The sequence below is a fragment of the Amblyomma mixtum genome, chromosome 3 (genome assembly GCF_055824585.1).
Source record: "Amblyomma mixtum isolate Tamu chromosome 3, ASM5582458v1, whole genome shotgun sequence".
Lineage (NCBI taxonomy): Eukaryota > Metazoa > Arthropoda > Arachnida > Ixodida > Ixodidae > Amblyomma > Amblyomma mixtum.
In genome coordinates, this window is record NC_143014.1 from 185,527,190 (window position 1) to 185,645,423 (window position 118,234).

Here is a 118,234-nt window from a genome sequence, read left to right on the forward strand (position 1 = left end):
GAGGGTATTTCTCTCTCTATACTTCGCCTCATGCCAACGGAGGCTTCACACGCCAACGCCGGATACTTTTTGCAATAATGCTAACGTATTAAAGTGACGCTGATGAGCACGCTGATCCTGATTAACTGCTTGTTTGTTGGGCTCGGCGGGCACAGGATAACGAGATCGAAAAATATACCTTTCTATTGCAAAGTACACAACTTTAATCAACACTCTGCAAGGAGCAATTAGGAATGCACTTCACCGCGAGGTACAACTATTTTTTTTTTTAAAGCGATGTCTATTGCCTCAGGGCGTAAAACAGCTAATACATTCTAATGCACTGACTTTAGAACGGATATCATGTCCTCAAGCTTTTATAGCCAGCCGGAAAGGGTGTCCCGTAAGGGATAGTGATGAATGGGTAATATAGCAAAGTTGTTCGATAAAGTTTTGACGTTGCGCATGCAGTCTATGGCAGGCAGCATGCGAAATATTTTTCACAAAAATCTACTAGTTACAAACCATTCCTGACGAACAATGTGTGAAGTTCTGGGACACAATGCCTGAAATATATTTGTAATGTTGTTTTATAGTTCTGATTTGAACACTATGAAAGCATTTAGAGAACAGCATTTGCTAATGTGCTGTTTGAACTTCAAACTAATATTTACAACAAAACGTATAATGTTATTTGTATGTATTTAGCATTACCGCAGTGTCCCAATGAAACAAGCAGAGTTTCTGCTACTTGCACAACAACTCTAACTTTATTCTTATGTTCGGTGCTATCTGGGAATGTGGTTTACACACGTTTCGAAGCCCTCATATAGAGCGTTGTACTTTTTTACTGGTTCTGTTGGCATACCGAAAGCGCCTGCTTTTTGCCTCCTGTTTTACTGTCTCACATACCTTATCCTAATCGTGCTTCTAGTAGTTATCCGCTCAAGAAGACCACTATTATAATTTTTAGCTAACATGGCGGTAGTGCTTTCCCCTCTTGGAAATGCAATAATTGCTGAGCAAAGACAGATGAATTGGTTTTGAGTAAAGGGAGCGGCTACTTATAGGCGACTTTGTGGAACTGGTCCTACTCACGCTCGTTTGCGGGTGCAATTAATACTTGCGGGGAACTTACACCTGGAGCAGTCCACATACACTCACAGACACACAGGATTTTTTCTTCATTAACGAACCGCCGCAACGATGGCTCAGTGGTTATGGTGCTCGGCTGCTGACTCGAAAGATGCGGGTTCGATCTCGACCGCGGCGGCGGTCGCATTTCAGTGGAGGCGAAATGCAGAGGCCCGTGCGCTGTGCGATATGTCAGTGCACAGTAAAGAACCTCAGGTGGTCGAGATTACCGCAGCCCTCCACTACGGCGTCCCCACAGCCTGAGTCGCTTTGGGACGTTAAACCCCATAAAGTAAACCAAACCAAACCAAATCATTAACGAACCATACGTGTACAGTCGGGGACAAAAGTCTCTGGACCACGTGTTCCTCTAACGAAGCCGATAGCCCTGCTATTAGTCGGCGGCTGGGGACCACACTTGTGGAGGTAAAAGTTAAATTTTTGTTCTTTCATCTCCACAGGTGCGGTCTCCAGCCGCTGTCTGATAGTAGAGCTATAAGCTTCATTTGAGGAACACGTGGTCCGGAGACTTTTGTCCCCGACTGTACACATAGGCGCGTGTGCCTTGGAAGTTGGCGTTTAGACACATGCATACGCTCTATAGGAGCGAAGTGAGCCAATGATTGGTAAGGGTTCAGACACTGGCAGAGTGGCGCTCGTATGGGCTGTCAAACGTCCAACAGACTGAAGGCGCGGTCACACGGTCGACTTCTGGGTGGCGCCCAGCTGTGGGCTGCGGGCCTTGGCGTTGGCCGGTGGCGCCACTGCACTGTCGCCGGCGTCCCCATCGCAGATCAGCTTCTCAAGGCGCAGAACGGGCGCCTCGACGCACAAGTGTAGCACGAAGGCGAACACCACGCTCAGCGAGAATACCCCGAGTGCCGTGGTCAACTGCAGGCGAAAAAAGAAAGAATAGGGTGATCAAAGAGTATCGCCCGCAGCGCGTTGCGTACTCGAGCCTATAAAATAGCAGTGCAAGCGTCAGACTTCTTGGCCAATGCCTCCTCAATGATTTCTAGTACCCGCCAGATTGGAGGGGAGAATAATTCGCGATGGATATTACTTTGGAAGGAAGTGGTGGAGGGTGGGGGGGGGGGGGGGGGGCTTTACCAGCATAAAAAAGGGGACAGTTTCGAGCTTTGACACTTGACCTCTAAACATTTGCCCTCCTTTCAATTACAAATCTGTGATTTTTAGGCCGAATTTGACTCCTGCAACCTTCTCTTTACGTCGGTTCCTGCCCCTGTTTTTCTGCACGCCATCACGCTTTCAGTTTTGTTTTACTACTGTCTTCCGAGAGAACATTCGCTTTACTTTCGTTATACTCGAAACTCAGGGCCTCATGTGATGGTGATTCGGGATGACTTCGACATCTCGATGCAAAGAGCAACTTCTCAAGAAAATATTATAGCCAGTAAATGCGACTGACGTGGCAGAGTATGCGTTAACATCGGTATCCCCCTCGTACTGAGCAGCCGCTGGCGATGACGGTTCAGACCGGGCGAGTTGGTGGCGTGATCTAGTATTCCTTTATAAATAGGAATACTAGCGTGATGTAGTCCGTCAGTCCCCACGTCCGCCAGACTGCGCCCCAGTCACGCCACGCATTTAGCCACGCACCAGTCGAGTCGTGAAGAGAGCTCCTGGCGCCACCGTGAGGCCACTGCGAGTAATTTACTGCGACGATCAGCGGAGGCGCATACTGGCGGGCACCATACCTCGGCCAAATCACGAGTGCTCATTCAAGCTCACTCACAAAAATATAGTCAACGTACGGGTTCACTCAAAGATTCCCACTCAGAGAGGCCCGCACCCACTCGAACTAATTCACAACTCACTTGGGCTCACTCAGACTCACGAGTCACCCGTGGTCGCTCGCCAAACGGCCGAGGCGGAGACCTATGAAATGTAACTGACGAGGGCCAACTGGCACACGTTGTGCGACTGCCTACAGGGTACATTAGGCACAGCCTGCACATGGTCCCTCCTCCGCGTCCTCGATCCCAAGCAGGCCATGACGGAGACGGGGATGAAGATCCGCACCCTCTTGCATACGGAAAGCGCTGATGATACCAGCCTCCTTGCGCAAGTTCAACAACGATACCTTTCTTCGGGCCCGCTTCTTTCCGGACACATTCCACGGTTTTTGACAAGGGCTGTTTACTAAGGATGTCCTGCTGCAGGTTCGCAAGTAGACTTGTTTAGCTTTTGGCGTAGAGTTATGAAACTTGGCAGCCGTTCTGCGAAGTGAACTAAATGATTAAATACAAAATTTCGCTTATACGAGTATATAGTCAGTAGTTTTGACATTGTAAATTTTATGTGCTTCGTTGTTATGCCAAACTTTGAAAAAGCCTGACGTGACAACAAAACATGGTAGGAGCCTGCAGTCGCTTTTAAATTTCCGCCAAAGGAATGGTTCATGCAGTGACAGCTTCCAAATAATTTTATCAGCCTGATTTTTTTTCTACACAGAACATTACGAACGAGCTTGCATACTGCACTCATTATCATCACGTCAAAATAGTTGCAGAGTAAAAAATAAAGAGTAATTAAAAAAAGTAGAAGGTTACTGCTTTAAGCATTTATCAAGGAACACTATGCGACAAACCGCAGCAAAATCCGCGAGGCCATTGTCATGCTACGCTTTCTGCCAGCAGGGGAGCCAGTCCAAAAAAACACTTTTGAGAAAACTGGCACTGCACAAGCAGCCCCATTTTTGCTACCAGCGGTCACAAAAACATTTTTTAAAGTCATTTGTGGGCTGTTTTCGGAGAAAATTAGTTGGGATGTGGTTAAAAAGGTCTTAGAGATACCAAATCTGATGTTTTCTAAATTTCGATTTCTTTCGACATTTTTGCGATTTGAACCTCGCGTGCCAGTTATATCATGGACCGCTGAAGTGCTGTGTAGGTCAAGGCAATCCTGGCCCTCGACTTCAAATTTAAAGGGGCTTCCGATGAAGTATCCCGTGACTTCATCGTTGATAACCTTGATTCATCCCGATGCAGCGCACGAACGCTCAGCTAAGTCCGCGCCTTCCTAGCAGACCGCACCACCACCATTGGCCTAGGGGATATCCAGTCGAGCACGATCACCTTGACGACCCAGGGAACACTCCAGTATCCTCGCCAACACTGTTCCATATGGCGATGGTGGGGCTACCACCACTCCGCGACGGCATCCCCACGTTCTTCGTGCCCTGTACACGAACGATGTGACGATTTTGGTCACGGAGGGATCCGATGGCAACGTGCACGACATGTTCCAGGAAGCCACAGATACGGTTCAGAGGTAAGCGATTGCCGTAGGCCTGACCTGCACGACAGAAAAGTCGGAACTCTTGGTTGTCCGCAAACAGCGCCGACAATCGAAGAGGCTCCCCTCGATTTCCATCTACCTTGAGGGGATACCAGTACCGCAAGTGGAACGCTTCCGCATTCTGGGTCTTCACTTGCAGACCAATGGCAGAGCCACTCACACGATAGACGTCCTCCACACGCAGATCACTCACATCGTCAAGCCGGCCATGTGCATGGTGGTCACGGACGAGGCCAGCCACGCACAGGATGCCGCACTGATCGCCTTGATTCGAGGCCATCGGCGGAAGAGGGAGCCATCGCCATCGCCGGATCTACAAGCCGCGTCACACCCGCATGATGACGTGAGCACTATATACTTGTCGCCACGGGCTCTCAGGCCACCCGCAGACTCCCGCGCTGAGCGCCTAATCCACCCGGCACCCCACCCATCCCTCACTACCAGAGAACAGCCAATCTGGCGTCGCCTACAGACGCGAACGCTGCCTACACCAGCCAATCTTTCTAAATATATGCCGCTACCCCCCATATGCATCTTGTGCTCCCACCCCAAGAACACCCTTACCCACATCCTCCTATCATGCCAGGAGTCCCCTCACCCCGTCGGGCCGGTGCCCCTCCGAACCTGGGAGGACTGGGAGACCTCATTGCGGTCAGCGGACGTGGCCAGGCAGAAGATCGCCGTCAGCCGGGCCGCATGCGTCATGGACCAACACCACATGAACGTTTAGACCGTGAGTGGGGTCGTGCGGAGACCCAGGAGGCTTGCGGGCCTCGGATTCTCTTCCTAAATAAGGTTTCCCCATCGATCTCATCCTGCCGGGTGGTACGCATCCCTCCTCCCTGTGGTACGCATCTTAGGCCACGCGTCCTTTCCTGGCAACGAGCATGCGCACGCGCTCGCTCGAGAACTTGCAGGCCGGGCACCAGGCGACGGGCGGTCACACCTCACGATGCACTACTAGAAGAGCCACTCGCATACCCGCACGTCCTCAAATACTACCCAACGAAGAACACTTTACCACCAACACCCCACCTATCCTTATCAAGAGCGAGCCACGGCGTGGCGCTAACTCCAGACGAACTCCTTCACGAACCTCCACCTCAAGCCCACTTTCTTCCCCTCGCAATACCCGTCTCACCCCCCATCATGCAACAGCGCTCAACCCGCCTTATACCACTCCACTTAGGAGTGCCGCTCCCCCTTCCATTGAACGGTAGTGCAACTACCTTCCCATGGCAGCTCTAGCCATGGGCGATCAGCAGCGGCTCATTGCGCGGGCCCGCTGGATAGCAGAAGCTACCGGAGTCCTGGACTGAGGCCCCCACCGGGGCCAACCGCTCATAACGACTCCTATGGACTCACTAACTCATTTCGACTCACGACTCGCATTAGCATCATGGGAATCCGCTGCGTAATATGGGCTCGAGGCACGTAAAAGACAAGCGACAAAGAACCACCCCCTCCCGCGCAGATACACGGTGAAACTCGGTCAAAGCTTCTGACACAACCCCGTGCGGATCACTACCGCACCCTATTGTGGCTCGGGTTAGACGTCGTGCCCCATGTTGCGTGGACGATGTCGGTCAGGATCAAGGCGGCCGGAGACGGTCTCGAGAGAGCCGGAGAGTGCTGAAGAGGAGAAACTGTGCAAGTTTATTTTACGTATTTATAGGATGTGTTCCGAGTCCTGGATTGTGAACAGTATAGGGGATAAGAGTTAATGGAGAATACCAAAGTAATTTGCGATTCCCTAAGTCACTCGGGAGATGAACTGCAAAGCATGATCAATGAGTTAGACAGGTAGAACAGAACGGTAGGTCTAAAATTAACATGCACTAAACCAAAGTAATGTTCAACAGTCTCGCAAGGGAACTGCAGTTGGCAATTTATAGCGAGATGCTGGAAGTGGTAAGGGAATATGTCTACTTAGGGCAGGTAGTGGACGCAGATCCGGATAATGAGAGGGAAATAACTAGAAGAATAAGAATGGGGTGGAGCGCAAATGGCAGGTTCTCTCAGATCATGAATGACAGTTTAACAATATCCCTGAAGAGAAAAGTACACAACAGCTGTATCTTACCGGAACTCACCTGCGGGGTAGAAACGTGGAGTCTAATGAAAAACGCAGCGAGCTATGGAAAGAAAAATGACAGGTGTAACGCTAAGAGGCCGGACGCGGTGTTGTGACCGTACTTCTGACCACGTGGGCCCGATCAAGCAGCTACCGTGAACAATCAACGAGGCCGACAACCTCGCGACGGCGGTGGGAAGTGGGATGCTTGGAATGCCCCTCCGAGCCTCAGCGGATTAGTGTAGCAGGAATGTCAAGGGCCATTGTCAGCAGTAACCCCAGCGAAATTCCTTGAGCGGATTAGTGTAGCAGGAATGTCAAGGGCCATTGTCAGCAGTAACCCCAGCGAAATTCCTTGAGCGGAGGTGACCACTATAGCGGCGAAGGCCGGAGACGCGCCGGAGGTATTGTCCGAGCGACCACAGCGGAGGCGACGTGCCGGCGCCGGTCACGCTGGCGGTTAATTGAAGAATTTTGTGTCCCCGACTCGCGTTCTGGGCAATCGGCGGGGAAGCAAGTTCATTCACCTGCTGGAAGACTTCGGGAGATTCCTTTCCCGCAGGGCTGGATGAGTCAGCATCTCCCCCTCTCATCGACCCAGCTGCGAGAGAGTGGAAAAGCCCGCACCTGCCCAGCCGTGGGTGGTAACAAGACCGTCCCCTTCGGTCCATCCGATTGGACAGTGCTCGTCGAACATTATTCCCCAGCCAGGGATCTGGGGAAACCGAACGATATTTAACTCGGCCGTGAGTGTGGCCGAGAGAAGCCTGCTAGTTCCAGTCGACTACGGTTGACGAAGACGTTCCCCTTCCACTGAGAGCCATTCTCAGTCCAGCTCTATGTAAATAATGTAAATAAGTGTATAAAGCGTTTTTCCTTCACTTCCCCTACTCCCCATCTCCGGCCCACGTTCCTTCCTCCTTCGGCACAGCGGCGGTGCTCTTGGACCCGTTGCCTGGTGGGACACGCTACTAGTACGGCAAAATATAACAGCGGGCAGAGTGAGTGAGGGTACAAACGCGGGTTTATGACATCGTAGTCGAAATCAAGAGGAAAAAATGGGCTTGGGCAGGGCATATAATGCGAAGGCAAGATAACCGCTGGTCCTAAAGGGTAACGGAGTGGGTTCCAAGAGATGGCAAGCGTAGCAGTTTGCGGGGATACGGTGGCCGCAGCTGGCAAATGACAGGGTTAATTGGAGAGACATGGAAGAGGCCTTTGACCTGCAGTGGCCGCAGTCAGGGTGATGATGATGATGATTTACAGATCTCGGAAGAAGCATGAATTGCATAGACTGCGGTGGGTTTCGTGCCCTAATATGTCCCTAGCTCCCCAACTGGGGAATCTCGGCATTTAATGAGTGTCCGATCAGGACCCCTCGAGCAGGCTTTGGTTGCCGCCCACCGCACAGTATATTATTGTTTATGTTAGTGGCTATTTATTCCTAAGAAAAATAAAATAAAAATGGAAGGAACAGATGTTGCTAGCCGCGGCATCTGCTATCGAAACCTTTTGCACGTCAGCTGCGGCTAGCGGGAATAAAAGGACAGGGAAAGGACAGGAGGAGGGAAAGAAAGGGGGAGCGATAGTAAGAAAGAATAAGAGTAGTGGCCAATATACACTATGTACAACTACAGGGCATGTAAGTAGAAATACATGCGGGGTGCTGCGCCTCGCAAGGTTGTCGAGAGTACATGGTGCGCGGGCTAGCATATTGCGTGGTGGAGGAGTAGCGGCCGATCGCGGCCCACGCGATGACTTTCACGCCGGCACAGATGGGTTGCCCTCGCCAGTCAGAACATCGCGCGGGACCACTGCTCGTGTGGGAGCATCGACGCACGCGCACATTCATTCGGTCATCGCACGCCGGCCGCTCAAGGTAAATATATATATGCCGCGCGCGTGCCGTGTCCTGTCCCGAGAGAGAAGAAAAGAAAGAAAAAAAAAAACAAGACAAAAACACACGTTTGCGGCTCACTGTACAAATAAGCTGGTGTGGGGGCGCCCTGCTGTAAAACGTCCACAGGTAGCCCACGCGGAGCGTTTTGTCACTGCGGGTAACTACCTGGCGCGGAACAGACGGGACGTCAGGCCCGTCTGTTCAAAGTATACGCAGAGGAACACCAGACTTCGCTCACGGGTGCGCGCACTGCCCTGCGGCCGATCCGGTGATGGTGATGATCAAGTCACCGTGAGGCAATACTTATTGCAGCGACGGTGATTCGCCGCCAACTTCAGCAGAATTTACTGCAGCCGGGCCACGAGCTCCGTTTCCAGGGAGGTCCCCACTCCCAGGAAGTGATCCTCTTCTAACCGCAGGTAGCGTGGGAAAAGACGGCTGCTTCTCCTTGCCTCCGCTGTTCTCAGTAAAGGGACGACTGGAACCGTTGTTACCTGCTGTCTGGCTGACTCAGTCTTGTGCTATTTCCAGCGCCCCGTCGAAGTGTCAAGCAGGCGCGATAGAGAGGGAACCTTCTTTCCCGAGACAAAAGGGATCCGGAGTGCAGCCGTCGCAAGGATGTCGGCTTTATTGACAGCTCCTAGATGTCGTGTGCTCAGGCCCTCGTTGCTAGAAGTTCGATTATAACAACCGGCGTAAACTGAAGGGACAAAACGCCATCTTCCTCGTTTCCACAGAATATTCTTCGGTCGCTCACAGAAATGGAGTTTTTATTGCGTTAGCAATACTACTGTAGGTTTCGCTTCGTCGCTTAGCCCCGGTCGGTAGGGATGGATGACCTTGAACTGCGTTATTTCAGCCGCGCTCCGCCAGATGGCAGCGGCGCCGAGCAGTTTGCTCTGTCTACGACAGATGGCGCCACCAGGAGGTCCGCTATAGTCCGCTAGTCCGCTACTTCTAGCCTTCGAACCCACGAGCAAGGCGTACAGCCGAACGGGCGATGGCGGTCTGTGGACTCCCTGGCAGCGTGGCGGAATGGTCACGTGACCAAATAAGGCTGCGCCAACGCTCCAGCGCTCTAAAGCGTCTATAAATGCACGCTTGCCTTGGCGTGAATGCTTTGCTATGCAGTCCTCTAAGGAGAAGTGGCAGCGACAGGAAGAAGCGAGAAAGCGACAACGTGCACAAGAAACGCCAAGAACGTTTTGCAAAGCGTCGTGTAAGGATGCAGCTCGGCGACAACGTTCTACCTCGCAGAATGGTTCGATGTCATCGGTCACCGATGAATCTCAACACTTGACTGCTCAGGAACGCCGCAATACTAGCAGGCGAAGGCAACGCGCCGAAGAATCGCCAGAAGTGCATCCTGTATGCTCTTCAGTAGCGCCTGCCATAGGTTGGTGGACTCACTTATGAGTCAACTTACGGCCTCTCTCTGGCTGACATTCAGATCATGATCCAAGTCGTGAGTCTGGCCTTAGGCTCAGATCATGATCTATGTTTTCGCGACGAGGGTGTCCGCTTAAACGTTTTTTGCTTGATTTTTTCCTCATTTGCTGACAGCGGAAGGGAGATAATATTCACTGCCGCGAGAATTGGTCGCTTGTGAGCGAGGCGGCTTCCTGATGTGGGCAGGAGGAAAAAAAATTGGCAGTGGTTTAGCTCTGGGCCGTAGAAACTTGCTTGCAACACGTTGCAACCTAACCCATTGACGACGACCTAGCGCAGCAATTGCGTAACGCGCCATAAGAAAAAAATTGGCTGGGGCTTAGCTGAGGTTAAGCCTGGATATCTCGAAGCGAAAAGCCGCGGTGATGCTTAGCACTTCTGTATCGGTAGTATCACTCTCTTCTCCTTCCATGTTGAATGCGCACGCTTATTCTCTGGCAAGCGGTTATATTGCCGGCCTCCGCCGCTTGCGGCGAACGTCAAACGAAGACGCATAGCGCGCGGCAGCGTGCGCCTATTTTATGGGCAAAATGCACACTGCGCACGGCTGCGGCGAAAGGTTAAACGGTGGTGAGGAGGAGAAGCGGCGGTGCACAGCGCATGACGTCACTCGCGCTCCGACATACGCCGGCTCACGCGAAGCGCGGTGTTGACTAGCGTAGTGAAGATTTCGCTTCAAAACTGACCGCCGGTTGCTACGCCTGTGTAACGCAAGATTCAGCAACAGCTCAGTGCCGATGCCTTTTTTTTTTTTTCACATAGATGCATCCTCTTTGAATTGGGGCAGCTGCGAGCGCTCTCTACTCTCATGAGCGTGAACAGTGCCAACAATAGTTTACACCGCTGCGTACAGAGAACGCCACAAATCCGTGCATAGTAAAAAAAAAGAAAGTCGGTCTCCCTGTGACCACGCCATGTGTCCGGGCAGCTTAGCAACGGCGTCGTAGTTGCTGTTTACAAACCGGGCGGTAGCAGACGGCCGCGGCGTAGCATTCGCGGTGCGACGTAGGCGAACTTTCCTCAACTGCTCGAGTTTGTTATTGATCGTGCCCACAGGCTGACGTTGGCGCCGTTCACTCATGATATCTCAGGTGGAATTCACTGCAAAACTCTCGTTGTTGCATGCATGGATTTCATCGTGCTCGGCGACCACAATCGCATGGGCATTTTGTCTACTACGTCACTGCTCGGAGCCGTCGGGATACCGCCGCTGCTCACTGAGGAGCTTCGCACTGTTCGTTCACCAGTGATTCAATACGGCGTGTGCTACAGAGCGTTCGCCAGCGTATTGTGCGGAGGTTTCGTGTCTGGTGCGTGCAGACTGTGCTTGTGCCATTCGCGCTCCCGTTTCCAGCGGCAGTGAAACCTCCTTGCTACTTATGCGTGTTCTTGCAACGCTCCAGCGATTGTCACTGGTGTTAGTATAACTGTAGTTTTCGTTTTTCGGCGACTGCGCTTGTGTGAGCGGCGGGGGCCATGACATGGGCGGAGAGCGATATTGTAAAGGAAGCAGCTGCGCTCGCTTGCTCTTTGTTACATGCCCGTTTAAAGCGTCTAGCGAGCTATTTGCCTCTGGGACGTGCCGGGCTCAAGTGTACTCGTTCATAACGTGACCAAGTCTGTGTTTCTGGTCGCGCGCTATGTTTAGACCGGTTTCCTGTAACAGAATCAGCGCTGCAGTGTTGTCCGTTTCCTCCTTTCCTCTGCTCTCTTTTTAGGCCTTGGGCCTTGCGCTATTTCAGCATAACCAACTCGCCCATCAGTTCGTGCTTTCAACCTGTAGCAGGTTTGCAATTTCTTTTCTAGCTGATGTCATATGTTCAAGAAGTGCGAAAAAGGCGAAGCTCTAACTGAATTTGGAGGCCTTTTCTCACATGTGTTTATTGTGCCCATGTCTTGTGATAGTGTTATTTGTGGTAAAAAGTACTTAGTGAAATGAGGATCCTCATGTGCACTGAATTTCAATGATGCCTGTGGTTATGTTGAAGAAAAATAATGCAATGCATTCATTACGTGCAATAGATCGACTTTCATTGTGTGTATTGTCGATCACAAGTAAAGTGTGCTACTATGCAGTGACATTACGAGCTAGTATTTCATCAAGTAGAGAAAAGCAGTGCGTAGAGCTGCAGCTCTACACATTAAACGTGAAACACAGCATTGAAATGATGCATAACACTGTGAAACTTATCCTGCAGCCACTGGGTACTCCTAAACTTCTAGAAGTCTGAAAAGCTACGGTCATGTATATTAAGCACAATATTAGATCTGTGGATGTGAAGCATGCTATGTTGCTAAGGGCGTCCACAGAACTTTTTTCAGTGAGGGGCACCTGATGTCCGGGGATGGGGGCGGCGGTAGGTTAGCACCAAAAAGGAACTAGTGCATAAATAATATCCGTAATTCCAGGGGGGGGGGGGGGCAACCGCCCTCCCTGCACCCCCCCCCCCCCCCCCTGCCCCTTCCTTCCAGATGCCCATGTATGTTGCCATCCTACAAAGGTTGGATTTATGGAGGAGGGCAGTCACATTTTGAACATGTATTTCTTGGACTTTTTTCATTGAGAAATAGGTGTTCAGAATGGTTATCCTATGTAAAATTTCAGTCTTTTGGAGGGGGGCGACACCCCCCCATAAATCCTCCCCTGCTGTCTACTATATGCGCTTTGGCCCTCTCCATTTCTGTCACCTCTATGAGTGGCTCTTGGAGTTGAATCAAAAGTCATTGTTGGCACGGCTGCCATTACAACACGTTATGATATTACATTTTGTGTTCAGGGTAAAGAACTCAGACTTTTTAGTTTATTTGCCCATGCTCACTGCTGTATGAGAAAACATTTCTTGCATGGCCAGCTGCACGAAAACATGTATTTCTTGGACTTTTTTCATTGAGAAAAAGGCGTTCAGAATGGTTATCCTATGTAAAATTTCAGTCTTTTGGAGGGAGGAGACACCGCCACCCCCGTAAATCCTCCCCTGCCATCTACTATATGCACTTTGGCCCTCTCCATTTCTGTCACCTCTATGAGTGGCTCTTGGAGTTGTGAATCAAAATTCGTTGGCATGGCCACCATTACAACACGTTATAATACTACATTTTGCGTTCAGGGTCAAGAACTCGAACTTTTTAGTATATTTGCCCATCATCACTGCTGTATGAGAAAGCATTACTTGTGTGGCCAGCTGCACGAAAACATGCTATGAAGATAAGCATAGTATTTAAGACCAAGAACAAAATACTGCAGAATTTTTCTTATCCTGACTGCTGTAGCAGAAGGCACTGTTGACATTGCCAGCTTCCCAAACATACGCAGTGGAGGCAGATTGCAACATTCAGCAACAAGAGCTGCATTAAAAGGCAGGTTTAACACTAAGGTGGGATGTGACCATGCATGGCAGCATTGTTCACGACTCAGCCGAAAGCAGACACGTGCACACTCATTCAGCATAAAACTGAGAGGTTTGTGCTATCCACCAGAGAGTGCGATTAAGGTGTGGCCAGTATGTGGGACACTTTATGCGAGCATAGCATGCAAACAACCCAATATCAATAACCTTGCTCAGGGATCTCATGCATGAACCTCTAAACTCATTCTAGCAAAGAAGGATTTTTTTTACAACCTCATGAGCACATTTGACAGCTGTCCACTCAAAAATCATTATGCTCTCAAATAGAAAGTGTTACAGAGTGCCATCCAAATATAAGCCTCGTGCAAGCAAGCTGGACATGTAAGGCTTCCAGGGTAGCCATATACTAAAACATTTCAGGAAGCTTAGGTTTAAAGGCAGTACTTCGCACTGAATTAAGGTGGGATAGTTTGTCCGGAAGCGTCATGAAATACACTGTGTGATACAAGACACACAGTATATAAAAAAAAAGAAATTTAAACTGATGCAGGGTATAGAGTAACAAGTTCTATTTCAGTGGCACCATGTGTAACAGTTTATATAAGAAAAAAAAAAACACAAACAAGCATGCTCTTCAAAGTGTACATTAGATTTGGTTTTCTGTTCTGCTATATTTTGGCAGCAGCTCTTTACTGATACACAGTTCCACTCAACTAAAATTTTGTGCCCTTCACATCATCTGGTGAAATGAACCTTCTAGCCATGCGATTAACACGAGACTACGATTAACCGGGTGTAAATATGCCTGTATATTTTGCCAAATGCAGCCTGCAAGGAACCGAGGGGCACATATCTCCGCCGTGGCAAAACAACGCAGCCAAAAGCAACGAAAGACAGTGCGTACCAAGGTGGGCCACTGCAATAAGTTAAAGTCCTTTCGCGGGTTACCGCTGTTGCGATAAGCATGTTTGCCAAATGTTACTTGATTATGATCATGCAAGGCTGGACTGTTTCGTTCGAACAAGAGAGCAGGAATGACGCGCAGACAACGCGGCGAAGAGTAATTGGAAGCAGCCGAATGTCTCGTACGAATATTTCTGATGTCTCCAGTACATGAACAACGGTCAGAAACAAAGCGCCACTCGCACTGGAGTCTGCCTTTGCTACGATTGTAATTTCTTTTTGACTGCTTTTACTTCTCATGGTTGACTCTGCTTTTGCTACGATTATTTGACACTGCTTTTGCTACGAGATGGCCTCCTCTAAGTTCTGTTATTACAATCTTTTAGTTTTTTCTGCAAAGGTTAAAGGTTTCTTGTCTGTTATCCTGATGTTGCTGCTTTTTTCCACGTGTTGAGTTAGGAGCGATAATGCGATGAGTGTCATGCCTGAGCTGTATGTTTAAATATGCCACCTTTCCATGCAATAAACAGTTGGTAGTGTGCGCATGTGGTGTCCCCTCTCTTGTTAGTGTCCTTGTTGCGCCGCCGTTCATTTCATCATGCACCAACTCTCCCCTCAGGCCGTTCTTCTGCACTGGAGTCTCTTTGGGCCAGCTCCTTCGCTAGGTTTGAAACGCGTGCGGGGAGAAATGTTTGTAAGCAAGAGCGCGCCTGGACAACATGGCACCGAGCTCGTTTCCGGCTTCAAAAAATGTCACGTTACGGCCTCTCCTTTAAATTTTCCTTCCTGTATGAGTCGCACAGATGGGCGCACTAAAACATACCACCACCAAAACATAAGCGATTGACTGGGAGAGCGAAAATGGAGGAGTGAGTGGCTTCATGAGCACTTGGCTTGCGAAGGCTGGCCACTTGGTGTCTTAAAGGGACAGTGAGGAGAGCTCTATTAATACTTTTTTTAAAGCAAAATCCGATAGTTCGGCATTTCATGGTTTTGTTGCCACTTGGCCGGCAGCGAAAGATGCATTTATTTCTAAGAAACTTGGATTCAAAGTTGAAAAAGTTTTTCCCACCGCTCTGATTCAAACTTGGGATTCTCTTATGACGACACAGGACTAAGTGACGTGAAACATGACGTGCACATGACGTAACGCAGACTCCGTGATTTCTGGTGGCCAGCAGGGGGGCGGCCTAGCAGCAGCCGAAAAGAAAGCTACTGCCGGCCGCACGTTGAAGGCATCTCTCGGCTATTGCGGCCGTTGCTACCGTCGCTTCGTTTACGTTTGCACCGGCGCTTTGCCAGCGTTACGATGGATCCCGCTCTCGAAGTCGTCAACGAAGTTCTCGCAAATAGACACCTTTAGCATACCGTGTACCTTGTTACCATTAGCGGAATACCAGGAGCCCGCCTACTGCCGGTGAGCAGGCGCTGATTGGTCCCGATGCTGCAGGCGCGCACGTAGCTGCTGGGTTCGTGGCGCCATCTGGCGACGACAAGGAGATTTGCGCATGCATTGGTTACGCCTCAGTGATTCGTGGCTTCTCGTGTCCTAGTGTTGCTAGCAACACTGTTTTGTCCTATGACGTCATCACGCCTGTACTTGAGAGTTTGGCCTGTGGCGGCAATACCTGTATTTTGGTTCTTGCTCTTTTCTACGTTACAAGAGCTTTGTTTTCAGTATGAGTGGCGTTTTTGTAACCAGGAGCTGGTATTCTGTCGATACAAGCCAACTTCAATTTCTCCTCAGTGTCCCTTTGGTGAGTTTTTTTTTTCCTCCATACTTGTATATGCATTCTGTGGTGCGCTAAGCGGTGCCCCTCCCATCTGCTCCTTGTTCCTGCTTCGAGTTGCGCCAGCGACGTTGCAGAACTGGGAAACGTGTTCTTAACTGTTACAGTGTACAAACATCGAACGATGTTCTTGGAGTAACAGTATAAAAGGGAAAGCAGTCATGGCAGCAACGTTAATTGTCAGGAGCCCCGCTTTTGATCAATTACAGTGACACTTGGTAAATGCAACAGAAGGCGCGGGAAGGGAAATTATCAGCTTTGGAAATATAGTGTGATTGCCTGTAGCTGGCTCACAGCAGGGGTGATTTAAAATAACTTAAAATGCCCTAGCTTGTTCTGTAGTAGTTGATATATCGGAATGGAAGGCCTCTTTGAACTCTGTGATGCACTCTGCTCATCCGCAACGTAACAGTCTAGGGAAGTGAATTTGTTACCCTTCACCCATACAGCCCTAGGCCCATGGAATCGAATACCAGCTGCAGCAGCCGCGTCTCGATGGAGGCAAGATGCTAAAATGCTGGTGTGCTGTATGCAGGGTGCGTTAAAGAACCGCGGGTGATAGAAATTATTCGGCCTCCACTACAGCGACTCTTTTCAGAGCGAAAGCTCTACTGGTTAGTCCGAACCAAAGTTTCGCTGTGTGTTGCCGGAGCCTCGAGCGGAGTAGGCGGTTAGCAACGGCGCCCCTAGCAACCGGATTTGCGTCTAGAAACGGGCTGCTGCGCCGAGCTCCGCGCTTTGCCGTGGCGTAGCTCCGCTGGATCGCTAGACTATATAGGCGTGTACTAATTAGTGTGGTTAACCATGATGACGCCATAGTAATGAGCATAATTAGTAGTAAACGCAAGAATGTCCACATATAATACATCATTGGAAAGAGGAACTTTAGCCTAATTTACACTAATTAGACAGATTAATTACCGTTATTAAACAGGTTATATTAATGTTGCTATAGCAACGCATACCTACAAGTGCTAGACACATGACATGACCTTCAGCTTGACCTTGAAAAAGAATTTACCGAAAAGTAAGATGGTTTCGTTTGGTTTGGTTTATGGGTTTAACGTCCTAAAGCTGCTAAGGCTATGAGAGGCGCCGCAGTGGAGGGCTCCGGAAAGGTGAACGGATGATGTCATATACGGCTTAGCTCAATGTAAGTCGCATGACTTAGCTTTCGCTCTCTAACCAGGTTCAATAGTAGTTAAACTACAGCCAATTTTTTTCTCTCCCTCCTTTCACGCTTTATTCAGCCGTTCCCTCATGGCTGAGTTCAGGTGTCCATGAATGAGAAATTACAGCTCTGCTCCTAGCTGCAGCGGTCACGTTTTGGTGGAGTCAAAGGGCTCCCGTGTGCTGTACGTTGACGGTGCACGTTAAATTACCCAGGTGGTCGAAATTATTCCGCGGCCCTCCACTACGGCGACTTTTTTCCTCTCCCTTCTTCACTCCGTCCTCCACTTTAGTCTTGACAAAGTGTCTTGTGAAATTTTTTTTTGTCCGCCCTGATCCGTTTATCTGGTACGCAGTGAAATGCAGCTACAGTGATGTCACTTTCACTTGGTGCCGTGCTTCAATTTTTAGCTTGTGGTGTGGAATTGCGGTGCTTTGTTGAATGTGAGCGGATTATAGCAGCCAACTACCTCATCCTGATCAGTGTGAAGAACCATGCCGATGACGGGCGAAATCAACGAACTGTGGGTAAAGACGTTAGAATTGCAGAATGTGCCGCAAAATCTCTCTCAAGATAGAATGCCTCTTGAGAGCCTGACGTGGGGGCAGGTTAGTGCACATGCAGCACCGGTGTTTCTGAAAAGTGAAAACACCTGTGTGGAGCACTTATTCACTGCTGCGGGCAAGTCGCTTTGCGGTTATCAGCAAGCTGCCTGCGCATGGATAAACATTCAATTTCCATTTTTCACAACAGCATGATCGGTGAAACGTTGCGTTTCTCTGCAGCCAGCTGCAATTGCCTCATAGAGCACATGAATTTGATGGCATGAGAAAGAGTGAACTGGCAGCGCTTTTCGTAAATCTGTAGTTCGAACGAAATGAGAAACGATGGCAACGACACTTTGATGCCTTCTGGGTACCTAGCATTTCTCATATAGTTCTTTTATAAAAGTCAATGCAATGCATGATAGAGCAAAGTACAGTAAGTCCGTTTTTGCACTCGTACAGATTTACACAGACCAATCAGCCTTTGCAGACCGATTCGTCGTTTGTAATCTATTGCTGACACTTGAGTCTTGTGTGAGACTGGCGAGCTTGATAAGGGCAGGTACCATTGGAACATGATGCCTTAGCAGTTTGATACCTTCACTTTAGGCGCCAAATGGATCTAAAGGGAAGTTAGCGGCGGTTGATGGGAGGCTTTTGAAAAAATAAGACATAAAACCCTGAAATATTACCGTAGTCGGGTTCAACTTGAGAACGAAGCGGCACATGCTTCTCGAAGGAAGCCATCCAGCTAAAGGCGTCTACTGGTTTTCATGATGTCGTGGCTAATCCCCTTGCATCTCGTAGCGTGACAGGGTAACCAAGGATTAAAGATTAACCACGACGTCATGAAAACCGGTCAACGCTGTTACCTAGAGGGTCTCCTTTGAGGGGCATTTTCTGATTCGTTCCTCAGTTGTATCAGACCGTAGCGGTGCACTACAGCGTGTCCTGCAATTTTTTCAATGCTATAGAATGCTTCTCTCAGCCAATGCAGTGAATTGTCCAAGCTTAAATTTCACACAGAAATGGCATTTTGTTAGCAGTACTGTTATATAAGACATTTGTTTGGGATACTTGCCTGATTCAATTTTAAGAATCAGAAGTTATTTGCATCGTCAGAGGTGACATCATCTCTCCTCCCACCCCTTTCTTTGCCAAATCTCCATTGCAGAGTTTCTACAAACAAAAAGAGATGGTGCCACCATTGCCAATGCTGGGACAATGACTTGTACCGCTTTGCCGTCACTGCAGATGATGCGAATAACTGATTTCTTCTGATCAGATCAGGCAAGTACCCTGAAGAAGTGTAGTATAAAACAATACTGCCGACCAAATTCCATTTCTGTGTGAAATTGGAGCTCAAACAATTCACCTGTTTAGCAAAGAGAAATATCTGCGGCAAACTGGCTCAGGCCACACTGCTGCTTTGGCATACAGACATCCAGAATGAGGCACCATGAGCCGCTTGAACATACTGGAATGTTATCCTTATGGCTTCCTTGTTGAGGCCAAGCATCAACTGTAACAGCGTAAACATAGCTGGAGATAATACCGAAACCACTACCACAACACGATTGTGCGACATTAAATCTGATTACAAGGCAAGCTTATACCTTCTGGGAAGGAAGAAGTCCCGAGTGAAATGCTTCGAACAAACGATTCACAGTCATGGTCACTTTCAACAAGATAGCGTCAAGGGTCTGTTCAGTGATAAACCTTGTGGCATTGTTAGCGGTGGCGGCGGGAGTGAAAAGTCCCCAGAGAACAGGTGGCACACCTCACGTGACCTTGTGACGTTATCACAACCTGCTCACCGTGGCAGGTGACAACCTGCCCACTGTATTGTGAGGAAAGTGCCCACCATGGCAGGTGTCAGTTAAATTAATGATTGGTCACAAGAGGTTGCTTGGGAAGAGCAACCTGGATCTCGCGAGCCCCACCAGTGGCTGTGTTTGAAAGAGCTACCTGCTGAGGGAGCATCACTTAGCTGCCATAGTTGTGCGCAGAGGAGGGCAGTGTCCCCCCCCCCCCCCCCCTTAAATAATCATGAGGAAGGGGGCACAAATTTTGTACCACATGTTCCTGCTACCCGGAAGACATGAATGGATGGTACCATGAACTTTAGCCCCCTCTTATGGAGAGACCTGTGCATGCCTATGTTAACTGCTGTACCACTGCACCAGGAGTGGTACGCAGACTCCCAGCAATCTACAAATGTAAAGTAGAGAATGACCAATTCCGCATATATGGGCATTTACCCACTAATGCTATTTCGTCATACCTTTAACGCAGAGCTTAGTGTCCCCTCCATTTTTTTTTTCCAATCCTCGGGTTTGTGATCAATAACGTGCTCTGAGGTGTGTCGTCCGACTTCCTTGGGAAGCGATAAAATGACACTGTGCTGACTTTCCAGCGAGAATACATGCAAAAAGGAACGTAGCAAAACTCTTTCTATGTTTGCCTTTTGGTTTTTGCTCTTCACATGGTGGCGACACGATCAGTCGAAAGCAGACGTGCCATTTTACAACACGCGAGTAACAGAAACCTAGTGCACGAGCTGCACTGAGTGCTGTGCTGCTCAGAGAAAATCAGTGAACAATTCTCCTGGCTAAATAGCTGGCTTGTTCATGCTCAGATATTGTACATTTATTGGTAATTTTTGTTTTATACTAAGTTTTGGTCAGGTACTTGCCTGACTCGGTGAGGATTAACTGAGTCCTCAGCCAGACCAGAGAAGACGGTTTCACATCTGTACTGGCAGCACCACCTCTTGTGATTGAAAGGTTTGGGAAAACTCTTCGTTTCACATATCACATTCATCTGCTTTTCATTCTGCTGATTAATTGTCACTAATTGAGGTGAATACTCCACCCAGCCATAGTGTAAAATAAAATTTACTGCCAAATGCCACCTGAGTGCAAAAATTGAGGGGAAACAAGCCAGAGGTCCAGCAAAGAAAATTTTTCTTTCATTTTCTCTGAGTGACATGACACTTGATATATGCTGGTCCTGTACAGCAGCTTCTTTCGCCAGCCGATGGGTGGCGAGGAATGATCTGAAGTTGTTATTAAGTCCCTCTTGCATGCCAAAGGAATTAAATACAAAATCCAAACTGCTCATGCCATGGAAAGTTTGCCAAGATGCTTTTCAGGTATTCATGTCTGTGATGTGCTTTGTGGCTACTGCAGCATGTACTGAAGATATTTGATTCCCTTGACATGGGGCCACATTAATATTCGCCAAGCTGGCAAATGCACTAACTGTTATGATGAAAGTGGGCTGTTTAACTAACTGCCAGGGGTAGGTCCCATTAGTTATACCACTGCAAGCAGCATGTAAACAGTATGTGTGCATTAAAAATTTTTAAACAAGCTGAATTGCTCATTCACATGGGTTGTTTTCATAAGCATTTTAAGAAATAAAATCTGCTGCGGCTATGTCTCCTCTATTTTGCTGTTGTGTGTAGCATAGAATTTTTTATTTAGCTTTCTTTACTTGTGTTGTCACCCTTATTTGTAGATTTTCACTTGTGTGCTTTAGTATAGGTGGCTTGCACTGCCGATCATGGCCTTCATATTTGAACAACAGAATCTTAATTAACCTAATCCACCCAGTACCACAATTACTGTCAAGCTATTAGTGGTGTTGCATCACGAATCCACAACGCTGTGTCCAAGCTACTTTTAAAAGAAGTACCTCCCCTTGGGTGTGGCGTCGCTGAAGCCAGTGATGCATTAAGCACATGAAAATAGAGTGGAAATACAGTGCGATGACAAAATGGGCGAGGTGGTGGTAATAGCTTGCAACCAAACAGTGCAAAAGACCAAGGTACAGTGGAGGGACGCAGCTTTAGTGTTCTTCCACTTTGTATCTTTGTTCTGTGTAGAAATACAATATTAGAATTGTATTACCCCACCATGTCCTGCAATACTGCTAATAACGGTACCTATTCCTGTCTTCTTACTTCTGATTTTTTTTTATACTACAATGCTACAGTTTCCATAAAGCTGTGAATCAGCTGCTTCATTCCATGTGTCAACAAATAGTTTATCTGTTTCTGAATACTCTCAGCCCTATTGAAGGGCTATTACATGAGTGGTAACAGAAAACAAAACAAGCAATGCCAACAAATCTGAACAGATAGGAAAAATATAGCACACAAATCTCCAATAGAATACATGCTACTGCTTGTGCCAGTCTTCCCTTAGACTTGCAGCTGTTATTTGTAAGGCTAGGTGCTGATTTAGGGTCAGCTTCCACAAAATGTGCTTGTGCATGCCCTTGCTCTTCCATGAAATTTTCATGAAAAGAATTTCTGAGACTGTTTTTGATTCTTTGCGATTACTAAGCCTCTCATATTTTCACTATAGTTTATCTAAGCAAGATGAGTGACAGCTGGAAATAAATTCCAGCAGTAATACAGGTGTGCACAAACTTGCAGAGAGTTGTCACCATTGGAAATTTGATCTTGTTTCTGCCTTAACTGCATTAACCCCTTCATGGGCAATTACCTGTAGTGGCTGTGGAGGACTACATTGTGGGTGTTTCATTTGGAAATAATTTTATTAGGTCTGTCAGAAATTGAAAATTTTAAACAAAGAATCATCGAGATTGTAAAGCTAGAAATACACTTCCCATTGCTCAGCAGTGGAGAAATTGCCAGCATATTTAATGCAAGGCTAGCCACACCTGTAGCCATCAACAGCAACCTCAACCTCCCACAGCTTAGTAACTATGCAAATGTACAAACACGTTAGCACCTACTTTTGCAATTACTAAATGAAACAAAGCACAAAAAGTGAGTCATCACAAGGTTTATAAATTAGTATGCAGCATCAATTAATGTTGAAGCCATGCCATGCTAAAGGATGCACAGTATATAGCATTGCATGTTAAAGAATTGCAGGTGGGTTGAAATTAATCCTTTGCTCAGCACTATAGCTGCTCTTATGCCCCTGTGCAGCTTTAGGACATTAAACTCTATGTACCTTAGTGTACTGTCAGCAGGCACCATGGGTATCACGCATACTAAAAGCAATGCTAGCAGTGTGCCTCACATCACTTTACAGGTGCATATTTGAAAAATCTATTTCAGCTGCATACATATGTACAGGGGTACACCCCTCCCCCGCTCTTCATCCTCCTCCTGATATACTTTGAATTAAACTTCTGAATTCAAAGTGCTTCCAAAATTTTTCTTGTTATCTTCCTTTTGCCCAGAATCTCCACTGCATTAAACTGTAGCTTCTGCTCACATTGCCATTGCGCATGCTCCTTTATCTAGCCTACTCTATGCAGTATGTCCATAAAAAAGTGGAATCTTGTAGACTATTCAAGTGGAACATGTGCCATGTTTTTTGTATTGAAACCTTGTCGGCTTCCACAGTTAATGCAAATGTAAAGGTATGTTGCTGCTCTTTGCTTACAATTCAGGCTGCTAAATCCTCTTGTCACATTAAATGCAACCAGCTTTAAATATTAGTTCTTTAGACTACTGTCAGCAGGTTTTCCTGCTTTCATTATTCATGGTACCCACCAAAATTCTTTTGTAAAAAGTTAAACAAGGGTAGAAACAAAGAACATAGAAACCCATTCAGCATCAAACATTGCTGTCTGAGAAGTGATGCTATATTTACATTAAGTCACCTAGAGCTTCAAAAAGATAGTGGGCCTACATGACACCCATTTGCTGTTTTCTATCTCGTCAAGTGTGTTCATTGGGTATGTGCCCGTTTATTTTCTGTGAAAGCAAACTTAAACACCTCACCTGGGAAACACAAATGGAATGACTCTCACATGATATTTCATTGGAGTGCTTTTATGAGACATGAACCTCTGGTGGCAAACTGTGAATAGGACAAAGTGGTTGTTTTATGCATGCCCGGGTGGGGAATAATACCCAGACAAGAAAGATAACGGTCATTATGCATTTATAAACACGTTAGTGAATGCCACTGTAAGCTCTGATTTAAGGATTCTGTTTCTGTACAGGAACAGCAAATGATGGCTAGTGAGGCTGGATCATACTTGTATCCAAAAACTTCACTCCAGTCGTATTCGGGATGACTGTCTTCTTATGGACTGCTGAAATGTTTTTTAAGGTACGCGCCTTGGCTGAATACAAAAAGGATGTCACCACTGAGAGTCTGGTGCATGTTAGAGAACTTCAACTGGTCACAATTAATATGGAGTCCTCTGCTACAATACGATTCATAGCTTCATCATGAAAAATGTATCTGTTTCAATGCTACTGACATTTCCTGTATGCATGCTGTACATGTGCCTCAGTATTCATTCTCAAGCGTCACTAAACCTGCTTCGTTTTCCTATTGTGTGTCGCCTTTGTGCTTACTCTTTTACGGCATCCGCATACACAAGTAGGTCAATTGCAACTTCTTCGAAAGTACAGGGATTTACCAGTGAGCCACAGCATAAAATTTATATTTGAACAGCTTGGCACAAAAATTAGTGCTACTTATTATTATTTGTTGACAGGCTACACCCTTTAGGCATAAGTTCATCAGCCCTACAACCTGTGAACATTGACATGAGGCTGAGAACAGAATTTAACTGAGGTGAAAGCAGCTATGCCCTGCTACACATTAGCAGTCTGCGTATGTATGCACACAAGTTGAAAATTAATGTTGCCACCTGCCTCTTTCCTGTCTGGAAATGAACTTGTGAATGCCTGTGACCAGGAAAACCACTCTAGAGGAAGTAAATATTTTTCTTTCTTTTGTTCTGCTCAAACTCCTAGGCAGACTTCTCATAATTCTTACCATTTATGAGCACTGTGGTTAACAACTCATTTTCTGTTTCACATATTCACAGATTTTGTGACATTTGTAATGCATCGTTAAACATCATTATGGCAGAATCATTACTGCTGGCTTTCATTGAGACAAGATGTATGACATTAACATTTTTTTACATGAAGGGTTAACAGAACCTTACTTTGATTTCCTGTTGTCATGAGGCAAATCATTTTATCGTGAGGCTGCAAATGTGAATTTCACAAATGCCTTTTTCTCAATAAGGTTTCAACAGTTCTGTACTGTAGCCAAATGGCATCTGGAAAAAGCACAGTACAACTTATAATGGAGGGCTGCTGACAAAGCAACACACCAAATTTTTTAAACCTTTTGGATGGACAGGAATACACTGCGAGTTGGAGAGCGCCATAAAATGGTTACACTTGCTTTACTGTTTGAGCCTAGGTTATGTGAGGCATGCCTGCGTTGTGTGATTTGGTGTGCTGTGAATTGAGCACCTTATTGGTAGTGGCTCTGCCTAATCCACAATGTTCTCATCTTAGTTTTTAAAACGCTTCGAACATGTTGCAGTTTGCTGGTGCTGCCCTAATACTTTGTTGGATACTTAGCCAAAGTTATATTGGATGCTGCAGCTAAATGTAACTGAGACTTTAAATAAGATGGAGTGTCCCAGCCAAGTGGAGCGAAGCAAACAGTGCTGTTGAGAGTCACATGGCCTAGTCTGGTAATTTTTTTACTCTACAAAATTAATTAGTATGCACTAATCAGCTAACTTTTAAAAATTGGCTCTGGGAACAAAGTGTTAGTAAGAAGTTGTAAATCATCTTGAAAAACAGCTGGCTAAAATGAGCTATCACGTGGCAGCTGCTGGTGCATATCTCTTGCCATTGCACATGTAAAGCCCTGTCGTGGACAGTGCAGTGGAGAGAAGCGGATTTTTCTCTCCGAGACATGTCTTGGGACGCTGAAGTAACTCTGTTGTCATGTAGCAGCTTTTGTATTTTGCAGGCTTTCTTTTTGGGCTGGTAAAGAAAGCAACTATGTAAATGGTACCTTGGTGCAAAGATGCCAGCAGTTTGACAAGGCAATCTACAATTTCTGCATTGATCTTCTTTTCTGACGCCAGTGTTCAGAAAGTTAGCTAGTTAATTTTTAGTAAGTTTCCAAAATGAAAAAACCTTGCTAACTAGACTATGCGACTCTCTTAAAAGCATTCAATTGGTTTCAATTGCCTAGGCCACTCCCCAATTTTTATAATTTTGGTTACTTTTAGCTCGGAAGTTTGGTATAAATTTTTACAGAAATGCTGGGGTTAACTGTTGATGGAGAACACCTCAGTAATCTCCTGTTTACTGATGACATTGCTTTGCTAAGTAACTAGGAGTAATTGCAGTGCATGATTGAGTACCTAACCATGCAAAGCAAAACTGTGGGGCTAAAAATTGTCACCAAAATATGGAACGGGTACAACAGTTTACGGTAGGCAGCGAGGTATTGGAATTGATCGGGCAATATATCTATCTGTGGCAAACAGCGAATGCTGATATTGATCATGAGAGTTAATTAACTAGAAAAATAAGTTTTGGGTCGGGTGCATCTCACAGGTGATCTCGGGTCATGAAATGTAGCTTACCAGTATCCCTCCAGAGGAATATGTAATTGTTTTTTATCTTGCCAGTACATGGTTATGTGGTGAAAACTTGAAAGTTAATGAAAAGACTGGAAATTAATGAGGACTGGTCAGCCACTATGGGAAGGAAAATGACATGGTAACGTTAAAAGACGGGAAATGGTTGCATTAAGGAATGAATGTACGTTAATGATATCCTAGCTTAGTTCAAGAAGAGGAAGTCGACATGGGTAGGGTATGTGACGCAGCGAGTGGACAGACAATTGGTGGTCATTTAGGGTAACAGAGTGGATTGCAAGAGATGATAAATGCAGAAGGGGGCAGTAGAGTGTCAGATGGGCAATGAGATTTGGAAATTTGTGGCGATAGATTGTTTGCCGCTGGTGCAACATGTAGCTAACTGGAGATCAATGGTAGAGGTGTTAGACTTGCACTTGACTTAGCCACGCTGACGTCACATTGCATAAAAGTTAGAAGATATGACAGAGGATGTGAATACCTGGACCAAAAAACAAGAATGTTTTTGTGCTGCCTGGCCATTGTGAAGGCATAGACCCACATAAGTCTTAGCAGCAAGTGCAAACAAGGAAGTGTTGCACCTGATGCACGAACAAAGGTCTCTGCGCCAGAGTTGCTACAGCTTTTGGCATAATTATCCGGTGTGATTACTTTGAAAATTTTGCAGCAGTTGCTCTTATCATGGCCTGCCACTCTGAGTAAAATTATGGAGGTAAACATGGATAAACCAGTTTCTAAGCTTAGTTATTGGCTTATGGCAGCACTTGGAATCATAACCTGGTTCAACCACACTGAAATAGACAAAAGAAGACCAGACGCCAGCTTTGCCTTACTAGAGAGGAGTCAGTGGAGGCACTTCCATTGAACTAAATCAAAATATGCTGGAAGAACATGCTGGTTCAGTAAAGCCCGATTTGCAGAGGTGGCTCTTCATTGAGAATGCCGCCGTGGTGCTTAAGTGGTAATGACACTCGGCTGCTGACCCGAAAGACGCAGGTTCGATCCCGGCCATGGCGGTCGAATTTCGATGGAGGCGAAATTCTAAAGGCCCGTGTACTGTGCGATGTCAGTACACGTTAAAAGAACCTCAGGTGGTCGAAATTTCCGGAACCTTTCACTATGGCTTCCCCATACCCTGAATCGCTTTGAGACGTTAGACTCCCTAAACTAAATATTAAGAATATTGTTCCCACTTACCGCACAAAGCTGTGATTCTGCATTCTTGACTTTTTGCCATGAAAAAAAGGCAGGAATAATGTCCAGAGCTATAAGAAGTGTTTATCTTGCGCTTCTGGTAGATCTGAACAAATTTGGTGCTTCTAAGGGCTTTTGATTGCACAAATGGAGCCTGTGATTTTGCTTCTGACATGGCCAACAGCATGATTTCAAGTAATGGTTCTCCCCCTGTTCTGCAACCTAAAAGAGTAACTATTTTGAAACAGGTCACTGGGAATTTCCATACACAAAGTAATCTTATTGTGCCAATATTCTGCATGATCCATTACTCATTTCAGGGGGGCCAGGTAACTTTCAAGACATGACTTGTTTATTTCTGCATGTTGCACATCAGGCTAGCATTGGCTGAGAAAAGAACTGGCTTTCACAGACATGGCGGACATGGTATGTTCTTTTCACAGCATGCACATATTTTCACAACTCGCAGAAGTCATTTGTTGCAAATTCCTTTTGCTCATGCTGGAGGCACTTGTGCCACAAATTTCACTTAAATGTTTAGGTAGTTTTTCTGTGCCTTGACTTTTCACGCCGAGAATTTCCTGAGGTTGTACAGCTTGCGCTCTCTGTAGTTTCCTTCTTCGTCGTCTTTGACTTTCTTGCCTCTTTTTCCACCCTGAGGGCCTTGCTGGAACGGCTCTTGCTTTTGCCATTTTTACTTGAGATTCCTGAGGGAGCACTGCAAGGAGCAGGAGCACTGCAGGCCATGTTGGCTTTGCCGCTCATCCTGGAACTGCTACCTCCGGGCATGCTGTTCTTGGAATGCGAGGGGTACTTTGAAGCCGAACACGGCTGCGCTGCGCCGTAAGGCGAGGACGTGCATTCGTCTCTTCTCTGCTGCTGTTGCTGCTGCTGCTGGTGCTGCTGGTGCTGCTGGTGCTGCTGCTGCTGCGGCGTCTCTCTGGGGTACACTGGCGGCGGTTCTTCGGCTTCGTACCCGTCTTGCGTGGCGCCTTCGACCGTGCGTGACACGAGCTGTCCGTCTTCGAAGCAAAGAACAGTTTTCATGCCATCCTGGATGATAGTACGGGTCTCGATGCGTCTACCATTCACGTAGCGTACCGAGGTAACCTCCTGCGTCGGCATGCCCGCGTAGCCTGCTCCATTGCCCATGCCACCATTGGGTCCATGCTGCCCGAACAGCAGGTCATCCAGGTCGATGAGTAAGCCTGATCGAAAAATGCTGCCGAAGTTTTGCTGGTAAAACGGGAAGCCTCCCGTGAGCACCGTAGCTCCGCGCGGCCCGCCGCCCACATGAATGTTGCGGAAGAGGTCTCGAAATGGGTCCGACGAACCGAAGAACTCGCGGAACAGCTCCTCGGGGTCACGAAAGGTGAACGCAAACGCAGTGCCGCCGCTGTAGCCTCCACTGCCCCGGGAGCCAGGGCAGTCGTTCTGGCGGTCAGCCTCGAAGCCGCCACCGCCGTACAGGTCGTATTGCCGCCTCTTGGATTCGTCGGACAGCACTTCGTATGCCTCGGAGATTTGCTTGAAGCGAGCTTCGGCTTCGGCCTTGTTGTCCGGGTTCTTGTCAGGATGCCACTTCAGTGCCAACCGCCGGTAGGCGCGCCGGATGTCCTCCGGCGACGCGTTGCGCGGCACCTCGAGCAGGCTGTAGTAGTCGCTACCACTCATGGCTGTGCTGGCTAGCGCACGCACATGCCCTCAGGACAGCAGAATTTTGGGTAGGCCCTGTTAAGGGACTTGAATTTTCGACGGTGTGCCAATGGCGCCTGCCGGCGGAGCTGTGCTGCAGATGGCGCTGCGCCCACACCCCTCGTGCTCTGCTGCGGCTCGTGCCTGCCACACGGGCGGAAACGTAGGATTTGCGTCGTATAAATTCTGTAGCCGGGGACTTATGCTCCCGAAACAGTTCTACTCGCACGTTTTTCCGCTGCCGTTAAGGTGCCACCGCTGTGCCAAGAACACAAAAATACAGGGAATGTTTACTACATTCGAATCGGATTTGTGCTATGTAGGCAGTGCCGCGGGACGGAGCAGGTGGAAGTTGATGAAGACGACGCTCTCCGATGCGCGAGGTGTGTTGGCTGCGGCGATAGCCTAGTGTGAAAGAAAAAAAAATAGCCTAGGCACAGGGTTCCAGAGCGTGCCATTAATGATTAATCGTGTTGAACAGCTGCTGTAAGTGGCGCCCCCTTAAAGGGTCAGTCTACTGAATTTTATCGACCATATTTTCTTTGCGGCAACCGATAGCTCTTTACTCAAATTACCGTTTAGCCAGCTGTGGTGCCAAGAAGTGCGGTAGAATATTTTAAAATAGAATTTATTGATGTGGGAACACATCTGTATGAGATGGTAGTCTCATCTGGCAACCATCTGGATTTCCGCCGCGCGGCGACAAACATGGCGGCGCCCGTCGAAGCCGGGCCTCTCGCTTCGGACTGAATTCTCGTTGTTGCTGCCTTTTTCAGCGCGTTCACTGGCCATAAATGGGGTGCCGGTCTTTCGCTTCGTCTCATGTCGCCTTTAAGAAAACATATAGGAGATAAATTTGCTTTATTTTAATAATTAGAGTGACGATTCTGCGGCTCCTAGGCTTAAGTGGAGAGTCGGTTTGTTTACAGCAATGGTTTCCGTCCTGACAACCAGATGGCGCCACTATAGGCTGAGTCTCTGCTAGCATACGCTGAACTAAAAGCGAGAATGTGCCTGCGTTTTGCGTACGTGTAACTATAAATATTCATGTGATTTACAGAAAAAGCGAGCGGTACGCCTTCTACAGTTTACTATAACAAAACGTGCGTTTCTCTGACATTGGGGCATACAAATGGTACGTAGTATATTCACTTATGCTTCTACAAAAAAAGACTACCACCTTCTTGAACAAAATGAACGTTTGGGGTCGCCACCATGCATTTTTACGCGACTTTTAACGCCGAAATAAAATATAAATTCCTGCCTAAACCGGGAGCAGTTCCCTCGTTATTGATGTTATAGGGTGCCAACTACCAGAATATGCCATTATTTATACGCTCATATCGGTGAGTAGACTGACCCTTTAAGTACAGTAGATCTACAGTGCACTAGTTCTGATATGTTTACTATCATGTTTGTGCCACGTAGCGCGTACCTAGGTCCTCTGTAAATTGTTTTTTTTTTGTGTGTATACGCACACACATACGTTTGCAGGAGAGGGTTGTGGCTCAGCAGAACCTAGGTCGTTTTGCAACGTTCAGAAAGGTTCGGGCCAAGCGTTCGGGCTGCGAGTGAGCTTCACACCTAAAGATCGTCGTCGTCTTTCACCCCCACAGTTCACCACAGTGAGCGAGCGCGGCTGCTACACTACGGTATATATATCTTTTCTGTACAAAACCATGTAAATAAATACCATGAAACAAACAAAAAAAATAGCCTAGTGGTCTCACTGAGCGGCCCTCAGTGGAGATCTGTCCGCACAGCCGCGGGTTCGACTCCCAGTCATAGATATTGATTCAATTTCTTCTCTTTTTCATAATTTGACCTCTAACTCGGCTGAAGATCAAATTTGCACGGCCCGCGATTGGAGCCCGAGGTCCTCAGATTGGCATTATGTCGTTTTATTTTCAATGCGAAATTGGCGACTGCCTTTATTATGGAGTTCTAGCACTGCCAGACAGCCGTACGGTCAATGCTTTGCGTAAAGGCTAATTCACATGCAAACGACTGAGCGAACTGAGCGATCCAGCGGCGGGTCGCGGCGAAAAATTTCCTTCTTGGAACCGCGTTGGACGCATCAGCCGGCCGCATTAGCCGTGCGCTCCTAGTTATCGTAATTAACGTATTTTAAGGCGAAAGCCTTTAATGCCTCATACTGTCGTTAGCAGACGCGTCGGCAGCCGTGTCGACAGACGCGTTGGCAGGAGTGTCGACAGACGCGTCGGCAGAAGTGTCGACAGACGCGTCGGCAGCCGTGTCGACAGACGCGTCGGCAGATTCGTCCGCCTTTCGGCGTCACTGCTTAAAAGGCTCAAGGTTCCAGCATGAATAAAGGCGCATCTAGTGAATGCATGGGCTTCATAAATAAAATAAAAGGAGTAAAGTGAAGAAAAGGAAAATAAGAAATAAAAATAAGAAAATAAACAAAAATAAAAATAAGATGTGAAAATAAAATAAAAAACAATAAAATTAAGAAAAGCAGCAAAACACTAAACAAAATATGAAAATAAAAAAAAGGAAATAAAAACAAACAGTGGCCAGGAAACGCTTTCGCCTTGCAGCACTTTAGAGAGCCAAAGTGCCCCCTGAATTTTCCATACCACAGTACTAAATCTATCTATTCACAGCATTAAACCACCGTTCTTGATAGCTGCGTCAAAGGCGTTTGGCGACATAACAGATGCTGTTACGTAATGTTCTCCAGCCACCAGCTATCCGACCACGTGCTGTATGATGCTGCGCCGGGTGCAAATAAATGCTGGTGATGTTCAAGTCTTCTCTCTGCTTACGGCCGAATAAGGCGCTTAAGTGATATCCACCAATATGAAACTGTTATTTGAACTGGCACCTGAGCTGCAGTGAAAGTGGCTGTTTTTTCCTGTGAAGTTACACTGCTGTCTTTGTGTAATGCTAGCAGCTTTTTAAGTGCGGGAAGTAGATAGCTTTCAAGGTGGACTTCAACTCAAAAGATTATGCACAGCTATCTCCTTATTTTGCCGGCAGGTTGCATCTCGGTACCAACTATGCAACTCTGCACTGGTTGCATTAATGAAATGTATAATATTTGGTTATTTATACTAATTATTATCACATATTTGATGACCATTACTTGTGATTATTTTATTAATTTAGGAGAAAGATTACTGGCGCCGACCAAGTTAATTTTGGAAAAACACGACGTTTCGGGACTGTTCTTACACATACCATACATGCTTATTGCGTTTATTGTAATGACTAATGCCATTTCCCTTTTTGCGTGTGATTTGTATTCACTCATACATTACTCATTATAAAATCTGTCTGTCTTTGCCGCACTCTTTAGCACGTGTACAAACGATGCGTGGCCATTTCTCTTCAGCTCACATTATTTTGTTCATATTTCTGACAACGAAGTGTTTTCATTGTCAGTGGGAATTTATTCCTTTATTTCTACACTTAATCTTTAAAAAAACGGTTGACTGCTGCCACACATTTCGGAAATGTTCAACACCGTGAACTCCAGGCGCGCGCTTTACAAAACTTTTCATCTGGCTATATGAACCAGGCTTTTGCAGCAGGCACAGTAGGTAAGGTCTAATCTAGACTATAGGTTCACAACTGAAACGTGGGCAACGGATTGCGCGCGCTCATTTTAATGAGAAAGCATTTCTTGGCTCATGAATGGCGTGCACATGACCTGTCAGCAGTGCGTGTCCGCACGAAAATGACCATTCGAAAAACAAATCCGCCCGGCATTGCGGTTCGAACCCAAGACCTCTGCTTGCCAGGCAAGGCATACACCACGAACAGGGTTCAAGCCACGAAGTGAACGCGTTGTGATTTGTACGACGTTAAAGTATATTGGGGATGTGTACTGATATTAGAATCATGACTTGCAAAAGAAAAAGTTACTGACGTCATCCAAGGGTCACGTGACGAAGATAACTTGCAAAAAAAAAAAACAGTTGCTGACGCTAAAACGCAAAGGCTTTCGCATTTCTCTAATGCAGCAGACTGCAGTGCTCTACATTTTTTTTCTAAATTGCTAGTGCCACTCTGTTGCACCATATGTGGGGAAAATAGCAACTGTCGCCTCTGCTTTCCTTCGCAAACTTTTTTCTTAGCCTCGCGTGGTACACAAAGCGCTATAAGCCCGCAAACGCGACTTTTCTGTTTAGTCTAATCGGCTGTGGCCTCTCAGAAAGGTCTGCTTTTCAACGGCCAAGTAGGCATCAATTCATAGCCACCCATCGTTCACCGCTTACCACGACCATCGAACTTCTCAGTACATTGACCGGAAGAGGGAGCAGGCTTCGAGCTCCCTGTACATAGCACTGCAGCATCGTGCACGTTTCTTTTCAGCGCAGGCAAAAACAAAACGCGTGAAAGCGGGTGACAAGGGCGGCGCAGCGTTTGTGCTTATGCACACGATAGCCGATATACAACAAGCGATTCAGAGCAAAGCATTGTGTTATCCAGAAATAAACCAAGTTACACACTCCCACATATACCTAAGATATGAAGAATATATACCGGATAAATCAGTGGCAGTTGTACAAGCCAATCAATTACTTGACTCACGCGGAAATGGTATGACTTGCTCTACACACACACGCACGACCCGATTGTGGGCTGCCGCTTGTCGCGATCGATTTTATACCGACCAGAGTAGTCGTCTGTTGCCTCCTCTCGAAAAATGAAGCATTCCCCAGCCATGTCGCTAGTGTTTCGTGCACTTGAGCACTTATCGCTAATTAAGCATTTTGTCCATAAGGAGGCTGCGTTGACCCCTAAAGAGAATGGACTTCACCCTGCGAGGAAGCGCGCTCATCGATGCACCCTGGCTATTAAAAATCGTGACCAACACCACCAGGCAGAGATGAACATCCTTTTTTGTATGCGCATTCAACTGTGGTCGTCACGGATCGGTGACGTTCAGTTGTGCGCTCAGACAAGACACATACTGGCAGCGTGTGCAGCAGCTGATGAATCTACAGCATCGACCGCACTGAAATATTTTTGTAGCATGAGCTACATTGGCCACAGTCTCGCCGCTTCGCGTGCTCCCTCCGTCGACCATACTGCGCATGCGCGAGTGACGTCACTGCGCAAAGCTGGCGCGCCTCGTCGCGCGCGCTCGCCGCTGCCGCTGCTGCCGCCGGCGCAGAGCCACGTGACGTCACTGCTCACGCTACGTATGTCCTGGCATAGCAGAGCTAAGCCACTGCCAACTTTTTTTTTTCTTTTGGACAGTGAAGGCCTTGAACTCTTTCAGACTCATTATTTGCCACAGCGGGAGTGGCTCTCGACGCGAACATTTAATTGGACTGAGTTTAGGGGAATCCCCCAAGGTGGAGAAAATTTGTCCACCCAAGCGCAGCCATACGGATACAAAGGAAAGCTACATGGCTTTCTCAGAAACTTCGTAGATGAAGAAAAATTCGTCCTTGTCCGGGGATCGCAAGTTTTTTAGAAGCCATTTTGGAAGCCCTGTGCTGTCTTCGATCCTGCCCGACTGCCATCACCATCATGTGACAGTTCGAGAGCTGCTATTCCGCCTCGAGTGTTTTTACAAAGGGTCATTTACAGAGAAGCTTAAGGACTTTTCGAACAAACTGGGTTCCCTGCGGCATTTTACAGTTTTTTGTCCGTTGAATACGTATTATCTCGTTTAAAAAAGACGGAAAGAAACGCAAACGGGTATTTTTTTTTTTACAAGAAAACGCGCACCAGCGCGCCTCAGAGCACCGAGCGAACGCCCCTGTTGCCCGTGATTGGCCGTGATCGTCCTGACGTCAACCGCGGAATCTCCGTCCGGAGCCGACGGTGTTGCAGCATAACGCGTTGCTTCAGGTGACTTGACAACTCAGTTAAAAAAATTATTGCCTATTCAAGCAGTATCGAACAGCTTGGAGTTTTACCGTACTTAAATGTTGGAGCCAGCAGCGGCTACAGAAAACTGCATAACCAACGACACTATGGAGTGCGTCGATATATCGAAAACGAAGTTGCCACATTTTCGCGTCGGAAATTTCAACTGGTGCGTATGTTTTGCGCAGGTGCATGTGCAAGTTCAACAAAACTTGGGTAGGGCCTAGTTGGTACATGATGTTGTGAAGGTAAAGGATGCGCAATCAAATGACGAACCACGAAGAAAGACACAGGGACACACACAAGCGCACTAACAACTGTTTATTTCTTCCTTGAAACGCTTACTTATACATCTGGCCACGCATGCTCAAAAGCAATCTCTAACCACAATAGTCATGCCAACGGCTGTTAACGCAGACGCGAACGCAAAAAGTTGATTTCGGCAACGTACAGAGCCACGGACGTGTCACTGATACAATCTACCGCGTTTTCCTTTATGTGGAAAGCTTCCAAAGCCAGCCGCGCTTGTTCATTTTTACTTTTTCCCAGTATCACGGTCTCGTCAAGTCGCGGTGCGCAATTGCGGCAAGAACTAAGATGGGACACAAGGTGTGCCCCTTTGTCTGTGTTGTTCCTGACTTTATTCGCGTGTTCCCTGAGTCGCTCGTTTATGCACCGCCCTGTCTGCCCGATGTAGGTCTTACCACATGAAAGAGGGAAGGAGTATACCACCCCTGTGGCGCAAGGGATGTAGGTAGACCCGTGCCTGATTAGGCATCCACTCCTTCTATCACCGCACGTGCGGGCGCACAGCTTCGCCAGTTTATTCGGCGCAGAAAACGCCAGAGGAACACCATGCCTGCCTGCAACTCTCTTGAGGTGATGAGACACCTTATGCAGATATGGCACCACCACAGGCCTGAACGCTTCGCGTTCACTCGCGTTCACTCGTTCACTCGTAGATTGTATCAGTGACACGTCCGTGGCTCTGTACGTTGCCGAAATCAACTTTTTGCGTTCGCGTCTGCGTTAACAGCCGTTGGCATGACTATTGTGGTTAGAGATTGCTTTTGAGCATGCGTGGCCAGATGTATAAGTAAGCGTTTCAAGGAAGAAATAAACAGTTGTTAGTGCGCTTGTGTGTGTCCCTGTGTCTTTCTTCGTGGTTCGTCATTTGATTGCGCATCCTTTACCTTCACAGCATGTGCAAGTGACAGGAAAAAAAAAGGAAATCGCATCGAAGCGCTATTGTGCGTTGTGCACTCGCTGCTGCAAGAAAAACCGGAGCACCAACTTCTTGTAACGCTTGTAAGCATAATCGAATTCAGATCGCTGGTATGCTTACACGAAATGCGCGAGGTGAAGTAATTTATTTGTTTGTTCATTTATTTATAGTTCGGTGACTACTTACACCCTAGGGCCCTTTAGAACTGCAATAATATGCTAAACTGGGTGAGCTGGAATGAGTTCATGGCTGGACGGCGCAGCAACAGCGTACTGCAGCACCGTCCCACGATGCTCAAGCTACAGATACTAGCGCCATGACGTCGAAAAAGCTCCCGTCCTTATCGCATCACGAAAGATAAGCGACAGGTTCGCAACGCTCGCAGCGCCGAATTCCGCGAACTTACTGCAATGGTGCTCCCGCGAGCGCGGCGGACGACGGCGGCCTGGCAGGGACCTACTCCCTGGTCGTCGCCATAGGCCTATTTGTTCTGCATCGAAGGCACAGCGGACGGCGCTTTGGAAGTGTACACCACTGTGGTCTGCTCATGGCATCGCCTTACAGACAACCCCATTGTCTCATATTAAAGGAAAGATTTGATTGATTTTAGCGACGCCTTAGCACAGGAGCTTGTGTGCAAGCGACCGGGCCAGCCGCGCCAGCGGCAGCTGATATGTGGCTGTGAACATATCACTCCCACCGCCCCGCCGCGGTGGCTCAGTGGTTACGGCGCTCGGCTGCTGACCCGAAAAACGCGGTTTCGATCCCGGCCGCGGCGGCTGAATTTCTTGAAGGCAAAATTCTAGAGGCCCGTGTGCTGTGCGATGTCAGTGTACGTTAAAGAACCCCAGGCGGTCGAAATTTCCGGAGCCCTTCTCTACGGCGTCTCTCATAGCCTCAGTCGCTTTGGGACGTTAAACCCAAATAAACCAACCAATCAATATCACTCCCGCCAGACCTCAAAAAATATTAATTTTAAACATTGTTTACCTCAGGGCTTATTGTTAACGAGAACGACAAATTTTAGCACGCTTTTCTGACGCTGGTGCTATAGGGATCAGCCGTATAGAAGGTGGCTTGTCGCGGACCGCTTGCGGGAGGCACGGCGGTGGAGGCTGCCACCGGAGTCGGCACTCAGCGTTGTGCATATACACTGCGTTGTAAATAACTAAGATATTTGAAAACACAGCCCCGCTCTGCCGATCACCGCGTCACTTCTTCTGTTGCACCCAAGGGGCCGTCGGTTGCCGTAACCGTGAACGGTGGCGAGCTGTGTAATGAGGGCGAACCGCGATTAAGCATAACTGCGGGTTGACTGACCGTGTGTCAAGGGTACAAAATAGTGCTAGAATTGGCTCTAGCTCAGCATGGATGTGAACCAAACGGAGCGAGTACGCTCGTGTCTGGAGCTATGCTGTAGATCAAGTATGACGCGCCACCAACGTGGACAGTCGATATTGCTATTTCTGTTTCCCGCATTACGCAGCCTGGCGTAAACCAGCGTCTGAGAGCCATTTCGAAGCGCTTGGCGGTGTCTTACGACCGCGCTTTCCGCCCGATGACGTCGAAGGTTGTGCGAAGCAACGAGGCTCGGTGAGCATGCTAGGAGTGGTCACGTGATCACGGATGGGCGTGTGCCCTCCATACCATCTCCTCCGAAAGACGACGAAGGTGGCACTAGGCACGCACAGGGAGCGGTCACGCGATTGCAGACAAACTTTCGCGTGAGTTTCGGAGGATGGAGGACGTCGTAGATACATCTCTGGCTGTAAAATTCAAGTTGGGTTTCTTTCCGAAAAGGAAGTCCAGCTGCTTTCGTCTTACCTGAAAGTACTCGTCCGTGTTGATGTATGTCCTCAAACGAAGCATCCGTGTCATGTAGAGTAACACGTGCAGCAGGTAGATCCCGTACGTCAGCCTCGACAACGGTACAAAGAAAGTCCACGAAAGAATCTTGTTGAGTACACCTGTGCAGGAGGAAGCAACACGCATAAACTTGCATTATGACATATTTTATCTTCTCGGATAAACATGTCTGGTGAATATGGGCCCTATGCGTTGTCAAGGGCCTTCTAAATTTCGGCGCTTTGTTAAAGAAACGAGCACTCTAAACCCCGCCGCGGTGGCTCAGTTGTTACGGCGCTCGGCTGCTGACCCGAAAGACGCGGGTTCGATCCTGGCCGCGGCGGCTGAATTTCGATGGAGGCGAAATTCTAGAGGCCCGTGTGCTGTGCGATGTCAGTGCACGTTAAGAACCCCAGGTGGTCGAAATTTCCGGAGCCCTTCACTACGGCGTCCCTCATAGCCTGAGTTGCTTTGGGACGTTAAACCCCAATAAACCATAACCATAAACCAAACCGAGCACTCTAAAGCGCAGAACATACACTGAATAGAAAGGTTCATTTCAGTGTCCCTTTAGTGTACTATCGCGCTCAATATGAGTTGCAACGCGCGGTCATCGACCGGGGCTCGTTCCGTGGTGTGCCTCCTCCAAACAGTCGCTCGGAATTCTGGGAGAAACTTTTTCCTGAGCGGGGGTGCTGTTGTTTCCTGGAACAGCAGTTTCTCCCAGAATTCCGAGCGGCTGTTTGGAGGAGGCACACCACATGACGAGCCCCGGTCGATGACCGCGCGTTGCAACTCATATTGAGCGCGATAGTACGTTTCCAAAATGAACGGCTCTTGCCTTATTTTAATCGCACAAGGTCCCCATCAGAGTTCTTGTAGAGCCGACCTCAGTCCAGCAGTGAAAGTCTCACCAACATTTTCTACATGAGCTATACTGTTCCTCGGAGTGCGAATAGTTTCCTAACAAGCGTGTTTTATGCTGTTGTGAATACGAACGTTATCGTAGCATAAAAACTAGAAGGCTGAATTTTTATGTTTCCTGCTATGCAGACACTTACGGCAGCGGTAAACCTGTTCGTCCTGGCGGAACGCATTTAAATTCCACTCTCATCAACCTGTAGCCAGAAACCCTTCACGTCCCTAATGCATGCTTTTTTTTTGTGGGATCAGTACGCCTATGAACAATAGCAGTGACGGAAGTAGCAGTCAGAAAATAAAAACTATTAGCTGGGCGCCGACTCTACTCATAGAGCAAGCTAGTGAGGGTGCCAGTCATGAGCGCAGCGTGAACTTCACTGACACACTTGCCAGTTCGCTCCCACCCCACCATTATTCCTCGATCAAGTGCCTGATATCTGACAGCGACTGCGCATTCTTTCTTGTTCTCTGTGGAAGCAGAAATCTGAGCACTTCTAGCACCAGTGGTAGTGATGGCGGCAACAACTGTCCGACGCGAGTGCGGGCATTTCGGCTCAAGTTGACGCGTCGAAATCACCTCGTCTGACGCTGAGCGGCGCCTCTGTATATAGTGCTGACATTTGAGCCCGTATTTAAAACGAGACACTTCATAGGCTGTTACAAAACTGCGGAACCAGGCCGCTTGTCCTGACCTCCACGACTAGTGGCACAGGCGTACGACGGCCAGAAGAAAGCCAGGGCCCATAGAAGCCGGTGGAATCCGCCGTAGAGGGCACCGGTCACTTCGTCAGGCAGGTGGCCCTTGTTCCAGGGAAATGAAGCGAACAAGACGCCGCCGGCCAGTGCCGAGGACCCGAGCCACAGGCCCATCTCGACGTTCTGAAATGGTAACGGTAGTGCATCGGTTCGTAAAACCTTATGTCCTGCTTCAGTGTTCTTTCTTGCTTTTTTTTTCTTGCAGTGATAAAGCGCGGATCCGCGTAAGCTAGCGGGGCGGTCAAGTGCATTAATTTCTTTCGTAGAGGCAATCATAGTTCACTGCTGTTAATGTTGCCACTGCTAGGCTGGCCTGTAGAACTCTCACCCATTTGGCTATGTTGCAAGTGTCTAGGGCACATCTCAGGATCCAACAAAGAACTGTACGAAAACTTTTGGCAGTTTATCTGCTATAGGCTGCGCACTATCAGCACAGATGAGGCAGTCATGCTGCATCTCACATGCACTTATCAATTTATCGGCACCGAAAACAGCTCCAGTTCCGTGGCATCTTAAAACCACTTTAGAGGGGCGGTTTACATGGGTGGCTTGTGACTGAGTCGCAGACAGAATGCGCAAGTGGTCATTTGTGGTTTTAAATGCCACCGGATATTTTTTTTAGAGCGAAAGCTTCATGACCAAAGCTGCAGAAGCCGCTTCATCTCTGAAGCCTGACCTTGAATAATTAAATCAAATAAATATTGGCGCCACCGGGTTTCGAACTCGCGGCGGCGCGCGAACAGAGCTTCGCTGGCCTGTACACTATAGAGCACTATGCTATCGCCGTGGCGTATCACACCACATTGCACTGCGCATTGCACTGCGCATTGCACTGCGCATTGCACGTCGTCGTCTCCATAGACTAATTCTACTATCGAACTAATATGATAGCCAGACGTGCCGACGATCCAGCAAAGCAAAACCATGTGCCAACCAGGCTAAACACATGCTTTCGCACGTCTACTTGGTAACTGCGTTAAAACCCTACCACTTTTTTCACTGAGCCCACAGCACTGCTATCGAGTTCCTTCATCGTTTAACAGGCTGCACGCTTTATTTCAGGCCACACTAGGAGGCTTATGTGGGAAAATTTAAGTTCGACTGCGTCCATGTTGTGCTGCTCGTGGGGTGACCTTTATTCTTGTCATTTGTTGCACGACAACGCTGTTTCGCGCTCTCCACGCAAAATCGGTGCTATATATGAAATGCAACTTATTATCCCCATCATTTTTTTGCTTCCAAGAACTTCCGCCTGCTTTCCGCCTTCTCTGGCGACAGAGTTTCTCGGAACTTGGGCCAAGTGCTGTTTTTGAGGCCGCGAACTTTTTGCTGTACCGCGTTTTGCTCCTCCCGAGATGCTGCTGTGGAGCTTACCGGGCCCATGGTGACGTTTTTGTACTGCGCAGATACGTAGCCGCACATGACTCCGGCGATATATGCGGCAGCGTGTGTGAAAGGTCGGAAGTAGATCAGCTCCAGGGTGTCCTTCACTTTCCTGCGCGATCAGTAGAGAAGAGCAAGAACTTGTTGATGCCATTGCACGAAGGCGAAAAAGACGAATCGATCAGCATGATGCATGTTGCCCCCGCATGATGCCCCCGTGCCCCAGAGTGATATTACAAGACGTAGGACGACAGTGCGGTCAATGCGGGCTGAAGCCAGCAGCGAAATAAATGAATATATGTCCTTGTACACCTATGCTCACAATGCTTCTATCATGCATGCTAATGACCATCCTATAGTTTAACTTGCAGGCGAAGCTCCAGGAAGCCCTGTAAATTTTCAGCATTTAGAGCACCTTTGCGCTATGCCGTAGAGACTGCTAGTTATTTTCTTTTAAACAGCAACAAAAAGGGGAAAGGGCATGCGAGGTGGAATGCATGCCATGATACCCGAATAACACCACGCGAAATAAAAAAGGGAAAGAAAATTTAGCTTGAAGTTTACAAAAAGAAGCGACAAACCCTTCACGCAAATAAACTGCGCAGCACAGAAGAACATTTTATCGTATAATAAATTTTAATTGAAAACGAAAAGCAAGAGGAAGGCTCGACCACGTAACGAAAGGACGCTTACGCATTTTCGGTGTTCTGCAATAGGAAATTCATCTCCGATTTTAGTGAATGAAAATTAAGATTTTTTTTCCCCCACAATGAATCACGACAGCGGGCGCATCAGGTGTCACTCAAACGTTGCAAACACATACGTGAGCAAGCAGATTCGCACGTACGCGCACAAAGAGAAAACAGAAAGCGCTAACTTCATATCATTGGTGCCGCTGGTGAACGCGTAGAACAAGTCCCACGAGTAGATTTGGACGCACGTCATCAGGCAGAAGACAGCAGCTGTTAGGGCTCCAACGATAGCTGCCGCTCTAGGTTGTCTGAAATGTGTTGTCATGGGCATTAACATGAGAAGGGAATGACACAGATAACAAGAACACTTTTACTCGCGCGATAAAGTCGCCGAAGGAGAGAATCAGAAGAACGAGAGTAATCAAATTAAATTGCATGCATAATGAACGCGCGCGCTTTCGTTCTAGTTTCCGTAAATATTCGACCGGCGAGGTCCGGAATCAAACTTGATAAGTCATTCACGTTCAGCAGCAGATTTTCAAAAGCGTAAAGACACCGCGGCAGGTCTGTTGCCTATATTAGCACAACATGTTTGCTACTGCAACAGGAACACATCCACAAGTATTGACAGTCATATTACTGTCTTGTCCGGAAAATACAATCCGCTTGAAGATTACAAAGACCACGAAGGTAACAACACCAGCAGAAGTAAAAACCATAAAATATTTGTGTGAGCTATAGCCTGGTAACTTTGTTACGTTATAAATTTCTGTTGACTGCCATCCGTGTCTGAGCTGTAAAAATGACTGCCGGAGCATCGGCACGAGAATACAAGCGTACTTACTTCAAAAACAGCAGCGCCAGAGGAAACGCGATGACCAGGAATATCTGTAGGTCTGCACTGATGTACCAGAGATGCTGCAGGCACTGGAAAGACACTTAGATGTTTTGTAAATGCGGAGCTACAGAAGGCGCTGGGCGATCGCATATTAAGTGCTTGAAGCACGATATGTGCATCCGAAACGTAGATGAGGCGCGAAAAAAATGTTCAACATTGAAATACCACATGCTCGGAGTCGTCGAAGTTGTTCGTCTGCAACACCACTGTCCACCACTTGTCGTAGCAGCCGAGGATGTACTGCTGGAACGCATCGTCTGCCGCCGGACCGTCTCCAAACAGTGGCAGCAGGAAAGCCACGAGGATAATTATGACTGCAGGAATTACCAACCTGGGTAGTAATGCAGGTCATGTACTCGAGCTAGTGGTGGAGCAGAGGACTAAAGACTGAAAAAGAAAAAAAAAACTTGAGGGGACACACAAGCTCCGCTCTAAGAGTACGACGCGATAGCGCTAATGTGTTCCCGAATTCAGCGGCCTGGGGTCCTCTTCGCGTATCACTTCGTAGACACGGACACTATTCCTTCTTTCACCCTTAACCTACCCTTAACCTGCCCTAAACATTCCATTATCGCACTGTCGCCTAGGTTTTGCCTACATGCACCTACATGCAGAAATAGTCATTCTATGCTTTACATTCATAGATCGCGGTGAGTCCTAGTACCACTCCTCACGCAGTGTTGCAGCTGTTAAGCGATGCGCCGCAGCCTCGGCAGGTGACAGTGTCAAACACAGCCATCAATGGGGCTTGTGAGACCCAGGTTGCTGTTTGGTTGGGCAGTTTTTCCCAATCCGGGAACAGGTTGGGATGACGTCACAAGGTCACGTCACCTAAGCGGCAGGTGGGACACTGAATCTTCCGCTCACAACGCCGACGGCGACGACACCGACGGCGCCGGGTTTTTTGCGGGACAGGAGCCTTAACGCTATCGCTTTAAAAAACAAAAAGAAACGCCATTGACACCTGTCTAATTATTTGTGAATACCCTGTGTTTTTCTCTAAGTAACTGTGTCACAACAGGATCACCCTAGCAGAGCCCTACGCACCTCGTATATCGTCGTAGCGACCGCACAAAATAGACAACAAATATTCCTTTCTTTGAAACAGCCTCTTGAGATGCCACTCCGGAAAAGGCCAAAACAAAGCCACTGTAAGGGAAGAAAGAGCCAGTATTAAAAAAGCCAGTGGAAAGGAGCTAATTATGCGGAGATGGAGAATGTACCTTAGAAAGAAGAAAATCGTGACGCTGAGGAAGGCATTGGTGATAAATTGGAAAGTAATGTGCTCCGTCATATCAGCCATTGTGAACACCGCGTCTGAAGGAAAGAAAAAAAGAATCAGGTGAAAGAAAAAAATGAAACGAATAAATGAAAAGTTTATGTGAATTTTCGAATAACTGAACTCCTGCAGTCTTTAGACTGTGTCGTGAAAAACTTTCAAGCGTAGAATAGTGCCAGCAAGGAAAATTTTGAAAGCACTTTTTCAGCTACAGCGACATTGTACTCATTATACATATTTTTCCTAACTTATTAAAGGCGTTATGAAGGGTAGCTGTTTATTTTTATCGTTTCAATTGCAGTGTTTACAGCAGTGAAGTGACGGGGTAACTTTGGTGGTGACCTTGATGCTTTTAGGGGATATAAAGCAGCCAAGGGCGTCCGCAGAATTTTTTGCAGGGGGGGGCCCCATTGGTTGTTGGCGCCGGAGGGGGGGGGGGGGTATGTTCGTAGCAAAAAGGCACTATTTGCGGAGTAATTTTATTTATATATATATAAATAAAAAATAAGTTAAATACACACATGAAAGAAAAATTACAAACAGCAAATTAAAGCGTGGCTAGGAGAGATACATTGGAGTTCATCAACGAAGAAACAATCAAAATTAATAAAAAATGCAAAAATATACTGTCACTTCGTGGAGAAGAGTGCTCAGTCTTGCTGCATACGGGTTCTCGACTCACCCGGATTGATGACCAGCACACAGTACAATATGGTCACAAACACGCAACTACAGTCACTCAGTCAGTCTTCCTTGAACAGCAACTGTAGGCGCCTCGGATTTTTCTGGGCGAATTGCGTGATTACGCGGGTGATAAATTCATTTCTGTGCTTCATTACACGCTCTCGGTGCATACTCATCATACACATTGATTGGAAAAACGGTTGAACGCGTACGTTGAAAACAAAAGATGACTGTATATACAACGAAAACTTATTTACAAGAAAAGTGCACGCTCGCAGCTTCATACACCTCGCTCCATCTTGCTCGCGCATCCGCACAGTCGAGCAACCGCACACACACTGCTCGCCGCTCGTCGTTTTCTCGTCCGCTGTCTCGGTTGTTTTCAGCTTCGGTGACAACCGGCCACTAAAAACACCGAAGCACAAACACAGCGGCGCGCACACGTGCAAGGGCTTACTTCCGCGTGACTTCCGAGGGGGACACTCGGCACTCCGGTCGGAAAATTTGTTTTGTGTGTTTTTATGGGGTTCAGAGCCCCAAAACGACTCAGGCTATGAGGGACAGAGTAGTACAGAGTTCCGGATAATGTCGACCACCTGGGTCTCTTTACCATGCACTGACATCGCAAAGTACATGGGCGTTGTTGTGATTTGAGACCCAGCCAGAGGTGACAGGCGAGCCAGGCAGGCGCCATCGGGCTGCGTTGACCAAAGGCGCTGGTTTTCGGAGAAGACGCAAGGAACGCTGGTGTGGGGGCGCCTCTAGAGACTGCGTCGCCGTGAACAAAAGCAGCTAATCCCCTTTGCCGAAGATTCTGAAAGCTGCGCTTCTACCGAACTGCGCTCTCCCGTGGATCGGAGGAGACAGCGAGCGGCGGCGCCAACTCATCGCCCGCTTGCCCCTGAGCAGCCCGACAAAGCGGGGTGGACACGGCTGATTTGTCCTTCCCTCCTGAAGAGTTCATCGGTGGCCGGCGTAACGAAGGCGAAAACAAGATGCCCTGTGCACTGTCTGCCTCCGTGTCGCTATCTGTCTAGAGATCAAAGAAACAGACACCCATCTCAAGGCGGCTCGAAACACATGCTCGCCGGTGCCGCTGTATGTCTGCAACAGGTCGCCCTTCAACAGAGCTAACGATGGCGTGGTTTGAAAACGGCGTAAAGACGCGCGCCCGGACGCGGCATTTCGCAGATGTGACCCAAAGCGTGGAAGCGGGGCTGCTTTTACCCTTTTGGCTGAGCGCACCACCGCCCCTGGCGTGCGGCCATCACTCACGGTTCGAGTGAGTGATTTTCCAGGGGGGTGCAGCCGCCCCCCCTTGCCCCCCCCTCCGGACGCCCATGAAAGCAGCCGTGATTTTTGCGTGGCATAGGGTCCTAGTGAAGCATCCAATTTAATGGTGAGCGTTTCAGGTGCTTCAGTTTTATGTAATTTATCCTCCCAAACAACAAAAAAAGACAAGAAATCATTATATTTGAACGTTAACCAGCTTTTTTCTTTTTTATGAAAGATTCAAGCGCCAGAAAATCTGAAGGTTGTAAAAGCAGTCGAGGCAGTAGAAAAAGAGAGAAAAATTACGGCGTTTCTCATTAGCGTTAGAGTGCATGATTACACGAATGATCCGGAGAATTTAATAGCCTGATCAGCTTGTGATCTTACGCAGGTTGTCCCTAGTGCCGACCCCATCGTCATCCATCACAAATGAGTTATAATCAGCATGTGAAGACAGAGGATCCAACATGCGAGAAGAAATGGCGAGCGAGAAACTCACGGAAATATCCCATCGGAAAAACGATGTAGGCATGTCCAAGCACCACCCAGAACATCATTATTACTTTCAAACCGCATACAAATTTCAGTGCCTCGTTTTCTTTCTTTACTTTCGTCCGCAAGAGGAACTTCGTGTTCGTTATTGCCGAGAAGATCAGCAGAATACGCATCAGGGCCCCTAAAAAGTGCAAGAGAAAAGACCAACAAAAAAGAAGAAAAACTGTTGAAAAATGGTAAGTTTTCAGTGGAGCCCATTTTCACGTGACGGCGAAAATCTCGCTCAAGACAGTTGGTATGCGTGCTCTTTTAAACATCTTGTATCGAAATACGTCATTAAAACGTGTTCCTGGCATTAAAAATAAGTTTGCTTCTACTTTTGGTGTCAGTGCGACTCAAGCGGAGCAAATGCCGGCAGTTCATTCGCAAACATAAAGTGATTTGGCAATTATACGCGGAGGCGAACCCTAATAGGACGATCGAGCTTGCTGAAACAGAAGCAAAATTTTTTGCCCTTTCTTGTCCTTTTTATCAGGTACTCAGCATAAATATAGCCAGAATTGGAATATGCCTATCGCTGTGAGGAGGTCAGTAAAAAAAAAAAGAAAGGCAGTATACTATTGGCTGCCATTATTGTCCACGTACTCAGCGAGAAAACTTTTCTGAAAAGCCAGCATTTTGCACCAAGTTTTTGACAGTACTTCTTCAATAATTCGGAATGAATATTCTTGTCATTTCGGCAGCGGGTGTGCGAATATTCGAAAATTTCCAATAGCGATTCGATTATTCGAACGAATCGAATACTGTATTTTCAAAATTATTCGATACGAATCGAATATGTTCTCTACTTTTCGAATGGTTTTCGAATAATGGCAGGAAGTTCGATTAAGGCCCGCCGCATTTTTCTTCGACGAACGTTCCAAAGAAGGTCCACACCGACGCCGCGCACCATCCTTCCGCGAAAAGTATGACGGACATGAAGGGTTCAGCGCCACGACGCGGTCCGTTTGCGTGGTGGCGTTCAAAATGCTTATACGCGGCCTCTAAGGCTGGATGATGCTGCAGGACTGAGGTAAAATAGGAAATTCCTGCCTTGATGATCTCGGAGACCACGGCTCATACGTACACACGACCAGTCTCACTTCCTGCGATGGTTCTAGTGCCGCCGCGCACGCACCGGTTTTCTAAGGTACTACAAGGCTTCCCCCTGCCTGGTGCTCAGCTTATCTGGGATGAAATGCTTGGGAAAAGGGTCTTTGACCAAAACAAGCAAACGGTAATCTTCAGATGGCAACACCTTGACGGTCTTATAGTTAATATAGTAGTGGCTTCGTGTTGCGAACCGTTGGCGGAGGTTAGTGCTGCGTCTTTTAGCAGCTATGGCTTTGTTAGGAGAAGGTAAGTGACGCCAACCAAGTAAAATACAGGAAAAACACGACGTTTCGGGACCGGCTCGGCCCCTTCTTCACGGTGTGACTACGGGCGAGCGCAGCTTGGCTTTTTAAGCCCCTGTGTGGAGGACCTGCGGGTCAATGGCCGCAGCCCATGGACGTAGGATGAGGGGAGAGTCCCCAGGGAACGATTAACATTCTCTCGTGTTTGCTGTATGTGCCACGACTCGAGTAGAAGCCTCCTGCGTGGGTTAGCTTCCGTTTCCAATACAATGGTGCTGTCGAAGTCAATTGGGTGGTCACACCCTTCACAGTGTTCGGCCACGGCGCTGCGTTGACGATTCATGTGACGGACGTCCGCTTTGTGTTGGTTCATCCTTTCCGCGAAGTTCTTCGTTTCCCCTATGTACGACGCCGGGCAGACGGAACACGGAATTTTGTACACGACGCCCTGGGCCTTTTCTCTGGGCTGCCGGTTTTTTGGGCGGGGGAGAAGGCGACCGATAGTGCTGGTCGGTTTGTGCGTTGTCAGCACCCCTTCTTTTCCGAGAATGCGACCGAGCGTCTCGCTCACGCCTCTCACGTAGGGGACGCTTAACAGCGAGACGCTCGGTCGCATTCTCGGAAAAGAAGGGGTGCTGACAACGCACAAACCGACCAGCACTATCGGTCGCCTTCTCCCCCGCCCAAAAAACCGGCAGCCCAGAGAAAAGGCCCAGGGCGTCGTGTACAAAATTCCGTGTTCCGTCTGCCCGGCGTCGTACATTGGGGAAACGAAGAACTTCGCGGAAAGGATGAACCAACACAAAGCGGACGTCCGTCACATGAATCGTCAACGCAGCGCCGTGGCCGAACACTGTGAAGGGTGTGACCACCCAATTGACTTCGACAGCACCATTGTATTGGAAACGGAAGCTAACCCACGCAGGAGGCTTCTTCTCGAGTCGTGGCACATACAGCAAACACGAGAGAATGTTAATCGTTCCCTGGGGACTCTCCCCTCATCCTACGTCCATGGGCTGCGGCCATTGACCCGCAGGTCCTCCACACAGGGGCTTAAAAAGCCAAGCTGCGCTCGCCCGTAGTCACACCGTGAAGAAGGGGCCGAGCCGGTCCCGAAACGTCGTGTTTTTCCTGTATTTTACTTGGTTGGCGTCACTTACCTTCTCCTAACATTAAATTTCCCAACCAGACAGACTTCTGTCGAATGTTTTCTTTTGAGCTATGGCTTTGACTTCACAAATTTTAAACTTAGAGCACCGTACACCAGTGCCACCACTGGCGCTCCAGTGTTTGATTGCTCGTTTTGTACGAATATTCGCACAAGTAGCGAATATTAGTGCTAGTATTCGATTCGGTCCTATAGATATTCGATTCGTATTCGATTCGATTTTTAGCTACACTATTCGTGATTCAGTTTGGAAAAGTACTATTCACACACCCCGTACATTTCATGAATGACTCGTCAGAAAAAAGACCGTAGTTCTTGAAAAATATGAATATCGTTTTTATTTCCTCAAGTAATGCAAAAGGGAATGCAGATCGGGAAAAGTAACACTTGCTCACCTGGTTTCAACCTCGCAGCTTGGAGATCTGCTTGAGGCAGCCATTCAAGCGTAGTTCCCACACCTACGAGCAGACCTAAAAGACAGAGCACTGCTCTGTGACGCGTACGAAAAGTGTCTTAGCATGTTCCGTTTAGGAAGCAGTTTAACTAGGCAAGCGTCAGCCGCTGCTATGATTTGTTTTACTTACATAGAAAACGCTTGGATAGACGTGATTTCCTTCGCATTGTCGGTGCTGCAGGACGTCACTGTGGCGTTACCGCCGTACATATTTGTCACTGAAACGGAGGTACCATGAGATTGTAAAAAATAATAACAGCAGACAGTGAGTGAGACGTGCATATGTTTCGTGATGGCGTTGTAAACATCACTGGCGCTACTTTATAATAAATGTGTCGTGCGAATAATCAGTACCCGCCGCGATAGCTCAGTGGCTATGGCGTTTGGCTCTTGAGCGCAAGGGCGCGGAATCGAATACCGTAAGCGATGGCTGCATTTCGATGAATCATACCATACCATACCATACCATACCATACCATACCATACCATACCATACCATACCATACCATACCATACCATACCATACCATACCATACCAGATAGTAGAAGTGAGTGGTCGTATCTAGGAACAAACTACTAAAAAATTTCTGCTGATCGTCTCAACCGTAAATATTTGCGGCCATGAACTCTTCCGATAAAGCACGTTCTGTAGAACCTCTAGGCACAGTGCTGTTCGCATTTTGCACGCCTATACAGTTTGAACCGACCAAAAATGAAGCTGCCCGTCTGCCGGCCCCAGCAACAAAAATCTTGGTTTAATCGTTTAATATTACTGACGCATACTATTCTCCTGATGTAATTAAATGCAAATCAGCGCCGAAATTGCTCTCTATTAATGCTTACTTTGATAAAGATCGTGTCTCAACACACATCAACGACTCTCTCTCTCCGCACATTCTAAGCCGCCGCGGTGGCTCAGCGGTTATGGTGCTCGGCTGCTGACCCGAAAAGCGCGGGTTCGATCTCGACCGCGGCGGTCGCATTTCGATGGAGGCGAAATACTAGAGACTTAAGTACTACGCGATGTCAGTGCACGTTAAAGAACCTAAGCATTCCACTACGGTGCACCTCAAAGCACGAGTCTCTTTGGGACGTTAAAGCCCATAAACTAAACTACTCTCTCTCTCTCTCGCTCGGTGGCACAGTAGGTTTTTTTCTGGAGGAGGAGAGGAAGATGGTTATCAGAAAAAGAAAGGCGCAGTATCTGTCCCACTCAAGGTGGACACTTGAACCGCGCCGTAGGGAGGGTACTGAAGGAAGAGGTGAGAAGAAGGAAATATAAAGGTTCACAGTAGTGTACTGGCGGGCTCTGCAGCAACCAGCTGTGCGACCGCTTCGAGACACCATGCAGTCAAAGGCCCCTACTCGACCATCTTCTACCCCCTGTATCGTGTAACGATTCTTTCCCCAATTCGTTTTTTCCCTTTCTTTGTGCCGTTGGTAAGCCCAACCTACGACACACAAAGCCGACATAGGCATTGCTTGCCCAGTATTAGCCTCGGCGTCGCAGGCAGGTACTCCTGATGTTGAATGGGCAAAACGATGAATCAGTAAAAGTATCGTTACAAAATTGCTCCCCTGGGGTTGTATCAGGTACTGATCCTTTTCTCTATTCATTTCTTTTTTTGCCTCTTTGCGGTCAGGCAGCCCTTTCTTTGATGTTGTCATCAGACAGCGACATGGCTTTCTTGCTTATCCGTCAGCTGCCGACGGTAGCACAAGATAAAAGATCGGGACACGAATCCTTACAGAATAAAGTCCTCGTAGTCAGTCAGCACTACAGATGACTGGGACTGTTCCCAGCACCCTGGAGCTCCCCCTTGACCTCAAGAAGTGGCGTGATCGATCACACAACATGACAGGCCCTAGTTTCAATAAGCGTAGAAAGTTGGGCTAGTTGGTTGGTAGTACTATTGTGATACATTCCAGCGGCTAAAAAGACACGGACGAAGGTAGACGAGACAGGACGAACGCCGGTTTCAATGTCAGGCTGCCGCGTTCTGCCCCTGCTCTTTTTAAGTTCCTTGCCTCTTCACATACCAGCGGCGCCTGCCCTCCGCCAGCCCTCCTCACTGGACACTGGACACTGTACACCTACGCTTCCCCCGCGCACCTCCTGCTTATGTTGCTCACGCGATATAGTATTAAAGAATGCATTACAGAAACATCAACATCGATTCAAGGCTGGAGTAGGGCCTCTAGCAGGCTATCGCCCATGAAAAAGCCCTCTCGGAAGGAAGAAATGGAAGAACACGAGGCTTCTGTCGCTTTTCATGTCTGATATAGCCCGTCTTATCGACCAGTACGTCACCTTTGTCAGTTGCAGCTTTCCTGTGCAGTTGAGAGCTACATAACCCATAACCTTCCTTTCATTCTTCTTTTCTGTCTTATTACTGGCAGTAAAGTAATGCTGTCTTTGAGGGATGTCATTGAAATAATGAGGAAGGATGCTTACTGCTGAGGTTATGACAGTCAAAATTAGCTTTTAAAGCAAATATTTTAAACAGCTCATTGTTCTGTGGCACGCATGCGACGGAGCATGACTCCGCTTTTTCTGTGCGAGCAACAAGCGTTTCGACAGAACCCGACAGTAGCGGTACTGTCGCAACGTGTGCTGCAGCTGGTCTCGAGACACGTTGTGCAAAGGCAAAAGAGTTATCGGGCGAGAGTTTTCGCGAATGCGCCGCGGGTGCATGTCCTCACGTGAGCGGGTTATGTAGGTGAGGTCCTCCTTGGTGCAGAGTGAGGGCGAGCACAGGGCTCCGATGGTGTCGATGCCCTCCCGCTCCGGCGATGAGGCTGTCAGTGGATTCAAGCGACCCTGCGAAGCGAACGGCGCATTCCTTTCTAGAACATTCCTGCGCACGTACGGTGCGGTTCAGAGCGACGCAGGAGGGCACCCTAATCAGTGCTCTGTCAGCCACGCCAGTTCAGCATCATTACGTGCCGTCGTCTGCTTATCAGCTTTCGGCGCACTTTTTGATAATCAGCAGAACTTGGTGTCCTACAAGTTTTTAGGCGTCTAAATGCGGTGCGGAAGAACATGGGCGAAGACACGCAATTTGTCAGGACGGGCGTTAACTTTCAACTTCGAGAACAAGCCAACACGCGGCATGTATAAGCACTGGATGAGCCGCGTATCAGCAGGCTAGCAGGCGCATCGCAAACAATGCACAGGACGAAACCAGCATTCCAGGATATCTGCCCAGACCAAGGTTTTGCTGCAAGGTTTGTAGCTCACCGAATGGTTTAATCTCAGTTCAATAATCCAACCATTAGGTCTGACTTGCATATATAAGCGTTTAATTTTTTTTTCAGAACCTACCCGTAACTACGTAAATCACCAACAAAAGCACGTGAAATCAGCCTGAGAAGGTGAGCGGCTGAAACTTCGCGCTTTCGCAAGCTTTTGTGGTCCCTGAAAGGTCAATATGACTTTTATAGGAGTTGGACTTGGACGACCGAAATATTTCAGCGAACTTTCTGCGATTGTCAGTCGTGATTCCGAAGAACAAGCCAGGAGAGTGACCTCGCTCAGAAATGTGTCGTTCTGCAGGGCACATTAGGAACTACCTGTCATCATCAAACCTACAGTGACAAAGCATTTTGACAATGATTTAAAGAAGAAAAACGAGCAATGCTGCATTCCACGTAGGCCATTGCCTAGGGGGTAAAATAATCACACTTTCGCTCTCAAACTAATTTGCAGTTTTTCTGTAAGCGAAATTTTGTTAATATCAGGATTGGCTGAAAAAACATTGCTAGTCGCTTGATGTGAGTTGTGTTACGAATTTTGAGAGCTGAAATAGAGGCTTAGGCGATTAGTATTCCACTGATGCCATCTGGCCCACTTATCCACTAGAAACACACACATCACACATGCGCAACCATCAGATAAGCTGCACGCGAAGAGCTACCAGCGTACGCAACGAGCAGCCGAAGGAACACGCAGCAATCATATATACGATGATGGTTGTCGTTTGTATACTAAGTTGCTAATGGCAATGGCTTAAGCTCTGTCTAGGTGGAAGGCCGCCTACTGCTAAGCAAGCAGGCCTGCAGTTCAAACCTCGCTTGTACATTGAGAAGAAGCCACTCAGCGGGCCACAAGGTCGATGTTCTTGGCTCCTTTGCTTCACGTATCTTTAAAGTGCTTTTAGGATTTGAACCAACATCATGCTGTGTGGCAGATGTCACTTCTAGCTTCATTATCCTGTCTGGATTGCCAGATTCATGCCTAATTCGCTGCAGTCTAATTTGCGATGGGTTGCCAGCACCTTCGAGGACTATGGAGTTCTGCCTACATTACCACGTATGACAGTTTAGCTTACCTGAAGTTCCCCGATCTCGTGGAACGAGTGGATGAAGCGCCTGTGGTAGTCCTCGGGCAGGGAGAAGAGCACGGAGCAGTACTGCCCTTTGAAGTACAGCTCGCCGTCGGACGAGCGCACCCGGGTTCGCAGGCACTGGTCAAAGCCGCCCATGGCCACGTACGCGCCTTCAAGGGCATTGGGGGCGTACATGGCGTTGGACATGGCCACTGGGACACAAAGAAGGTCAGAGCGACAGAGAAAGGGTCATGATTTTTATTTTGGTATTCACGTTATAATTTCTTCGTGGGGACCTGTTTACGCGAAAGTAACCTAAAATTACAGTAGTATGTATGCAGGATACCCCATTAAAAGGTAGCTTAGGAACCTATCTGTTCAAAACAGGAAGCAAGGCTGAGTAAATAGAACAATGGATATGACCTAGCTGTGTGTCTGACAATAGAGGGCAGTGATTATCATGTTAATACCATATAAAAGCGGCATCCCCAGTTGTCTGAACCCAAACGACGCGCCTTTAGACGCTTTGCGCGTGATGTCGCTGGAGTCACGATGGTTGTCCATTCGTAGATTCCACGGTTGACGTCGGAGCCGGTTGCGATATGCGCATCATATAAAAACGCAGCTTTTCGTCTTCCTCCTGGGGCCGTATTCTATAAGCTGTCCATTGTCCATTTTGCGTCCATTTGGCCCTGTGTGGCAGATATACCTGTGGCTTTGACGCGTCTGTGGGAAGCGACCCGGCTATTAGGTGATTGGCGACCGGTCCTCACCACTGGCTGTTATTGGCTGCGATATGCAGCTTAATGGTGAGGTGCACCGCAGCGCTTTGTCAACAGCAGGCGACCGGGTCGCAACCACCTATGGCCGGGTTGCTCCCCACAGGCGCTTTAAAGCCGCGGCTATATCTTAATGACCCAGAGCCAAATGAATGAGTCATGGACAATGAAAAATGAGCAGCTTATAGAATACGGCCCCTGGACTCGAACATGATGGCCGCCATTACGTTAGTGCAACCTGTTCGAATGTTAGGGGTGGAGCGGCAGCCAAAACTTGAGGATGTAGTACCTGGACTGTGCTCCGGCTGTTCTTCTGCAAATCATTTAGTGTGCGAACATATCTGCTGACCTCGATAGCCACAGATCATTTGAAATCATTCTGCCGGGGAAAAATGGTTCGATCTCGGCCATAATCGCAGCAGAAATTTTTCGCCGTAAATACCGCTGTTGAAGGATAAATGTAAGTTCCGCGCAGTATAACTAGTTCACGAAAGCGCCCGCTCAGAAATGCACTGATTGCAAATGTATGTCATACGTTCTGCACGTGCCTAGGCAGGTATTGCCTACTTATTTTTACCGCAAGCACCCGAGCGCATAGTGCCGCTTATTTAAAGCAACAAACTCTGCCAAATACTGTATCTTCGATCGCTTGTTTGCGCAATTTTGTCATACTTCATTTTTTTATGAAACTAAGTTTTGCAATAGCAATGCAACTAAGTATCAAACACCAAAAAATAAGCGCGGCAGTAACTTCTGAGCAAAAAGTGTAGCAGTTGTTGCCGCATATCTCGGTAAAACTTGAGAATATTAAGTGATTTATTGTGATATTACACTCTGCGGTTAGCACTTTTTTTTTACACCTAAAGTGGAAGCAATACCGCTGACGGCAGAAAATCAGGGTTTTTGAAGCATCGAATGAAGAATCGAATGTTTGAAGCATACCGCCCCTAAGAGCGGTCGATTACTGGCTTGCTCCCGTGACTTGCGGCCGTCATGATAGCCCGGCGTGCGATGGTTAAGGCACGGCCAATCAGGGGTTGTTTCAACGCGCGAACAACTTTGAGCGTTCGGCTCGTGATTTGCTGTTCTCAGCTGCGCCAATGTGAGATAGAGTAAAGGGTTTGTCGTATACGAAAGGCTTTAACGCGTCTAAACGCTTTTTCTGTCCGCTCTCGTCTCGATTAAGCCAATGAGCCATGACCTCGGAAAGTAAAATAAAAAAAAAGGAGTTAAGAAACGGCGTTACTGATGGCGAAATTTTCCTAGGTTAAGTCAGCATTGCTGCTGTACTCAGGCTTCTATTACCATAAATGGAAGCTGCAGAATAATTCGCTTTAAAATGATGCAATTTTTGAAGCTCTATTTTCTTTAAGGCTCATAGTTTGTTTCATCTTGGTGATATGGCATTTTCTTTGGGTAGAAGCTTAAGGAAACCTGAGGTGTTTTTTGACTGCTGAAGGAAATTCAAGAATTAGCGAATGTACGAAGCTTGAAGGTAGAGCATGCCAAGTGTTTTTGCGTTAGCACTTCGAAAAGTGGCAGAATCACCGATTAAAACCACGACGGTGTTAAGCTTTTTCTTGCAGCGTCAGAGAAGTGCGGAGAAGCTCAGTGATGACGCCATGAATGGTCGGCTTTCAGAGTTCTGATGCTTGCGCCCTCGGCCGGCCATGTCCCGTCGAATGACTCCAAACAACGCTCCGAGGGCTTTGCTTTTGGTGCTATTTGTTTTATTTTTTCGGATAAGCGTTACTACGATGAATATCTGCAGCCATCGTTATTGACTTCATCACGCGGCGCTCTACCTTACGCTCTGCGCTGCGGAGAAGCATGAACATCATCGCGATTTAGATTGGCGATTACGTCACCATTTAAAACGCTAGCACATACAGACTTCACATGCTTTATCCGCAAGTTGCGCACCTTCGGCCCCTCAAAGTTAATCGAATTCTGAAATTGATTCATAAGGAAACGGCTGATTGATGGATGAAGACTTTATTCATAGCAATTAACGAAGGGGGAGGATGGTGAATCAGATGGTCAGGAGCCATTTGGTTTATGGGGTTTAAAGTCCCAAAGCGATCAGGCCATGAGGGACGCCGTAGTGCAAGACTGTGTGTAATTTCGACCTCCTGGGACATCGCACAGTACACAGGCCTGCAGCATTTCGCCTCCATCGAAATGAGATCGCCATGGCCGAGCTCGAAACCGCGTGTTTCGGGTCAGCAGCCAAGCACCATAACCAGTGAGCCACCGCAGCGGCCATAAGAGAGAGAAGTTTGCAGGGACTTCGTGATTCTTGTGCAGAGAGTTTTGCGCAGTGCATACAAATTATGGTTAACTGGAGTTCTGGTTAGTACTATGGATGATGATGAGTAAGTAGTGACATGAACAATAGAAACAAAGTCTCTAAAAGTACAATCATTTGGTTGAAAGCGCGGCGTCAAATCATGCCGGTTCTTGAGTACAATATTATTCTTACTGCTTCAAATCAAACTTGCATAAAATGCTGTGTACTTCGAACTGTTGTTTTCAAATATAATCCGCCATTTTGCAAAACTGACCTAACTGTTAACTGCTCAATTACAGCAAAAGCCGCCGCTGTGCCTCGCTCAATGGTTATAGTGATCGGCTGCTGACTCGAAAGACGCGGGTTCGATCACGGCCGCGGCGGTCGTATTTCGATGGAGGCGAAATGCTAGAGGCCCGTATGCTTTGCTTTGTCAGTGCACGTTAAAGAACACCAGGTGGTCGAAATTTCCGGAGCCATCCACTACGGCGTTCCTCATAGCCTGAGTCGCTTTGGGACGTTAAACCCCATGAACCAAACCAAACAAAACATGACAAAACATCTTAGATTTGCATGAACCTATTATGCTGTACGCGTTTACTCATGAGCAAAACATCAAAACAGTTTAGTGACACGTTTTTCTAGACGCATTCCTACAATTGCGAAGCTTTGCCACTTCCACACCAGTCCGAGGAGAGCGTCGCACGTCAATCAAAGCAGGGCGATGTTGCCCCTCCGTTAATCATGCCGACCGCAAGTATGCGTAGCCCCCGATCTCTGAATATTCGTTGCGTATTCACTGGGGTAAACTTGCTTTCATACTTTCTCGAGGCTTTAATCAAATATATATAGTGGCGGTTGGCCGTACGGCGTGAGATAGAATGTGATGTCGCACCTAATGAGGAACCGTTCCATTTTTATGCTTTTTTCAAGTTCATTTTACCGTAGATGGTCTATATTTATGGTTCTTGGAATCTAAACAACAAAAAAGAAACTGTGGCCTATCTCGTCATCACGAGTATGTGAAAACATGAAATGCACTGCAGGAGAGGCGTAGCGTATCTAGGACCGCCCGACTAGGACCGTTCACAGGTATAGGCCAGCACCTTTTGCTGCTGAACGTGTGTTCTTCGAGGCAGCACTCATGGTCCCCCTGGCTGCTTTTGCGGTTTGAGGAGCCTTCGCCATTAGCCGCTTTTCTTAGCTGCACGGCGTGCTCGGCTTCCTTCGCAGCTTATGGCGCTTTACGTGACGCCGCGTTCAGCCGCTTCTGCTTTTCGTGGTGGGCAGGGCGTTCAGCGCCCCTTGCTGCTATCTCTGTTTGACGCGCCACAGCGCTCACTCCTTCTCCATCGGTCTTAGTGAGGTGTTCGGCCGCCTTCTCACCTTCTTGTGCGGCTGCTTGAAACTGCCCTTGGTAACATAGTCTAACCTTTCAATCTCTTGAATCATCCGGCTCAAGTGCACGGACGCAGCGTAAGCGCTACTGGATCTGAGCATTTGAAAACGCAGACGTACAGATGAAAGATTAGGGATACGACGTCAGAACATATGCGCCTAGGGGGGGGGGTTCCAGTTAGGACAAACAACGCGAGAGGCGTTCACAAAAAGTCTCATTGCATTAACTCCAAAAAATGATGAAAAACTGCGATTTCTAATGGGTTATAGGCACATTTCGCTACATAATGTCGACTATAGGATATTTACAAAAACCTTGTCAAATCGGCTACAGTTAAAATAATGTCTACTCTCATTGGACATCACCAGACATGTGCCTTGAGGTGCTGTTGCATATAAACGAACCTACATCTTTGCCGTAGTCTTACAGTTTTGCTGCAACTCTCAGGAGCAACTGGCGATGCTCAAAATTGACCTTGAGAAGGCCTTTAAACGTGTCCGTCACATTTTTCTATTTCTCTTTTGGAACGCGTCAATGTCGGTTCAGAATACACTATGTCTACAATGGGATCCGCCTTTACTACATTAACTGCTCTACGCTCTTGATAGTAAATGTTGCATTTCACAGCCCGTGTCCATATTTTCTTCTGTCAAACAACGGTGTGCATTATTCCTGCTTCTCTTCGCACTTTACTCAGATCGGCTGCGTGTAAGCATGCTGCAGAGTAGTGCTGTCCGAGGATTTTTTACCATGGATAACGAGCTCAGGATGCTGGCGTATGCAGAATATCTAGCGTTTTTATGCGCTGTCATGCCGGGAAACCCACCCGGATTCCAATTCTGCCGGCCGCTAACTTTCTCCTACGAGCGTCCCTTTTGACAAGCCCTGGTGCAGCGCCGCAAGGCACGCGCCCTAACGCTCCCTTGACAAGCCACGAGGCTGCGTCGTACGGCAGCGGAGTCCTAAGGAGAAGCATCTGCAAGCAACACGCCTGGACCTGTCGCAAAAGGCCAGACAGCGAGGCGCCAGTTTTCCTTCTCCCCGGCCGCCACCGCGCGCGGCAAAATTTGAAGTGGTTGGCCCGCGCGATCGCTGACTGGTCCTTTCGGATTGCCGTCGAGTGCTGCCTTTGGATTGGCCAGTTCTGAGGGGCCACCGTTCCTCAGGCTATATAAGCCCCAACGCTGCAGCTTGGAAGTGAGTGACCGAGTGACCGACCCACCGTGAGTCGAGTGCTGCTCACGAGTGGAGTCGGATGGTGTGACGTGCTGGTGTCTCGCTGATCGTCGCTGTGCGAGAACAGTCGCGTTGTGTAGCTCTCGGCCCCCGTGCCGATGTTGAAGTATATTATGTCCTGTACATAGTGTATAAAGCGTTTTCTTAGTCTCACCGACGCCTGACTCGGAGTCTTCGCTACCGCTAAGAGAGTTGGCAACGCTCAGTCACGAAACGGGTGGCGAGCGCAGCGGGACCACCTCTATGGCACAACAGCGCATACAAACCCAGCGTGGATGAAGCTGTTCTCCTGACTACACAGTTTGGCGCAGTTTGTGGATCTCAGATGATGGTTTATGGGGGTTTAACGTCCCAAAGCGACTCAGGCTATGAGGAATGTCTTAGTGAAGGGCTACGGAAATTTCGACTACCTGGGATTCTCTAACGTGCACTGACATCGCACAGTACACGGGCCTCTAGAATTTCTCCTCCAAAGAAATTCTAGCCGCCGCGGCCGGGATCGAACCCGCGTCTTTTGGGTCAGCAGTCGAGCGCTTTAACCACTGAGCCATCGCGGCGGCTGTATCTCAGATGAACCACTCAAAGAATTTCGGTCTACGGTTTGAATAATGTGGGTCTATGCGGGCTGAATATGCCGGTGTGGCATGATCGTATGGGCCGCCCAAGTACCTTGGCGTCTCATTAATCGCGAGCAAGCATAGTGCAAGCTATTGAAAATATCACATATCTGCTCGGCAGTGCCACTCTCAGACCTTCCTCTCACATGGTCTATCAATATTCGGCTGGGCTAGCGCCTTTGCCATGCTTCTAGCAACAAAAACTATTATGTTTTGCTGTTTATTTATTGCGCCAGGCTGTATAATAACAACTATTTTCGTAAAGTATTTGCCACTTTTTACTGGGATTCGTCCTTCGAGCACATGAGAAGTGATTACCTGCTGAGACCTGTGGTGCTGTTGGCCTAGCTTCCATCTTTATGTGTGGCAGATTTTTTTCCCGCTTTATGTTTTCCGCGGACATTTCACACCCGATAGTTCGTGTGTTCGTGCAAACAAATATAGTTAACGATTTGCCTACTCTACTGTTTCTTCTCACTTTTGTGTCCTTCCTTGTTTATGGGAATCGATGCACGAGATGTATTTTGCTATACACTTTCTAGTAGCCTGTTTTGCAACTGAATTTTTATTTTCAGCTTTGCGGAAACGATTGAACAAAGACTTGGTTCCAATGTTATTCCCTCCGCTCATTTACCATTCAATGTATTCTGGATTGGCAGGACATGATTTATTTGTGCTGGTGCGAAAAATTTCCGTTTCACCATGCACCAAGACTTTCATTTACAAACTGCACACTGAGACCTTGGCCATGAAGACATCGGTTCAGAAAAAAAAAAATTGCGTTGGCGGTTCATTGCCCTCTATGTGACGTTCCAAGAACAAATGAGCATTGCTTCATTAATTGTAAAGACGCAGTACTGTTTTGGGGTGTCCTGCAGCGGACCTTGAAAAAGCGAATTGCACTTCTCATATTGTACTGTGCGTTACTGCTCGGCAATATATTGATGAACTCCTAGACATGTTCTTTCTAATTGGACTGCACAGCCTTTGGAAAACTCGCGTGATGGACTGGCATTGTGAATCTGTTGTTTCAGCAAAATTCCATTTCAGTCAAATGATCGTTCATCTTCAAGAAGTGCATGACCAGAAGGACTTCGAACCAAAGTGGCGCTCCCTCTTGGTGACATGCTCTACCCTGCCTGCTTTGCTGTTGGATGATTTTGATGCCGCTTGCTGGAAGCTTTGTAAATAGTTCATGTAGATGGAACGTTATATCACTGTATTAAATACCGCGTCCGAGAAGAAGCTTTTGAGTGGTGGCTCAGTGGTCTAAGGCATCAAAAAACAAAGCTGCTCGTTTGCGCCGGTGCTGGTTCGAATCGCGCTATGGGTATAATACGGGTTTTTTTTTCTGCTGGTATCTATTCTTAGGCAAAAATTCGGAAGTTTTCGAATAAGTTGGGTTTCATGTTCGGCCTCAGGCTCGCTGCGGTTCGTGCACGATGTTCGCCTGAACTTGATGAGAATTGAAGCTAAAATCATTTCATGCTTTAAATATCTTCACAATCTTTTTAACAGTTAAGAGTGCCTCCTCAAGAGTTCCGAAAGAAATGGATGGTGGCCTAATGTCAACGCTTCTAGCATAGGACGTCATTCGTTCTGGTCAGACTCTCGGGAGTGTACAACGAAAGCTTTCCCATGCCGGAAGCGTCAGAATGGTTCCTTCCATTTCTTTTTTGCTTATAACAGCACAGACCGTCTTGCGACCATCGGCGGCTCTCCTACAGCGCGGCACATCAAAGCGCAGTAGAAAAAAAACACAACAGTTTCGCCGTCAAAAACTGTCATACTCACTCCTGACCGCCCAGGCTTTCTGTTGGCGTAGAGCCAGAAACGTCTTGATCATGCTGGTCGAACAGTCGGTGGATATTTCGGGTCTCGTCACCACGTCCGAGATGAGCGGCAGGAGCTTCTGCACAGCCACCTTGATCACTTCGTTGAGGTCGTCCTCGTAACTGCGCGTGGCCGACTCGGCGCCCTGTGCGCCCCTGACCGCGGCTCCGAACAGTGCCAGCGCGGTGCCTAATATTGCGGCGAACATCAGCGAATGTGTGAACGGGCGCCGAGCCATGGCTTGCCGAAAGCTGGCCACGTCGAACCGTAACGAAGCACGGCTGGTGATGTCGCTGCCGAGTCCCGAGCACGTGCTCTCGCCTCTGAGCTGACGCCCCAAGTAAGGGAGGCGTCGCACCCGACAGCTGCGGTTCGTAACGCGACACGCCGCAAACAACCGCGAGCGGATCGCTCTGAGGCTCCGGCTGGTCTGAGAGGTTGCACGAACAAGACGCAGCAGAGCCATAGAGCAACCCACCCCCCCACCCTCCGGCACCCCTCTTTTCGCCTGTTTGAAAGGGAAAAGAGACTTGGACAATGGCCACGAAATAAAACGGAGCCGCAGTTTCGTTTCCGGTAGTTTTATTCAAGAACGGGGGAAATCGCCGAACGGAAAGAAGACAACTTAATAGCGATGTCCTTTATTGCTTTCTTTTCTTCCCTTTCAAGTACGATGTGGGAATTCCGTGGCGTTTACTGTTGGTTTCGGTGGCTGAGAAGCCCGCCTTTTGTCGCACCTCACGCGCTGTTTTATCCGCGTCTACACAATCGCCTCCTCTCCGCCGCATCCCGCGATATCGCTTTTCTACGCGCACGTTTCCTGCCGAGCGGGGCACATTAGACAACAATGCACTCGCGCTCTGCGACATGGCCACACGCTACGCTGTCCAAATAAAATTAAGTAATTAAATAATTATGCCTTACGTCTGTTGGGTGTAAGTCCTGAACTTCGCCGTCCTTCGTGGTGTAACGATAAGTAGCACCTGCGCTTCCACGTTGGTGTCGATCTCGACACTATTGTGTTTTGAGAACAAGCCTTTCCTTTTTATTGCTTTACTTTGGCGTCGCCGCTATGAATTGTCCAGGAATGCGGTTGTTTTTCTGAATCGTGAATATAGATCACCAGTTATACCGATCAAGTTGTTATCTTGGTACGACTTGGTTCAGCGTAATGACGGTGAAGTAAGTCAGGAAATTATGGTGCAGCTACAGCTAACCCACTTGATGCCTATTTCCGCCGCTCCTTCTAGCGCCATCTATTTCGTTGCCCGCTGCAGGCGGTTTCTTTTTTTCAGTTATCTACTTTTCGCGTAGGTAGAATCTGCGCAGAATAGGACAGTAAGAAGTAAGGGGACGTTTAGCAGCAGTGAATTTTTAGTCAGAGAGGGAGAATGCGATAGCATTTAGGTTGCCTGCTATTGTGTCTACATTGAGAGTCTAATGTTTTTGCAATTTTCCCGCCACAATTCCAGTTGGAACTGGTTCCATTGCCCGTGTATGGTATGCATGAGTCATCACCTTTTAGAATGATCGAATAACTTCTATTGGATTATCATGGGAGTCATACTAATTCGACCCACTAATCCACCTTAATCCATTTTTGGGGTGGGCCTACTTGCAAAATTTTGGGGGTCCTTTGGAATTTTGTTTTGAATTTTTGGGATTGTGGCAGGTTGCCATGGTGGCTACCTGCCACAGTGGGCGTGTTCTGATGACGTCACAAGGTCACATGGCCTCTCTACACCAGTCAGGGTGGCTTATCAGGGCAGGTTGTGAAGAAGTCACGAGGTCACGTGACCTCTCTCGACCAGTCAAGGAATTTTGCGACAGAGAAACCGGATTTTTTTTTTGTTTGCGAGACAGCCTAAATGATATAGCATTAAAATATTTTAGGGGTATGGTTCTTCCAAGTCCGGGAGTCCAAGGGTGGTTGCTGCCCGTCAGGCCCTCTTCACCCGTCGAGGGGTCCGAGCTGGCTAGTACCGCGCCTCTCACTGCTCGAGGCTCCTCCTGTTTTCCTCAGTACCCGAGTTTGCCTTGCTACATGCTCGTACTGCGTAGCAGAGGTCCGAGACCTCTCCGCATTTTGGTCGAAACGCAACGTTCGCGTTCGCAAACGCCCGCATTCACATGCGGGCGCGTGTACTTTTGCATACGCTTGCCGTGGTAACTGACAACCAGCACAAAAGAATATAAAAAAAATAATTGAGAGAAGATTGCGATAGTCGGTAATGCGAAATTTGAGCGCAGCTCTTCACATGCCACCTGCCACCGCTGGCAGATGGCCTGTGCGCTGCTAGCCACTAGGGTGCCTCGATGACCAGCGCCGCGCGGACATCAAGGCACCCTACTAGCCACCTTCCGGGATCTTCCCGTAGCAGCCACCTTCCTGCTGCCCATTCGTCCGCTTTCGCCGTGACAGGTGGCCTTTCGCTCTGATACTACCTGACACCTGTCAGGTGGCAGGGCAACCCGTGTCTTGTCAGATGGCGTGTTACGTCGACAACGCCGACGACTACGACGCGGAACACAGGAACGGGCGCCTAACAACTGCGCTCTAAAACAGAGTTAGCAAGAGGCCGCCCCAGCTTTTCAAGTTATATTGAATGCTGTTCTGTATTACCTTCGTTGCATGTGTCATACAGAGCTTGATTGTGGACAATATAGGAGATGGCCCCAGGCCTGCTGAAATGTCTGTCCCGAATTTCGTGTCACATTTATTAACCCCTGTAGTGGGTCGCAATTGAAAGTAACACTTCACCTGTACTAACGCAACTTCCCTTCCTGGCGCCTGCTCGGCACGCTTTCCAGTACATTACCGAGAACCACGCCTGCTCAAAGTAGGCCGATTTCTGGTCGTCGTCTGCTATCGGTAATGGCAGGTCAAGGTCCGCTTGCTTTGGTATTAATTCTTTTTTACCCATGGAAGAGGTTGCGTGTAGTCTACCGTAAATTTTCACGGGCACCCCGCGGGTTGCGGAAAAAAAATATGTACAGCCTAAGCATACGAAGTTTAGAAAGCAGGCTTTTCCATATTTCTATTTTGGCCCAACCTAAACGGCTGATCTCGTGTCTGGTTGGAACATAATAGACAGTGTCAGTTTCCTGTTTGAATTTTGCTTTTCATAGTTCCTTTTATTCGTCTTTGCGTTCATCCTCTTGTCTTCAAATCGCTCCGAGCGCCACCTTGGTTGGGGTAAATGCAATGTGGGGGGAAGCCCGACGGCGGAGTTTCGTATAATGGAAGAGCAATTTAAAATTGCATTCGCGGCCAATGCAGCGTACCTTTCAACTCAGCACTGTGTGCCAAGACTGCAAGAATTATATTTTCGGCCAGCTTGCTTCCAGTCGACTGTATAGTATGGAGAGTGATCGTCATGTTTTGATTTTCTATCAGTCAATTGATTGCTTGCTTGATTGATTGATTGATTCAACAATAAACGTCCACATGCTGAAACAGCACTGCACGTTTCTTGGCACATCGTCGTGCACGGCTCCGGATTAATTTAGACCACCTGGAATTTTTTCATCTTGGACCAAAATCAAAGTACACGGGCGTTTTTTTCTTCTTTTTTTCATGCCACTTCTATTGAAATGCAACTGCCGCGGCTGGGATTGAACTTGCAATTTCGTTGTTCCATGATCTTTCCCGTAACGTTGTCCAGTGTCTCATAACAAGAACTTTTGACCTTCCTTAGGACTTCATCTACTAATGGGATGACGTTCGCGTTAGATATATCAGATTTTTGCTTCACTTTTGTTTTAGTTGTTTTGACAGGCAAAAATTTGTACTGTGTTCGCTGGCTTCATATGGGAAAAGCGAAAGCGTGTGGAGAGGGTCCACTGCCTGCCGAGCAGTGCAAGGGCACAGGTACCACAGAGCACGGCGCGTCTCGAAACGAGGTTCCTGTGCGCATACGCCCAATAAGGTTGACAACATAATTTGTGCTATACAAACTTAAGAAAACTTGTGATTGTCCCCTTCGGTTGTAGCTCTCGAATATTTGGCCCCTATATTGTACAAAAATACAGTATGCCCACAACGATGGCGGCCACCGGTCAGCAATAGTATCAGCCGTCCGCGGGGACAGACCAGACAGCCACAGGCATTATTTCCCAAGTCGCGGGCTATTCAAATTGGTTGATATATCTGGTCGTTACGAGAATTGTTTTACCTTTTCTTCATGATAAAAAAAAAATTCCTTAGTAATGAATGACTGAAGAAGTTGGCATTTCTTGTGTATGTCTTCGGTAAACCTGTCAGAATTTTGCACCCATATCCCACTTCAGATAAAAACGGCTCATATATTCTCTCGACGTACAGTGCCTTTTTCGGGCTATATTCGATATCCATCACGCAGCTGCTTTTCCATTGCATTGTTTCACCAAGAAATTAACGAAGTATCAGCCAGGTGCAGAATGAATTCGGCGCGCCGCTTTTCGAATTATCTTAGATTTCAGGGCTTACGGACTAATATAATTGTTAATTGGGGATACTACGAAAGCCTGCTACTTAGAAATCTGGACGTCACCATAGTGTTACTTGTATATGCCGATGGAAGCGCGGCAAACAAACAAAAACAAAGCATCACCTTTTCTTGTGAGAAGTCCTGGGGCGGTATTTTCGAACGATTCTTTTCCAAATCGATTCCCTTGTTTTTTTGAAATTGGCTAGCTCCGCCATTGGTACGAGAGCCGGCGACTTACATTGCTTACCACCTGTCCGATTTGACGTCAGAGGCGGCAGCTACCGATGATAAAGCAGCAAAGGAATAGATCAGAAAAGAGCGATTACAAAAAATACCGCCTCTGAGTGGAGATTTTTGTTGTGTTTGCTCGCGAAAAAAATGATGCGGAAGAAGTACACATCACAGCATACAACTCACTTTATTAGCACATTCGGAGTTGAGAGGTATGAAGAAATAAAGGAAATGGCATGCGAGACAGCATTCCCGAGGCTAAAAGAGTGCTTTGATATGTCTATACATTGGTAACGTCGGCCCGCTGGTTCAAACAGCGGCTGCGAAATAGAAAAGTGAATCCAGCTCACTCATCGTGTTGTTACATTTATCTGCACCGTTTAACGCAGTGCAGCCGCCTAACTGCTGCAGCCGCCAGCTTTTCTAGGCTATGACAGCACGTGCGACTGCCGTAGCGCAGTACGCATGCGCAGTTAACACCCGTCAGGATAGGCAACACAATAACGATGTTTGAGAACGCCCTCACTGTGCTGGTCTGAAAGGAAAATTATGCACGCTTTTATTTACAGTGACAGCAATGCGTTATTTCTGCCGCCATGGTCGTGTAATCTTGTATTCCACCATTACATGTTATATGACAACACAAGTAGACAAAGAGACAAGCAAGGACTCCGGAACAAAGGCGGGGGGAAAAGGGGCAGGCTCCCCCCCCCCCCCCAAAAAAAAAATTATCCAGAGAGGGCAGCGCCCTCCCCCCTTAAGTCTCCAACTGTTTGCGCTGCGATCACATTTCTGACAAACTCTTTATTTCTAGGACATCATTTTTGCACAGCACGGTGTGGCTGAGATAGTTGGCTGTGTAGCCAGTCAAAGCTTTTGCCTTTGAAAAACGTAAGCCAATCACGTCCCAACAGGATTCGTTGACTGATTGACTCCTGTTTATGGGTATGCTCAGCAGAATTGAAACAGTCTATGCGGAAGCTTTTTTTATTCCACTCGATCGCTTCTCGCGTGCACGTGCAGTCAGCGCGAAATCAAATGCGAACAAGACAGTGGAAACGGTAACAACAAATCAAGAAGATTTTAGCCGAAGGAGAATTAATACTGGTCCATTTAATTTTTAGTAGGATGATGCCAAGACCTTAGCATAGAAGTTTCAATGAACCCAGCCTGTATTACTTCTGCAGAACCTAATGTTTTTGTGGTCTTGTGTTCACGTTTCAGTTATCCTGTCCGCGTTTCATTTGACACTGATAGACATCTTTATAAAGGCGCACATTTTATTTTAAGCTTTACGTATATGCATTAAACAAATACGCCTTTAAGCAGTGCAGACTAGAAATAATACAAAGAAAAAAATAATTGAATAAACATTTAAAAACAACACATAAATCAATAACAAAACAAACTTAAATCTTGACCCCCCCCCCCTACCCGCAACTAAAGTCAAGGTTTCGGAGCCCCTGGAGACAAGCGCAGACACCACGGCCGCGGCGTTCGGACCTGTCTTCCAGACGACTGTAGGGACGCCATACTTCAAGACTAAGTAGGAATACCGCAGATGTAGAGTCCCTGCATGTCTCTGTCATATGTCTAAATGCACTGTCACGTATTCCAGCAAGCAACACCAACTCTTCCAACAGTCAGCGCTTCCGGCTATCAGCTAGATGATTCGTTCAAACTGGATCGCGACTATACTTTCGGCTGGGTAGTCGCATAGGGCGGATACTTTGGCAGGAAGCAGTGATTGTTTTCTGGTGTCGCGTTGTCTTCAAGTGTTGACCATGAAGGCGGCTATAGAATGCTGCTCTTGAGTTCATCCTTGGTGCTCGCGTGGTCGACACCGTTCGCGACGCCGTTCGTCCCGGCCAATGGCAGCGGATGCTCCGCTTTGCGCTCGAATATGATCTTCTCTAGTTGAAATACGGGGGCTTCGACGAGTATGTGAAGCGCGTAGCCGAACACGATGCTCAGAGCAAAGACGCCTAGTGCGGTGTTGAGCTGCAAAAGAGAGGGGGGAGTTTATGCAAGTTTATGCATAGTTTGTGCAAGTTTCAGTATGAGATTTGAAAACAAATGCTTTGACGTGCGTAGTTTAAAAACATGTGTCGTTTGTCATCGCTTTGTTAAAGTGCATTTTCTTTTTTCATTTCGTACCTGATAAAGCTCATCCGTGTTGATGTACGTCCTCAGACGAATCATGCGCAGAATATAGATGAGTACGTGAACTAGGTAGATGCAGAACGTTAGCCTGGACAACGGCAGGAAGAACTTCCACGAAAACATCTTGTTCAACCAGCCTGCATGAAGAAGAGAGCAAAGATAAACATTATAATGAGCTAGCAAGCAAACAGGGTGAGGGAAGAAGGGTTTAAACAGCGTCCTGCAATCAGGCAGGGGCAGTATCGAAGATACATATATCTCTGATACTTTCCTTCGGTACCTTTTGTATATCGGTATTAGGTTCCACTGGCCAAAAATGAAAGTGTCGGAGTATCGGTACCGAAATTACATTTTTAGTGTATCATGTATTTTAACGATACTCGATAATAATAATAATAAAAAGAAGTGTGCCGCAGATTTTGAGGCTGCTGAGAGAGAGAGACTATGGGCTGGTGGCGCTCAATCAGCCGGCAGCGCACTGAAAAAAATATGAAAGAATTAGAAATTGACGATGTCAGTGCCGTTGGCCCGGTCAGTCGTCTTTATTCCTAAGTTCGTTATTTGGCAGACAGATGAAATATAGCCGGTGTTTAAAATTATTATATCCATATTTTTCTTTGAAAAGGCGAGAGAGCAACAACGGTTTTTGCAGGTGAATTCTACCGCATGGCTGACGTTATGTACCTGATACAGCTCTATAATTATACAATTAACTAAATATAGCTAATCAACCTTTTTATTTTATATTTTAGGGGCCGAGATTATATGGCGAAATTGAAGGCTGGCATAGTTTGGAAATTTCCTTAATCGACAATGTGTTTCGAGATACCGAACTTCAAAAATACGCACTTTAAAGCTCGTTGAGTTGGCTTTCAATCATTACATATTGATAAAATTGCGTCGCTGCGCGTAGTCTTGCGTGGAAATAGCTACCTGTTTTTACTTCATAAAATTCATAGACTGTTTCTTTATTTGCTACATAAGAAATGTGAACAACGACATTTTTTTAAAATATCTAATGCGCGAAAGCCAGTTCAACGAGCTTTAAAATGCGTCATTTTTGAAGTTCGATATATCGAACCACATTGTCGATTAGGAAAATTTCAAAACTGAGCTCAACTTCAATCTTGTCAGCCTTCAATTTCGCCTTATAATATCAGCCCCTAAAATAACAAATAAACAAGTTGATTAGTTAAATATAGTTAATTCACCTTCTGATTATTGAGCTGTGCAAGGTACATAATGTCCGCCATGCTGTAGAATCTGCCTGCACAACCCGCATTGTCGTATCTTTCACTCCTCTTTAAGGAAAAATCTGTATTGAATAATTTGAAACACATGGTATGTTGCGCTTCTGTACACTCAGTGACAGAAGGAACCAGGAGACAGGCTCGCCGTTATGGTAGAAACAACACCCCTTCTCGGCTATTTCAAGTCGCGGCTGTTGCCAGCAGAAATGTAAGACTTTTCCCTTCATGCTCAGGAGCTTACAGAACATTTGTTGTTTACTTTTTAAGCACTAGAAAGGTCGCACTCTTCCACACGCGGGTCAATGGGGTCATCAACGCCGGCAGAGTAAAATGCATCAGCTGACGCATTCCCTTCGCTTGGAGGAGCAACGCTACAACAAGCTGTAGTTCTGCAGATGCGCTGGAGAATTTTCAGTTTCTTAACGATAGCTCGAAGATCCTCGGGTAGACGTGGCTATGCTTCACTCTTATCCGTTGATAAAAATTCGGGGGATACTTAAGTTCCGCTTTATGGGTATGACTTGATAGCTTCAATGGGTCCCTTCAGCGCCCTAGCCTCCTCTTTGCAGATACGAACACTGTTCCTTATTTTATTTACTTGTTTATTTTAGCATTGCAAAATTTTTGATTTTATTACTCACATGGCCTCCCTTTAATCAACTCGAACGAACGTTTCAAAATCCATTTAGCGATGAGGGACAGTGACTGCGATGGTGGAGTTGTAGTGCTGTTTCGAAATCTAACACAACTGAAAAAGTTGGAATGTTCATTGCCAGCTACGAGTGCTACAGTTTTGTAAATAACCACCTGACTTGTAGTGCATTGCATTTCTATGCCTTTGAAGACAACGAAAAAAAAAAGTTCTTCAGTGGTCGACGGGTAGTGCGCCCGGCTCACGACCCAAGGGGCAGCAGTTCGAGAACAGGCTCGACCGTTTTCCTTTTCAGCGCAATTGCTTTTCTTTCTTCAGAGTAACTACGTAATGGCGGGGAAATTACGTCAAGACCCTGTATACCAGTGAGAAATTCTGCAGCTGTGTATTCATTGTTGTACTGTGTGGTCGTTGTGGTGTGTTCTGTTTACCCGGGCGAGGTCGTGTAGTTGTTGTAGTTACATGCATGAAAGTCGTGTAGTTACATGCATGAAAACATGTAATCGCCACGTCATCTCAAGAATTATCTATATTTCGCGAGAGAGCAATACAGCTGCGTCAATGCACCGTTAAGAAAGTAACGAGAAGGAAGAATGATGCTTGAAGGAAGCCCGTGCGTGCGTACAGGCGACGAACGACAGCGTCGTTATTGTACGATTGAAAATATTGACGGAGTGTTCCACCAGTACCAAGTGTTTTGCTAAGCGACCATGCTTACCTCGACAGGGCATATTGAAAGATAGCGGTTGCCCCGCGTAGCGCACCATACGACGTCTCTTTTCATAAACGTAGACGAACCTCGGAAACCGCTAGCGCGTTATTAACATCAGAGAGAGGCGCATAAGATTGTTCTAATCGTGAGTAGGCTATGGGGGAATCTAAGGAGCGCAATGTTGGTGCGCAGTGTCATCGAGAAGTTGCTTATTACTAGACAATCTTTAGATGGTTGTTTTCGCCTGTTTAGCATTCTGTGTCAGTCACGTCATTTTCGCCAGTTTTGTACTCGGATGCTCCAGCACCTCCGGTATGCGGCTTCTAGTGATTCGACTTCCTTTTTGATTTCTTTGTTTTAATTGTGACCTATCGCTAGCATGATCACAGTTGAAGAGAGAAGTGTATTGCAGTCAAGTGCAGTGTTGCTCGAAAGTTTCTAGTGTACATGGCCCGTGATGGGCTCCTTGTACTTGTGGCGCTCAAGGCAGTGAGGAGACAACAACCTCCTATTGCACTGGACGCTATCTGAAAATGACATTGAGCGCACGTGTTTTCGTTTTTCCACCGGTCGAGTGCAAAGTTGGCGTCGCTTACCCCCTCTTCCGGTGGCGCAGGCGTACGTGGGCCAGAAGAAACCGAGAGCCCAGGCGACTCGGTGGAAGCCGCCGTAAATGTAGTTGGTCACGTCGTCGGGCAGGTCGCCCTGGTTCCAGGGCACGGTGAAGAACATCACCAGGCAGACCAGAAACAGCGACAGACACCACAAGAAGGCCTGCAGCATCTGGTCGCGAGCCGGAACAAGAACGAGGAAATTAAAAAAACAAGCAAACAAACAAACATGCAAGTGCATTGCAATCACGGTACTTAATAAAAGCCACGCTGCCACCTCGATATGTGCAGCTTCGTTTCGATGGTTCTTAAGTACGGTTGCTTCAAATCCAAGCGTGGCCAATCTGGGTTTAATCATTCGCGTAAAAAGAGAAATACGAAACTTTGGTATAACAGGCCGATCAACAGACGCGGCAGAAGCTGCCACAAACCGTGCGTCTAAATGCCGAAAAGTAGAGGTAGAAAAAAAAAAGTTAAATGGTTCAACTTGTCGCTTGACACGAATAATTCAGAGCGACAAGGTGACGCCGCGGTGCTCGGTTTAGACACAACCCCAGTAGCACAATTAATCGGGCCAATATTGGAAATGTATTGGCAACGACCAGTCATACAAAGGACCAGACTGCTTTCAACCACCCGGGGTTCTTTAACGTGCATTGACATCGCACAGTGCATGGGCCTCTAGAATTCCGCCTCCATCGAAATTCGGCAACGGAGGGCGGGATCGAACCCGCGTCTTTCGGGTCAGCAGCCAAGAACCATAACCACTGAGCCACCGCGGCAGCATACAAAGGACCAGAGGGAAACCGTCCATTTTCAATATGGGGCCGATTACCTGTGCTGGCTGCGGAGGCATATATTACGTTCGCGCTGGGCTTCACGCAGGGCTAGGTCTTATCGCCGTTCACGCTTTCGCTTCTGGCCAGGAGTAGGAAACTAGATCCAGTTTTGGTTTCGACTATTTCCGTGTATCCAGTGAGTGGAGAACTCACGTCTAAAAATAAATAATTGCGGCGCACGCAGCATCCGGGAATCATTTTAGTGCGAAAGCACCGCTACGGCCGTTGCAACCCGGATCAAGAATCTTAATTCTCCCGAGATTCGGGTAAGCTCGGGTTAGTTCGCAGAAGCACCGCGCAAGCTGTAACCAATTTGAGGCAGGTGGCATCATCAGTATCATCATTACCACCACAATCATCATCATCAGCCTGACTACGCCCACTGCAGTGCAAAGGCCTCTCCAATGTCTCTCCAATTAACCCGGTCCTGTGCCGGCTAGGGCCGCCCTACCCCCGCAAACTTCTTAGTCTCATCCGCTCACCTAACCTTCTGCCGCCCCCTGCTACGCTTGCCTTCTCTTGGAATCCATTCCGTTACTCTTAGGTGCCACCAGTTACCTTGCCTTCGCATCACATGCCCTGCCCACGCCCATTTCTCCCTCTCGATTTCGACTAGTTTTTCACTAACCCGCGTTTGTTCCCTCCCCCACTCTGCCCTTTTCCCGTCTCTCAGCTTTTCACCTATCTTTTCACTTACGTTTTTCCTTTACATAGCTCGTTAGGCAGGTGGCAGATGGCCATTAATGACTCGTCGCGAAAGGTTGCTCGGCGAGAGCAACATGGGTCGCACAATCCCTACCGGTGGCTGTGACAGAAACAGCCACCTGCCAGTGTAGTGGTGCATCGCTTAACCGCTGCGCCACTTCGCTTGCAGTGGTATGAGCCCTCGCCGCGATCTGTGAATGTTTAGCAGAGAATGACCAATTGTGCATATATGGACATTAACCAATTAAAGCCATCGGGTTACACCCTTAAGGCATAGCTTAAGTGACCCCTCGAGTTGAAGAATGAACACATGCTTTCGCACGTCTACTCGGTTTAACTACGTTAAACACCTGTAACTTATTTAACGCGCACGCAATAATTTGCCAAGAATGAGCTCAATGCTTTATAAATGATAGGTTTTCACTCTTTACCTTTACTCGTCTCCTTCACCGAAGCAGTTTTCTTGTATGCTGGACGGTAAGAGCATGTGCGCATTCAATCGTCCGAGGCATCGGAAAACAAAGCTGCTGTTTACACCAGTGGTGGTTAGAATAACGCTTGCAGTCGGAATTTTTTTTTTCTCTTCGTCGCTCTGAGGAGCGACCATTCGGCGGACCACCTTTATCCGAGGTATTCGTGTAACGTCACGCGCGCAATTTAGAGGTGCAGCGCGCAGCTTCAGCAGTGCGAACCAGAGTAGGTGGCGATAAGATATGATTAGATATCCTTGCAGCCTTTCACCATGCTACATGCACCACTAAATGACCGCTACTGGGACGTGGGTGCATACTCCCTATGGCAGCTGTTAAAACAGCGCGGTAAAAATGCAGAGAAAAGTGACCCGTGAAACTTGCGCGCACAACGAATTGAACGGCTAGTAGCATTGCCAAACGTGCACAGCGAATGACTATGAAACACTTGGAAAGCTTTTAACTGCGTTCGAGACGATACAGGGCTTAGAAAAAGTTCCTCTGTCACCGTCTTGAGACCGGCCTGACAAGCAGGAGCATATATTGCGAGTCAGCGCACATGCTAGCCAATCTTCCAGTGTAATGGCCGGGCTGCAGACTTGGGCGAACTGGTGATTCAGGCAGCGAAGTTGCCTTCCATATTTTTAATATATATATATATATATATATATATATATATATATATATATATATATATATATATATATATATATCAGGTGTCCCAGCTAAATGTAACCAAGCTTTTAAAAACACGGGGTGTCCAAGCCGTCTGAAACCAAATGAGAGTTGTTTAGAGTCGCGTGACCTAGTCTGCAGTATTTTTTCGTTCTTCAAGGTTGACTAATTAGTTAAGCTTAATTAACTAACTTTTTAATTATTGACTTGAGGAACAAAGTGTCAATGGAAAATTTGTAGATCGCTTCGAGAAACAGCTTACTGAGACATTCGCAGGAAAGTAATTTTACGTAAGTAGTTTTTTTACCGGCCTTTAACTATAACCAGCACAATAAGAAAAGGCTTCCACATGACAACTGTGCCACTTCAACGTCTCAAGAGGCGCCTTAAAGAATAAAATCCATTTTTTCTGAAGTCCTCTCTTCGATGAGACTTTGGGTGCACATTGGGGCAGAGAAGTGAGCGAGCAGCAGGTCACGTGACAACTTTCTTTTAAGGCCAATAAATGAAGCTACGTAAATCGTAACTTGACGGAAACAGCACTACTAGCGGTTTTTCGAGGTGATCTAAAACTTTTGTATTGACACTTTCTTCCTGAAGTAATAATTAAAAAGTTAGCTAAATAAACTTAACTAATTAATTAACTTTGAAGAGCGAAAAAAATGCTCAAGACTAGGCCACGCGACTATGAACAACCCTGGGTTGGTTTCACTGGACTAGGACACTTCGCCTTTTTTAAAAGTTTGGTTACATTTAGCTGGGACACCCGGTATATATATATATATATATATATATATATATATATATATATATATATATATATATATATATATATATATATATATATATATATATATATATATATATATATATTCTAATTGTGCAGGCAGGCTTCCCCACACGCTTCGAGCGTTGCGAGCAGTATACCGGAGCGCAGCGTTTAACACAGTACAAGGCAAGGGATGCCTGTCAGCTGTTACTTTATAGTTCTCGCATCTAGAAATGCCAAGCAAAGGCATGCTACTTGCTTTGATGTCAGACACAGGCTCCGTGTTTTATTGCTGGTGCGCTACTGTGTGGGGAAGCCTGGTACCAGAATTTTGGATGCATAATGTGTTCAACTGAACATAATGTTTGAATAAGTTTGTGAGCAAGCGGCTCGAGCACCCGGATGCTGTAACATTGACCGCCATGATTGACAGGATTTGTCGTGTTTTCGACGTTGCCGCAAAGGCTTATTTTCACAGCCGTGCTGTATGGAATGTAGATGGTGAAAACTTTCATTTTAACAGAGGTGTTTCGAGCACACAGGCCCCTGTAATGGAATGGAGAGCAGCTGAATCGGTAACGTACCAAGTGAATGTGCTTGTTTTTATGTTGACTCGCCACGTAGCCGCAGAGAACTCCAACGACGTAAGTGGCCACGTGGGTAAAAGGTCGAACGTAGATGTAAAAAAGTGTCTCCTCAATTCTCCTAAGAAATGGAAAACAGCTTTAGTTTAGAGCTGAACAAAGCAAGGAGTGCTGCCTGGGCGTAAGCCTTGCATGCAAACTTCGAAACTCAAAAATCTCGCAAAAATTGATAAACACTTCAGTTGTGCAAGTTATAACAATTCTGTAAAAGGCACACTCCTGAGATATGGCGAACATAAGCCAAGCAACAGAGTGGAATCTTCAATAACGGGCCAACAGCGTAGCGCCAGCACATATGTTCTTGAGCAGATCTAGTTATTCTAGGCAGTGGTTAGCGGTTATTTGACGCACGTTAAAGATGTTGTTCGCGTATTAGGCACAATACTTCAGTTTAGACAAAGCAGCAAAATGAAGAGTTGAAACACGTTGTGCCATGGTTCCCCGATATCGATGTATCTTTTGCACTGATGAACATTAGATTCAATGAATAAAATCAAATCAATAAAGAAAGAAGGAAAGGAAGACTTAAATATTAGCCAGGTTTTTAAATCATCAGCAGTGTGCAACAATGTAAGATAATCGGCACTTACTCGACACGTGTCTTCAGTTTGTTCTCTAATGTGTCGGAAACGTTCACTAGCAATGTAAGAGGGTCGGCGGTGAACAGTGATTTTCCCTTTCCCGAACAGAAATTTGCTTTCTTACGTGTAAAAAAAATCCGTTTTTTTTTTCTCTGAGGAGTGTCTCAGAAATACTGCTGCGCTTTGACGGGAGAGCAAGGCATTTGACGGTTGATTATTTATCTGGCCATACTCAAACGGACGTCATCACCTGCTAATTACCGACGCATAATCACACACTTCGAAAGAACGACGCCGATGCCATTAGCCTACTCCTTAGAAGTCTAAAAAGAACTCTAGGCTCAGAATAACAGTGTGCCTTGCAGCTATTTGCTGTGTGTTGGAAAGGTTGCCGCAGTTCTACTGGGACTGTAAGACTTTCTCATTCTAGCCCCTTATTGCGAGGATGCCTGACGACTGCGTCTCCGTTTCACTGTAGCCTCTCAGCTGTTCTATTTAGCATTCGCGAACAAGGCTGGGTTAACTAAGGGAGTACCTAATATCTTTGCACACGTCAAAACAGTACTTAACCAGATGTTAGTGCTTACCTCATATCATTTGTTCCTCCAGTGAACGCATAGAAGAGGCCCCACGTGTGTATTTGGATGCATGTCAAAACGCAGAACGCCACGGCCACGATGGCGCCGATCACATGAGACGTCTTCGGATATCTGGTTCACGTAGGAGAGGACACAGGTGCATTTAATTGCCAAGAGAGCAAAAATAGCCACGGGCTTGAATGAGACTTTCTCGCATGTTGAGTTTTGAACGTCGGGGCATGACTCTTCACCAATGGATATCACACTTGCGCATCGGCCTAGCAAAACGACATTTATAACCTGGAAATGATTAACAGCTGTTCTCACGATTAAAACGAATACATAGAAGCCGCCGGAACAATTCAGTGTGAAAATATCTCACATCATATGGATTCTACAGAAAAACAGTGCTAAAGTGTGCAGGTGCACTACTGTTGATCACGGTCGTTAACAACGCAAAGCCGTATACGCCCTTCTGATGTAACTCTACGTATTCCTAATGGCGTCATAATTTGCTATGCAGGGTGTAGCATTGGTCGTATACGTATACTCATAGTAAGGCTTGTGCAAGGCTCTCGTACAGCCCCGTTACTGCGTGTTCTCCTTAAGTTTTGCAGTAACACACAATTTATGAATTGTTTTTGCAGTTGCTTAGCTCAAATCGATGTTGAGAGAAACTTTTCTTTCATGACAAGATAGCGGTCGAAAAGCCAAAGTTGAGAAAACATTTTTAAAGTTTTTTTGCCGTCATACGAAACTTTTTACTGCGACTGTGTACGGTTGAAAGCGCAGTCATAATTTTACTTTGACGTTCAATATTCAAGTCTCAGAGCTCTCTTAATTTTGTCACCTAGACTTAAAAAAATACGAGAGGCGGAAGGAAACGCGTTAGCTGAAGGTAACTGCGGTATCAAGAAAACTATTGCATCTGTGTTCCGCGTGCTCGATTTAACAGAGCTGACATTGCTTGCCGTATGTAATTATCAATACGTTATTACAGACAGCACTCATTTTGCATTGCACATCGTTCCTTGAGGATATCGTTAATACACACAGCGGGTTAACATACCCGCTACGTTACCCCTGCAAAGGTGCCGGAAAACGCTGCGTATCAAAAGGGAAGGGCTCCCGCCCTGGCTGCACATGACCATGACACTCCTCAGACAAAGTTGATTGCCCCATTTAAGGAGCAGCCATTAAGTTAGCTCCGTCTCTCTTCCCGCAGCGGCATTTTTATTTTTTTTAGACTGCCAAATCCCTCACCACAACAGAGGAGCACTCATTAAAGTGAGGTGAATGACGCCTAATAACTAGCCGGCCGTTTCAACGTCATGAGTGAACCACCCGGGCACAAAGGAGTGAAAGAAGACCGCATGACATGAAACAGGGAGGCGGGGATTGTGACGCGCTCGGAGATGACGAACAGTGCAAGGTATGCCTGAAACACGTTCTTAGCTCGGCAGCACATGTGCGTGCTGGACGAGAGCTGGAAGGAGATGGCATTCATGATCTTGTAACAATTTTGCGGATCACAACGCTCGGAAATTCCAGCACCTGAATGGACTTAGGCGTAATTTCACTTTCTCGATAACGTTTTTGAATGTCTAGATCGAACGTTCTTGAGCAGTTTATGTTTCTCGATAATGCCGAGCCAATGTGGTAACCTCAACGTCTGTTCTCTAGAAATGGTGCCGTTTCTTCGCTTCGACTGGGTCCTATCTAAGGAGAGTTTGTGTTTTCCCATTCCGAGAGAAGGAATAACCCGGTAGAAGGAGCAATAAAATGTAATGAGAGCACTTCTTGTCCTCTAGTCGTCTTATGTTGTTCATTTCTGTTTTCGCCGCAGCGGTATCTTAGTGTTTATGGTGCTCGGCTGCTGACCCCAAAAACGCGGGTTCGATCCCGGCCGCGGCGGCCAAATTTCGATGGAGGCGAAATTCTACAGGCTCGTGTACTGTGCGATGTCAGTGCACGTTAAAGAACCCCAGGTGGTCGAAATTTCCGGAGCCCTCCACTACGGCGTCTCTCATAGCCTGAGTCGCATTGGGACGTTAAGCCCCATAAACCAACCAAACCTTCTCGGTTTTCGTGGTCGGACGAAGCGCTGGCCCTTTCTGTTCCTTTTTCGCGCGACGGGAAGGAGCTCAGTCAGCAGACGCCTTCGTTTATTATCTTAAACTATCGAAGCAACAATACGACTGAAAGGACAAACAGAAACTTTTCGTGCAAAAAATAAAAAAAGCTCCCAGTATTAGCAATACTTTGATTTGAGCTAGTTGGTCGTAGCATGACATGTTTACGCAAAAGGCGTACTGGCGCTAAAAAACGAAGACAACACACACAACAGGACAGGACTGGCGCCAACTTCCAACTGAGGTTATTCACAGAAAAACCGCTTAAGAACCACACTGTATGCAAAAAGATACAGACAAACCAGATACAAGGGGTGATTTAACAAAGATACACGTGCCAAACGGACCAAAGCAAAGATTATAACGCTGACAGAGACACACTCAGAAACCTAATCTCTTGTTCTGACAATGACACAGATGGCTTGCTTATGCAGATATCGCCCATCTGCTTGATGTAATAGGCTTCTATTATTTCACGCTTTAATCTGTCTTTTGACCTTGCAATGAATTTGGTGTTCTCAAAACCAGGACGGCATTTGCAGCTTTTGTAGTGAGTGGCCATGTGGCTGCCATAGCCATTTTTTACAGCAATCTTGTGCTGCCTCACTCTTTCGTTTTTTAGCGCCAGTACGCCTTTTGCGTAAACATGTCCCAGTATTAGTGCGTTAACACTTATAGTAGCATTTCCCTGCATTTAGCCGTTGTGTGCTTGTCTGAAACCTACTTCTGGCAGGTGGGAACGTGCCCAGGTTTATATAGTATACACATACACCTGGCAGATTGTGATGGCGTCGCAAGGTCACGTGACTTAGGTGGCGGGTGAGCCACCTGCTTTATAAAGCAGGCGGCTCACCTTTTATGAAGGCGACACATCACGGCAACCGCCTTGTAGCAATGTTTAATGGTGCAAAAATTGTGAAATACGCCTGCTAGCGCACATATCGCATTTGGCCTAACTACGCAAATCAGTTGCCATTGTTTGTCTAATTATATAAGCTGGGAAGGTACCTCTTTATGCCCTACCTCACGAATTCTTTTTACTTGTCGTCCTTAACTGTACCGGTCTAAGGCGAGTTTTCATAGTTGTCATGAAAGAATATTATTTCCCTCGGAAGTTACTGGAAAACGTTAAGAACGATGCATAACATTCATAAGGTCGGAAACATTTCTGAATACGGATGCCATTTCCTGACGTTTTTTTAACATTTTTTAACGTTTTTCCTGCGAAATGTACCGACTAGCCCAAACAAGTACGCATTTGCTGTTTAACCTGCTGCAAGATTCGAACAGAGGCGAATTTCTTGAATCAGGAAACAATTAAAATGGGTTTGTGCTCTAGATCTGCAATTTCGAGAGAATTGTTTAACCGCTTGCGAACTCGCTCGTGATAATGTATCAAAGACGAAGGATAACAATAAAAAAATAGCACATCTAGGTAGCATTAAGCAATGTACATTCGTTCCCAAGATAATACAGAGCACTCTCCGGTGACCCAGCTTTTTTCACGAGTTACGTAGACGAGGTAGGAAGGTTTCTTCCGTTCACGCGCGGGTGGTCCAGAGGCATTTGCGGGCGTATGCATTGCTTGCCACCAAATTTTCTTAAGGTACGACTTCAGAGGAGGTTATCGCCGAAACGTGCCTCGCATTATTTTGGCCGTGACTGTATACTGCAGCAAGTATTGTTGTCCACCGTGTTGTTTTCGACAGCGCAATAAACAAGCTTCCTTGCACGAAACACCATCTGGCAAAAGGGCGAAATGAGGCTGAAACGGGGGCGAAGAAACAAGTTTTAACGAGATAACACTAGATGCCTCGCTAGCGAATAAGCCGCCCTGTCGGTGGTTGAAGCTTCCACCTGCCAGCGGCCACCTGCCATGGTTGGCAGGAGAGAAAGGGACATAGCCCTCTCCACTTTCATGTGAGAGGGAAATGCAAGTGGGAAAGGGAAGGCGAAGACAGGGTGACAGGTGACGGGTGGAAAAGGAAGAGAAGAAAATCCCCCTTTCCCTTTCGTGCGCTAGCATTAGGCGGGTCACAAGCGAAAAAGCCGTTATGTGTCTTTCTAACGCCTGGCGCTGTCCTGGTGAAGGAAGGAAACTGGTTTTGCGGCAGCTGCAGCCACGCGGAAAGAATAAAATCCGTGCACGCCAGCTGTAGCCGCGTGGAACGGGGGGCAGCGCTCCTGCTGCGGCTCAGTGGAAAGGAGGCAAACTGGTTTCGCGGCTGCTGCAGCCAAGTGGAAAGGCAGAAACCACGTCGCGCCAGCTGCCGCTTACACTGTCTATGAAACCGTCAGAAGTAATCTATGCGAAGGGTCCATACAGAGTGTGCTAACGCACTTTCGTCACAGTTTAACGATGTAAATCGGTCTTTTTTTATTTTAAGCCTACCAAAACACAGTGCCTATCGGAAATGTAGGAGCGGTACTGTTACGAAAGGTTGTGTGCTGTGAAAGGAATGAAGGATACTTTAGAGCTACCGTTTTAGCCATTTACAAGCAGCTATATGTTTACATTAGTCTAATGCAGACAGCGTGGTGTCTCTTGTCTTTTCACGCACGGCCATAGAGGTTGGGGCTGAACAACGGACGAAAGGGAAGCGCTCCAGTGGCAGTAATGGAAGCTCTACCCAATTAGCCAAATGGCGGCCAACGCTCCCGCTCGGTCTGTTCCGTCCGCTTTGCCCCTTCATTCGTATGCGGGTCACGCAGTGCTTGCTTAAGGATCTGCGCTTCTAGCGGGGTGTTTTCACGCAACGCAACTTTCCCCGCTTCCTTGCCCTCTCTCGTAATACGTACGTATACGTAATATTTACGCAGCGCGTGCAGCTCCTTTGAATTGCACGCACGTGTTCGCAACTTTTCTTCGCAGGGGTAGTGCGGTGCTGCATTATCGTCCAATGGTATGGTGTGATACCTGGGGTTTAACGTCTCGGATCGACATATGTGCTATGAAGGACTCCGTAGTGAAGGGCTCCGAATTAATTTAGGCCACCTGGGGTTCTTAAACCTGCGCTCACAACGCACAGCTCACGGCCGTTTTTGTGCTTCGTCTCCATCGAAACGTGGTCGACGTGGCCGGGATTCGATCTCGTGACCGCGGTATTGTCGAATAATAACGCGGAAAACCTTCAGTATACACTCTAGACACGAATACTAGTACACGAATAGAAATATACACGAATAGAAAGTAAGCTATCCTCTAGCGCACTCTCTTCTTTAAAGGGTGTGCGCTAGAGGACAACATTACTCGATTTTTTACTCCTTTCTGTTTAGAGAGTACAAGCGTTCGATTAAGTTGTATACTCGGGGTAAAACGAAACGCATTGATTACGGCATGTTGTAATCCGCGGAATGTTAATTACACGACTCTGCGACGAGACATCAGGAGTGTCCAATCGATACACAGACTATATCGCTATAGCAAGCACCCAGCAATTCAACTTCAACCGCTCCATCTATCCTTCGACGGTGGAAAACCTTTATGTGACTTACAACGCGCCGTTTACGAGTCTTCGTTTCGTTTTCGGTTTTACGAGTCTGCCTATTAGGTGCCGCGCGCTCTGCAGTTATTGCAAGCATATCACACAGTGGTTACAACTATTTACATTGCGCTGCAATCTTACCACTCATTAGTCTCTCTTTGCGTTCTGCCTCGCCATTATCGCAACTCGGCCGTAGTTAATATATTAGAATTTTGTTTGAGCACGGATACAGGTTACGCTACACTGTGGCGAGTTTCTTGTGTGTGCTCGGCACTGACATGCGATGGGGTCACTGCCAGCTAGCCAAACACTGGAAGCTCTCACGTACAGGGTGCGTCAAAAGTTCTCAGGCCACAGGGTCTGCTTCTGAGCCGTTCAGTGGCGCATTTACTTCACCCCCAAACCTCAAAATTACTGTAGGGAGCCGAAGAATTACCGTTATAACCTCTGAAAATCTTGATAGCCTTATAGGCACCTTCAGTGCCAGTATGTACTGTTGAATAGTAGACCCTGTTGCCTGGCAGCTTTTGACGCAGACTGCACATTTTGCGTGAATGTGATTTCCGCATAGTACGGGACCAATGCTCTAGAGGCGCACTTTTTTTCTGCTCGAGCAAGATTAAGTCATTTTGAGGATATGGATGACAAAGAAAAGCACAGACCTGGACGTGGGGCGCAAGTTTTTCATTTTTGTTGATCTGTAGTTTTATGGCCTTTTAACCATTTAAACACTCATTCATAAGCGAAAACAGCCTGGGTCCTGTGCAGAGCATTAAAGTGCACGTGAAAGGCGATTGTAACGATCTCGTAACATTGTAACAGTCTCGTAACAACTGAGAAGAGAATCTGAACTGAAGGCTCAGTTCTTAGCGGTTTCGGAGCTTAACTCCGGCGAAGTTCTTCTCCGCACTGACCGCCCTGTATGCTTTCCTGGAGGAAGAATTACCATATTGCATGGCCTACGACACGCAGTTGTCCGAATTTGCTACCAGAAATTGACCTCTTTCAGAAAGCGGCGAGATGTGGAAACTTTCACATCGTTTATAGCGAGTTCGGTTTATGTGCTCGATGTTCCTGTACAGTAATACGCCAGATAGAATAAAAAGCGAACTAGCCGAGGGGGTTTTCACTCACTTGAGGAGGAGCAGGGTCAGCGGGAAAGCAACGAGCATGAATATCTGCAGGTCGGTGCTCACATACCAAAGATGCCGGAAGCACTGAAAGGAAGGCAGAAAAACAACAACAATGCAATTCAGCACTGGCGACGCGAGTCCACACTGAAATCGTGCTTGAATATTGTTTTATTGCAAAATATAAGAGAACTTGAGTCAGTTTTATTCAGTTAGGGTAACGCAGATATATGAACGTTTCGTGTGCGTCAGGTAAGGGCGCGAATAATTCTCCTCCAGGAAAGTGGGCAGGAGGCTAAGCTTGTAGCAGGGAATGCATGCATCCGCCTTTATTTATTCTTGGCTCGTACAAATCGAATCATCGCCCCCGTTACTAGGGGAACTTGAGTTCGCACCCTCCCACCCGCACCCTCACACCTTGGGCACGCCTATGCTGCTTGCAGGGTGAGATGACGTAGTAACGATTACTTTAACCGTTGTCGTTGTTTGCACTATCTGAGAATAATTCCTCTATACACCTTGCCCAAGTACAACAACCAACGCTCGAAGAAAGGTGCGGCAATCTTAACTTTCTGTTTGTAGTAAACCGCAATTGCTCATTTCTATCCTTATTTTTTGACAAAAATATAATGATTGCAGGTTTAGCTATGGAAATAAAAAAAACAGAAAAGATTGTCTTTCGATCCGTTTATTCTTTCGCGAAAACCGAAAGCCGTGTTAGTTTGCTTGTTGCCACGGCAAATATAATACGGCTGGGACTCAGAGCACGCTGGACAGTAGCTGAGACCCACACTGTCCAATGAGCGGAATCGTGGACCCGAAAGCAGCGTGAGCCGCCGCGGTGGCTCAGTGGTTATGGTGCTCGGCTGCTGGCCCGAAAGACGCGGGTTCGATCCCGGCCGCGGCAGTCGAATTTCGATGGAGGCGAAATTCTAGAGGCCCGTGTACTGTGCGATGTCAGTGCACGTTAAAGAAGCCCAGGTGGTCGAAATTTCCGGAGCCCTTCATTACGGCGTCTCTCATAGCCTTAGTCGCTTTGGGACGTTAAACCCCATTAACGAAACGAAACGAAAGCAGCGTGCCGCCGCTCTCAACTGCCGCTTTTGGTGAATTCGCTCACAAACACCCAGACACCTACGCGGCGGGGGTCGCTGGAAGAAGAAATTCTGATACGGATAAATATTAATCAGTCGCGAAATGACTTCTCGCGGTATAAAAAACTAACGCACACGCTGTACTTGAGCGAAATAATCGAGAAATGAAGGGGTCGCTCCACACGCAGCATCTTTCTTTTGCTTCTTATTTTTCATGGTTCGAAACAAATCGTCAAACTACTAATGCCACTACCTCTCAGGCTCATTTCAACAACACTCACCAACAATAGCCGAAGAGTAATTACCTTACTCAAGTGTATAGACCGTATTCACGTGACGTCAATTTCGCGGCGCGCCACTAATGCAGACAATAATGCCACGCACCAACATGGCGGTCGCATCGCGTCGCGGGCACACAATCGAGACAATCCTGTTGTCTCGCAAATTTGATATCCCATCCCAAGGCCTTCTTGGAAACCTGCGTTTGTGCAGCGTCTGTTAGGCCGCGAGGAGGAGCCCTCAGTTTGATCTGTAAGTTTCGAACCTCATGACGGTTGGCGGGGCATCAGACTGCCTCAGTGCACCGAGTTTGTCACGCATGAATTACACAATACTGCAAACATTACCACTCCTTGTATACAATGCAAAACCTGCGTTAGGCTATATTTACGCTGCAGTTCGCAGGTGTCTAAACGAGTGTCGATTTTTTTTAGTCCTTATCGGCCATCGGTCGGACTGCCGTTATTGGTCACATTAGTTACGACCAAAGGGCAAACCTAGCTCAAGTCTTCGAGTGCCATCGCATCAACCCAAGCTAACGGCAGCACGCGCTTAACGATGACTACTATAGTCGCTACTAACCGCTTACTAGAGGAAGATTCGGCTCAGTGGTGTTTCGAACTGCGAAAATATTTTCAAAACTGAGAGAAAGACGTTTCGTGTGACGCTCACGCGCAACGCTTCATAGGCATGCCGTCAAGGGTACGCTTCTCAGGGCATCTGAAATAGCTACAGTGTATGCAACACGTTGGTGAAATTAATTGCTTGCTAAACAGACGCAACGTATAGGGAAAGAAAACTTTTCTTTAATTCCGTCCTCTTAAAACACACGATTTTTACATTATTGCTGAATTTAGGCTAGCTACTCTCAATAACAAGACATACATCCAGAGCGCGGGTCACTGCACCTGTTTACTAGGGGATATTGATAGAGGAACCTAGTTTACACACTAGCAAATTTACAGCGCGGAAGAACATAGGAGGAAAGCCAACAGTCAGCGAGACCAAGGAGTACAAGGGAATGTTTATAGATCTGTTTTTAATTGTGGTGTTGATCAACGGTAAATTAATAGTGTAGCTGCGTTATCGCTGAAAGATAATTGATTAGAAAGCAGAAGAAAAAACAACCACATGCCGCTGGTGAGATCTAAACCCGCGAGCTCCGAATTTAGCATCCGGTGCTCTAAAAAATGCGTTACGGCTAAGGCTGTTCAATCTTCCGCTTGCGGGGTGAACTATGCTTGCTTGCAACCTAACCTTCAGAGTGTTCACCAGCGCCAACTTCCTCCATAGCGGCGGACGTAGTACGTCCTATGTTACCGCGAGTGTCACGCGGGACGTGATCGAACGGGGAGGGCGGAAGCTATGCGAGAACTCTCTTATAAATGCTATCTATGACCTCAAGACTGCCAGAAGCGGAGCGCTTGTAAAGGTATTGAGCAGGCAAGATAATGTCTATCGCTATGGACGAGGGTGGCGTTGGTGAAGACTCTCAAGGTTAGGTTACACTCAATCATAAATACCCTGAAAGCAGAAGATTGGACAGCCGTCTCCTTAGCTCATTTAGTAGAGCACCGACCGTAAAAATTGGAGGTCATGGGTTCGGATGCCACCGAAACCATGTGGTTGTTTCTTTCTGCTTTCTAACCAATTATCTTTCAGCGATAATACAGTGCGGAAGTGTAACATGCAATTGTTCCAAGCAATTCAAAATCTGTGAGGAAGGATGTGTTGTGCTTCCATGCGATTCAAGTTTATGGAAGACGTGGACTTGATGCCACTACGGCTCTTCTGACGTTCTGGCTCGCAAAGATTAAACAAGACACATAATCGGAGCAATAGCGGCACCACTTTGCAAGTGTAACACTGCTTACATGCTTACACCGCCACCACATTCAGCTAGAAGATAAGTGAGGCATAGACGACCCTATTTCAGCAAAAACTAAGCAATGCCCTCTAGTTCGTGATTTTTATGGTTTCCTTATTCACTTAGCTTGTTTAGGCATTGTATTTTTGGGGGGCTTAACGGCCCGAAAGTGATTCAGGCTATGAGGGACGCTAGTGGAGGGCTTCAGATAAATTCGTCCATATGGGGTTCTTTAACCTGCACTGACAATGCACGATACACGGGCCCCTAGCATTTCGCCTCCATCGAAATGCCACCGCCGGGGCGGATAGAACTCGCGTTTTCGGATCAGTAGCCGAGCACCATAACAACTGAGCCACTGCGGCGGCTATCTTTCAGCTTGTATTGATAACGTAACAGCAGTTCGGAAAGCGTAAGGTAAAAGACGGACCGAGAAAGTCTCTACTGGTAAACCAGACTGGCCTCCATTTTTTTTTTTAATGAAAGTAACTCAAGAAATACATCGTTTATTTCTTCACCCAGCCGATCCCTCCAAGAGTTGCCGATAGAACCACCACCGCCATAGTATTGCACATCTTGTGCATAACGGCATTGCTTTAGTGGTGAGCGTGGAAGTGCTCATTCCATAACTCTGAAAAGGGTTCAAGCCAATGTTTTAAAAGGACTTGAAGATTGAAGGTTACTATAGACACGCTCGGGCAGCCAATAATTACATCCAGCATCGAAGTGGCCCAAGGACTACGCACGCTTGTTTTGTTATCTGAATTAAGCACGCAATTCTCTTCTTTTCTCACCGCCAGATAACAACGACCGCGCAAAAAGAGGGCAGTAACGGCCACTTCGGCCGCCGCCTACCAGTTCTCCCTCTTTCACAAAGTTCTCTGCTAGGACGATCGTCTTCCACCACCCATTGTAGCAGCCTCTGATGTGCTGGTTGAAGGCGTCTTCGTCGGCAGGCCCAGATCCCATGAGGGGCAGCAGCAGTCCCACTACCAGTACCACCAGCGTTGGGATTGTCAGCCTGCAAGGGGACAGTGCCAGAGTTTGCCCACAGCCGTACTCTAGGAGCAAAGGTGCCAGACAAAAAGTTCGGCTTAGTGTCCATGCGTTATGCCGACGGATAAGGTGTCAACACTGTTCCCACTTCGAGTTATTGATCAATTCGCTCTCGCCCTACCGTAAGCTTGCCGTCCTGGTTAGCTCAATTGGTAGAGCGACTGCTCCGGTGTAGCGGTGGTCCTGGGTTCGAACCCCGGACCAGGATGAATTTTTCTTTAACTAAAGTTTCTGAGAAAGCTGTATAGCTTTCCTTTGTAGCCGTATGGCTGCGCTCGGGTGGACGTCAATGAGTAATTACTCCCTCATTACAAATCTACTCCACCTTGGGGGATTCCCCTAAAAACATTTGGTCATAAGCTGTGTGACTGCACGAAGATCGAGCAGTTCTATGACAACTGCAAATGAGGGATGTGTCGACCTGTAAAACTCTCAGCTCGTAACATCTGGCCAAATTCTCTGGCTTCGCACCATCCAACTTGTCTGCCATACCACATTCTGCCGCATCGTCTCTCGCCATTAAATTCTTGTGACCGCTAGAAGCACCAGGGCTTGCCTCCAAGACTTCTGCCGCACTCCTTCCCCTCCCTCTCATATTTTCTTTTGATGTGGAACGCAAGGAGCCTTCTTCACTTGCATGTGGCTCACATATGCACGGGCAGCTTGTATTAGGCGGAGGAACAGAGGCAGGGATCTAGAAGTCGTCTAGTAGTGTGAACAATCGGAGTTTTTTTTTTTTCCACCTGACACAAAAAGCTGCCTGTCGCTCCCACCACTGCAGTGAGTTGTTTGTATGCTGTTGAAGTAAATTATCAAGAAAACATGCTAGCAGGTTGCCTATACTGCTTCCGAGCTGCCAGTGTAGGCAGTATGAGAAAAGCAATCGAGATACAAAAGCCACGATCCGCATAAATGATACCACTTATCGCGTTTAGGGAAATTTGCCTCCAGAACGTTTCCGAGCGAAACAAGAATGAATAGCTGGTTAAGAAAAACTGGAGGGGACACTTAAGCTCCGCCCCAAAGGGTATGACGCGGTAGCTTAATGAGTTTATGCCCATATATATTGAAGTGGTCATTCTGTACTTTACATTCATGGATCCCTGGGAGTCCTCGTACCCCTCCTGGCGCAGTGGTGCAGCGGTTAAGCGATGTGCCACTGCCCTGCGATGGCAGGCGCTGCCACCGGTGGGCCTTGTGCGACCCCAGCTACCCAGCTTGTTCTCCCCGAGCGGCTAATCATTAATTGCCTGAGTTGCTTCTCTGGGGATTTTTCTGGAATTTTTCGCTCCTTGACAACGACGCCGTCAGCACAGACGTCGACGGCGACGCCGGATTGTCTGCGACAGCAGCTCCGTACCGCTATCGCGCTAAAGGATGGCTATTGGTAAATTCAAAGTATGTCTGCTGGAACAGTGCATGAGATTCGCAAGGAGTAAGCGGCCATGCATTTGTGGGCAACATGTTGTTCATAACAACTGAAATAAGAATACCGGAGTCTGAAGCTGTAGTCTAATGTTTTGGGAGTGTTTGGTCGTGACGGAGGATGACTGCAGTTTATTCGTTTCTCTAGAACCATATTAGTCGTTGCCACCTTCCACTAGACTCGCACTAGTTGGCTATAGCAAGAACTCGGTTGAATGTTTTTATGTTAGGCGCCAGAAGAAAACTCAAGAACGAGCTAATTCATGCTAAAATAGCACTTTCAAGAGTTGTTTACTTAACAAAGAAATCCCTCAGCTCAGCCTATAAACAAATATTCCCTGAAGCTAATTAATCAAACATTGATGATTGCGAAGCACACATTCACAAAAATGGTATCCACATTCACAATAAAAGGGAGGAGACGCTGACTTTTACCTGAGGTAACGACGTAGTCCTCTGCTAATATACACCAGCAGCAGGTTGTTCTTTAGGACAGCTGAGCGGGATTCTATCACCAGATACGAGAGAAGAAAGCCACTGAAAAAAGAAAGTACAGAAACAGGTTATTTGTTGAATATATGGTGGTGCTTTATCTGTATTTCAGATAATAAGAAAACCTATATTTCTTGCCTAATGAAGAAGAAAGTAGTGACGCTGAGGAAAGCGTTGATGATAAACTGAAACATGACGTTCCATGTCATAAACTCCATGGTGTAAACCGCATCTGTAAATTTGAGCGTGAATTAGGCAGGCTGAGCGCCATTTCTGACGAAAGACGTAACATGCAGTTGGTATTTTCAGAGAATGAGTTATTCCCAGAACACAATTGCATTTTAACTTGGAGAAAAAGGTACAGCCAACAGTCGAGCAAGAATTTTGCGTTTTAATAAATTATTGCACTTATTTTTTCAAGCTTTTTTCTGTGAAGCCAGACTGGAGCTGCAAGGACGGTATTAGTTTATAGCTGCAGTTGCATTTCTCATGGAAGCGCGCTAAAAGTGCGAAAAGGACCACCGTGATCACAACTGATGGCCTACTGGAAAACAGGCGTAGCATGAGAGGATGAGTGTATGGCTGGTAAATTTCTTTTTCAGTTTGTAAGACTTTCTCTTTCACTGAATACCAGGAAAATAGAAGATTTCAAAGAAATACTACGGAAGTTTCACTCACGGAAGAATCCAGTGTCCACAAGTATGTAGGAGTGGCCGAACACAACCCAAAATGCCATAATAACTTTAAGTCCAGCCATGAATTGAAGTGACTTGCGCTCTGGCTTCACTTTCGTCCGCAGAAGATACCATGTGTTTGTGATAGCCGAGAAAGCCAGGAGCGCCCGCAGTGGCGTACCTGTCGGAAACGTTCAAGAAAATAGCAGGAATGTGTTAAGTGACATTTGAGGGTGGTAGAAGATTCATCGCAACGCACGTTACACTGCAATAAACTGTCCAAGACAGCGCAATAAGCCATGCGTTTATTGTTGAAGGTACGAAGAATGTTGCGTGCAAAATGAACCAAGAGTTCAAAAAAGAAAAAAAAAACCTGAGATGGATTGCTGGAATGATGTCCAGTAAGTGTTGTCTGTTGTCTTGTGCCGCCACAAAAGAGGTAGCTTTGTATTCAGTAATTAGCTTAGTAATTATTAACTTCTCGGCTGTTATAAATACGCAGAACTGTTTAGTGTGTAAGCTGTAAAGCACGAAGAACAAGCATAAAGCTTCAAATTGTACAGTTTTAACACTTGTAGTTTTAATACGATAGTTTCTTCGCTGTGCATGAAGCCTAAAAAATCCCCGACAGAAGCGCCATTCTTGAACGTATTTAGCCTGACAGCTTCCATAATGACCGTTGCCAGTCCTAAGTGTTCGCTGCCGCAGTCACTATGTGTGAGCAAATTTAACGTGCTTCCATCGGATCGTCGAAAAAACGTTGATGGCAAATTCCGCTGTCCTTTCAGGAACTGCGCCAGTTTCCTTCATTATTTTGACTTGACTGCCATTTTCTGTTTGAAGCTTAGCACACGTCTCTAGTGGTTTCTGCCCTCAATGATTAATCTCAGCCGTGGTAATTACAAAATAAAGCCATATGCAGGCGTTCAGAGCTTTGCACGCTATGCGCGTGCAAGAGGGAATGAGAAAAAAGATAGTGATCCCTTTGGATTTTCGTACTTCATAATTATGGATTTTCTTACTACCCTAACAACTCAGTGGCCATCTGTGAGAGTGTTGCACTTTGTGAAACATACGTGACAGAATGCACACGGACGGACACTAGCGTCGCAAGCGTTAGCGTTTTAAAGCTCGACCGACGAAAGTATTCTGTGCGACCGGAAAGTTTCGAGCTAGTATTGCATTTTCTTGCGCGGATGTACAGTGCTGTAGTGGCGGTGCCATACTGTGTGCATAGGATGGCTAGATCTTTTCCACACGGAGGCTAGTGACGATCCCTGGTGAGGCCAGAGCGGCACAAGGCAGAATGGCCAGGCATCATTGAAGCTCTTGACCGCAGAACAGGTAGTGGCTGCGACCCTTCTCTGCATTCGGCTCGCCTGGATTGTGCCCTTCAAATCTTGAGCTGTTGCTGGCTCTCGGTGCGCCTTTATGGGCCTCGGAGAAAGGTCTGGTGCACTCCTGCTGCCTCTATGGTGTGGTGCTCCAGAAGGATATTTCATCTTGCGCTCACCAGCCATTGTTCGGTACTTCGTTGTTGTTGTTGCAGTGACAGGTCGAACGTTGTTGTTTGTTTCTTCAGACATGGCACGTACCCACGAGGGGAGAATTCTTAGAATGCATTGTCATCGTCTTCTTTCGTTTCTGTTCCAACTTCAATTTCACCGCTAGGGCCCAAATTCGCTTGCGTTAGCACCACAAGAGCGGCTTGCACTAAGTGACAGCCAACAGCGCTGCTTCATTTCAATTCTCGGAACATGCACCAGCCGTTCTGTAGATCATTTTCTCATGTGACGCGAGACACCCTGTTTAGTCACCACGCGCAGGACAAACGAAGAAAAGGAAAAAAAAATTAGCTGCGATTGATGCGGAGCAAATGCGATAACATTCTTCTTTCACTCGCACATCTATTCCACTTATATTTCAAGTCTGAACCCATCGTCTTTCACTGCCCATCTGATTCCAATTCTGATTCTGCTCCAATTTTTACTTCGCAACTGCGCAAAATATGTGACTTGTTCGATCGCGGCGCGCTCTCATACCAAGCGCTCCGTGTGTGTCGTTTCCTTTCTTTGTGTTCGTCTTTCGCGCTGAACCAAGTTTTAACTATACCACTCCTGGCGCAGTGGTGTGGCGGTTAAGCGATGCACAACTGCCCCAGCAGATGGCAGCTTCAAACACAGCCATCAATGGGGCTTGTGAGACCCAGGTTATCTCTTCCCGAACAATGCGAGGAGGGATAGATCCCGCGAGCTTCATTTTTGTACAGTTAGTTCTTCGGGAGGCTGTATATTTTGCACGTATAGCACTTCCGTTGTCTGAGTCACTTTCTTCTTTGTCATTTTCATCTTTGCCGAGTCGTTCTTGTTCCGGCTTCTCCCGCTTCTTCAGTGAGAGGGGAGAAGAGAGAGAAGGATGGTTGACAGGTTGCAGATGGAGAGAGGAAAATCTCCCTCTATGTGACAGGTGGAGGCTTCACACAGACGCCGCCGCCTCCGGACAGTTTTCACCTTCGTGGCCGTCCTAATGTTATCGCATCGGAAGGAGAAGACCGTAAAAGAAGCCAGAAAAAGAGAGAAGCAGAGAACAGAGCTTCACTTCACTCGGACAAAGCCGCTCTGAGGAAACAGAAATAAATGGCATATTATCCCATTCCGCTTCTTCTGAGAGTAATTTATTCCAGCGGAAGTCAAAAATAAAAAGAAATACAAGTTGTATTGGCACTTTTAAAAATAAAAATTGATTTTATGTTCACCACTCTTTCTTTTTGTGTGCATATGAAGTCATCAACTAGCGAGCCTATTGGCCAGCCTGAGTAATCCCACTTTAACCTGCTGGTGAGAATCGAAGGACCAGCACTGCGCATAGATAAAGCAGCTCTCCGCGAGCACAGAATAGGTCAACAGAAGAGCGATTTTTGCATACATTTTAATATTTGTTATGTGGTACTATTTAAAAATAAGCAGTGAAACTTGAACAAGATTGGTATAGCTCCACAAGCCCACTGCACAGAGGGACGGCAGCACTTACCGGCGGTAACTTTCTTCTTGGGGCATTTTTTCATAATCACGTATTCAGTCGCCGTGCCGACTAATACGAGCAAGAGTAGAGAACCTAGGATGGACCTGAAAAGCGGGGAAAAAAAATCAGTTGAAGTGAAGTTCTTTGTGCAGAAAAAAAAACAAAACAGTAAAGACAGGTCAAATCTAAATCTGGTCTGACAACCCTGCGTTTAATGTGTTAAATTCGCCCTTCTTATGATAAATAGACAGGACAGTGGCTTCGCTTCTAGGACATGCAGTGTGGCTCTTTTTGCGATACCGGCGCTCCCCAGCCTTCTTTATCTAAGGGGGCTAGGGCTGCTGCATGAGCCCTTCTGAGTGGCCCTGTAGCAAACGCTATGACCGGCATATTTCTGACAAATAGTACCCCCTGGCAGTGCAGTCAGTACAGCCATTCTGATGTCTGTTACATGTATGTATTCAGTGCGAAGTGTAAGAGTCAAAGTGCCACACAAGGCGATACTTACACGCAAATAACGTGGACTTTGGTCAGAGACTTTGGATCGTCTGTTCTGCACGAAGTCACGGTGGCGTTTCCTCCGTACATGCGAAGTACTGAAGATAAAAAAGAGAAGGAAGACATAAAGAGCTTAACCGTTTATAAAAGCGCTAGATTTATTTATTTATTTATTTATTTATTTATTTACAGAATACCTGCGTCGCCTCGACGGCATTATCGCAGGGGAGACAGTTTCAAAACAACGTATTCATTTTCACACAAAAAGCAACAAGAACATTAAGCGAAGTTAACATCAAAGTAAAAAAAAACAATAAGTGAACATTATTAAAGGTCACAGAAATCTTGAACAATAGCAGGAAAGGATTAGATTGTCAGGAATACAGTCGACAGTAAAAATCGCGATTATCAAAGACTGAAACACACTCTTCCGGCAGCAAGTTCCAGATTTTGTAGATTTTGTAGATAATAGATTTTGTAGACGCGTTGTGACTATGCTGTAGCAGAGAACTGAAGACTCGAAGCTTGAGTTATTTTAAATGCTAGTGCATTACGGGAAAATTCAGAGGCATCTACAGGATGTCCATGAGTTGGAAAAAAGCACAATTTTTATGTTCTGCTCATTTCAGCCTGATGTTGTGCCTCATTCTCGGAAACATTCCGGGAGGTTAGCCTTTGCAGCGTCGCGTACACCGTTCCTGAATTTCAACATCTGCATCAAACGTGACATGGCTTCTGGTCACAGGAATATATAATCATTGAGAATAAGTTTGCACAAACTTTTCACTCATTTGCCTGCAAATTTTCCACCATAGTGACATTTGATGGCGGGTCTTGCCCAATAATATGGCATGGAAGGCGCCCTAGCTTCGCGCTGCCTGAAATGACGCCGTACCTATGAGGCGGGCGTACGTCATGTCAAAAGAGGTTGGACAGCTGGTGGCTACTGTCAAATACTTTTTGTGTTTTAAATTCGTGCTGCTCATGGCCAACCGTATTCTTTACCTGCACTGTGACTGGGGAAAATAGCTGTAGATGGTTCAACTTTTGTTGTTTTCCTAGAATAAGTAAAAATGCGCCGTCATCTGCCGCGAGGCTTAAGAGCACACGGTGAAACCTTCTGAAGGAGTTTTATTTGCATTGTCTGTCGGGATACGGACTGTTGTCTACCCTGTTTAGCTCTCTGTCTGCACGGCGCGTTATAATCCTCTGCCGTCAGACGGTGCCACGACAATCAGAATGATCAAGTTTCTCTCACAAGAAAAGCTTGCGTATTTGGACAGGCCACTCATTTACTTTGGATGATTCAAATGGCTGGCGTGAGCAAGTGGTGTGTTCCCGCAAACCGACGGCCCGTAGCAATGTAATGGTGGGATTTGGGCGCAAATGAGCCGGTGCCTTCGGCCGGTCCACCATTTATACCTCTCTCCGATATTCATGTCACATTCAGGATGCCTTTGCTTCCAGTCAGCCGTGTAAATATCCACAGGTACTCCCTGTTTCCAGATGCTATATCATATTGGAATAAATTGCCTGAAGATGCGGTGAAGTGTACGTCCGTGGAACTATTTCTTAATTATATCGAAAAAATTGACTTTTCTGTTTAATTCTCTCCTAATCTTTTTGTGTTTGGGTCAGAGAACATCTCTGTATTTTTGAATTTTTGTTTTTACTCTGATCAATGATGCATTGTAAACACTCCTGCATGGGCCCGAAAAGAGCCTGCAGTTTGTTCAAATAAATAAATAAATAAATTAAGGCGAAAGCCTTTGATGGCTCACACTGTCGTCCGTTAACAAAGCGTGTCACACGCGTTTAACTCGGTAACTAAAAAGGGTAGAAGAAAATAAATGAATACTTCAGATAGAGCAGGAAAAAATGAACCTAGAAGCCAAGTTTGATGACTGTAGATTAATTAGTTAATTAAGTGTAGGCTAAAATGTCGAAATTTCGTCGAAATAGCGCGGACGTTGATATAGCTACGAGAACGGTGTGACGTCACATTCACCGGAAGTCGTCTCGGCATAGTGAAAATTGACACAGAATGGTCGGAAAAACGGCGGATTTGTGTCATATTAGATGAAAAAAGGTGTAATTAAGCGTAATTAACACTTAAGATTCCCGAAAGATGTATAATTTGGGCATCGATATAGCCACGAGAACGGTGTGACGTCACATCTACCGGAAGTCGTCACGGCATAGTGTCCCCGGCTTTCTCCTCTCAACACTTTAGTTGTCAAAGTGTCCTTGCAATTTTTTTATCAGTGGGGGTAGGGGGCAATTCATCACTTACTGGCTTCGCAAAAAAGCATGCGATTTTCGTGATGACGCCTTCTCAGAGAAGCGCATGCCTCTCAGTCACGCGTCGAAGATAGCTACAGCTCTTAAATTTTGCTTGAACAAAGCAGAACTGCCACTTGACCTCTTCCAGCGCCGCCACTTTCTTAATGCACAGAAAAGTACTTGCCGTTGATAAGCCCGTTGCTATTGTTCGTGCGCTGTGTCCGCGTGGCCTAATGGATAAGGCGTCTGATTCCGGATCAGAAGATTGCAGGTTCGAGTCCTGTCGCGGACGTTGAGCGCTCTTTTACTTTTTTTTTTGTTTTGTAGTGACTCATGGGCCTTGTTGTTAGTTATCCCTACTCCAAATAAGTGCGTCTCGCTTGGCACCCTGTTGAGGCAGCTGCCTTGCTAGAAGTTCTCAAGGATAGCAACCCAGTGCCGGGAAGCATCCTACAGTAGGCAAAAGTTCAAAAAGCAACCAGAGTGCTTGCTCATGCTAACATGGTGAATAAGTAGTGCTCATAGCTTCGTGTGAGGGCAGGTAGGTCTAGACTCCACTAAGTAGTCAGCGCCGACAGGTTCAGTTTAACTGTTACCCCCTCCGTACGACAGCTACGATCGGGCTTTTTTTACAGGCCCCGAAATGTAAGCACATATTAGTTCCATTCAAAATTTGCTGAAATCATGAGCGGAGCGGAAGAGGCTATGCGAAACTTTGATAACCCGTGACATTCAGGATGGGTGTCTGTTACAGATGTGGCGGCATCCTGTAAATGACCTACGTTAATATAAAACATGCGTCCGCGTTTCTTTAATATAGTGTGATCATGTAGACTGTATGTCTCTGGAAGAGCACGAATACATGCACACTGTTTCAGTTAGTTAGACAACCCCCTCGCATTGTTAAACGCGGACGTACGTGCTGCTTGTTTTGTGTATCTCTTACTTTTTCCCAGCTGAAGGTCATCCCTACTACTGCCAAAGTCTTGGGCTGCTTTTCTGTATTCATAAATTTTTCGCATCTGCAGGGTAACCATTAGCAGGAAAGAAGTTGTGGGCGTACGTGACTCCTTCTTTTGGTTGTGTCTTACTTATTTCTGTTCCAAGGTCAACGAATCCAGAGTCGAAGCCTAGGGCTTCTTTTTAGTTATCCTTTAATTTTTCCTCCTCTAAGATGGCGGCCATGTAGTGTCAAAGCGTAGGCGCCTGCGTGTTGCCTCTTTTGCATGTGAACTACTTGGTGCGCTTTTTGGTGTTTGCTTTTTCGACACCGACTCTGTGCGCGCCGCGAGTGCCTCGTCCGCTAGAGCCTGAGGACTTAAAATGGGGTCGTATGGGCACGAACTTCATCGATTTGGATCAAAATCGATGTCCAGACTAATTTGACTATGGGCATCACGATAGTAATCTCGAAATTTGACTAGGGTTACTCCGAAAATTTGGCCCACCCACCTCCCGAAATTTAACCTTCGATTCGGACCCTTAGTCATTTCGTTGGTTTGGTCTTGGTTTGTACTCGAGGGGCCTTGATATTTAAAAGGAATGTAAAGCATTTCGTTTAACAATATTCGCGTGATAGAATAGCAAGAACAGCTATCGTTCGACCATTCCGTGCAAGATAATTAAACTGCTGCTGGTATTTTAACGTTTAGCTGAAACAAGCATAAGGCATAAAATTTCTTGAACTTAAATATCGTCTAGCGATATGCTTGTTTAGGTGACAAGAAAAGCTTTAACACCGGACCACTTTTCCTTTAGCCCTGCCGCGGTAGCTCAGCGGTTACGGCGCTCGGCTGCTGATCCGAAAGACGCAGGTTCGATCCCGGCCGCGGCGGCTGAATTTCGATGGAGACGAAATTCTAGAGGCCGATGTACTGTGCGGTGTCAGTGCACGTTAAGGAACCCCAGGTGGTGGAAATTTCCGGAGCCCTTCACTACGGCGTCCCTCATAGCCTGAGTCGCTTTGGGACGTTAAACCACAATAAACTAAACCATTTTTTTTTTCACAGAGGGGTTCTGTGCGCGCGGTCACTACAGACTTAAGTTGTATCCGACTATAGGAGTGCGACATCTCCCTGTTTCACCGCCGCGTTGGTTGAATGCCTGTTCTCAATACGCGTTACGAAGAATTCGGGGCAGCGACCTAGTTCAATTGTTTTGCCGCCGCTTTACAAGAAACTAATGCCAGTAGTTCGATTTGAAAATAACACATGCAACGTCAGCGAAGGCTTGAACCTCTTGGTCTGTGCAGACCAGCGTTTGACCACTCGGCTACGGCGCGAGGTATACATGCGTGGTAACGTACTGGCTTACATGCCATCTGCCCAAGACGGAGTGACAGCGTTCATAAAAGGTCACTTCTGGACAGCTTTTCTGTTTTTTTTCCCCCGGCAAACACGCCCTTTAAGAATGGAAAGCTGAGACCCTGTTCTATTCGTAGCCGCTGGAAAAACACAACTGTGTCCGTAGATACTTCAGTAATCGTGTTTTTGTCTGCGAAAATGGCTTCTAATTTTGGCCATTTTCATAATCTCTCATTGTTGGATCTTCGAATGCTTTTAAAAACAAGTTCTTGAAGAGGCATCGGGACGTCACTGCCTTTGACGTGTGCGGAAAATACCTAGAAACTAAAATTTGTGGAAAAAGCTATTCCGTTGTCTCTACGATTAGTCACTGCAAAAAACTAGACTACTCGTATTGAAACGCCATTGGTTGCGCTGGCTCGGAGCTGTCCTGAAATCCTGATAACGTTCTTCTAACCAGCGTGTGCAAAAAAAGAGAGAGAGAAACTGTGAATTCAAACTGCGTTGTCGAAATGGTCATCTTCGATCTAATAGGTGGATGGGTGAGAGGTGCTAGCAAGGATATGTTTTTGTAAACAAACCTGCCGCTGCTTCAGATAATGCGTGTTTCAGGTTACCCGTCACGTATTCACCTTTCTCAGAAGCGATAAAACTAACTCGTCCTTAGCCGAAGCAGGAGACATTGGTGCGGTGACGTGGAAACTTTTGCATTAAACTCTGCAGTTATTGATGCGATTCACCGTGGTTTTGTCATAAATTCTCACTTCTTAAGCAGGTACCTGTAATTAGAATTATCGATTCGTTTTTGTTGTTTCTGCCAAGCAGTTACCCGCTAGGGACAATCATGACGTTACTGTGTGCTGAATCGAGATACTTTACCCAACTGTAGACATTTTGAAAATACGTTTCGTACTCTGCCTGAACTTTTTAAGGGCAATTCTTCACCGTGTAATTAACTTAGCTGTAGGGGCGTCGCAGAACACTGCGCACGGAAGCGGCATGCACCGGAGAACTCGCCGCGGTGAGCGCCTTACTTGAGCCGATCATGAAGGTCATGTCTTCCGCCGTGCACGACGAGGGCGTACACACAGCGCCCCTAGTGTCGATGCTCTGGAACTCATGGGATGACGTCGCTGTCAGCGGATTCTTGCGGCCCTTGAACGGAGACGAGAGAAACAGATGGAAGCAGTGTGTTAAGAGCTCACTGACGAGGAGACGATAACCTTGCTTTGCTGGCTGGAGAGCGTTTATATTTCCCTTAGGTGTGGGACACGAAAAAAAATTATTTGGGTGACCCTGTCTACCTTTCGTGCACATACATGATCGCGGATAGCACGGCCACCTTGAGCGTGTTGCTTAGTCAACCGAGGACTAGAGCATATGGCAAATGGAGTACCGAGAGCTACTTTTCGCGGCTTTACGTGCGTCCATTTTTGATTACTTAGAAACTTCCGACAGCATGCTTGCTCCTGAGCTGACAATCTTTTTTTAAGGCCTTTTTATTTAGTTTGGTGGAGGACAGTCAGGTTGCGGTAGAATGCGACGACATCCACGTTAAGGAGGTTGCGACAACTGTCATTTCTATTATTTCTGTGATTTTGACTGAGTGGTTAAAAGGCTAAAGCAAAAGCAACACATGACAGGCGGCAGATATCGCGTGTGAAGCTCTCGGCTGGTTTGAGCGCAGCAACCGCTGACGTGAGCACACTGTGTGTGTGCAATGCTTAGTCTCATAGTCCCACGTAAGTGCTTACAATCCCATGTCTCATAGTCCCACATAATTGCTGTACACCGTGGTGAATGCACTTCTAGAAACAGCAGTGGCAAAAGAATACTGATTTTTTACGCGTTCGTCATGGTACTTAGACTAATCATGCTGCTGTCATGATTTTCGAAGAAGCCAATTTCAAGCTAATATTTTTGAACTGCCTGCTTTTGTGCTAAACGTATGGCTGTCATGTTAAATGAGCTAAGTGCATTAAGTTTTTTTTATTTACATGATCACTGTGCAAGGTACGCAGTGTGTCGTAAGATTGTGCCGCAACTGAATGACCGATGGGGACGGTGAAATAGTATTCCTTGTCACTGAACCTGTGTCTGTGACGCAACGAGGTTATTTACGGCAGACAGCACTACCTACTGTCTCACTGCGACTCGAGGACAATCTCTACATCATTACTGGTAGAGCAGAGTGAATTTATGAGTTTCGTTTGAACTAGAACAAAGGGACCCATTTGCTGGGCCTAGTCTGCGTAACTGAAAACTGTACAGCCTCCAAAAGGCGGTGCTGTTGCTATGCTGTATAAACTTCGAGTAGAAAATGTAGCAGACTCGCGCTTAGTTATTTCAGAACGTCCGAATATAAAACTTATGGTCTCGTTGTAGCTTGATTTGTAACGTCCCCTCAAAGGAACTAAGTCGGGAGTAGAAACATTGTTCAGAATTACCTTGGTTGAATTAAATGCCGTGAAGTACGAGACGCAATTTTGAGGGGATTCTACTGGCCAGAAAGGAGACGACTTCCTTGGTGCGTAGTAAGTGGCCTACTTTGCCAAGCGGTGGTCGCGCTTCGCCAACAGCGTGAACGCTCCCACTTTTGCTGACAGCAACAAAAGAATGCCAGCGGCCATTTCGCCCTGTCTTGCCATTCCCAGAATATCGCATGCGCGCTGTGAGCGAACAACAACACGTGTTGCTTGCTGAGATCACCCACAGCGGGGCTGTGATTGCGTCGTTGATTACTTGTGTAAAAACCCGAAAGACGAAGCGAGACCGCCAGCTATCGTGAGCGCTGTTTTTACTCCACTAGCCAGGGTAACTAGTTCTTGGGACCTGCTGTTTAAGCATATATGCTTAAATATGGAGATGTTTAGTATTTAGACGTAACGCTGAAGGAAGGCATTTTTGTAAACTGCGGCTGACGCAGGGCTTCTTGTAGCTAAGCACATTTGGGTTGTGGTGCCGCCGCGGTGGCTCAGTGGCTATGGTGCTCGGCTGCTGGCCCGAAAGACGCGGGTTCGATCCCGGTCGCGGCGGCTGAATTTCTTTGGAGGAGAAATTCGAGGCCCGTGTACTGTGCGATGTCAGTGCACGTTAAAGAACCCCAGGTGGTCGAAATTTCCGGAGCCCTTCACTACGGCGTCTCTCATAGCCTCAGTCGCTTTGGGACGTTAAACCCCATAAACCAAACCAAACATTTGGGTTGTACTATAGCGTATGCGCCTGCTCCGTTCGAGAGGCGAGCGTAGCCCGAGCCATTGAAATTTTTTTGAAATGTCACAAATGTGGCGCGTAGACATTTTGGATCGACCTTCTAAAGGATTTCGCCCGAATCCCACATTTAAGATGTATCACTATCGGTGATAAGAAATCAAAGAAACATGTGCCGCTCATGCGAAGGAAAACGCGGTAACTTTTGACTGCGGGACCGGGGCTTAAGTATCCGAATAAGCTGCATCTCCTCGCCTTCACTGCACGAAGAGCAAAGCACGGCACACGCGGGAATGAATCTCCACATACACAAACATGAGGGCAGGCACGGGCGTACTGTCAGGCTCAGTATGACCTGCAACGCTGACGGTGCGTGTAAGGAAAAGCACAGAGCACAGCTGACATTGCAACGCCCACCTGGCGGCGGAGAAACGGGTGCGTTTTGCAATGTAAAGCGTTCGCACCTGTTCTGACGTTGCATGCTATAGCTTGTCGCACTGCTATAAAGCAGAACACTTAACTCAGCGCCCATGTACTTCTACTTAACAATGAATGTATGGCTGAGCACCGAAGCCTGCTCCAACCTCTTCGGTGCCCGCATATGGTTTAAGGAGATGCGTAGCAAACGATGTGTGTGAAAGAACGAAGTTGATCCACAGGCACATTCAAGTGTCGTCGTCTACATTCCTAAGCATTTGACGACTAATCTGGACCCTTAAATTCAAGGACGCGTTCCCGATCTGTCCTTTTATAAGCAACTTTATTGTATTGTGGAACTTTAGGGAAAGCGTTAATAGCTGCATGAACGTTGTCCCGGAGTCGGCATCGCTTGTATTGTGCCAGTATTAGTTTGTTCTGAATAATTCGCTTCGTTATTTTTTTAGCGGTTTAATATCGTAGCTGTATGAGGTCGGCCAGTTCATCACTGAACTGTAGTAAGCGTGATCATCGCTCGAAACAGTAACGAGCAGTACGTGCGAGCTCTTCGCGTCTGGCGTCATGCTGTACCATTGCACAAATGTTCTACAACCTTTGATCTTTGATGCAATGACGCAAAGCAAAAGTAGGGAATTAAAATCACTGCTTGCAGCATTATGCCTTTCCGTAAGTTTTAGAACTGGTAACTACCGCGGCCTACGCGCGAGAGATTGAAAGAAGGTGACATATGGACTAAATAACTAAAAGAAGCTCGTAGTATTTAAGGACCATACATATCTGCATCGCCTCAGAGACGATGATAGAAGCTTCATGCACAGGCGCTAATAAGTAATAGCCTTCTTCCACGTAGGCCCTTAATTTAGGCAAAATTGACGCTTTCGGACATGTAGCCAACGAAACCTCACGAAAAGCTTTGATTTGAAAGCTGCAGGGCCTTCACTTGCAATATTAACAAAATTGTTAGGACGTAAATATTTTGGATGCTCGCGCATTTTGCACCGTTCAGAAGCGAGAAAATGGCTGAGGATAAAGTTGTGAACAAACCGATATTATGTCTATATGGGTGCCTAAATTCGTACTGCGATGATTTTGAGGGGGGTCATTTTTTTTCCAAGAAACTATGTGCAGGTTTGTTGCCGGCCTAGCGGTTTTTAAATAGAAGAAACCTCAAAATGATTTCGTCAAGCGTGGTCAATTTTCTTTCCCAATATAAGAACCCAGTTAACGAGGCCTGTGTGGTTTTATAGGCCGAGATGCTTCGCTAAATTGGCTGCCCAGCATATATGACAGTCGATTTTGCACATGACACGATGTCATCTTTTGGGTCGCTGACCGACCTTCTCCATCTTCTATTACGAACCATTAAGTCAAGTCTAGTGCATTATGCAACGCTAAGGGAAAGCAAGGTAAATGTTGGACTTAGAAGCCAATTCTTACACTAGCAGATCTATACGTTGTCGACGACCTTAATTTCTTTGGCAGTGGTCTGAAAACAGATGTGAATTCGGGCACTGAGGTTGTGATCTAATTTAGTCAACTACACTCTTCTCTGGTGCTGGGGTATTATTTGTATAAAACTATGTAAAGTTAACGCAAATGTAATAAACAATTCTTAAACTGGACCTGAATGCCCTGACAAAGGTTGTACGTAAGTAGTTCAAACATTTCAATTTACATAGTGCTCACCGTAAGCTCCCCTTGTAAGTAGTTCAAGCATTTCAATGCACATAGGGCTCACCGTAAGCTCCCCAATGTCGTGGAAGCGCTTGATGAAGCTCTCGAAGTAGGCTTTCGGCAGCTTGTAGAACAGCGAGCAGTATTTGCCTTTGAAGTCCAGCTCGCCGTCGGCCAGGTAAGCGCGTGCGCGAAGGCACTGGTCGTAGCCACCCATAGCCACGTATGTACCTTCCAGGGCATTGCTGGACAGCATGGCGTTGGACATGACCACTGCGGCAACAATGAGAGCCTGTCATTCACACTGATGCTCCGTGACGTTGAGCTGCTCACATTTGAATGAATTCCTGGTTGCATAAAACGCTTGAGAAAACTATATCAACTGGCGAACACCTTCAATATGTTGCACTGAGGAAGCTGAGAAAACTATTGACAGACAGCGATCTGTAAACGAAAATACTGAATTCAAAGAGCTTGTAGAGCGCCGCCGGGAGGAAGGACCCGAACCAAACGGTTGCAGATTAAAGAACAGGTTTCCTTTTTAATGCCTCGTCATCGTCTGAGTGCCATCTTGGCGCTCGAGTGTTCTCGTGTCCCACTTAGTATTTTTCGGCCGCTCCAGTCGTCCAGAGAGGGCGCTGCTACACGCTTTTTACTCAGGCACCGACGCAGGTGGTGATTGTGAGCATATCGCTTGGTATAAGCGCGCACACGCACGCACGCACGCACGCACGCACGCACGCACGCACGCACGAACGCATGCACAGACACTCACAAGTCAACAGGAGAGTTTCTAGTTTACTGCACTAGTTTTGCTCCATCATCTAGTCACTCACGCACACACTCATCGTTTTATTCTGTGACCATTTAAAGAAGAGACAGGAATGTAAGGAACAGATCACCGGTCCAAAAACAGGAAAGGACTGGGGCTTTTGGAACTCACATTGGAACACGCTGCGGACTTTTCGCTATTCTTCGCAGTTTTCTCTTAAGTAAAAAAAAAAAACAAACACAGTTTGTTTCTCGAATTCCATAAGCCGTATAGGTTTCTTTTTCGTTAAAACGTGGTTGTTGCTGTTGATATTTTATCAATACACCAGAAACAAAGCGTTCTTTTTTTTTTTGACGTTGACTGCAGTATTGAACTAGTTCACCGGCCGGTCGCGAAGCTTAGCCTCACAACGGCAGCGTCTTGTGCACTCCTGCATTCTATAATCAACCACTTGGCAAACTCCCGTCCACGAAAAGCGCTTGCGGGGGATTCCCCTACCGACGGACACACGTCTGCGCTGATTTTATGCTAAGTAGCGTCGCGTTGAGCAACTTGTTTGCATCATTGGAGCATTGATTATTCCGTGATCGTGCGGACTCGTCTTGCACTTGAAGGCCTCAATGTTTTTCCTCTTTTTTTGTAGACCCGCTGGCGTCTGCTCTGACCCTGAGGAACTGCTGCGCGACACAGAATGCTGCACGCTGCCGCAGCGGTCTTCGATGTGAAAATTACAACCACGAAAATATGCTGCGTGCCCTTGGAGACCCAACAGCTCCGTGCACCCTATCATAACGTCGCAACACCAGGAACCTTGTCGGGCGGCAAAGAACAGGCCAGCCGTAAACGGTTCGCGCAGTCCCGGGCCTCGCTAACATGGGTCTCGCCGCGGGCAGCACCGTCGATGTTTTGTTCGCTTTACAGCAGCTGGTAGCGTGAGCTACACATCACTCTCTCTCTCTGGCCGTATAGCGAAGGAGGGAAGCAGGAATTGAAGCGTGACCGGTGAAGACCAAACGCACTTGTGATGACTGGCTTGATACGCTGATTAAGAGAGCCTATTGAGTAGGCGCCGGCTTGTTGAGGGCCCAGAGTGATTACTTTGACGACGTTTAGGGCAAGGTTAGAAATCAGGCCTCTCTCCGCTTTATTATTACTGTTTTGTTACGATCCTGCGAAGCAGATTATTGATCCATGAGTTCAGGTTGTGCATCCTGTGAGCTCTGGTTGTGTAATGCTAGAAATTACCGATGCATAGCGCAGTCTATTCGTCGTCACCTCCCCCCACACAGCACGGCTTCTGATAGTCTGTGAGTGCACAGTAGCCGGTCAAGGCAGAACGGCAGTCGATCAACTCGTCCGTTAATTCAATCCCCTCCCAGAGTTTCTGTGCTGGTGTTGCTACGATAAGCCATAAAGGCAACCAGCGTCTAGTTCAGTATAGGGTCGATCGTGCATAGTTAATCCTTTATTGCCGCTAACTTCCATTCCATTCATTCGACCGCTCGCTCTACCGTCCAGCTATCTGTATGTGACTTGATTTGATTTATTTATTTCCACATACAAGAGGGTACATGGTTGTTCGGGAAGAAGGGGAAAAAAGCTACTCATTAGAGATGGGTCGCTCAGGAGCTAGCCGGATCCTTTGAGCCGCTGTTTTTTAAAGAGCGAGTGAGCTGTGGCGCAGTAAAAGTGAGCAACGGTTCTTCTGGAGAACCGGTTGGAGAGCCGGGATCTTTGGAGAGCCGGGAGCCGAAGAGCAAGAAAGAGCCGAACCGTTCCGTCAGAGCCGGGTTTTCTGCTCGGTGCGACTTCCGCGTTATCTATTAGCGATGCGAGAAGGCAACTGCACTCCTGCCCTTCCTCGCAAGAGTTGCAACCATCCCCTCGCCTTCGGATACCTTCGGCTGTCTTTTGAGCTTCTCTTTTTATAGGGACTCTGAGGAGAAACTGAAGTTGGCTTTTATCAATTGAACACCAGCTCCTAAACATAAAAACACCACTCTTTCTGAGAACAAAGCTCTTGTAAGGTATAAAAGAGAAAGAACTAAAATTCCACGTATCGTCGCCACAGGTCAATCTCGCAAGTACCAACGTGATGAAGAAATAGCTAGCCTTGGCCGCCAAATTGCAGCCAGCAGCGTGGCGATATCAACGGTTGCCAACATCCCGAAACGTGAGAAGAATTTTCAAACAGCGCATCGAAGCGGGGTGTTGCCATGCATCAGCCTCGATGCAACCTCGAGGCAGCTAAGCGAAACTAGCGAAACGCACGTGTGTTCTTTTACTGAACATGACTGAGGTGTGCGTGCACCGAAATTCATGTTAAGCGGTTGTTGCAACAACGTGCATAATGCTGCATGCACATGTGTACTTTTTAATTAACATAACCAGGTGCAAGTACTGTTAGAACTTTATTAATCCAAAGGAAAGATGCCGTTGACGGGTCTGTCGAGAGCACGGTGTCCGAGAGATGCAAGCGAGGGCCGTCGCCGCCTTCTCGAGTGGCCAATCACTTTCCATCAGAGTCGGGCCGATGTGGGGCACCGTTCTCATCGACGAGTGGAATTATTTCACTATCTACGCCGTTAATCGCAAAGCGCAAGCCATCGGCGCGCAAGCCGTCGTCTGCTTCCATGGCGGCTGCAGCTGCACCAATTCGGCACCGACCACTGAGGCACAAGGTCCGTTCGATTCGCCTGCACTACGTGAACTGATTTTCCTGGTGCTGCACTTCGCCATTCGTTTCAGCGCTACAAGATGACGCAGTCTGCACGATGCCATTCGTTTTAAAAAAAAGGGCTGAGGCTTAACTTGGTTAAGCCTGGAGAATGCGAAGCATCATCGTGTCGCGTAATTTCGAGGCGTACACCACAGCGACGGCGCGAGGTGGGCCCCCGTTTCTCAACTGCCGTGACATCATCGTGTCACGTGGTGTGGCATTATCGTGTCACGTGATTTGGAGGCGCACAACCACAGCGACGGCGTGAGGTGGGCCCCCGTTTCTCAACTGCCGTGACGTTGTTGAGGATATTGCGGGGTCGCAGCGGAGCACCAGACAGAGACGACCAGCGTGGCAGGCTCCTCGTCACATGTTCGCCTCTCCCCTCATGCCTCTCTCCGGTGAGCCCATCTGTACTTCCTGTCGCGGGGCACGCATGCACGCCACACCAGGACCCTGCCACTGCTAATGCGCAACCCGCACTGCTTCCCACGGCTCCCTGGTCATCTGGCGGCTTCGCAAGTTACTCTGCCTCTGCGCCAAACGAGACAGTCACCGAAGGTGGCATGCATGCGACATGGACGCGCCTCAGCGGGCCCCCTCCAGCACCGCCGGTCGTAGCAGCACCAGCGCACCCCGTTTCTTCCGACGCTCACGTGCCGGATTTGCGACCTACTCCTGCATCCACCGCTGCCACTACCCAAGCAGTCCCGGCTTTCCAATCAGATGGCAGCCGCCCGTTGCTCGCTCCGCCTTCGCCTGCCATGCCGTTGCTTCGCCGCCACGAGCGACTGCGCCATCGCCTCCGCTTCTACCACTGCTGCTGTATCAGGCGGCACCTACTACCCCGCCGGCTGGGGCGACGCACTTCACACGCTCGGACATCTGTACGTTGGTTGATGTTCAGACCATCCTCGAGCCCACTGCCACCGCTACTAGTTTCTCTGAAGACTGCTTTACGACCATCTCGTCGACGCTTACTGGGTGACTTTTCATGTCTGCTGCCCCTGTCCTCGCCTTCCGCTTTCTGCCTCCCTCGCCCGTTGCGAAGCAGCCAGGCTCGACCGCCTGAGCTTTGTTCTCCAGCCTGACTGCCTTCCCGGACTACCGACCTGACCTCACCGGCCTTTCGTTCCCAGTTTATATTTTTCTTTTGTTCCACCCTCTCCTCTCGTATTGCGGGGTCGCAGCGGAGCACCAGACAGAGACGACCAGCGTGGCAGGCTTCTAGTTCCGAACTGCGCGTGCCGGGCGTGCGCTCCGAGCACGCGCTGTCGTTCTTTATTTTCTTTCGTCGCGGGAACGCCGATCTCAGCGCCGGCGCTTTATAGCGTCGCCGGGCGCTACAACGTCATCGTGTCACGTGGTGTGACGTCATGTATCACGTGATTTGGAGGCGAACAACCACAGCGACGGCGCGAGCTGGGCCCCCGTTTCTCCACTGTCGTGACGTCATCGTGTCACGTGGTGTGACGTCATTTATCACGTGATTTGGAGGCGCACAACCACAGCGACGGCGCGAAGTGGGCCCCCGTTTCTCTACTGTCGTGACGTCATCGTGTCACGTGGTGTGACGTCATGTATCACGTGATTTGGAGGCGCATAACCACGGTTGAAGGGCTGAAGTGGTAGCTAAAGTAGTATGCTTCGCATAAAAGTTCAGACGTTGTGCAGGTCTAGTTAAGGAAAGTTCAGGAAAGCTGTCAACCTCCTCGTGGTCGGTGCCCAAATGGTGAAGCTGCAGCCATGGAAGCATACGATGGCTTGCACAACGATGGCTTGCGCAACGATGGCTTGCGCGACGCTGGCTTGCGCTTTGCAATAAACGCCGGAGGTACTAATTATTCCACTCGTCGATGAGAACAGTGTCCCACAAGGCCCGACTCTCATGGAACGTGACTGGCCACCCGAGAAGGCGACGACGGACGTGGAAACGGCGGCCCACGTGGCGCCTTGCATCTCTCAACCATGTGCATGCAGCATGATGCACGTTGTTGCAACATTCACCGCTTAACATGCAAGTCGGCGCGCGACCCCACAGTCGTGTTCAATAAAAGAACTCACGTGTATTTCGCTGAGCTGCCGCGAGGTTGCATTGAGGATGATTCATGGTAACATTTAAACCGCACCTTATCTCAGCGAATAATTATTCGCTGCGATAAGGGGTTTGAAAATTCTTCACGCAATTCGGGATGTCGGCCGCTGTTGATATGGGGGCTAGGCTGCTGGCTGAAATCTGGTGGCGACGCCAAGGCTAGCAGACGACCACGCCTGCACTCAACCATTCGTTCGGGAAGCAGCCAGTGCCAAGCTGCACTTGAATTGCAGAAACTAGCGCTGGAACTTTGCAGAACTGGTGCACAGAGTGCAAGCGAATCGAACGGACCTACAGTTTTGCTGAACTTTCCTAAACTAGACCTGCACAACGTCCGCACATTTTTTGAAACGAATGACATCGTGCAGACAGCACCATCTTGTAGCGCTGAAACGAATGGCGAAGTGCAGCACCGCGAGAACCAGTTCATGCAGGCGAATAGAACGGACCTAGAACAGTTGCCACAGATCTCTAAGGCTGAAAAACGTTTATGAAGGTTACGTGTCTGATCGATATTGAAGCTTATAAGTTTTGTTTTGAAAGCACTAGTGCACTTTTAAATCATGACGAATATAGAAAAAAGACAACCTGAATGTTGGAAGTCAAAGAAAACCTGCAGTTGGCGGCGAAACAGGTGGCCAGCTGAGTTTCGATATATTTTGAGGTGCTCCATGGCCATGCGTTCTGCGTGCCCGCATGGTTTCGTTAAGCGCCTCGATTTACACAGGCGGAGTGCTCCTCGGATGAAGTTCGTGCAACAGCACGCAACTGCGACAATGAAAAATAGCTGTGCATAGCCAATGTTGAACGCGCCTCCACGTTAGCGAACGCACCGCTCGGCGTGTTCGCTTCGTCAACGTACCAAGACGCTGGCCTGCATAACCAGCCCTATTAGGACTATTATTACAGAATTTAAAAATGCCCGCACGTACCAGTCGCTACACATCAGAAGTGTAGGTAGCTCGGTGGTGAGAGCGACGCTACCGACTCATCGGCGCAAGGATTTCCCTGCCAAATCCACCGCCTCAGCCCGCAAAAGCGTCGCACGCTGTGTGTGGGTGAGGTTGCTGAATGCAGGCCGCAGTTCTTTGGGAGAACTTCCTTGTCGGAATCGGAAACGGGATCCATCGTAACGTTGGTGCAAAGGTAAACGAAGCGACGACGGTTGATAGAGGCCTTCAACGCCCGGCCGCAGTAGTTTTCATTTAGGCTGCTGCTTGGTGGGACCGCAGCGCTCTCCACCAGCAGTCACGGAGTCTCCGTTTCCTTTTCCGTCGCTTTACATCAGTGCTGTCGTATTTCGTGACCAGAGAGTCCAGTGTTTGAATAGTAGTGGGTGAAAAAAGTTTTTCAACTTTGAATTCAAATCTCTTAGCAATTAAATGCACCTTTGGCTGCCGGACAAGCGGCAGCAAACCCACAAAATGCCGAACAATCGGGTTTCATGTTCCGCAGCAGTGCGCGACAAGTGACCCGCTTGTCGCGCACTGCTGCGGGACGCGTAATTCTCGACAAACTCCACGTCCATCCCTCTGAGGAGGTATGTGCAACATCACATTTATCAGTCGACATTACAAGTAGACTAGTTGTTAAACCAGTCGCCAAGAACATGCTGCCAGGCCGACACGATGCCTGCAGGAAAGCAAGGACGCAGGTCCTTGAAAACAGTACGAGAACGAACCACGAGCAGTGTACGTGGACCCAGCTCAACACATCAAAGGTGGAACATACGTGGCATGTATGGCCTCTCCAAAATCATTCCTCGTTAACGCCACAATCTTTCACGCTAGCTCATGCGCGAGGCAGAGGAAGTAGCTATCGCACTGGCCATCGCGGATCCCTGCCCCAAAGCTATTCTAAGCGACTCTAAGAGCGCCATTCAAAATTTCGCAAAAAACTCGGTAAGCGCGCTCGCAATGCGAATTCTGCGCAACCGAACTCTCGATCACAATATCAATCTCGTAAGGGTTCCGGCTCACGCGGGTAACTCCGGAAACGAGGGAGTCGACCGTCTAACCCGAGATTTAACCCATCGGGGGACGGAAGACCTCTCGGGATAGGACGCACCCGTCGAGGCGCCTCGCTCGTACGCGGATATTACAAACCTTTATCGCGAGCAGACATGCACGTATCCAGCCCCGCAGCCCGACCTGGACAGGGCGCAAGCCACGACACTCAGACGCCTACAAACAAATCAGTTCTTAGCCCCGACCAATTATGTTTAATCACAAACGGTGAATATGACCTTGCATGCCCGCACTGCGGTGACGGGACGAACGCCACCCAAGACCATATTTTATGGAAATCCGCTAGCAAACCCCCTCCGACGACACTTTTGCCAGCTCCCTCAGCGGAGGAATGGGACAAGGTCTTGGCCAGTTCAAGAAAAACAACGCAACTGGCCCTCATCACGCGAGCTCAAGAGGTCGCCCCCGACTGGAGCCCACCCTGGACTCGCCCCAGCCTGAACTAATCCCTTCCATTTTGTGGCAATAAAGTTGCAACCACCACCACCACATATTAACAAAAAAATATTGATAGCGTTGTCCTCAGTGTCCCTTTGAAAAGAGCGGTTCAAAAGACAGCCAAAGGCGAGGGGGTGGTTGTGATTCTTACGAGGAAGGGTGGGAAAGCAATTTCTTTCTCGCACCACTAATAAATGGCTCGGAAGTCGCACCCACCAGAAGACCCGGCTCAGACGGAATGGTTCTCGACGTCCACGGGCATGGCTCACTGAACGAGAGGGACAGAGCCGGCTTCCTGTTTCCAAAAGAACCACGGCTCACTCTTTCTTTAAAGGAGCGGCTCAAAAGATCCGGCTCGCTCCTGAGCGACCCAGTCACCTTTATAGATTGAAGTGAGCCGGTGAGCCGTTCAAATGAGCCGGTTCATTTCAAGCGCTTAGCCGTTCGGAGCCGCTCATTGAAGTGAGCCGTTTTGCCCATCTCTACATAGGCAGCTTGACTGGTTCCAATATTTAATTATTAAGTGAGCGTGTATTTTAACAATACTTGATACTAGAAAAGCGAATATTCTGCTCAAGTCCATCATTGGACCGCCACAGTTGTATACTATTGGAGCTGTAAGGGCGCAAATGGAAATAATCTGTATAGATGAGCCAGCTGTGAAAATTACAAGCCTGTAACGCATGTTACGTGCGTACAATGCTCATGAACACTTGTTGTGAAAGCATGCACGGGTAACACAAACTGTATCACTGTATCAAAAAAGAAAGAACGAAAAGTTGAAAACGGGGGAACAGCAGCGGATCGTGACGAGGCGGACTGCGTTCCAGCTTGTTCTGAAGTCGTAACAAGGTGCAGATATTTCCATAATATTGTTCAGACCTGTATGAGCTCCCTCAAATCCGCCCACGTCCGCAAACATCTTGACTTGCGGTGACAGTGATTTCACTTCGTTCCGAAAGCTTAGAGTCGCCTTCACGTTGTTTAAAACGGAGATTTTAGCGCTTGCTGCAAGATAATTCAAAGCATTCAGCGCTTGAAATTGGCGTCGCTTGTGTCCTTGAGTTGTCTAAACTCATCCTGGCTGCTTCACCCTCGAGGGGAGAGCGAGAAAGACATAAAAAGTCATGACGCTTTCGTGGTGGCGGCACTCTCGTAGGCGCCCTTGGAGGGCAGCTTAGTTCGCTCTCACGACTGCACGAACGAGGTCCGTGAAAAATGATGCCCCTTCACGGCGTAACGAGCTGCGATTCCTCTCGTGCCACTCGCGGCGCCTCGTCGAGACAGGCGTCCAAGCTGAGCCCGGAATTGGCTTCTCCGATTTGCGTGCGCCATTCTTCTAGCGCGCGAAGGACGGCATCGTCAGATGGAACACGAGATTTCCGCATCGCGTTTCGTTTCCTCCAGTGGCACGAATTATGGCAGAGCTTGAAACAATGAGCACGCTCAAGTCGCTTCCTTTGCAATTATCTTTAGCTGGAAATTTCTCCACTGACTGCCGCCATAGGAGAAAAAAAGAAAGACGGGAAAAAACACAAGCTTAGGCCGAACGTCACCTCAGCGTGAAGCTTAGCGTTTATCGTATATTCCACGTTAGCCTAATCTTGAATTAGGAGCGTCGCGCATTCGCTGATTCCATGAAGCTGCGCTTAACATGAGTGCTCATTTTTATTTCGCTCGGAAGCATTCGTTGTGTTTTGAAGATTATGCGCGAACTGCAGTTTTCCGAGCTTTGTAATACCCTTGTGGTGTATAATTAGGAGGTGAAGCGGCAACAACTAAGGGCTAAAAGTGACTTCACTTATCGTCGTCTAGGGGGCTCATTTATGTCAAGCATATTTATGTCTAAACCTGTACCTATTTAGGTACCGGGACATTTGCAGGAGCTTTGTTTTTGTATTCCTCTTCTAATGCTCCCAGCCTGATCTTATCCTGCGCCGACCGCGTCTATACCTTTTCATTCGCGAATTTCCTACCATTGTAACGCAAATTGAAGAAGTCCTAGATGCAACTTTAAACGCGAATTGATAGCGGCGTAGTAAAATGAAAGGAAGAAGCTAACTTGGTCACAATGTTTTATGAGTGGAGAAAACCTGTAGTTTAGTCGAGCGACAAAGTAGATACTAAGGGAAGATAGATGTATGCGGGGGCTGGCCGGAGCGAGTTATCGGAATTATATTACAGGGTGCGGCGGTATAAAAATAAGGCTACAGATTATTTCTAGAGAGTAAATACAGCCACAGAATGAGCCATTTACATCGACACATCAATGCGAACGTATATCAGGTCAGTGTGCAATGTTTTGTGCAAAAGCAGCTAAATGGCTTTCACCTGTGGCCTTCAGTAATGACATGCACTTCAGCTTCCGCCGTGTACTTTTTACGAGTACTGCGGACAACCTGGACAATGAGAGACACGAGTACTGGATGGACCAGTACACGTGAATCGGTCTACCCTAGTGCACGTTGACGTGGCCGTACAGCCGTTGCGCATCGCGCACGAAGTCAGGATTATGACATGCACGAAGGGTATTTTTGAAGCGAAAGCTTCACTACGCTAGCAAAGCGAGTTCCACCATGGCGCAAGTTTGACCTTCAAATGAATTTCATAACCAAAGCCCATGCCACTTTGCCAACAGATAAAGCAAATGAAAGGAAAGGTGCATAACTGGCCCCCTGGGACAGTGGACACCTCAGTCGAGCTTTAAGCTACGTGGTAGTAGTGACAGATGGGCGCTGCATGCGTTGGCATTGACAAAGTTGTGGCAGAAACGCGGCACTGAAGCTATAGGCTGTCGGCGTTCATTGTGTTCATTGGCGTTGGCGTTGACAATGTTTTAGACTCCGATGATTTTAAGGAAAAGAAGTGCGCATAACTGGCTCCCTGGGTCAGTGGACGTCTGAATCGCGCTTATAGGTACGTGGGGTGGTGAGAGAGAGATGTGGGCTGCATGCGTTAGCGCTGACAACGTTGTGGCAGACACACGGCACTGCAGGAATAGGCCGCAGCGTTCATTGGGTGAGCAAACTCTCGCGATCAACCATTAACTGCCATCTGCCAGGGTGGTAGGGTGAGCGCGTTGCCTATCGAGTGTCCGGAACGCACTCAACGTTACAGCCGCGAAGCCCCTTATAGTTGCCCGATACGCCATCGCTCTCTTTCGCTCTCTAACCAGGTTAAAGAGTAGTTGAACCGCACCTAATTTTTTCGCATGCAGAACTGCGCGATTAACCAGCTTATAACGCAGTCTTAATGCTCAGTGACGCTATCGATGAAAGCGAATTAAAATAATGATACTAAGATTATTTGGAAACGTTAGAAATAGATCTGGTTAGTCCAATTCGCAGAAACACGGGAGAATGTGCGCAACATTGTCAGAGTGGTCGCACTGGACTAAAGACAAGCAAATTGCAGGTCAGCCTCTGCTGCCATCTGCGCTGACAACGTCTCGGGCAAATTTCGTCCAATCATTCTTGGTAAAACAGGGAGAAGTCGATCGTTCCTAATACAATGAAGCCAGAGCAACGGACTCGGATCTTCTGAGTGAATACTTTTTACGTTGCCTTACCGGTCGCCCGTAAATTTGGTCATTCCTTTCATCACTTTTCTCACGCACTTTTCGGGAGATTCAAACATATGACCACTAGCCTGTGTGTAGTCATTACTTATGTTAAGGAGAAAAAATGAAGGGTCGGAAAGTTTAACCTGAAATCGGAACTCCGAATGCCACGGTACCCCTGGCTTCTCGATTAGGCGTGCATGAAGGAGCGTACATGCGCGAATGCATGAGGTCCTTGATATGACAGAAACTTGTTTGTACTTATCATGACCTTCACTTTTCCTTTTTTGGAGCAAACAAAGGAAACGAAGGCGCTGCGTCCTAAAGAAAGGGCCATCTCTGCCAGCCGAAGGCAGTCTAGGAAAAATAGCAGTTAGCCTTTGTTTGCGGGCGTGAATGTGCATAAATGGTTGTTTACGTCATGTTCTCGCCGTTTTCGACGTGGACCGAATGTGGAGGCTGTTTGGTGTTGAATAGTTGCAAGGCAGCACAGAAAAGCGCAGACGAAAAGATTAAGAGCTTAGTCGCGAATAATTCCTTCGTCAAATTCATGTGGCCATCGAGTGATTCGCAGAAAACTTCACTCACTGGGGTCGCGATGTGTATGGGAACTGAATTTTGTATATTTTGCGTCTGGTAACTTCAAGGTGGTGAATGAATCGTAAGCGGTTGCAATTCTTTCCCACCTCTTGATTAATTCCCGAGAATTCCCTCAATTCTGTTTAGGGCTTTGTACGTTCTTCCCTGTAGCAGCCTTAAAGAACTCGCAGTTTCAGAAATTAATAAAAATTTGTTGATTTGCTAATAAAGCCAATTGCAACGCTTGATGCACTTCAAATTCTGCTCTCGAGGCGGCAAAAAAAAAAAAAGAGTCCGCGCGGATTTCTGTCCTCCACAAAGGATTTGGACGACCACAGCGGGCTTCACGCAGAAGGTTAAGAAGCAATATGAGCTGCTACAAGCGTTCGACTTCTGATACAGGTTAGAGGGCATCTAGCTCTCACGATGTTTATTTAATGCGAAGGCCGGAAAAGAAGGCAATAAGGCATCGTGGGAAACCAAATTAACACCGGACGTGGTTTATAAAAAGCTTTCCGTTTGTATGACCATGAAGCGTGCACTGGAAAGTAGAGCCTGCGTTTTCAGACGTATAAGCGTAGAGCTATCCGGCACTATGGATTCTTTGGGAGGGTTGTCATTTCATGGTCGGATGTAAACATGCATCGTGCACATTGCTAAAGCATTTTTTTTTCTTTTCGCGGAAGGGCTTCGTTCTGCTGACCGTACGAAATCAGAAAAAAAAAATGGGTCGCGTCCTTGAGTGGAAATGATATTGCCGACGCAAAAGACTAATTGGCCCGAATGACCCTGTACAGGTAGGTATTCATTCCATTCTCGAGACCAGATGTTAACTCACTGCTTTGCGAAGTTATACGCTGCGCCGTGGTGAGACGGGGGGCAGAACCCTACTACTGGCATAGCCGCGTTTCTCCAGGCTTGATCCCAACATGTCGTTTGGACGACCGCTTGTATTTTGCAGGGGCACCATAGCAGTCTTAAGCACAGACCACGACTGGGCGTGGCACATTTCTGATGGCAAGTGGCCTCCTTCGATGTGCTGAGTCTCCGGACTGCGATTTGCGCCAGCTACCCGAAACGGCGGACTACTATGTCGTTTGCGTTCGCTACAAATACGAACGTGAAGCAGGGTACGCTTGCTACTGCTCTGTCCTGCACAGGCAACCGACTGCTGAATTGGGTCGTCACATTAGGCCGTAGCGTGGACTCTAAATATACTTTCCGAGCCATCCAGTCCTTACTGGGCTTACGACGCACCAAATGACTTGTCTACTGACTTGCGAAATGGCCCACGAACATCCAGCCCCGGTTACAGACACGCCACCTGCGCCGACCTTTAGCTGTCTTCATCGCCGCCCAACGTGACCCTTCTCGCTTCCGTTCCCAGCTTTCCACCTACAGTAGCAGGCTATAGCAATTCGCTTCAGGCAAACCTCTCCGCCTTTCCTGTCATAAGGTTCCCTATCTCTTTCTCTCTTAATTTTTGCGTTCAAAACTGTAAAATCGAAAAATGGGAAAAGTGTTGATGTGTACAGACACTTTGGTTTTCGAGACTACATATCTGGGATTTTGGTTTCAGAAAAGGGAATAAAGAAAGACTTCGAGAGCGGCGTTTGAGGTGCACTATTATTGTTGCTCAGCAGTATTATTTCCTGACTTGAGTATGGTTCAATTGAGTAATACCTCTTGTTTTCACAGAAATGACACCAAATTTACGTGGGTTAGCGCGTTTGCAAAATGTAATGTATTTTGTTACCTTGTCTTTTGGAAGATCAGGCATGATGAGCTGGTAGCTTCGGCAGTCACGTCTATATAAAAGCTAATAGTTTAAAAGCTAATAGTTTTTTTTCTTGTTGCGAGGAAAAACCAAACACATTAGATATATTTACAGAAAAATTCAACTGAAAGGCC

General features: G+C 47.3%; 2 protein-coding genes, 1 non-coding gene and 1 pseudogene across 3 annotated transcripts in view; 1 reads left to right on the top strand and 3 right to left on the bottom strand.

Annotated features, from left to right (window-relative positions):
* Nucleotides 1-1,630: 1,630 nt before the first annotated feature.
* On the bottom strand, nt 1,631-62,182 carry LOC149352985 (nose resistant to fluoxetine protein 6-like). Its single transcript, XM_089582195.1, has 15 exons — nt 61,686-62,182; nt 53,574-53,782; nt 51,946-52,063; nt 49,373-49,460; nt 49,184-49,278; nt 46,231-46,407; nt 43,720-43,813; nt 43,544-43,645; nt 42,662-42,827; nt 42,443-42,525; nt 41,784-41,906; nt 40,898-41,018; nt 39,460-39,646; nt 37,826-37,968; nt 1,631-2,004 (listed from the first exon to the last, which is right to left on the bottom strand). The coding sequence occupies exons 1-15, from the start codon at nt 61,960-61,962 to the stop codon at nt 1,810-1,812; spliced, it is 2,178 nt and encodes a 725-aa protein (XP_089438321.1). The 5' UTR covers nt 61,963-62,182; the 3' UTR covers nt 1,631-1,809.
* LOC149352986 (dnaJ homolog subfamily B member 6 pseudogene) lies at nt 27,566-29,254 on the bottom strand (annotated as a pseudogene).
* A 4,410-nt stretch (nt 62,183-66,592) lies between the features above and the next one.
* The window catches only part of LOC149352987 (nose resistant to fluoxetine protein 6-like), a 61,661-nt gene continuing 10,019 nt past the window's right edge, over nt 66,593-118,234 (bottom strand). The window contains exons 2-15 of the mRNA XM_089582196.1: nt 104,199-104,407; nt 99,847-99,967; nt 94,237-94,324; nt 93,738-93,832; nt 90,712-90,888; nt 90,172-90,265; nt 89,977-90,078; nt 87,916-88,081; nt 83,825-83,907; nt 77,083-77,205; nt 75,855-75,975; nt 71,798-71,984; nt 68,582-68,724; nt 66,593-68,425 (exon numbers count right to left, since the gene is read on the bottom strand). Coding sequence (XP_089438322.1) covers nt 68,219-68,425; nt 68,582-68,724; nt 71,798-71,984; nt 75,855-75,975; nt 77,083-77,205; nt 83,825-83,907; nt 87,916-88,081; nt 89,977-90,078; nt 90,172-90,265; nt 90,712-90,888; nt 93,738-93,832; nt 94,237-94,324; nt 99,847-99,967; nt 104,199-104,407 — 1,916 coding nt within the window. The 3' untranslated portion in view covers nt 66,593-68,218. The remainder of the gene's footprint in view (nt 68,426-68,581; nt 68,725-71,797; nt 71,985-75,854; nt 75,976-77,082; nt 77,206-83,824; nt 83,908-87,915; nt 88,082-89,976; nt 90,079-90,171; nt 90,266-90,711; nt 90,889-93,737; nt 93,833-94,236; nt 94,325-99,846; nt 99,968-104,198; nt 104,408-118,234) is intronic.
* On the top strand, nt 96,729-96,801 carry TRNAR-CCG (transfer RNA arginine (anticodon CCG)). The gene has a single exon. It is a non-coding gene; the product is annotated as a tRNA-Arg (tRNA).

Excerpts from the sequence above, each read along its gene's own strand:
- LOC149352985 (XM_089582195.1), bottom strand. The coding sequence starts at position 61,962 with ATGGCTCGGCGCCCGTTCACACATTCGCTGATGTTCGCCGCAATATTA. Across the intron at positions 42,526-42,661 it reads TCGACGACTCCGAGCATGTG|TGCCTGCAGCATCTCTGGTA; the intron begins GTATTTCAATGT and ends GTGTCTTTCCAG. Across the intron at positions 37,969-39,459 it reads CTGTGCCACTAGTCGTGGAG|GTGTACTCAACAAGATTCTT; the intron begins GTCAGGACAAGC and ends CCTCCTGCACAG.